Below are 144,179 nucleotides of genomic sequence, written 5' to 3' on the forward strand. Positions count from 1 at the left end.
ATTTTAAAAATATTGACCTGTAGAATTGTGAGCAAATAAATTAAAAAATAAAAAACAAATTGTTTTAACCCACAAAAAATGTCCCATGTAATATCGATTATATCTATTGGTTTATGACTAGCCATGTGGTAGAAAATTTTATATACAATAAACCATCCTATGTATTATATAATAGTCAGTTTAATGCACTTATAGGCATGGGGTAAAGTTATACAGTTATATGTAGTAAGTGTCATGTATGATCACGCATGTAGGTACTAATACATTGTAATGGGGTAGGTAATTTAATGCATGAAGTACATAGCAATGGGTTTAGAATTTGTTTCTAATGCTGACATAGCATGTGATCATGTTTTACTGTTCATGTGCAACTTTCATGGAATACTTTAAGTTTCCATTTTGGTTGCTGTTGGTGGCACTGGAGCTGCTTCTTTGATGACCTAGGGAGATTTTTCACCTTTTCTGGTTTTGTAAGACCAGAGTAATAACTATATTTTTCATTTTAGAAGATTATTTTCAATTAAGCTTGTGAGTGGCTTAAGTACAAGAATAAGAAGAAAATGTAAGACTGATACTAGTTGGTCAATGATGATAAATGGCTCTTCGACTGGTTGTCCTCCAGTTCATGTTAATGTTAGTAGGTCTGCTACTAGTAGTTAGAATAATCACTGGATGAGGGGTCAGAATATTATGCTTTGTAGTTTTGTTGTAAGAGGTATTGTAATAATTGCCAGAATTAGAATAGAGAAGATTAGAGCCAATATGCACATAATTTATTGGGGAGGGTTTGTAAGATTGCATATGCAAATAGGAAGTATCATTCTGGTTTAATGTGTGGTGGAGTATTAAGAGGATTAGCTGTATGCAATTGTCTGGATCTCCTAGAAGACTGAGAGATAACAGGACTAGTATGGAAAAATAAAAGTCTTAGAATATCCTTGATTGTACAGTAGGGGTAAAATGGAATTTTGTCTGTCAGATAAAATTCCTGATGGATTATTTGGTTCTGTTTCGTGAAGAAATAGGTGAATAATTACTAGGGCTAAAATAACAAATGTGAGGATGAAGTAGAAGGTGTGAGTATAGCATTGTCAACTGAGAATCCTCCTCAGATCCATTCGACTAGACTAGTGCCAATGTAGAGAATGGCTGAGAGATTTGATAGCTGTTGCTCCTCAGAAGACCTCATGGTAGAATGCAGCCTACAAATGCTATAGCTATTACTGTGAGTAAGATGATTCCAATGTTTCATGTTTCTAGGGAGGGATACGATCCATAATATAGGCCTCATCCTAAGTGAAAGAATAAACAAGACTATAGGTCAGTGGTTCTCAACCTGTGGGTCGTGACCCCTTTGGCGGTCGAACGACCCTTTCACAGGGGTTGCCTAAGACCATCTTGCATATCAGATATTTACATTACGATTCATAACAGTAGCAACATTACAGTTATGAAGTAGCAACGAAAATAATTTTATGGTTGGGTCACAACATGAGGAACTGTATTTAAAGGGCCAGAAGGTTGAGAACCACTGCTATAGGTATGTAGGTATCAAGTAATTCATTCATAGTTCATGTCTCAACAGGTATGGGTTATGAAGGAGAAGGTGGTTATTGTATGTGACGTATAGATATAAATCAAGCAGATTCCTAAAAGAGAGAAAGTTTCATCATGATGAAATGTTTAATGGGGCTGGTAAATCAATGAATGAGTTATTAATAATTTTAATTAGTGGGTGGGAATTACAGATGTTGGTCATTAATATGCTTATAGTTGAAATACAATTATTTTTCATGTCATCGTTAGTTATGGTTAAATCCCATGTGAGAATGATGACCTATACTGTATTTATTTAAACTATGTTTGTAGTTAAGTTTTGTAGGTTTCTCTTCAAGATCTTTATAGTGGTTTAAGGTTGGCCATGAGTAGAATTGGCTGTGGTATTATAAATCTTATTAGGTCTTTTTTAGGTTTAGTAGTTTTAAAATTTATTTGCAGGGAATGCTGGTAGTGTTTGGTTATACAACAGCTATGGCTACTGAGGACTACCCTGAGTTTTGAGTTTCTAATAACTGTCTTCAGACTATTTGGTTTGGGGTTGTTGATGGAGACTACTATGGTTGTTTGATGTATTTTGAAGAATGATGAGGTGAAGACTGTATTTAAATTTAATGAATTAGGAGATTCTGGCACTTCCAGGGGTAGCTGCATTACATAGCCATGGAATTTGATTGGTGGTTGTAACTGGTTGATCATTGCTTATTGGTACCCGGTTTTATTAGAAGTTACTTATGGAAATTACACTAGCGCTAAGCCTATGCCTATTTAATGGAAAAAGAAAAAATATAATTAGGCCCTTTTGGTCAGAGATTAGTGTTGAGATTTTTGTTTGAAAATGAGAAATGGATTTTGATAATACACTTCTAATCAAATTAAGCCTAATAATGATGATGATTTCTGGCTTACTGAAAGTTTGACAATGTGCAGGCCAGTGTTTAATAGTTTTGTGTGATTAAGGTTAAGTTCAACTACCAGAATAAAACCTGAAATAGTCATAGTAAGGACTGTTAATTTTAAATAAGGCATAGACCTGTATGCCTATCCAAACAGTGATACAAAATTCAAATCAATTACTTCTTCCTTACTTACCTACTTTGCCTTGTCCTAACATCTATGACATGACTATTACTATCAATAGGAGTACAAAGTCACATAAAATAACTGGTAAATTATATATTACATGTTTATTAATGGTACAACTTTTATGTAAAATTTACATTTTATGAAAAAATCAAAAATATTTACAAAATTTTGTAAGATAGATTTGCATTGTTCTAATTACAACTCAAAGTAGTAAATAACAATTCTTAAAAACTCACATTTGTTAGAGTTCTGTGTTTACAAATTCTTGGTTAAAGAGACAGCTAGAAAGTTTACCACTATACATAAGCAAGAACCAGCTTGCTAAATACATTTCCCATGAAAATCTACCGGTCTTTTTTTACATTAGTGGGGTTTTAAATGAAAAACAAAATCAATATAAACTCATATGGCTTCAAAATTGTAACCTGCACCCAATACATATTTATGTATTGACCCGTTGCGGTAATTAAGAAAGTGAAGAAGTTTTACCATTTTACTAATTTGTACACTTTAAGGTAATGTTTAATTAAAAACAAATACTATAAGTATAATGGTGTCTGAATTTCAATAATAAAATATTAACTGCTCAATAAGAGGAGTTTGACTGCAATGCAGTTAACAGTTATGATTTCAGTAAGGGACTGCAATTGGCATTTAAGAGCACAATATGAGTTAGAATTTCTAATTTTGATCACTTCTTAGTAAAGATGAACATTTCAGTAAATTATTTTATGTATTACCTTAGTCAAATCTAAATTTAGAATTGGACTAACACTGAATATATAAAAAAGCAATATATATATATATGTATATATATATATATATCTAACGAGTAGATTTTCTGCTTTATTTAGTAAGACGTTACATAAATGTCTAGTAGTAGGAGTTTTATTTTCTGTAAAGCTTAACAGAACAATTAGTGGTTTTATATAAATTATCATATATAACACAATTTATTACTTCTATGCGAAATGCATGACACTGGTATTTATCCTTATAAATAAAATTTCCAATTTTAAATTATGAAACTTTGTCCAAAATATTTAATTCCTTCAATTAATTAGGATTTGCCATAAAGTTAGGTTTTTTACTATTTAATATTAGTAATTTAAGAAATGCTTAACCCAATCCATCACTTTAAAAACATACAAATTGGTAGTTTTTCCAACTGTTGACATGAAAACAAATGATAGACTTCTCTAATGCCAAAACTAATCTTTTCTATAATGTGTTCCTCACAAAATGCTACAAAATTCATGCTCACAACACATTCAGTAAATAAATGTATAAATTCACAATGGTAAACAGAGTAGAAGGAAATGTTAGATTGAGAGTTAAAATCCCAGTTACCAATTTAACTTAGTTTTTCAGAATTTGTTTTAAGATTTACATACTTTTGATAGGTTATGGTCCAAAATCTGAAGGTAATTTTTCTCCCCTGTAAACATAAGCCATTAGGTAGCTCTTTGTCTTTCTAGTGGCTACAGTGTTTCACTAAAGAAGTGAGCCAGGGTTCTTAAGTATAAATTATTTAGTTATCCCGAATTCCCTTCCCAATTCCAGCCAGAGTTATTTATAAAAAATTGCAATTATCTTGTAAAAATGCCTGATCACTTAAGACTCTGAACAGAAGATCCAGATTGTGAGAAAAAAAGTGAGGCACATTTATGAACACAAACTGGATAGGCACATTTCTGGTTTTTTGTTATTGTTTTAAAAGGCACACATTATGCAATCCATATAAAAATAAATTAAATCTACAGCATTAATTCATCAAAACAATCACAACTTCTATAAAGTTAACTGCAGAAGTAAGTTTCTCTGCTGTCCTTTGCAAGCTTATTTTAAAACACATTGCACTTGAGGATTAAAAAATCATAAAACACCACTTACAGTTATATGTTTAAAAAAATCAAATGATAAATTTTTTGCATACAACCCGGACTACAGTCTGATTACTTTATGGCACATAACTCAATTTGATTGAGTGTTCTAAATTAACATTATCCAAAACTTAGAATTCATGTTGTTTATATCCATTCAACATCAAACTTACGAAATTTAAAACTATCTGACTAAAAAAATTTATGGAAAGCTAAATTACTTTGTGCTTGCTCTCCTGAAATATTAGGCCTGATATTACACTATAACCCCCTTTTTCAATATAAACACTGAAGATAATTTAAAATTTAAGCCTATAAAAACTTTTTACTGAGAATCTGCATCAATATGCTTCCTGAATATTGCAGTTGATCATTTACAGCGTTGAAAATCATTTCAGTGCTATTTCTTTCGATGACTCACTTCAAAGGTGCAATTTAATATTTACAGTCAGCTCTCATATATGTCTACATTTTAAAGACATACTACAAGTTAGAATAGTGTTTGAAAAACAGATAATGCAGAATGGCAGGTTTGTACTACTCCCTTGAGCCAACCACTTTGCTTAGGTTGTCCATCAACAATCTGCCAGGTATCGTCCTGAAAAACACAAATTCAGCTTTGTGATTATAATTTAAAATGAACTCAAACACACTTTCATTGTGGTTACAGATACAGAACCCCAGTTCCCAATTGCTGTTTACAATATATTAGAATTAGATCACAGGTGTTCAGCTATACTGACCATGAGTATTCTTTCCCAGGTGTCTCTCTACCTGGCACCTTATACCAAAGATCAAATAAAAAACTTACATGCCTTTAGATTAGAATACAAATGTTTCCCATGTACATGAAAATACTTGAAATCTCCCAACTCACCAGTGGCAAACCGCTTCTTTACTAAGGAAAGCCTATAGCCAGTGCCTACAAGTTCAATATCCACTCCTGAGAGGGTACTTCCCTCGCTGAGGAATTGCACTGCAAGTGTTGTCGGTTTACTGGGTCCTTCTGAAAGGTCAAATTTTGCTCTTAGAGTCCCAGAACCTACAAGGAAAGGAATAAAGAATTTACACAGGATAATATACATTTCATTCCAAAAAAACCAAACGAACACTTAAGATAAACTATTATCAGTCCTATGCCAAATTCATGACATGTATACAGTAAACAAATCATGATCCTTTTTCCAAATTTAGACTTTATTCAGTGAATCTGAATTTTTGTTAAGTAAATAATCTTAACCCATGCTCCTCTTTGACTTAATACGAGTATGAGTTTCTTTACTACTGAGGTTCCTATGCTATACGCATGCTGAAGTGAGTCAAAAGAGAAGAAGGAAGTCAGTGAGGGTAGGTCAGAGGGAAGCCCTAGGAGGACTATGAGTAGGAATAAAGTAAAAGGGAAATGTTTCCATATCATGGGAGTGGGAGAGGGAAAAAAGGAAAGACAACTAAGACTGGGGAGAATTCTATCAACATTACTATTTTCTATTCACCTCTCTTTAAAAACTTAACAGGTCTAAACCATCATGCAAAATAGGTACTTCTGAGGTGCTTCCTTTTCGATATAACCATTTATTCAGTACACTTCATGCCTAATAGCATGGCAGAAAGAGTAAACCAAACAATTACGATGAATATGGTAAATGCCATAGAACTCTCAGGAGCCATGGAACACAAAAGCACATAAAATGGTGGTGGGGATGCCCGTATGTATTTCAGGCAGAGGGAACTACAGAGATGGGAGACTGGAGAGAGCATGATGCATTTAAGGGAACTACTTCTATACCAGAGGAGTTGGAGAAAGCCGGAGAATGGCAGAAGATGAGACTAGAATGACAGTAAGGAACAAGCTCTAAATATCTTTACATGCCAAGATAAGAAATAACCATAGGGAACCACCAAAGGTAAGAAAGACAGAAACATTTCAGATTAATGTTTTAGGAAGGGAGGGGGGCGCAAGATACAAGGTAGGGAGATCAACTGAAAGTCAATAAAACAGTCTAGGACTCTAAGTGACAGGAAAAGGGAATCTGAACTAGGCTAAGGGAAGGGAAAGGAATGCATTTGAAAGATAAATATTTAAGAGCTAGAATCAAGAGGTGAGAAAGGAAGAGTTACTAGGAAGTTACCAGGTTTCTGTGGGTAGAATTGCTAGGTAGCAGGAATCACATTCTATGATTCCTTACACAGAAATTGAACAGTGCAGAGAAAAATCTGGAAGATGTCGTAACACTGATCCACCCTATACTATTTTGCTAGTGGGGAAGATGAATTGCTACCTAATTCTTAACCATTGTCCAAGCCCTCCTTAAACATACCAGGTGTACTGGTTAATAATGTGGATTTTGTACTCAAAGAAAACATGGTAATTTCAAGAGAAACATCTAAAGTGTTTTATTCAAAGTAATGTCCATCGCTAGCTACACATTTCCCCATCTTTTAGGTAATTTGTGGATACCGTCCCAATAGAACTTTTCTTGTTTTGAGGCAAACCATTCAGAGACCCAATTTTCCTCTTCTTCATATATCTAGAAGTGCTGCTCAGAAAGTACCACTAGTTCTGATCGATGGCACACGCAATCTGAAGGAGCAAGGTCTGATGAAATACAGCGGGTGTGTTAATACTTCCCAGGCAAGATAGATCTTTTAACATGTCTTTAACTGGTTTTGAAGTGTGTGATGGTGCGTTATCATGAAGCAAAATTACTTTGCCGTGTCTTCTGGAACATTCTGGTCCTTTCACAATCAAAACATGGTTCAAATTGATTATTTGTTGTTGGTAGCGATCAGTATTAATGGTTTCACCTGGTTTTAGAAGCTCATAATACACCACACCTTCCTAATCCCACCAAATGCAGTGCATTGTCTTCTTTCTGAAGTGATTTGGCCTTGCAGTCGATGTAGATGGTTGACCTGGATCAATCCATGAGTTTGTGCATTTGGGATTCTCAAAATAAATCCACTTTTCATCGCCAGTCACAATTTGATGCAAAAAAGACTTTCTTTCATGCCGTTGAAGCAACATTTTACTGATGACTTTTTGGTTTTCCATTTGTCTTTCGTTCAGTTAATGTGGCACCTATTTTCCTTCCTTTAAAATCTTTCCATTGCTTGTAAATTATCGGAAATTGTTTGCTGAGCAATGTTTAATTTTTCTGCAAGTTGTTTTTGAGTTTGACACGCATCTTCATCCAATAATGCTTGTAACTGTTGGTCTTCAAACTTTTTGGTTGACCTGGACGTTCTTTGTCTTTCACATCAAAATCATCACTTTTAAAGCGTTTAAACCAGCATTCACAAGTATCTTAAGATGGAGCATGTTCACCATAAGCTTCCCGAAGTATACGATAACTTTCAGCAGTACTTTTCTTCAAAATAAAGTAATGAATTAAAACTTCCCACAAATGCTCTTTTTTTGGCATGAAATTGGACATTTTTAAGCGTAAAAATATGTTAACACCTTCCGAAAATTTGACATATGAAGTTTTGCAGCTTGCTGTCAATACATAATAGCATACATATCAAATCGCATATATATCAACATATGTGTAACTCGATCTATTGAAAAAAATCCGATTAACTGGTACACCTGGTATAAGGGATCCTTTTTCTTCACATCCTAACATTTGCTATTTCTTGTCTTGTTGATATTAGTCATTCTAACAGGTGTGAGGTGGCATTTCATTGTGATTTTTATTTTAATTTTTCTTATAGCTAGCGAAGTTGACCATCTTTTCATACATCTGTTGACTATTTGCATGTCTTTTTGGGAAGTGTCTGTTCAAGTCCTCTGCCCATTTTTTAATGGGAATGCTTGGCTTTTTGTTGTATTCTTTTTTTGAAAAATTTATTTATCTTTATTTTTGAGAGCATTACAGATGTCCCCCGGAGTTGTATGAGTTCTTTATATATTATGGATAACTAGAGGCCCGGTACACGAAATTCATGCACTGGAGGTGGGGGGTGGGGGGTCCCTCAGACTGGCCTGCACCTTCTCACAGTCCGGGAGTGATCGATTGCCCCTCAGAGGGAGGCCCCACCCATCCACCGCAGTGCCACCAGCCAGGTAGCCTGAGCCTCCCTCTGCGGGGGCGATCATGGGGCGATGGCCGGGCCCGACCAATTGCATCACACCTGCCTTGGCTGGCCTGGTGCCAGTGGGTGTCATAGCATGGTAGTCTGGACAGTCGTTCCACTGTTTGGCTGTTCGGTCGATTTGCATATTACACTTTTATAAATAGCCCATTACAGGTATTGTTTGCAAATATCTTCTCCCATTCAGTTGGTTGCCTTTTTGTTTTGTTGATGATTTCTTTTACAGTGCAGAAAACTTTTTTGTTTTATGTAGTCCCATTCATTTATTTTTGCTTTTACTTCACAAAAGGGCTTTTTAAAGCCTGAAAACTTCTACATGATTTCTGGGAGGCCGGGAGGACTCCATTAACAGTGAACAAAAGAGTGTGTTAAATCACTTTCAGTTAGTTACCAAGTTACCTAGCTGGAATAAACAGTTCTACCTCCTTAAGAGAAAATAACTAATGAATTAAATTGTATGTTAACATGTGAACATAAGCATTTACTTAACATTTATAAAGTGACAGCATAACAAATTCTTTTCCTTACAGAGAAAGCATATTCAATGTAGAGGAGGAAAAATCTGTTCTGAATCTTAACTGGTCCACTCTTATTTAAGGTATTAACTTCCACCTAGTGGTGAATTCTAGAACTGAAGTCATGAAATTCCAGGAAAAAAACTTTCCATAAACATGCCTTAAAAAGTCATTTTCTGTGACCTCACATTATTTAAAAAAAGAAAAACAAGCACACACTTACCTCCATTTTCTGATTTTTCTGAAACACCAGACAGTTTCCAAAAGGCCTTCATCTGTTCTGCATTCCTATAATAACAAGTATCTTCAGATTAAGTGGCTAGTATTATACCTTATTCATAAAGGGCACTCAATAAATAAATGTGTTTTAAATATTTCACTAGAACAACTATAATACTAAATTTATTTTCAATAGTATCACCTGGTGAAAATATTTGATATAATATAAAATATAATGTTATATATCTCTCTCAATTAATGCAATTTTTATTAAATTAATGGACTTTTTACCAAGTTATGTAATTTTCATTCCTATTAATTAGAGAAAAATGTGTAGATGGCTCAGTTCATTACTCAAGAAAAACACACTTTTATTAAATGGTTAGAGTCTATACTAATATTAATGGAGAGCACAAGAGAGGTAGTTAAGAGATGAGAGTAGAATATCTAATACTACTAAACACTAATCTAATATGCGTTCCTATAGGTATGCCAGATATTATATTTAATCCTATAAAATAATTATTATGATCTTTATTTTTAAAAACAAAATGTTTAGAGAGGCTAAGTAATTTGCCTAAGGGTAAAGTTGTCTTGAATCATTCAAGTCTGGATGTTGACATCAAAACTAGTTTGTTTATTTTGGATTGAGGCTACTGTGGCTTAACTAGTAAAATGAACATCTTTTTATAGCATAGTTTCTATGGGAAAATGCACCAAAACTTTTCAAACTTATACAATTTTCATAACTTAGGTTCTAAAAATTGGAGGTTAAAACACATTTAGCAGAAATTCAGAAGTCTCCTAAACTTACCATATTGCAGGAGGAAGGGACTGCATGTTTGTGACCCCTCCATCCACAGGTACCATCACCTGTATGTTGGAAAGCACACTTGGTATCACCATAGCTTCTGGGTTGTATTTATAATCCACTCTAAGATCTGTGGTGCCAGCACTACATTTCCAGTATGTTGCAAGATTTAGAGGCGTGGACTGAATACCATTTGATGATACCTTTAAAGAGAAAAACAAATATTTACTTGGCCTGAAAAGTAAACAAGTCAGTTAATGACATATATAAGTTCACAGAATCTGTTGTTATCCAGTGATTCTTATTTATGCTTGTAACGTTTGAATACCTCTCAGCATTCAACATATAATTCATAAAGAATCTTAGAATTCTAAGAACTTAGATTTAAAACAAGAGAAATGGATGTGTCATCATAAAGTTCTGCAAGTCTGGAATTAGAATATTTTCCAACTTCAAATGGCTAATTTTAATCACACCACCCATAGGTAAATGTTACAATTCTAATTCTTTAGTTCCTTGCTCAAAGGATTCCCTTTCAGTGAGACCTACTCTGATCACCCTGTTTAAATTTACATTGAAAATGCAATTTTTCAGAGCTTACTTTCACACTTCTTACTTTTTCCATACCATGTATTTTCAAACACATGATATTATTTACTTCTTTACTGTCTATCTCCCCATCCAACTCTCAGCAATTAGCAAGCACTGAATAATAAATGTTTGTTGAATGAATGATAAATTAATACTTGGAATAAACTTTAAGCTAACTTAAATGGCAGCAGCACTTTTTTACTCTTTAGGTATTTATTTCCTAGAAACATTAGCTATTTAAATACAATTATCCTATTAAAAATTCAAACAATATAGAAGTATATGCAACAGGAAATTAATCCCTTGGCATTCTACCTCCTCATTGTTAGCATCGTAGTACACATATACTTCTAGACTTTTTAGGCATATGCAAACAGAGAGACATCTCATTCTTTTTAATGGCTATAATTCATGTAATCAATCTCTCTGTGGATGTGTACTTCAGTGGTTTCCATTGTATTTTAGATTATTTTCCCCCCTTTTGTGTGATTTCTGAAGAATAGATTTCTGGAAGTGGAACTGTTGAGTTAAAGGTTAAATCTGCCCTGGCCAGTCTGGCTCAGTTGGTTGGGTGTCGTCCCATCATCAAAAGATCACTGGTTTGACAGGTCGACAGTTTGGTCCTGGGTCAGGGCCCCCAGTGGGGGGAGGAGGGGGTGCAGAAGGCAACTGATCTATGTTTTTTCTCTCTCTAAACATCAATATAAACATATTTTTTTAAAAAACAGAACTGCCTTCTAAGAGTCCATTAATTTGTACTACTAACAAGCAATCACACTCTTAATAAAGCAACCTTTTTTTATTTTTATCAATCTGATGGGCTAAAACCAGTATATCATTGTTGTCTAAATACCTACTGCTCTTGGGGGGGGGGGGTCATTCGGGGAAAAAGGAGACATATGTAATACTTTAAACAATAAAAAAAAAATATTCACTGCTCTGATTTCTACTGGTATGGAGCTTCTGTCCATTAGTTAGCTATCTATTGAGTTATTCACCTTTTACTTACAAATTTATAAAGGCTCTTTGGAGTAAGCCTTATGGTCTGTCTTATATATTACAAATACTTTTCCCTCAAATCTATAAAGGCTATTTGGAGTAAGCCTTATGGTCTGTCTTATATATTACAAATACTTTTCCCTCAAATTAAATATTAATTCTGTTCAGGGTTTGTTTTAGCTAAATATTTTATACACAAGTTTATTTTTGTGTCAAATATCTCTCTTCTTGCATAGCTTCTGGGTTTTGTACCATTCTTTGAAAGGTCTTCCATACTTCAAGATTCATTAATAATAAGTAGATATTATACATATATACACACCCTTATATACCCATAAGTATACATATATTCACCCATAATTTATTTTATTATCTTTACGGTCTCATTTATTATTAAACCTTTGACACATGTAGATTTTATTTTGGTTGGATTAGGAATTTAGCTTAAATTTTTTCCCAAATATCTAGCCTTCTGCCCCAATACCATTATTGAAAAATTCATCATCTCCACATTGCCTTAAAATGCTACTTTGTCATATAAATAATTTTCCATTTATCCTTAGATCTATTTTTGGATACTCTAATTTGTTCCATTCATCTGGCCATCTATTGTTGTGCCAGTTGCAAACTATTTTAAATATTGTTGCCTTATAATAATTTCCCATTAAAACTAAAACATTACTCCACATTACTGTTTAAAGCACTTCTTAACTTTATTTTTCCAGAAAACTTGAAAATAACTGTCAAATCTCTAAACACAAATACATAAACACCTCAACTGGGTTTCTAATTAGGAATATACTAAATTTTTAAGTTAATTTAGAAACAGCTAAACTTTTTTACATGAGTTTCCTGAAAATCAATGAAATATTCATTTCTAACTATATTCAAATCAGTAGAGGTTGTGTTATGTTTCTTCCTAATTGATATTTTTTATTGTGAATGTTTTGCTGCATTAGTTTTCCTGATTGTTTTGAAATCTATTGATTTTTGCATTCATTTTTAAACTGATCACTTCACTAAATTCTCCTATATTCAAGTTTTTTACTTGATCTTCTTGATTTTTCCCAGGAAAAACTGATTCCTTATAAGTAATAATTTTGGTTTCTACTTTCCAATATTTACTACCACTTATTCCATTCTCTTGTCTAACTGCACTAATACATCCAAAAAATCTTGTATACTAATAGAAATAATGGTTGTCTTAGCCATTCTTGACTTTGATTAATTGCTTTAGGTGGTTTATTAAGTCTGATACTGCTGGTCTTTTCAAGTTAAGGACGCATTCATGTTTATATTTACTCAAAATTTTAACCAGAAATAGATGATGAATTTGATCATAAATACCATTTATTGAAAAATTCATTATTTCCACATTGTCTTTTTAAAAAAATTTATTGTCTAAAGTTTTACATATGTCTCCTTTTTCCCTGCTTGCACCCCCACCCTCCTCCCAAGCCATTCCTACCCCGGGCAAACCCCCACCGCCCCAGTGTCTGTGTCCACTGGTTATGCTAATATGCATGCATACAAGTCCTTTGGTTGCTCTCTAACCCGCCCCTCCCCTGCCATTTGTCTCCGGATCTATTCCTGTTCATCAAATTATGTTGATCACTATATCCCACATATAAGTCCACATTGTCTTGAAATGCTACTAGTCAAATAGTCAAAATCTCCATAGGCTTAACAGATTTTCTGATTCTGAAACATCCTTGCATTCCTGAAATGAACCTCATTTGGTATGACATATTATTCATTTAATGATCTACAATATTCTATGTGTTACTATTTTAGACAGGATTTTTTTAATGACAGGACACTCACCTGATACTTTAATACATCTACATTATAATAAGAGGCAGCTGGATTTTGCTCTGATAGTTTCTTGAGGTAGACAGTAACGGCTTGCATGTTCATCCAAAAATCTTTTGTGTTAGAATCACACTGTGATGGATCACTGCATGCATAAGAAATATTTTTGTTATTTATTTGACTTTTATTTATCCTTTGCCTCTGTGTAACAATTTGGTGACCTGGGAAAAACTAGCAGAAAGGAACCAAAAGATGGGATGGAAAACACCGGAAATTGCTGCCTCGCACAACCACTTCAAAAATACAACTAAAAGACAAAACGGACATCATACAGAACCACAGGAAGGTTGGCTGAGTGGAAATTCTACAGCTAAAAGGAAAGAGAAAAGCACTGAGACTCAGAGGAGGTGCGGAAGTAAAGTGCAGAGGTACGGAGGCACACGGAGAAAGGGCTGGCAACTGAGGACGCGGCGCACGTGGAAAGGGCTGGCAGCTGAGGACGCAGTTGTCTTTTTCAACCGGGAGGGAGTCTCAAGCTCCCGACTGCTCTGAACTCCAGTTCTGGGCGAGTCTCTGGGGACCCAGACTCATACAGGGAGAAACTGGACTGTCTGGCATTGGGCAGAACTCAAGGGCGGCTTTCTCTCAGAAGTGCTTACAGCGATTACCGGGACACTGAGATGCGGGGCCTCTTAGGGTAGGACTGAGGAGCAGCCATAGCTGTTTGTTCCGCCCTGTTGATCCCCTGAGACCCGCCCCACCCAAGCTGTGCACAGAGGCTTTTGCATATGAAAGGCCTGGCCCTTTGCAACCTGAAAATTACCTAACAAACTGCAGGTGAATCAGAGAGACCCAGAACTTCCAAAAGAAGGTCCAAGGCCCCACAGCAGCTTGCACTGCTTCACAGCTGGGCCACATCTGGGCACCTCCAAACCCCAAACAAAGAAGAAGAATCTCTCCATAGCTCCTGCTGGGTAGCCTCAGGCTGAGGCTAAATTAGCACCTCCTTAGAGATCCAAGAGCCAGTGTACCCAGGGGTCAAAGTGGGACCATCCAGATTACAACTCCTCAGATCCATAAGGAACAGACTCGGGGCAGACTCAGTGAGCACCAAAGCCCCACTGAAGCAAGTCTTGCCCCAGAAGAGTGTCTCCAGCTCAGAAGTTCTCCTACTGCAGACACAGCTGATTCTCACAGCCAATTGGCCTGGAGGTCAATTCCTCCCAGTGATACCTACAACAATCAAGACTTAACTACAACAAGACTGTGCACAAAGCCCACAAAGGGGTGCACCAAGAGTGTCCACCTCAGGTAATTGGGGAGGCTGAGCCACTGGGCCCTACAGGACACCTAGCACACAAAGCCACTCTATCAACACAGGGAAGCAGCCAAATGTGGAGAAAAAGAAACAGATCAGAAATGACAGAAATGGAGAAAAGCAAACAACTGGATATAGAGTTCAAAACCACGGTTATAAGGTTTTTCAAGAATGTTCTAGAAACTGCCGATAAATTTATTGAGACCCTCAAGAAATCTAGTGATACCCTCAAGGTTATGAAAAAGGACCAACTAGAAATTAAGCATACACTGACTGAAATAAAGGATATTATGCAGAGTTCCAACAGCAGACTAGAGGATCGCAAGAATCAAGTCAAAGATTTTAAATACGAAGAAGCAAAAATCACCCAACCGGAAAAACAAAAAGAAAAAAGAATCCACAAATATGAAGATAGTGTAAGGAGCCTCTGGGACAACTTCAAGCGTACCAACATCCGAATTATGGGGGTGCCAGAAGAATAGAGAGAGCAAGATACTGAAAACCTATTTGAAGAAATAATGACAGAAAACTTCCCCTACTTGGTCAAAGAAAGAGACTTCCAAGTCCAGGAAGCGCAGAGAACCCCAAACAAAAGGAATCCAAAGAGGACCACACCAAGACACATCATCATTAAAATGCCAAGAGCAAAAGACAAAGAGAATCTTAAAAGCAGCAAGAGAAAAACAATCAATTACCTACAAGGGCGTACCCATATGACTGTCAGCTGATTTCTCAACAGAAACTTTGCAGGCAAGAAATATTCAAAGTGATGAATAGCAAGAACATACAACCAAGATTACTTTACCCAGCAAAGCTATCATTCAGAATTGAAGGTCAGATAAAGAGCTTCACAGATAAGAAAAAGCTAAAGGAGTTCATTACCACCAAACCAGTATTATATGAAATGCTGAAAGGTATCCTTTAAGAAGAGGAAGAAGAAGAAAAAGGTAAAGATACAAATTATGAACAACAAATACACATCTATCAACAAGTGAATCTAAAAATCAACTGAATAAATAATCTGATGAACAGAATAAACCGATGAATATAATAGAATCAGGGGCATAGAAAGGGAGTGGACTGACTATTCTCGGGGTGGGAAGAGGTGTGGGAAGAGACTGGACAAAAATTGTACACCTATGGATGAGAAGAGTGGGTGGTGGGGGTAAGAACAAAGGGTGGGGTGTCAACCAGGTGGAGGGGAGCTATGGGGGGAACTGTAATAATCTGAACAATAAAGAATTAAAAAAAAAAAAAGATGGGATGGAGGAAAGCTGAAGTTAGGGAATAAAGAATAAACATACCAGAAGTTTGTCTGAAAGATGAGATGATGTAAGAACGTAAGAATGTAATAATTACTACCACCATCAAAAACAAAAAAAAAGCACAAAGCTGTTCAATCATAAATAACTTCGTTTTTGTCTTCAAATTAAATTATTATTGCTTCAAAAAAGCAGGAAAATGTTCTTTTTTTTTTTTTTAAACACAAGGTGTGTTTCTATTTTATTTTTTTTTAAATATATTTTATTGATTTTTTACAGAGAGGAAGGGAGAGAGATAGAGAGTTAGAAACATCGATCAGCTGCCTCCCGCACATCCCCCACTGGCGATATGCCCGAAACCCAGGTACATGCCCTTGACCGGAATCGAACCCGGACCCCTCAGTCCGCAGGCCTATGCTCTATCCACTGAGCCAAACCGGTTTCGGCAGGAAAATGTTCTTAAAAAGAAATTCCACCTTTAAAGCAAAAGCACACAAACCTGAACACAAGTTGTGCATTTGGAAGAATTTGCTCTAGTCTGCTGATATTTTTCACCCTGAAGCACAGCACAGCTGGAGATGGATTGCTAGTGAAGACTTTAATAATTCCACTTGGAAATGATATTGTCATGTCACCAGTGATCTTCACAATACACCTGAAATTAGAGATTTTGAAAATTTTAAATAGTTTAAGTAAGGCACTTTAATCTCCATTTAAAGCATATCTGGTTTAAAAAGGACTTTACGTATATTTATAATTATGAACGAATTATTTTTTCAGTTTTATTTTTTAAACGATCCTTTGTGAAATTGCATACTCAACACAAATGTAGGCACACTGATAACTCCTCTACTTGTTTACAAAACCATCCCCTGGCCATCCTGGAAGGTAACACTGTCCCCACTGCAGCCATTTTTCCTTCTAAAAACCAGAGTCCTAGGCCTCAGGGTGGCAGTCGGTGGTAAATGTCCTCCTTGTTCCTCACTGCCTCTTCCAACTCTGTGTTCCTTCTTCATTCCTAAAAACTACCAGCTTCCTTTGAAACCCATACCATTGAACTATACTACTTACTCGTCCATCCCTTTCAAGTAATCTTCATTCCCTTTCATTTTCAGAAAATTTTAGCTCATGGCCTATTGTTAGTAAGTACTGGTACAGAAACAGACCATTATAATTTTTAGTGATTTCAATATCCATGTAGATAATCCTTTCAATATTTTGGTCCCCTAGTTCTTTAGCCCCTCACCTCTAATGATTCTGTCTTCCAGTCCACCTCAGCTATGCCGGAGCACCTCCATAATCTCCACTTTAGAATCCCCACTTATCTAATCACCACTTTCTTTTTTTCCCAACTCATCCTGTCTAGTATGGCATTTACAACAATTCTCCAACCTCATTAAAACTTCCAAAATGTTATTCCTACCAACCTTTTCACTAACCTTCTTCACTCATTACTTCTTATCCGAATTTCCTCCCATCTTGGAATGTCCCGCATTACACACACTCGCATGCATAAGTCCTCCCTTCTCTCTCACTTGATCATGCTTACTTGGCAAAACACAGTCTTTGCCAAGTTCAGCTCCTCACCTACATCTATAGAGCTGAGCATGACCAGAGCCAAAACTCCCAACTGGGCCCCCTTACTGTTCCCTGACAATTCTGCAATCCCTACATCTTTTCATACCTTCACCCTTTCCCTCTAATCTGCAATATTCCTTCCCCCTCTCACAGCCACTTTACTTTGCTGATTTTTTTCTAGTAAAATTTAAAGAACCTTCTCATACTCTCACTACAGAACTTTTAATCTATCTGACTCTGTATCCATACCTTGTTTTCTCTCCTGTTTCAACTGATGAGTCTATGTACCCGAGGCCAATCCTATCACCTGTGCCCTGAAGCGCCTCTCCTCTCACACACTGAAGGATTTCACTCTTGCAGCTGTCCCTCTCTTTCCTGAAGGTTCAATTTCCCCCATACATATTGGATCTTTCCCATCAGCATACAGATGTGCTAAAATGAACAATAGCCTTAAAAAACACTAGATTAATAAAAATCCTCCTCTAATTCTACTCTCTCTCTTCTGCTACCCCATTTTTCTGCTTCCACTTAAAGCAAAATATCCTCAAAGAACTGTCTACATTTGCTTTTCCTAAATACAGTTGTCTATTTGCTCCTGAACAGGCTTTCATCTACCACTCTGCTAAAACTGTTCTTGTGAGGGTTACCAATGACCTCCAAATTGTCAATGGTCAATGTTTCTTGACCTGTTAGTGGCATCAGATATAGCTTCACAACCGTCCTTTATGAAAGGGTTTATTCACTTACTTTCTGGGACACTGCTCTACTGGTCTCTCCTCACCTCTCTTGTTGCATGCTATCTCTAATTCCTTTGATGGATCATTCTCATCCTGTTTTCTAAACACTGGAGGGTACCAGGACTTAGTTCTCATCAGATATCTTCTCTACTGTCTAAGGCCCCTGGTTTTAAGTATACAAATTAATGACAACTAGACATTTTATCTCTAACATCTATACCCTGAACTCCAGAATCATGCATTTGACTATCAACTTAGTATCTCCACTAAGTTGTCTTAGTACTTCAAACTTCGCGGTCTACTCACTCATTAAATCTTGACAACTCTGTTTTTAAAATATATTCAGAATCTTATTTCTGTACAGCATCTCATCTACTAATACTCATATATAGAAGCCACCATCATCTCACCTGAACTTCTATGGTTAACTCTCTCTCTGTATCTACTCTGGCTCCTTCAAAAACATTAACCTCATTACTCCTCTGCTTAAAAGCCTCCACTGGCTTTCCACCTCACTCAAAATAAATTCCAGTTCGGCCGGTATGGCTCAGTGGCTGAGCATTGACCTATGAACAGAAGGTCACGGTTCAATTCCCAGTCAGGGCAGATGCCTGGGTTGTGGGCTCAATCCCCATTAGGGGGTGTGAGGGAGGCAGTCGATCAATGATTCTCTCTCATTATTGATGTTTCTATCTCTCTCTCCCCGTCCCTTCCTCTCTGAAATCAATTAAAAAAATTTTTAAAAGAAGGTAAAATTTTAAACTCATTACCATCCATCATGCCTAACCTAAACTGGTCCCTCTATGGATTTATCTTTGACTACTCTCCTCCTTGCTTGCTTCTACTCAGTGACATGGCTCTCCTTACTGTTTCTTAAATATGCCAAGCATGCTTTTACCTCAGTCCCTTAGACTCACTGGAATGCTCTTCCTTCCAATACCTGCATGGCTTACTCCTCAATGTCTTTCAAACAACTGTTTAAAAGGATTACGTTGACCATTCTATCTAAAATAGTAGCCATCTATTGTAATTGTCCAACCCCTTACCCTGGTTTATTTTTCTTCATAGCATGTATCAATACCCCTAATATAACATTATTCATTCCATATATATTCAGTCATCAAATACTAGTATTTGAGTGCCAACTATGTGTAAAACTGTCTGTGCTGAGGATACTTTAGTTCTTCTCTCATAAGCTTGCATTATTGTGAGAGAAAACTAATATTCAAAGAAACTTTCTCACATGATAATGCAAACTTGTAACAGTCTTATGCATAATAGGTGCTCAAATATTTAATGAATGAATGTAGGTTGAATGAATAATGTTCCATGAAAAGTAGAGATGGTCATTCACCCAAATATCATTTTCTTAAAATAAGGTCTCAGATATTAAACATGCATTCTAGGGCTCTCTTGCAAATGTCAGACTTTCACAAAAGATATATATTAGGCCAAGATTCATAGTCTATCCCCATCTAAAACATCATCCTGCTCTACAGCTATATAAAGCAACAGATGTGTCATACTGGTCATAAAGCCTGGGCAAGAATATTAATTGAGGGAAAAATCACTACTGCTGATTATAGTGATTTTTCAATTTTAAAGACAATCCTTAAATGATTATATTTGATAGCAAAAAACAAGTAAAACAAATAGAAAACCCTAACTTACACAGATTCAAATATAACTCTTAAAATTGACCATCTCACTCCTCCACCCAGCACACAAACATATATTTGTATCTTTTTAAAACTAACTTGGTGGGATCTGCTCCTTTAAAGTAGGCATTAACAGATTCTGTAAGGGCGACTGCCACAGGTAAGGTGTCCTGATTTCCAAGGCTGACAGGGCTGGGACCTCGTGACACACCTAGAATACAGACAATTCATTTGTTAAATCCTGCCAAAAAATATTTATTAAATACCAAGACAGATATATTCACAATGTTAGCTTGTCACAAACGACTCCATTACTGGTTTCAAATATGCCCCAAGTAAAAACTGGGGATTAAAAATATAGCATAAAATAATACAAAGGACAAAAAAAAATTAGGAAAACATGTCACAATGACTTTTTCTTTTAAATGTCAAGACACAGAAGGGTTGGGTTAAAGAATGTCAGAAGGTAAAGTCCTTTATCTGAAGAACTAAAATATGGCTTCAAAATCATTCAGATACTAAATTCTTTCAGGTTCTACCCATCATATACATCAGGGCATTAAACTGGATTTTTTTATTTATTATTTTCTTTTACCTCTTTTTTCTCTAATACTTGTATTATATTCCCACATTACTTTGTCTTGATAAATGTAACTAATAACATTTTTATAACTTTCCTAACATAAAGTTTGGATACCTTTAGAATAAAATCATAATGAAGCACAGTGTTTTAAAAGCATAATAAAATGTAAACAAAGTTAAATCTATGCATTTGTTCAAGTGTTTTTAAAAATGTAAACTAAGTATCTGGTTTACTTCATAATAGAAAAAATCGCACCAAATAGTGCGCTGGGGTTATTTTTTCCTTACTAATGTCCTCTTCCCATTTATCCTTCATTTAATATGTAATGTGATACAATTTATAAAAGTGATGCAATTTGTAAACGTCAATAAAATAATTATAATTCATTCTTATTTAAAAAAATGAGTAACCTAGGTCAACATATAGCTCTGAAATTTGAATGTACACTTTTGTTATACGAATGTTGCTCAATGTTAATAGCCATCAGTTATTTTTCATTTCAGAGGTAATAACCTAAGTGAAAGACTGAGTGACTTTTTTGTTGTTGTTAATCCTTACCCGAGGATATTTTTCCATTGAATTTTAGAGAGTGGAAAAGATGGGGAGAGACAGAGAACATCACTATGAGACACACATGGATTAGTTGCACACTGCACAGGCCAAACTGGGGCCGGGGATTGAGCCTGCAATCAAGGTACAGGGTATGTGCCCTTGACCAGACTTGAACCTGGGACCCTTCAGTCTGTGGGCCAAGGCTGTATTCAGTGAGATAAACCAGCAAGGGCAAGAATCAATTCTGACAAAAATCAGTACTGGCTTTCTCTGCCTCACAACTAAACCTGAGATCCTACAAATAGTAAGAAAGATCTTTTGTTAGCTTTAGAGGCCAGGAAGATTTTGTGATATTCAAGAATTTGAAGGCATTTTGACTTAGAAAGTTCTTCAGTGAGAAAAATACCTGGCAACAAGAACTGCTGCTTCTATGTCACTAGGAAAAGTAACTCCCCACCCAAACAAGAAAACTTAAAATTCCAGATGAAAATTAAAATTCCAGTAATATAAAAATTTATTCACAAAATCACACTAGTTATTTTACTAGCCACTAACATGTGCCAGACACTTTACTGAGGCGGCATGGGAAAACAATGCCTTAAAACTGACATATTCTTTCTGCTTCTTTTGTAATTTTTCTGTGGTTCCAATAGCTTTAGAGTTAAGACCTATTGATATTTCTCAATGTTGAGTGAACAGGGAGATGGATATTGTGTTTTTATCATTGGGGATTTGATATCAATAGATCCTGTATAGCAACTCAACATTATTAGTACAAAATTGAGATAGTTAAATCTTAAGAGTTATTCTTGATTTCTGAGACACCATACAATGCTGGAAAAGAAAACTTTAGATAACAAAGTATTTTTAGATACACTTTAGGATCATTAGTTAACATATACATTTGCTTTTGATACAATACCTTGTGAAGTCTCACAGTGCTTTTCAATTTCAGAGAGTGTCCCAATCAAATTATCATCTTCTATCATATTTAAATAAAACAAAATATCGCAAGAAAATACTTTCAAGAAATAATAAGTATCAAAAATTTGTATCTAAGCAAAGAATTGAATAAGCATTATAATAAAGAAAGATAATTTTTAGGTAGACCTTAAAGAACCTTTGTCATACAAAATCCACACACATCTGCCTGCATCATCACAGTCACTTACCTACTTGTGGTTCTACTGGTCACACTGAATCAAACTATAAACTATGTACCAACTCAATCAAAATTAACGTTTCCATCACAAAGAGAAAACCTTCTGAATAATCTAGGGGTAATGGAAAAGAACTAAAACTAATTTTGGTACAGGCCACCTGCCTGATTTCTAATAGGACCCTCATCTATGTATTTTATGACTAAAATGAAGAGTCCGCAGAAACAAATTAACAAAACCACATATACAAAAAAATGTAAGAAATTGCTGTTATAGCAAAGACAAACTTATTAGACATATTGTGTTTACATAAAATTAAAAGATAGGAAAATGCTATGTTCACAAAGGTATATGAAGTAAGATGGTTAACATCATGTTCAGACATTTAGAAATCATTTTTATCTCATTTTAGCCTATATTACTTATGCCATTTTTGCAATGGCCACAGACACAAAGGCACTTCTGTGTTTTGAAAATCTAATTAGACATATTTAAATCAGCTTACTTAGGGCTGTGATTCTCATACTTAGCATACATCCGAATTATTTGGAAGGCCTGTTCAAGGACTGCTAGCGCTACTCTCAGCATTTCTGATTTAAAAGATTATATCTATATATCTGTATATCTATATATCTATATATCTATATAAAAGCCTAAGTGACCAAACGACTGTTTGACTGGTCGCTATGACATGCACTGACCACCAGGGGGCAGACGCTCAACGCAGGAGCTGCCCCCTGGTGGTCAGTGTGCGGGAGTGCCACTCAGCTGATTGATGGGTGCTAGACACCGGGCTAAGGGCTGGTGATGCAGCTGCAGAGGCGTGAGCCTCTCCCGCCTCCACAGCAGTGCTACCAAGCTGTGGCAGCAGGCGCAGCAGAGCCGGGATCGGGTTCTTCCCTGGCCTGCTGCTTTGTGCACTACTACATCCCCCAAGGGGTCCTGGATTGCGAGAGGGCGCAGGCCAGGCTGAGGGAACCCACCGGTGCACGAATCAGTGCACTGGGCCTTTAGTTTCTATTAAGTTTCCAAGTGATGCAGTCAGATGCTGCAGGTCCAAGGACCACACTTTGAGCACTACTGAATTATGTTCAGTTAGTATAAATCAGAGATATACATTATCAAGGATAAACCCATTATTACTTAGAAGCAGCAGCAATAGGAACAGTTATAACTTTGATGAGAAGTTGTTACTCCCAAAACACAGCTCCTGTATTTAAGAGGCTTTATGCTTTATTTATTGTACTAACAGTGGGTGATAAAGGTATAATAAATCACTATTGAACAACATTTAAATGTACCACTGAATTTGTTCAGTGAGGTTTAGGTTTGTATGGCTATGCCTTAATACCTACTTTTAAATCTTTGTAATTTAAATTCTTGTAAAAAAAAATTATTCATTGCAAACATAAACTCCCCCCTACCTTTTTTTTCATTGAATTGTTTTTAAAATACAAACTTCCTTAAGAATGCAAGTATCAATTCACAGTAGAAAGGGCTACATTATATTTTGCCCTCAACTACAGTATTTATATTGGTTAGTTTATAAATTTGCTTTTTTTTTTTTTCAATTACAGTTTATATTCAGTGTTATTTTGTATTCGTTTTAGGTAAATTTGATGCATTAACAGTGTTAACCATGGTTAAAATTCTCCTATTTAGATAACATAAACTATGAATAAGAAAAGAAAAATGTGACTAGTTTGATAATGCCAGGTGTGTTTCCAGGAAACACAAATTTCTAACGTCAAAGTCATCACCAGCCCATTAAGCAAACAACAACAAACCCTCAGCCTGATCATACTTTGGATGCCAGCTCTCACATGTAATCCATGATAATCCCTTACCTACTGTGGGAGTATTGGCAGCACTCAATGAAGCAGAAGATGAGATAGAGGAAGAACTTTCTGCCCGGGCTAAAGGAGCAGCAGGAGGTGGGCTGGTATTGGAAGTTACAGGTGGGCTGAATGGCCTGGGCTTAAAAACAAAGAGTTATTTATCAAAATGGTAAGACAATTCCTCCATTATCAGAAAAAGATTATTAGGTATCAGGTATATTTCATTTTAATATACTTAAAACAAATTTATAATGTGAATTTCTTGTAACTCAAAATTAGAGATGCATAGATCAAATAATTTTTGAGGCTGTATTAAAAGCTGAAAAGGTTATTTTAAAATAATGCTGTCAAGAGAATCTTTGTACATAAAACATTTTCCGTATTTCAAAAAGTATGCTTAAGATAGAATCTCAGAAGTCAAATGACTAAACAGTATGAAGACTTTCCACACTTACTGCCAAACTGCTTCCCAAAAGGTTTACTGACTTTACCACTTTATAAATACAAGACAATATTTCCCTGCACCCTGGCCAACAATGAATAGACAGGCCTTAGGAGAAGAAGAAAATAATTTAACTTTTAGCCAATTTGATAGATTAAAAAAAATTGGCATTTCCACTTTTATGAGTTGTATATATTAGCACTGTCTGATTTAGTTTTGGGAGGACTTAGTATTACCTGAGCTTTCACTAACCCATTGTTTGCCCTTTATTTTTAGTTTGCCCTTTATTTTTAGTTTTTACAAATCTCCACATTTTCCTTTATAATTCGTTTTAACACTTCCTCATTGAGAAAGTTACCACCATACAGAGGTTTGAGAAAATCTTCATTTTACTGTCTTCCCACTTTTCTAGTTTAACATAAAAACAAATATAAAAAACACTGTTCTAATTCATTTATCTTTTACCAGGGTAAATGAATTTTTCCCTCCCAAATTCCTAATTGTTCCAATAATACATTAGCAATACTTCCTGAGGTGTTACCACTTTTTAAAATAAGGTATATTTAGCTTACTTAAAAATAACGTTTTCCTATTTATAAAAGAATTAAGCAAATACAATATTTATTTAGTGCCTACTATGTATCAGGCCATGGATTAGTTACTATATACGAAGCAGTGAACAAGACGCTGTTTCTGTCTTTAGTTATTTGAGGAATTTGGTAAACAAAAGGCAGGGGATAGGCTTGGAGAGGACAATGGAGGATAATGGGGACATAGGTAATACTTCCAACAATCAGAATAGAAAAAAAAAAGTACAAATTAGCAGGTACAGAATAGTCATGGGGATGTAAAGTACAGTATAGGAAATACAGTCAATAATATTATAATTGACTACATGTATGGTGTTAGATGGTACTAGATTTATCGGGATGATCACTTTGTAAGTTATATAAATGTCCAATCACTGGGTTATGCACCTGAAACTATACTGTACCTCAACTCTAATAGAAAAATAAAACATTATTAAAAAAATAAGAAAGGTAAAAGAAAAACAAATAAACCCTATAAACATTCATACACTAAAATTAGTCAACTCTTCATTCCATGAATATAAATTTACAGATATAACTTTCATGAAAATTAGAAAGTACTGACCAGTGTTTTACAATTAGTAAACCCCCACTTAACTATTCTTAAAATCTTAGTATTTTGTATTCAGATTGGGGTACTGCAAGGTATTGAGACCAAATAAAATATTAAATTCAACAGTTGATGTGAAACTAACAAGCTTAGGAAAGTCTGGAAATCAACTACTGTGAAGGACAATTCTCCTGTGGCAACATGGCCTCTATAATGTGGCTGCAATTCTCTAATTTAGAATGTGCCTTTTACTACAAGTTTTTAAGAAGAGGCAAAAACAGCTCAAGTGGGTTTTGCTTGTTTTAGAGCATCACTGTCTAGCACTTAAATTTGGCAAGTCCAAATTTGAGATGAGTTGCAACTATAAAATACATAATGGGATTTGAACTTAGTACATTCACAAAAAGAATGTAAACACTCAATAACTTTTATATTGATTACATGTTAAATTGATATTTTTATATGAAATAAAAACATTTTAAAGTTTTTACTTCTTTATGTGGCTACTAGAACATTTGAAATTATATATGCTTGCATTATATTTTTATTTGGACAGCACTGCTTCTCAAACATTAGCATGCATCAGAATCACTTGGAGAGCTTATGAAAACACAATTGCTAGGCCACTCCCCAGAATTGCTGATTTGTCTGGGGTGAAGCCAGAGAAAGTGAATTTCTAACAAGTTCCCAAGAGATGCTAATGCTGCTGCTGGTCTTGGGACCACACTTTGAGAACCACTGCTCTAGATCAATGAGGGCTCTCTGAAGGGGCGTGGGGAAGATGTTATAGACCTTCTGACAAAAGTGCACATACAAGCATGCAAGATAATAGGCACTCCAATGTACAACTGAAGAGAATTCAAATCAGCATAACCTTTCAAATGGGGAATACAGCAACAATCATCAAGAGTCTTAAAAATGTGCATTCCAGCCGAAACCGGTTTGGCTCAGTGGATAGAGCGTCGGTCTGTGAACTGAAAGGTCCCAGGTTCGATTCCAGTCAAGGGCATGTACCTGGGTTGCGAGCACATCTCCAGTGGGGGATGTGCAGGAGGCGGCTGATCGATGTTTCTCTCTCATCGATGTTTCTGACTATCTCTCTCCCTTCCTCTCTGTAAAAAATCAATAAAATATATTGTAAAAAAAAATATGCATTCCATTTACTTCATGGATTTCACTCTTTAAATTTTTAATGAAATAATGTCTGCAAAGAAGTAAACATAAGAACATTCATTAAGACACTGTTTATCATGGAAACTTGGAAATAAACTAAATGTCAAATTCCTAAAATTTTTTTGGAAATGTAATGCTGGCAGTAGTGTCTAAGATAGAGCATTATGCTATGTAGCCAGTTCAAATGGTGCTCCCTGGGTCCCTTAGAGAGTGGTTTCTAGAAAGCTCTCAAGGCCGAGGCAGAGAGTGAAGGATTCAACTACTAAAGTCTTTTACTTATTTAATAGACTTAACAACATTAAGATTACTTAACAAAGAATTCTACCACTTTAATTCTATATAATTCATGATATAGAATTCCCAAAATATTTTCAAGTGAAGAAAAATATCCACATATACTCATAATTTTTTGAGCAATTAATGCACTTGACAATGTTCTTAGGTGTTTTACATATAGTATCACAACAACCTATTATCGTTATACTCATTTTACCAATAGTGAAACAGATTCCAAATAAGTAACCTACCTACTGTTGCTCAGGTAGTTAATGGCTGATAAAGTTGTGCTTTTAACAACTATATTTTACTACCTCTGAATATTTAAGTACCTATGCATTCAAAAAATTATGAAAGCATATATATATATACATATATACATAAACATATATACATATACATACACATACATATATACATATACATACACACACACACACACACACACACACACACACACACACACACACACATATATATATATATATATATATACAGCAGTTACTCTTTTGAGTGGTAAATATAGAAGGAATTTTTTTGTTCTTTGTGTTTTCTCTATTTTCCAAATTTTACAACATGATCAGGCACTGCTCTTGTAAGCAGGAAAACATCCATGTTATTAACAATTTTTGTATTACTTAAATAATACCATCTCTTTAGCAGCTGATATTTAGTCCTTCATTTCACTTCCACTGAGTCTGTTCATTGGGAATAGGGTTGTAAAAGAAAGATGTCACCATTTCAACGCTTGGTGCTCAAGCCTTTTCATTTAGTCATGAAATATTTCGTAATAGGCCAGGCATTATGCAAAGTATTAAGGATATGAAATTAAATATGGCACAGTCCAGTAATGGGGGCACACACAAAGAAAGTATGGCTCATTAGGGGGAGGGAGAGAAATACAATGTGATTTGTGCACTAAGAGAAACATAAGCAAAATATGAGTATGAGGAAGAGAATGATTAAATCCAGTGGGGGAGAAGTAATGATCAAAGAGGGTTTTATCTACATGGTGATATTTAACAGGATCTAAAAGAAAACTGAGGGGCATTTCAGATACAGGTGGCATAATAAGACATGGATGTATAAAAGAGCATGTGTGTTTGGGGAACAGTGGAAAGTTTTAAGTGGCTGGAACATAGGCTGCAAAGAAGAGAAAGTTGGACAGTTCATCTGGTAATACAGGCAGTTCATCAAAAGCCTTGTACATGCAGCTAAAATATTCAATCACATGAAACACTGGATATGTGTATCAGGAGAAAAAGATTAAGCTTGACTTTCAGAAATTAAATCTGGCAATTAGATCAGAGGCAAAAAGACTGATTTGGGAGAGCCTCACTCTGACTAGACCCCATAAAATTTCTTTCACTATCTGACAACTTTTGACAACCAATGCTTTTTTTCCTTTTCTTCTTTTACAGCAATATGTATTTAATATAAAGAAGTCAATTAAGTGATGTGAAGTAGTATCCTTTTATACAAAATAAAGAAAGCTGAACTAGATGCCCTCTAGGACTTTCCTGGCAATATACTTCTAAGGCCTAAGAACCAAGGAGAATTATATAAAAACTGCTTCTCAGCTGTGAAACAATGGGTACTGAATAGTACTGTTATAATGTGCCAACTTTCTCAGAAAATCTTTTTTGTCTTAAACAATGTCTGGCTCCACAGGTATGATAATGAGGTAAGATGGGGGAATGAAGGAACTGTTGTTTGGGAAAACCCTTCTATACTTTGAAAACTCCAGTAGAAAATTCCAAGCATTTAACTGTAAAGGGGACATAAAGAAAGATATCATTTGCATCTTAAATCAAAACAGTTACAGTTTTTTAAAAAAGAGAAACACCTGAGTACATACTATTTCATTAATCCCACTGAGTTTGCCTGAAGTAAGCTTTGGTCTGGAAGCAGGCCTTGGAGGTGGGACAATGGTGCCTACAGAAAGAGGAGTTGTGGGCCTGGCTGGTGGGGGGAAAAGAAAATTTGAAGAAAATTATTAGTATGTAGCAATCCTGACATAAAAAGACATTCTATTATAGAGAACTGTTAGGATTCAAAGTTCATTTTTAAAGAGGTTTTTTTTTGGGGTTTTTTTTTTAAAGATACTTGGTGAAAAACTGAGACCCTATCAATGAAATACACTCTTTTGGAAACTACCAATATTATTCCTGGAAAAAAATCATTAAATTTTCAAGAAAACTGACACACATAAGTTATATTCCTGTTTCAATTATTTATACAGTTATTAGCTGATGTAAACAAACAATTTAAGGCCTAAGGTCTTTAGTTTATTGCCCATACACCTACTTTACAGACAGTAATGAAAGACCAAGCCTTTGAAACAATACCTTCAAAATAGGAACATGAACTCTAAATCAAACACTTACCTTTAAAACTGTAATTTGACTTTTAAATTGAACCACATTGTAACATTTTTTGTGATAAAAGTATTAAATTTATCTTTATTTTAAAAATTGCCCTAGCCAGTTTGGCTCAATGGATAGAGTGTTGGCCTGCGGACTGAAGGGTCCTGGGTTTGATTCCGATCAAGGGCACATGCCCGGGTTGCAGGTTCAGTCCCCAGTAGGGGGTGTGCAGGAGGCAGCCGATCAATGATTTTCTCTCATCATTGATGTTTCTATCTTTCTCTCCCTCTCCCTTCCTCTTTAAAATCAATAAAAATACATTTAAAAATAAATAAAATAAAATTTCCCTAAATCATTCTAATTCATTTTTGTTAAGTATTGAAAATAATCTAACCTTCCCTAAATCCTACATAAATTTAATGTTTACTGTTTTTCAATGCCAGTTGCAAATTTTGAAATTTTATAAATCAAATATTAACCTCCATATTCCTAATTAAAAATAACTCATCAGGGTAGAAATTAATGAATGGAATTCAAGTATACATTATCAAAAGTAACATAATTCAGAAACTGGAGAATATAATATGGATGGGAAGAAATATATTTCAGTAAGTTTTATAAGTTTACAGATGTGTAAAGTTAAAAATATGTGAAATGGTCTAAGGCTACATGGGGAAACAACAGGTAAAGCTGAGGCCCTTGGTCAGCAGTGGAGGAATAGGGGAAGAACATGGAGGTGGTAAGAAGCAACCTAAAGAAAAAAGATAGTTGACAGGGCAGAGAGTAAATGCAGTGGGGCTATCTAATCATATCATATGAAGGGATAACATATATAGGCATCTTTTAGGTTGCTTGAAGAAAAACAGTAGAAAGCTGGTAAGAAATCGTTAGTTTCTAAGGCTGCTGCCTTTTTCCAGTCAGCAGCAGTTCTTTCATGCTGCACTCCTACTTTAAGCTATACACTGGAAGAAATGTGCACTAACCTGAGACCATATCTCTTCCCTGTGCTATGACACATTTGCTTTAAAGACATGTTCATTATTAATGAAACCAGCACTCGGCCAATACTCAAGTTATTTCAAACGTGTGAGAGGCTAACATAACAGACATTTACATCTGAAACTTCATTTGCTTCTCCAAATGGCATTCAGACTGACTCAAAACTAAGCCTAGTAGAAGTGTTAAGTTCAGCTTCTTCAAATAATCAAAAATTGCTGTTTGAGGAAAGCCAATAAAACTAACACAACTGTTTATAAATGAATCTATTAATTATAAATGAATCTACCTGCATATGCCAATTAGATACTGCTTCCAGAAGCCTTTGAAGGAGATTACTATAATTGTTTACAAGCTTACGAGTCTTAATTGTGGATTTTTGGTAGGAGTAGTGGTGTTGTTGATGGTGAAGCTCACTTCCAAGAAATACCCATATTAGACACAGTATATGAAGAAATAAGAAGTGGCCTGTAAATAAGAAGGATAGTAACAGCAGATAGGAGCTAACCTACCCTCTGATAATTCCTAAAGAGAATAGACAAGGCATGTTTCCCATACCATTCTTTACATAAATAAAGAAAATACTAATCTAGACTCGAGAAGCAATGATGAAGATGCAAAAGAAAAATCAGCAACACTGTTAGCTTCTTCTGTCAGTAATTTTCAGGACATGTGACATTATGGCAAGGGCCACTTTGATCTTCAGAGATGCGGGTGTTGGAAGATCTCTCATCCAAAGCATCAGGAAACCCAAAGGGATGTTCAGCTTTCCAATGCAATCTCTGGAATGCTGTCTGAGCTACACTGGAGAGATGAACTTGTAACACCTTCATCAATAAAGGAAATCACTGATTTTGTGACCATGAAGCAAAAGGAAACTTATATGTGCTCTCTGGTGGTGCTGTTAATTACTGTGAAATAATAATTATCTCTATCAATATCACTAATATTCTTTGAAGGGCGAAGTAATTTGTGACATTATTTTTCAGACTATATAGGAAGGTTAAAAATACATACCAAAGTTAATTTTAAAACTAATCAAAGGTTAGTAAGTGCTTTATCATATCCTAGCTACTAAATATCAAATGATACCTTTTTACCTGAAATTGAAAGTGATAGGGGCAAAACATTCTTTAGACAGGTAGCAAGAGGAAAGAGCTTTTTTTGAAAATGAAGAGACTGCTAAAGAAAATTGTGAGAAACAAAGGGCAGAGTTACATACATAACTAAAGCCTCTGGGATACCAATGTAAATATTTTTATCAAAGATTTGAAAAAATAATTTATAAAAGAATATTTAAAAAATTGAAAAACACTGCTTAGGACCCTCTTCATTCTAAATACAAAACACCATTCTGACATTATCACTAACCAAAAAAGAGACCTAACGACAACTTCAGTTTTCCTGTACGATTTTAGTTTCTTTATACAAGCTATTAGTAGGCTTATTTTTAGAAAACTAATTAGTAACAAATGCCCATTCAGAAAGGATATAATGACACTTCAGAGTATGTTCAACTCTCCATTGACTATCTCTTGCTGTTTTACAAATATTAGATACAGATCACTTTCCCTTCAAATTCCAAATTGTTTCAGGTTCAGGTTGCCTAAAACACAATCTAAAAATTTATTTTAAAATATTAGTTTCTAGCCTGGCCTGTCTAGCTCAGTAGGTTAAGCCAACATCAACCCAAGAACCAAGAGTTCCGGTCAGGGCACATGCCCGGATGCGGTTGTGGGCTCAATCCCCAGTAGGGGGCATGCAGGAGACAGCTGATCAATGATTCTCATCACTGATGTTTCTATCTTTCCCTCTCTGAAATCAACAAAAATGTTTTTTTTAATAAATATTCATTTCTAAACAGTCTAATTTTAAATACTAGTGTTTGTTTTATTGTTAATATTAAGATGTTTTATTATCAATAGTAAAATGTTTCAACAAGGCTTATTGTTTTGTTAATAATGCCAGAGTGCAGAAGACTTTAGAATTTGTAAGACCCAGGTCTGAATCTATGCTTCATCATTTCCTAGTTATATAATCTTAGAGAAGTTCCTAATATTATAAAATGGGAATAAAAACTTCATGCAGCAGTTAATGAAGTGAAATAACACATATGTAACTCCTAGCAGAGTGAGATAGCAGAATCTCAATTGATTCAAGTTCTTTCCCACCGTTCCAGCACTCCCTTAACCCCCAATACTATATGTATGGCATTTCTAAAATCCTAGAGAAGATTGAAGATCAACTTAGAGAAATGTTATTTCCTTGCTTTGAACAAGCAGTGATTTTATTTAACACTAGAGGCCCGGTGCATGAATTCGTGCACGGGGGGGGGGGTCCCCCTCAGCCTGGCCTGCAGGATCGGGCCAAAACCAGCTCTCCAACATCCCCCGAGGGGTCCTGGATTGCAAGAGGGCACAAGCCAGGCCAAGGGACCCCACCAGTGCATGATCAGGGCCAGGGAGGGACGTGGGAGGTTGGCCAGCAGGAGAGGACTCACAGGAGGGCTCCAGGGCGTGTCCAGCCTATCTTGTTCTGTTCCGATTGGCCAGACCCCAGCAGCAAGCTAACCTCCTGGGGGAGCGTCTGCCCCCTGGTGGTCAGTGCACATCATAGCAACTGGTCAACTGTCCCCTGGTGGTCAGTACACGCCATAGTGAGCGGTTGAGCGGCCTTAGCATATCATTAGCATACTGCGCTTTGATTGGTTGAATGGACGACCGGACACTTAGGCTTTTATTATATAGGATGCGTTTTTTGATGCCTGCTTTGAGTATTGGCAAATGAGATTTTATATTTTGAAGAAAAGAGAAACTTAACATATTCTTGCCAAAACAATTAAAAAGCATTCATCAAGTCCTTTCAGACTTGGGAATTGCTAAAACCTTTCTGGAAAGCAGTTTGGCAATAAGTATTAATGAGCATACCTTGTAACTCATAGATCTTATATTGAAAAATTATAAGGATATTATGAGACATGTGCACCAAACTTGTTATATTCATGAATGTTCATAATATTAGAAAATTCGATCTAATGTAAATGTCCATCAAGAAAGCACTGGTTTACATTTATGCATATCTATACAACTGGATTTTATCTATAAGCAATAAGATTATTTGATGCCTACAAATAAACAACAGGTTTTTTCCCATTTATATGTTAAATTTTTATGGTTTAAGCCATAGGCTCTTTAAGTTAATAAAACCAGTATAAAATCACTTTTATCTGGCAATATGATCTGAGGACAAGTTAAAACATTTTTAATCATTAAGTATAACGATACATAATGAATAAATCAATTAGAAAAACTACTGAATTCCTCAGTTTAAAATATATATGTATGTATATATATATTTACCTGATGATGATGAAGTTAGTGAAGCTGAAGATGAATCAAGAGAAAGTCCACCAAACAGGGGATCCCAAGCAAGTAAATCACTGGTTCCTTTCCTACCATATTTTTAAAATAAAGATTTTAATAAAGGAATATTTTATTAATATAAAATTTAGTCACTATCATTTTGCAGAATTATAATAGTTCAACATATATGATTAAAAAGTTGAATGTTCTGCCACTGGAATATGTGAAGAAACTTAAAAAATGTAATAAACCAATTTGTTAACCATTATAAGCAGGATCTATTGTGTAAAGATGATAGGAAGAGATAGAAGATTAATCCCCACCAACTGCACCTTGTTATACTCTTAACAATCTTAGGGGCTGTCAGAATGGATATAATGATTTCAGCTTTACAAATGAAAAAAGCAGCATGGAGTCTCTAAACAAGCTGCTTAAGTACACACAGCTACTTAATTCTATAACAATGCCAGGTCTTAAGTGATATGAAATTAGAAATTTTGTAAGATCATACTTTATTTTCAAAGAAAAAGAGGAAAGGGTTTTTTAAAAAGTATTGCTCATGTACATTAAGTAAACCCAACACTTGATATAAACTTCAAAGATCTTATCACTGCAGTAGCTCATGCAAGGGCAGGGTTTCTCCTTGGACAAGCCACTGCCTGAGACACTAAAGCAGTCTGGTGAAGTATCTGGGGCAGACCTGCCTTTCTGAGACATAACCAAGCCAATGACAAAATCATCAAGGAAATCAACATTCTAGTTTCAAAAACCTATGTGCTGCATAACCAAAGTTTTCTTCCACTGACCTCTTGGAATCAATGCACTGTACTGGTTACTCTCTGGATTCAACACCTGGCTCTTTACTTTAATACAAACTTTTATATAAATACTAGAAGCCTGGTGCATGAAATTCAGGCACTCGGGGTTGGGGGGTCCCCTCAGCCCAGCCTGCGCCCTCTCGCAGGGGGATCTCCGACTGACAGCTTAGGCCCATTCCCCACTATGCTCACCAGCCGTGAGCCCAGTTTCTGGCTGAGTGGTGCACCCCCTGTGGGAGCAACACTGACCACCAGGAGGAAGCTCCAGCTTTGAGCATCTGCCCCTGGTGGTCAGTGCACATCATAGCGACCGGTTGTTCTGCCATTCGGTCGATTTGCATATTAGCCTTTTATTATATATAGGATAGGATAGCCTCTAGTCGAAGCAGCCCACCTTAGCCACTATCTCCTTTTTAAATTTTTTCCAGCTTTATTGAGGTACACTTGACATTAAAATTGTATGTATTTAAAGTGTAAAAAAAAGAGTAATAAAACAATATTTTAATGCATCAAACTGCCATTATTTTCTTAAATATCTTTTAAAATCTTAGAAAACATATCCACTACATAATAAAAACGTTACAATGATCTATAGCCACATATCTTGTATCTCAACATGCACCTACATGGACACACTACATCTTGCATGATAAAGCCTAGAATTACAATTGCATATGATTCCTAAAAACAGAGTTTAAAAACTTATAAAACTAGTGCTTAGCTTGAAAAGTATAATTTTAAACTATCCATTTATTATTTAACTTTTAATCATGCAGAAAACATTAAAACAAAGTATTTTTATTGATAGATACAGAAGTGAAAAAAGACCCATGCCACCACATTGGCTTAAATTATTTTTTCTTTTTAACAGCTGGCAACATTCCTTCTAGCCTCTCCTTTTTCAACTTGAGACACTTCCTCACTCTGAAGCTCATGCAGTATACAGTCTGTTTTACAAGGTCACAGCCAAAATTGAAGGGAAAAAGTAAGAAATTTTTCATGAGAATAACTAGTTGAAATACAGGTATGTATGAACTTGGAATACTATCAATTATTTAGAAGCAATAAAGCCATCAAGGCAAAATACAGTTGAATGGATTTTTTACATTATTTTAAAAAATACTGTCAAATGGGAAATAATTAAAACAATGAAAAACTCCACATGGCATCTGACAGCTTAGGAAACAGGGTAATTCATAATACCCTACTGGAATTAAAACTGAAGAGATAATAAAATTCTAGAAAACAGGACAAAGGATACTTTAAAGGTAGTGGGGAGGAAAGAATAAAAAGGTGGAAGAAATAGAGGACTTTCAGGGTAGTCATACTATTCTGACTACTACTACAATGGTGGACATATTATCATCCCTTTGTCAAAACTTGCAGGATGTATAACCAAGAGTAAACTTTAGTGTAAACCATGGACTTCGGGTAATAATGATGTGTCAATGTAGGTTCATTAATTATAACAAATGTGCTACTCTGATGGGGGAAGCTGAGCATATGTGGGGGCAGGGTATACGCAAAAACTCTGTACCTTTCACTCAATTTTGCTGTGAACCTAAAATTGCTCTAAAAAAAAATAAAGATTTTTTTAAAAATTTAAACATGGGACTTACTCATTGGATGAAGCAGATGATTTCGATTTTGTTAACTCTTCACCTATTAAAAATTATCTCATTACAATAAACAATTTAAAAATTCTGGAATTAATAACAAATATAAACAATTAGAAAAAGAAAAAATAAACCTCTAACAAGTTTTCTACTGTAAAGACTATTAAAATAATAAGATTTAGAGTTTCTGCTAAATCTTTATTTCTTCTCTTTCATAAAAAATGACAAGTCAAATCAACTGACTTCTCGTATTTATTAAAATAAAATGGCTGTTGAAAAGAAAAATATGGGCTGCAACTTTAAAAATTAGAACAAATGTTTAAATACTTATGTAAGTATCACTCAAGAATTTTAATTGATGGATCATGAAAGCATTTTTCAAATTCTAAGAATATCATTAGTAATTATTTTACTGGCCAAAAGTAGTTACCAACTCTTGAAAAACATCCTATTTTTAAAAATTAAAATTTGTATAACAATCTAGAGCAAAAATCTCTGTAAGACAGTTAGTTTTGCTACCTTTGTAACATGAATCATTTCATAAGGAACTAATACATAGGGGAAAGGCATCAGTAATGCAAAAGTCATGTTGGTTCATAAGAAACCTTCAGTGCACCTCAATGTTTTGCATCATTAAGCAATAGCTGGAGATTACAAGCTATATCGACATGGGTAACTGCAACAAACCATGAGGAACACCTCACTGTACGTGATGCCATTCACACCACCTTCCCCCATTTGGCTCAGTTTAGAGTTTGTTTTGCCTCAAAGTGCTTATTGTGCTGCTGTTCTCCATCTTTTTGCAAACTGCCCTCATCTTTCTAAGTCGATAGTCTCCTTTTATCCTCATTTTCTTCAAATCCCCTATCATCAAGTTACTCACCATTTTTTTTTAAATCCTTTTTGTTTAGTATTTATTATAAATTTAGTGGGTATTTTTAATTGAGCTAGAATTTTATTAGGATTGATGCTGATTAAGCATTGTTTACAAAATTGCATAGCTTTTGATTGTGCTGCCCAAACTCTTCACCACAACCCTTATTTTTATGCATGATTCTGCACAAGGTATTAACACCCCCAAAATGTTTTTAATATAAAGTGCTATCCTAAAAACCATGTAATAGAAATTGCAATTGTGATCTGACTTAAAAATAGGTAAAACTACAGATTACTCATAAAGGCCTTCCAGCTCAAGAGGGAGTGTTATACCAATTAAACAGTTTAACATTTTTAATCAGAAGCTACTCTCTAGCTTTGCTGATTTCTAAAAAACATTGCCCTAGTTGGTTTGGCTTAGTGGATAGAGTGTTGGCCTGAAGACTATAGGGTCCCAGGTTCGATTCCGGCCAAGGGCACATGCCCTGGTTGCGGGCTCAATCCACCCTCAGTAGGGGACGTGCAAGGAGTCAGACAATCAATGATTCTCTCTCATCATTGATGTTTCTATCTCTCCATCTCTCTCCCTTCCTCTCTGAAATCAATAATATATATATATAATTACATTGTAGTCAGGTATTAAAGTTTATGACATGTCTCAAAGCTGAAAGAGATAAATTGTCTTCTGTTATAAGAATCCTCTTAGTCTGTTGTGAAGGCTCATGATGAGAAAGGACTATTTCTGTAACTACATATATAAGGCTATAAGGCTACAAGCTTAGTAAATTGCCTGATAAATTTTAATAGAAATAAAATAACCAACTTAAAATGTCAAACTTACTAGACGAATTCCGATTCATCTGCACCTAAAACAGAAATGAAAAAACCAAGTGCCATTAAATAAATAATTTAATTTGGCAATGAAATATTTTGTAAAATGTTAATTCTGGGAACCTAAATTTTAGGTTGTTTTTAGTATATCTGCTCAATTGTAAACTGTATTTACATAAAAAGATACACAGAAAAACTTTCAGTAGTTTTTGTTTTGTAGTAAAAAAAATAATACATTTACTTTTAACATTCAATAAAATATTTTTAAATATTAGACTAAATATCTAAAACAACTTATGACTTGCTAATTTAAAAAATTTAACACATATTTTGAAAATCAATGTTCAAACATTACAATGGTGCTGTGCTTTTTTTTAAAGTCAATAGATAAAAACATAAAATCTTGCACTTACTGGGCTGTGTCTCTAGTAGTACATGGAAAGAAAAAAAAAAAGAATCATTTTAGAATTTAAAAATCATGTTTTCCAACTCTAATAATTTGTCTATTCCTTTCTGAAGCATACTTGAAACCTATACAATTTAAAACACATACACTGTTTGGGGGGTAGAGGGAAATACTTAGGCTAAATAAGCAAACTGGGCAAAAAAATATACTCACAATATCTTCTTTTCACAAACCATATTAATAATTAAAAACTTTATGATGATTATTTTCTGAGAATGAAATTAATGTGCTCACTGTTTTTTAACAGATATAAAAGAAGAGCACAAAAGAGTAAATTAAAACCATCAATGAACTCACAACTCAGCGATAGATGCTTAACATTTTGATACATATTTCTCTAGGCTTTTATTTGATTTATCTACATATGTATTTTAAATCAGTTATGCTCTTACAGAATAAAAATTTTTAATAGTTGCTCTAGCCGGTTTGGCTCAGTGGATAGAGCGTTGGCCTACAGACTGAAGGGTCCCGGCTTCAATTCTAGTCAAGGGCATATGCCTACGTTACAGGCTGGATCCCCAGTGTGGGGCGTGCAGGAGGCAGCTGATCAATGATTCTTCTCTCTTATCACTGATCAATGATTCTTCTCTCTTATCATTGATGTTTCTATCTCTCTCTCTCCCTCTCCCTTCCTCTCTGAAATCAATAAAAATATATTTTAAAAAATGTTGAATGGTTTCACACTTTCTACTTCAGATATATATCATAATTTAACCATGGCATTAATCTTAATGTTCACTAGTAATGGTAGAATAAAACTTCACTTCAGAAATCTGTCTTTTTGTTGGGAAAAAAGGTTCTAAAATTAAATTCTAAAAGTGAATGAGAGAGAAAAAACTTTTATCCAAATGAATGCATACAGACTACTTAAAATATATAATTAAATAACAAAATGAAATAGTGAGAGCTTTTATTCTATTATCAAGATGAACAGATTAAAATCAATTATGAATAACTACAAATATACTAAAAAAACAACAACACATGCTTCCCCCCCATAGTTTAACAGTTTTAAATTTAGAGTAAGACATCAATGGAAAGATGTATTATATTTTTTTCTCCCTCAAAAGCTATTAAGGTATGATATCTTAGAACTGAGAAATTAATTATAACGAAAAATTCTTTTTTAAAAAAAATTCTTATCTTTCCCTTTTCTTCTATGAAAAGTATAGAAAACAAATGTTTCAGTGACAGACAAAAAAATGCAAAGAGATCGTTTAATCTTTAAATTCATTTTTACAAAATTCCCTTCCACATAAAGTTCACAAAACATGGACAAAAACTTTAAAATTCGATGAGGAAAAGATTAATACTGCTAGTTCACAAAATTCTGCCTGAGACATACAGCAGTATTTATAAAATAAAACAAATGGCAGAAATAGTGGATTTTCTACATTTTTGCTTCCTTTGTAATACACTTTCAAAAGGAAGTCGAACTAAGCCAAACTCAGTTCATTTGACTGTATAAAAATTATAGACTATATTCCTCAATAAAGCTGAATAAAAAGAAAAAATATATACATTAAGTATTTCCTCATCCAACATGCTTAAATACTGCTAAATGATGTTTTACTTTTTATTATTCCTAAAATTAACCAAATGCAGGTAGACAAGGAATTAAAAAAGAAAGACTTCTATTTAAGTATGAACTTGCTCATTTTCTTACTTACAGATATTGCTGGAGAGAGCGTTATATTTCCTATAGATACTTTTAATTCATCCAAGGAAGCCATTGTATGATGTGAGTTATTTGGATGCATAGGTTTAATTTCTATCCGATACTTCTTTGGTTCTTCATCTTCAGAATCAGAATCACTAGATGAGTAGAAATGGTTCTCTTTGGTATGTGAGTATCAGTTAAAAAATTTAGTTTTTAAATTGTCTTAATGCAAAACCAGTTGTTTACATATTTAAAAAAGTAACAAAAACCTTTGAGATAAGATAGACTTTAACAGAAATATAACAACTAACTTTTGTTAATAAAAACATGTCAAGCCGAACCGGTTTGGCTCAGTGGATAGAGCGTCGGCCTGCGGACTCAAGGGTCCCGGGTTCGATTCTGGTCAAGGGCATGTACCTTGGTTGCAGGCACGTCCCCACTGGGGGGGCATGCAGGAGGCAGCTGATCAATCTCTCTCATTGATGTTTCTGACTTTCTATCCCTCTCCCTTCTTCTCTGTAAAAAATCAATAAAATATATTAAAAAAAAAACATGTCAAATGAAGAATATGGAGTCATTTTATTATAATTAAAAATTTGAAGACTGTTTATTAAATAGATTATTTTGACTGTCTACTTATATGCCATTAAAAATATCCACATGTTAAAAGGATATCATTCTGATTTGCTTCTGGTTTTATACTATAGCCTTCTTCATCTACATCAGGAATGTTCTATGGAAAGAAGAAAAAGAAAGCTCTGTAATGATGGCTCCAACTACAAAAATATTATTAGAGACTAGAGGCCCAGTGCACAAAATTCATGCACAGGTAGGGTCCCTAGAGGCTGCTAGCTGCCGGCCAGGGCGCCTCCCTTGCCCTGGCTGCCTGTCGCCGCCAGCCAGGGGGGCCTCCCTTCCCCCTGCCGCCACAGGCCCCGCGCCCAGGTCAAACTCCCAGTCAAGAGGACAATTTGCATATTAGGCTTTTATTATATAGGATTAGCAAAATAGTCTTAACTATTACTGAGGTGCTATATCATATATCAAATGTCAATAGGTTAACAAAATTCTAATACTCTGGGGAAATTATTCTTTTTAATTAGCTTCAAATCACACTCCATGCTTCAGATGTCTGAAATAGAAAAGCATTGCAAAATGAACAGGAGAAACACTGAAAGGAATCGAACAGGTGTTCAGGTAGAAATGCTAGCAGTTCTGTAGACAACCATTATTCACCCAAATTTTCAAAGTAAGAAAATAAAAGCACAAGACTGTGTCTGGGGAAGGGAAATGATTAAATCAGAGGACTGACAGCTTAAGTTAATGGAAAAATAGAGAACAAAAAAATAGAAAGAAAAGACTATCAAGAAAAGTAAAGCTACATTAAAATACTATTCTCTTATGAGACTGGCAAAAATTCAAAAGCTTGAATTTTGAATTTCAAAACTGTTGGCAAAGCTGTGGGGGAAATGTACTCTTATACTTCACTGTTATAAATACAAAATACTGCAGGTCCTTGAATAAGGTCATTTTGTTTTAACAATGACTAGATGCCATGGGAACTTAACTCTTGTTTATATCAATTAGCCTATGGTGAAATTGATTTAGTTATATAGTTTCACTTAAGGTCGCAGAACCTATCAACAACATGGAGTACTTACTGTATTGCAACCTCTATAAAGAAAAATTTAATAATACCTAACAAAAATACATATGTGCTTAATCTTCCACCCAGGAATTCCACTTCAAGGAATTTTCCCCAAAGATACACCCCCAACTATTTAAAAATACATATGCAACAAAATTATTCATCAAGATTATACCTCAAATATTACTGGAAAGCATAGTTGAATAAACTGTGGTACATACACAAAACAGTACTATACAGCTATTTAAAAAGAGAGCCCTGGCAATGGTTGCTCAGTGGTCAGAGTGTCAGACTGCGCACTGGAGGGCTGCAGGTTAGATTCCAGTCAAGGGCACATATGTGGGTTGCAGGTCCCATCCTTCTCCCCCTCTTCACCCCCACCCCACCCACTCCTGCCCTCAGGTCAATTGATGTTTCTCTCCCCCCACCCACTTCCACTCTCTAAAAATCAATAGAAAAAATATCCTCACACCTTGGGTGAGGATTAAAAAAAAAAAAAGTATGAAAGAATATATAGTATAGTATCTTCTAAGTAAGAAAAAGGAAAAATAAAAAACATGCCTATCAGCTAATCTTTTTTTTTTTTTTAAATCACTGGAAGGATAAATCAAAACACAAAGTTGGTCATCTACAAGGCAGAGCAATGGAGTAGAAGGAATACAGAAGGGAGTATGCTCTTATAATTAGGTAAGAGAACATTTCTACTTTCAGAAAAATATATTCACATTCATAAACATGTACATACATGGGGAGAATGCAAATGTTAAAACAAATTAGTAAAAAGTTAAAGATACACAAGTGTTCTTTGTACTATTTTAGTCTTGCATTTTTTTTTTTTGTAAATTAGAAGCGATTTCAAAATAAAAGTTTTTAAAATGGAAAAAAAGAGACTGTCAAGAAATGCCAGGATATCAGATATTATTGGGCAGCCAACATCTTTCTATTGGTAAAGTTTGCCATTCTTTCTCCAATCACTTGCTAAAACCTCAGCAAGAGGAATATAAAGGATTGCTAATCTGAGTCAGGCATAGCACAAGATCAAGGAGAACTAAAAGCAGAATAAACACTCTGATGTAGCCAGTAGTGAGTTAACAGGCTAGATTAAACTCTAGAAGTAAAAAATCTAATATAGGATAAAGAGCAGATTACATAGATAAAGATATGACCAGTGATGTAGTTATGACCCTAAAAATAGAGCACTTTATTTATTTCTACATATTGCTTGCTAATATGCAAATAACAGTTAAAAATACTTTAAAAATAAACGTGGCCAAAAGTAGATTCATTAGAAAACAAAATAAATATTTTTCCCAAAATACTTTATTCCTAATCCCAAGTACTCTAAAAACATACCAGATATTTTAATTTCCCAGAGGTTCTTCTATCTGGGATTTGCAGGTGATTTTTTTTTTTGAGTTGTACATTTAAAACCTCTATGTTTTTGCACCCTAATACATTACAAAAAAACAACAACCTAACACTTTCCTTGTCTGCACCTTGGTCGGTTCAACCGTAATTTCTCTATTAGGGCCCAACAATGCTTAGGCAAAGCACTAAGTCAAAAGCAGTATGAAGAAGAAAAGAGCAGTTTATTTCCCTCACTAATCTTAAAGGTAGTTTTGGTGGATTGTTGATAGTGGTAATGATTTAAAAATATATATTGGGCCTGGCCGGTGTGCCTCAGTGGTAGAGTGTCAACACATGAACCAAGAGGTCACCGGTTCAATTCCTGGTCAAGGCACATGCCCGGGGTTGTGGAGTCAATCCCCAATGGGGCATGTAGGATCTCTCATCGATGTTTCTATCTCTCTACCTCTCTCCTTTCCTCTCACTCTAAAAATCAATAAAAAAAAAAATTTTTTAAAATGCATTTATATATATTTGGATAGAGCTCACAAGTCAATGGAATGTTTCTCAATCTCTGTCTGAAATGGGGGAATTGGACAAAACCAAAATAAAAGCAAGTCACACTTACTTGGTAAACTTTCAAAATACACAGGACCTCAAAATTTTTTTAAATTATATAGACATTAAACCAAAAAGAAAATAAACAATTTCCCTTCCAAGGTAGCCTACTAATATTTTTACTTATTAGTAAGACTAGCTGTAAGTAATAGAAAACAACAAAAAAGAAAGCCTCCTTTCCCTGCTCAGCACCACTGTAACCCTTCTCACCAAAGATAATCACAATTAAGTTGTCTTGTAACTCATTCTCTTTTATAAAGAGAACACATATACACTAGCCCCCCCCCAAAATAAACTTAGGGGGTACATCCCAAGACCCCCAGTGGGTGCCTGAAACCATAGATAATACCAAATACTATGTACACATTTTTTCCTATACATACACAACTATGATAAAGTTTAATTTATATATTAGGCAAAGTAAGAGATTAACAATAATAAGATATAACAATTATAAAAATATACTGCAATAAAAGTTATGTGAATGTGGCATTACTAAGTAAAACATGGATTACTTGAACACAAGCACAGTGATACTATGACAGTCAAACTGATAAACAAGACAGCTACAAACTGATAACAACCAAGACTAAAGGATGAACAGCGTGTACAATGTAGATATGCTGGACAAAGGGATGATTCAAATCTCAAGTGGGAAGGAGCAGGACAGCATGAGATTTCATCACACTACTCCAAATGGCACGCAATTGAAAACTTATCAATTGTTTATTTCTGGATTTTTCCATTATTTTCTGACTGCAACTGACTGCATAACTCAAACCGCAGAAAGCAAAATCATGGATGGGAGGGACTTCTGTACCCACACATACATATTTTTAAAACAGCAATTACTTAAAAGTTCATACTTGCTTTTATTTATGTAGTAAGCTCTTTCCATGTCAGCAGACACAGAGCAAGGTAACTATAACATGTTACTTCATCAAGTGAATGTTTAATAATATATTTAACCAGTTCCATCTTGACAGATGTGTTTGTTTCCACTTTTTTCTAATATAAACAATTATCTCTACCTCTATCTCTCCCCCTCTTTTTTTAAAATGTATTTTTTTTTATTAATTTCAGAGAGGAAGGGAGAGGGAAAGAGAGATAGAAACATCAATGATCAAACATCATTAACCGGTTGCCTCTTGCACACCCCCTACTGGGGATCAAACCCGCAACCCAGGCATGTGCGCCCTTGACTGGAATTGAACCAGGGACCCTTCAGTCCCCAGGCCGACACTCTATCCACTGAGCCAAACTGGCTAGGGCACATCCCCCTCTTTTTATGCATATCTTGAGAGCTTGTTTGGAGGTTCTAGCAGGGGAGCGCAGCTACTCGTATACCCTTGACCGAAGACCGGTCCTCTCCTGGGGGGGGGGGGGGGGGGGGAAGGTCGTCCTCTTCGACCGAGCGCGCAGCTTCGGGAGGGACTCACATGGATCGGTGAGGGAGGAGGGGGACACCCGCCTAGCCAGCCAGATCAGTCGAATCAACCCTGGCGATCAATGGGGTGACAGATGTCGCAGCCAGATCGCCCTCACATCCTTTTTATGCATATCTTGAGTAATCACATATAAGTTTGTCAACATAGTGATAACAGTAAATTCATAGCAGTAGAATTGCAAGGTCAAAAGAACATGTATTTCTTATTCGGGGAGATACCACCAATGCATTCCTATTTTGGCCAACATGATAGTGAACACAGTAATTTCATTCTAATTTGCATCAGAATGAGGCTACTATTTTGAACATTTCTTATGTTTACTCACCATTTTTATTTCGTCTTATGAAAATTGCCTGTTTTTATTTAATGCCCTTTTTCTACTGGGTGCTTGCCTACCTTTTATATGGATTTGTATACTAACTTTACAATGGAAAGTAATTAGCCCCTTGTTACATGTCTTGCAAATACATTCTGTCAATTTATCTTTAGTTATTCAAATCCTATGATGTATTTTTTCTAATTTTTTAAGTTTTTTTATTTCTACACAATCAAATTTATCAATCATTTCTTATATGGCATAATAATGTTGTGTCCTCTTTAAAAGTCCTTTTCACCGAAACCGGTTTGGCTCAGTGGATAATGCGTCGGCCTGCGGACTGAAAGGTCCCAGGTTCGATTCCGGTCAAGGGCATGTTCCTGGGTTGCGGGCACATCCCCAGTGGGAGATGTGCAGGAGGCAGCTGATCGATGTTTCTCTCTCATCTATGTTTCTAACTCTCTATCTCTCTCCCTTCCTCTCTGTGAAAAATCAATAAAATATATTTAAAGTAAATAAATAAATAAAAGTCCTTTTCTAATTCCAGGTAAGTACTGACTAAAGTTCAAAACTGGTTCATAGTGATCATTATAGAATAGAATCAATGAGTTAAGAGAATTAAAAATGTTTTAAGGGAATATATATAAAATAAAACATTAAGTACTAAAGGATTTCATGCAATGTTGCAATCATCAAACAAATACTATACATAATTAATTCAGAAATAAAATGTATGAGTACTAAAAGTAAATGTCAGCCCTAGTCGGTTTGGTCAGTGGATGGAGCGTCGGCCTGCGGACTGAAGGGTCCCAGGTTCGATTCAGGTCAAGGGCACATGCCTGGGTTGTGGGCTCGATCCCCAGTAGGGGGCGTGCAGGAGGCAGCCAATCAATGATTCTCTCTTATCATTGATGTTTCTGTCTCTCTCTCCCTCTTCCTTCCTCTCTAAAATCAATAAATATATTTTTAAAAAATAAAAGTAAATGTCAAACATCTGCTGGCTTTTCCATTAATTAATAAACCAAGGTTATCAAAATAGGTAAGTAAGTGGTAAGGTAAATGTTATAACTCTAAAAACACTAATGATTCCTAGAGCTCATTAGGAGTCTATTTCATTATTTTCACTATAAATTTATTAACAAATGATAGTTTTCTTATTTTAAAGTTGAAATATGAAACAAAATACTAATTTTATCTTAATATAAAACACAGTGTTTCACAAAATATCTAGTTATTTATTTTGATATATCATTATGCTGTAACAGATCAAACTGTTTTGGGGCCAAAAGAAATAATAGTTATGCAAGCAAAAACAATAAGCAGAGGAGATAGAAAACTTGGCTCTACTACATTTCACATAACCAGTGTTTAAAGAGCAATTCGAAAAATGTGTCTGTTTACATACTACATATACTATTTGGTAAGTCTACTCTTCCACTGTAACCACAGGGAGCTCCATCTGATATCTTCTTTAATTACATATAAAGAAATATATAAGAAAAACAAATTTAAAAAAAACAACAAAATAAAAAGCACAGGAAAATACGAACCATGGTTATTTTTTCTAAAATCAATCTCTTAAATAAAACTTAAATACATGAACAGATAAAGTACTATTTTTAAGAGATCTAAGAATAAATTAATAACAGCACCATATTTAAAAATAAAGCAGATTTGAGATCTGACATACTTCCCCCCAAAAAGCAATATGTTATGCTACTACTCCAATTTTAAAAGTAAAATGACCATTTTTTAAAGGTAATTAGAAGCACCTTCAATTTAACAGGAAAGCATCTGGCAATATAAAGCCAAATATGCATCTGTAAAGTAATTTTAATAGTGGATTTACAATAACATGATTATTATTTTTCTTGAAAAGATTTGTAAACAACTCAACCCAAATATGCTGGGTATTTCCTAATAAAAAAAAAAAAAGCTCATTTAAGTTGTTTATATCAAAGTAAAAATCTACTTACAAGTGAATCTGCATCAGGGCATTCCCTATTAAAACAAACAAAGTATTAGAAACATTAAGCTATCAGAACTATCTGAAAATAATGCAATATTAAAAGTGTCTACCTTGGTATTTAAGCATAACTTTTATTTAAACGCTACAAAAATACTTAGAGAAATTATTTCATGAAGATTTTTAAAAATGATTTTTAAATTCAAAAGAAGGCATTTCTGTACCCATAATCCATGACAAAATAAAACAACACAAGTGTTTTTAAAACTACTTTAAAAAGTACTTCTTTTCCTTGAACATACACATGAATTATATCAAGGAAGCTGTCAGTCCTACAAAGATTTCTAGTAGTATTTAATTCTTCAGGGAGAGAAAATGCAAAAAAAAAAAGGGGGGGGGCGGGGGGAGAGGAGGAGGAGGAGGAGGAGGAGGAGGAGAAGGAGGAGGGAGGGAGGGAGGGAGGGAGGGAAGGGAGGAGGAGGGGAGGGGGAAGGGAGGAGGAGGGAGAGAAGAAGAAGAGGAGGAAGGAGGAAGGAGGAGGAGGAGGAGGAGGAGGAGGAGGAGGAGGAGGAGGAGGAGAAGGGAGGGAGGGAAGGGAGGAGGAGGGGAGGAGGAGGGGAGGGAGGAGGGGAGGAGGAAGGGAGGGAGGAAGGGAGGAGAAGGGGAGGGAAGGAAGGGAGGAGGAGGGAGAGAAGAAGAGGAGGAAGGAGGAAAGAGGAGGAGGAAGGAGGAAGGAGGAGGAAGGAGGAAGGAGGAGGAGGAAGGAGGAGGAGGAAGGAGGAAGGAGGAGGAGGAAGGAGGAAGGAGGAAGGAGGAGGAGGAGGAGGAGGAGGAGAAGAAGAAGAAAGAAGAAAGGAAGGGAGGGAGGGAAGGGAGGAGGAGGGGAGGAGGAGGGGAGGGAGGAAGCGAGGAGAAGGGGAGGGAAGGAAGGGAGGAGGAGGGAGAGAAGAAGAAGAGGAGGAAGGAGGAGGAAGGAGAAGAGGAGGAAGGAGGAGGGAGGAGGAGAGAGGAGGGAGGAGGAGGAGGAGGAGGAGGAGGAGGAGGAGGAGGAGGAGGAGGGAAGAAGAAAAATGGTAACAAAACATTTTAAAATAAAATTTTAAAACTTTTTTTTAAAGTCTATACTTTCAAAGCTGACATTTCCAAGTGCAGTACTTTCTATAAGTTAATCTATATAAAAGGTTTCAAAACGACTTTTCTCCAAATTTGTTAAGTGAGTGGTTAGACTTCATTAACTTTCTAGTCTAGTGATGGCGAACCTATGACACGCGTGTCAGAGGTGACACGTGAACTCATATTTTTGGTTGATTTTTCTTTGTTAAATGGCACTTAAATATATAAAATAAATATCAAAAATATAAGTCTTTGCCCTAACCAGTTTGGCTCAGTAGATAGAGCGTCGGCCTGCGGACTGAAGGGTCCCAGGTTCAATTCTGGTCAAGGGCATGTACCTTGGTTGCGGGCACATACCCAGTAGGGGGTGTTCAGGAGGCAGCTGATCGATGTTTCTAACTCTCTATCCCTCTCCCTTCCTCTCTGTAAAAAAATCAATAAAAAATATATAAAATATATATGTCTTTGTTTTACTATGATTGCAAATATCAAAAAATTTCTATATGTGACATGGCACCAGAGTTAAGTTAAGGTTTTTCAAAATGCTGACACGCCGAGCTCAAAAGGTTCACCATCACTGTTCTAGTCTAACGTAATATGTAGTTCAGAACTGGTATTTTATGATTTAACTGATAAACAAACATGACTTTGGATATAAATAAGCAAAAACTATTACTTTAAATATAAAACTAAACATAAAAACCAACCTTCTCAATTAACCTATAATGTAAAATTAAAGACACTGAAGCCATGAGGAATAAGATTAGAAAAAGTTCTATGCATGCATTCTTTAAAAATTCATAAATAAAAATTAGAGTGCATATTTAAAGGGCATTTGGATTAGTTACATATTCTTGGGTTTGAGACAGATAATGCACATAACATCAAGATGTGCCACTTTAACAGACTGAAAATATAGGCATTAAGTACACCTTAAGAGCCAAATGAACAATAAAAAGCACTAAATTAACATATAGGATAAGCAATCTCTATCTAACCAAAGACTAAGCACAATCAGAAAAATCTACAAATTAAAAATTTTTGTTACAGGAAGATATAATGGAATATACTGAATAAATGAAAACAGTGTGGAATGACTACACAGCTCTTAATCCAAACTGAAGCACCAAAGGGACAGGGTAAATACAAATCTCATGTCTTTATATTCACTTAAAATCGCAAATTTTTAAAAAGAGCTTCCTTATTATTGGTAAATGAGGAAACCTAAGTATACTCTGAGGAAATGTTCCACCAGAAAAGGCACTGTAATAATAAATTCAATCTCTACAGAATCAAATCAATTAAGATGTTAGAACATTTCTACTTTCTACTTTTTTTAAAAAGTACAGTTTAAATATAAAAGCAAGGGTACAACTTCCAAACAGTTTGTTCTCTGGCTTTAAGCAGAACTCTGCGGTGTTTATGTCACAACACTCATTTGCTTGCCTTCACAGCGGGCTCTATGTGACCTGCAGATGAAGCCCCAGGAAGAGCATACTCTAGGCAGGACCCTCTTCCACAACCGCTGGCATTTCAAAAGCCTGAGCCTATGAGAATAATTCTGCCAAGAACCTTGGGTATTTTAAGCAAAGTGAATTCTAACATTTTTTCTGCCATGAAGTGTTGAAAGAAGGCAATCATGGTACAACGGTTTAAGGATAATTTTCTGCTCTAGCATTCTCATTGGTAAAAATATTACAATATCCAAATGGCCTATTGATCATACTGAGAAATTACTCATCATGAAAAATTATTTAAAAACATAGATATAGCCCTGGCTGGTTTTGCTCAATGGTTAAAGCGTTGGCCTGCGCACCAAAGGGTGGTGGGTTCTCTTCCCAGTTAAAGGCATGTAACTCGATCTCAGGCTTGATCCCGGGCCCAGTAGGTACATGATCAGGAGACAACCAATCTATGTGTGTCTCTCTCACATAGATATTTCTCTCCCTCACTCCTCTCTCTCCCCCTACCTCCCTTCCACTTTACCTAAAAACAATGGAAAAATTTCCTTGGCCCAGGTTTCACCCTAACCGGTTTCGCTCAGTGGATAGAGCGTCAGCCTGTGGACTCAAGGGTCCCAGGTTCGATTCTGGTCAAGGGCATGTACCTTGGTTGTGGGCACATCCCCAGTAGGGAGTGTGCAGGAGGCAGCTGATTGATGTTTCTCTCTCATCGATGTTTCTAACTCTCTATCCCTCTCCCTTTCTCTCTGTAAAAAAATCAATAAAATATATTAAAAAAAGAAAGAAAGAAAAACACACAAAAAGAGAAAAGGAAAATTTTCTCAGGTGAGTATTAAAAACGAATAATCCTATATAATAAGAGAGGGATATGCTAATTAGCCTAGATATGCTAATTAGTCATGACTGGGTATGCTAGTCACGATCAGATATGCTAATTAGTCACCACCAGATATGCTAACTAGTCATGACCAGTATGCAAATTGACCCTCCAACACAAGAGAGGGATATGCTAATTAGCCTTTATATGCTAATTAGTCACAACCAGTATGCAAATTGACCATCACTCCAATACACAAGATGGCTGCCCCCATGTGGTCAAAGATGGCTGTCCGCCATGTGGCCATAAGATGGCCACCACAAGATGGCCAGCAGGGAAGGGTAGTTGGGGGGACCAGACCTGCAGGGGAGGGCAGTTGGGGGCGACTGGGCCGGCAGGGGAAGGTAGTTAGGGGTGACCGGGCCAGCAGGGGAACAGTTAGGTGTTGATCAGGCTGGCAGGGGAGCAGTTAGGGGGGTGATCAGGCTGGCAGGCAGAAGCAGTTAGGGTCAATCAGGTAGGCAGGCAGGCGAACGGTTGGGAGCCAGCAGTCCTGGATTGTGAGAGGGCCTAAACAGGCAGTTGGACATCCCTTGAGGGATCCCAGATTGGAGAGGGCACAGGCTGGGCTGAGGGACAACCACCCCCCCCTGCAGTGCACAAATTTTGTACACTGGGCCTCTAGTAATTAAAAATAAATAAATATATAAAAACAAATATTGTAAGCTCCCTGAATGAACTGCTGTGAAAAGCATACATTATAAAAATATTTAATTTATGGCCATTATTTTTGTTTGTTACTTCTTGGCCCTTGACCAGAATGGAACTCGCAACACTTCAGACCAATCACTGAGTCAAACCAGCCAGGGCTATGGCCATTACTTTTTATAATATAGTCACTAACAGATGAACTGGCTGCATTAAAAATTTACTTACAAATTAATTGTTTAGACTTCAAAATGTATTTCCGATGTTATAAAAAGAGATTAGATTCCATCCCCTTAGCAAAATACCCCTTTCATAAATGCTCAAAATAGACATTTGCAGGAGAGATGACAAATGTCATCTATAGATATAAATTACTTTGTAATTGTCTTAATTTGTCAACCAAATACCACTTAGAAGAGAGGATGAAACAGAGTTCTGATTATGCTAGAGAAGTAAGAATTTTAAACAAATTTTCAGCCAATGTCACTGGGTCAACAAAACACTTAAGACTTTTAATTAGAGTCTTTCAATCTGGGTTGAGTAATTACAGAAAGAAGGATTTCTCCTGTTCCACTTTGTCTCTGGCTAATCAAAACTCATTGATTCTCAACCCCAGGTATATATAAGCAATTACATAGGCTGCTTAAAACAAAACAAAACAAAACAAAGACTATGCTGGGGCCTCCTGACCATGAATCTGGTTAAATTGGTCTGAGATGGGGTGAGGCATAGATTATTTAAATTTCCCAGGTAGTTCAAATGTGCAGTCAAGGTAGAAACTTCACTTAGCTAATACTAGTTGAAATTCTTTTTTTTTTTTAATCCTCACCTAAGGATATACTTTTATATTGATTTTAGAGAGAGGGAGAGAAGGAGGGACGGAGGGAGGGAGGGGGGAGGGGGAGGAAGAGAAGGAGGGGGGAAGAGAGAGAGAGAGAGAGAGAGAGAGAGAGAGAGAGAGAGAGAGAGAGAGAGAAACATCAATCGGCTGCCTCCTATACACATCCAGACAAGGGATCATACCTACAATCTGGTTATGTGCCCTGACCAGGAATTGAACCCGCAACCCTTTAGTGCATGGGATGATGGTCCAACCAACTGAGCCACATTGGCCAGGACCTAGATGAATTTCTTACATGCTAAGTTATATATTCTTTGCATACTAATTTCTTATTTTTAAGAAAGGTAACTTGAATTTATACTCCATCTCGATCTAAAAATGATGACTGGTCTAAATGTTTGAAACATGTTAGCGTTTCTTTCTCCAACATTTAACATTTTCCATTTATGCATACAGATGGTCCCTACATACAATGGTTCGACTTAATGATAGACCGATACCCTAAGAGGGCAGAGATGCTATTTGATTCACAATTAGGTTATGCCCTGATAAACCCACTGTAAGATGAAAATGCTTTTAAATGCAATAGCCGACCAAACATCATAGTCTACTTAGCCTAGCCTACTTTAAATGTGCTCAGAATATTTACATTAGCTTACAGCTGTGCAACTGTCTTGAGTTTCATCTCAAGAATATTTGCCTTCCTCTTTTCACCAGAAACAGGAGACACAGATGGGAGTTTTACAGATATGATGGGACGCAAAAACATTGTACACTGTAGAGTATCAATTGTTTAACCTCATAATCATGAAGTACAATTTCTACTGAATTCATATTGCTTTCACATCATTGTAAAATTGAAAAATCATTAAGTTAAACCACTGTTAAGTCAGGGTCCATCTGTGCTGTGTTGCTGTGTTTTTCAGATACTGTGTTCTGAGCATGTTTAAGGTAGCATCTTTAAGGCTAAGCTATGATGTTTGATAGGAGTATTACAAGCATTTTCAACTAACGATATTTTTAGTTATGACAGATTTATCAGGGTATAACCCCATTGTAAGTCGAGTAGCACCTGTACATAATTGCTATGTCCCTCACATGCTTAGAATTGTCTAGAAGGATTTTCATCAATTTGTTGACTATAGGTTTTTCTTGCACATCAAGACTTAGAAGATTTTGTAGTTTGCTCTGCATTTTTAATTTTTTAAAAATATGCATTTAAAATATATTTTAAAAAAATAACTAAAAATGCACTTAATTTTATAATATACGAGTAGTTTTAAAGTTTCAATTATAAGACACTAAAGTTTTCATCTTAAATTTTAAAACAAGAAAAGTGAATACTTTTAAGTAAAACCAGAGGAGCTGGCAGATACATTTAGAAGTTAGTATTTTTCACCCGTCAGTGGTTCTCAACCTTCCTAATGCCGCGACCCTTTAATACAGTTCCTCATGTTGTGGTCATTGCTACTTCGTAACTGTAATTTTGCTACTGTTATGAATCGTAATGTAAATATCTGATATGCAAGATGTATTTTCATTGTTCGTGACCCGCAGGTTGAGAACCGCTGCTTAGCCATATATAATTTAAGCTATTTACAAGAGAATTACTTTTCAAATTCAAAAAAGGTCTTAATTATTTCTAATAAAAGAAAGTATTCTGACAATATTTATTATACTTACACAGACTCTGCATCCTTTTCCTTTTTAATTATTCCTGGCAAGCCAAAAGTCTTTCTTTTCCTTGGTTTTATACCTTAAAATAAATGTGTATTAAAAAATGTGTATTGTTACAGAAACATTAACTGTTCCTGATATATTAAATTTATGAATGCATCTTGTATCTAGACACATAATTTGCTCATAACTGCCGATACTAAATTTGGATGATAGAAATGAATATATCTATTGCCAAACCCTAATACTGAAATCAGTTATATTCTCTTTAGACTTATATTAACATAACATAGCCTATTATTCACCAAAAGGTTTTAGAAGATTCACTTGATCAATGAAATTCTCTTTTCTTCTCTAAGTATTCCCCAATTCAGTACATTATTTGCTATATTAGATTTTATTATAAATATAAGGAAATAGAAGGTCAGAAAATATAAATGTGTTATTTTAAGTAAAAGGATGACTCAACATATCCATTAATAGTATAACATGGAAAGCTTATAATATGGCATCCATATGTTATCTCTAATATAAACAATATTATGAGTGGACCTTACCATAAATGAGAAACAAATATTTTTGTTTGGACTAATCTGGCAGTTCTTCCTCCTCTTCTTACATGACCAATTAATTTTTAAAGGTCAGTCGTGCTATTAAATTGTTGATGGAGTTCAGCACTTAAAGCTTAGCTGCTTCCTCTTTGAGAACTTGAGCACACCTAAGCTAACTTCTCATCTTATAGGTGAAGAAACTCCAGGGTATTATTTGTTCTTGTTTTTTTAAGTCAGTGTTATATGACTAAGTAAACACTATAACCAGGATTAGAATTCAGGTGTCTTAGAATAATGTACTTGCATTCAAGCAAAACAAACTCCCTCCAGTGGTCGGCAAACTGCGGCTTGCGAGCCACATGCGGTCCTTTGGCCCCTTGAGTGTGGCTCGTCCACAAAATACCAGCTCTTCCACAAAATACCGACCTCTGCGCAAGGGCCACGAAGTTTCAATCGCACTGTACGTGCGCGCCCACATGTGGTATTTTGTGGAAGAGCCACACTCAAGGGGGCAAAGAGTCGCATGTGGCTCGCGAGCCGCAGTTTGCCGACCACGGCATACCTTTATCATGTTATATTTTTTAAACCAACTACAGTTTTATTCTCACAGAGTAATATTTACTACCTACATTTTACAATAAAGCAAGCTGAAGCACAGAGAATTTAAATCATTCCTGCTCACAAACAGCTAGTAACCATATGAAGTCTAGGCCCCAGAGCTCCTGACGGATTCAATAGTAAACTTACACATGACAGCAAACCATTTCTCCAAATTCTTACACAGGACTTAGAAAAAATAGAAGTTTGCTGACAAAGTAAGATTTCTAAAACATGACAAGAATAGCAGGCATCTCTTGGGTTTCATAAAATGAAAAAGATCCATTTAAATAGAGTATATGTAGACTCTCAAGTCAAATCGTTACTCATTCTGAATGATACTAATATTAACATTAATGCATAACCTCATTAATTACTGAAATATTACCTACTATAGAACAAGCACTATACATGAGTTTCATATTTATGACAACAGAATGTTTAAAAATGGGTGTCAATGGAGAAAACAATCTCAGTGTATATTTGAAGAAAATGCATGTTATATTTAATCTTTTAAAATATATATTCTAATCACTAATCTTTTTGACTAACCTGTTTATTTATTAAGTAAAAATTAGTTTCTGCAAACCTTCAAACCACATTAAGATTTTTTACATCATTACATAAACAAGCTCTAGCAATGGATAGCAGCCCCTCTTTATTTGTTCAATAAACAGATTAGCTAGTTATCACACATTACAACTAGTCAACTTACCTTCAACTGCACTAGCAGGGTCACATTCTTCAAATTCAATAAGGCCTAAAAAATATATGTATATGCATATATATAAACAACTGCTAGAAAAAGCTAGTAGAAAACAATCAGATCAAATCCCATTACAATAAAAGTTGGCCCTTAAACAACATGGGTTTAAACGATGCAGGGACACTTATATGCAGATTTTTTTAAATAAATACCTGTATTGTTTTTGATCCACAGGAGTTCGCAGATGCTGAGGGCCGGCTGCATGCACTGATCTACGCCATTTTATATAGGGGACTTGAGCATCTGTGGATTTTGGTATTTGTGGGGGTAGGGGAACCAATCCGCCCATGGATACCAAGAGACCACTTAAGTTTTTGGGTAGTCAAGTTATATACAGAACTGCGGCTGCATGAAGGTCAGCACCCATAACCCCCACATTGTTCAAGGGCCAACTGTATCTTTTTAAATGTTCTGAAATGTGTGTTCCAGTGTTATCTGTGTTAATATCAGTAATGATTTTAAAAATCAAGTAATCTTAACAGTGAAAATAGTTGACTAGTTTACTATGATGATGACAATTTACTGAAAGCCCTTTATATATGATCTCACAGAACTGGAGACACAGAGATCTAACATGCAGTTTCTGCTTTTAAGGAGCTTGCAGTGTAGTTGAGAGAAAACATAGTAAGAGGGAGCTGCTGAATCCTCGGTTGTGTTCATGGGAAGGACAGGAGGCCAAGATAGTAAATAAAATACTACTAGAATGTAAGCTTGGGACCTTGTCTGTCTCATGCACCACTGTAAAAGGCAAATAAAAGGTTTTCTATATTTACTGAACTAATTAATTAATTATATACTAGCTAAGTGGTAATGCTTGGAATTACAACCCAGATCTAACTCAGCTATTTCCAACTGGTGTGCTATATGTAAGAGGCACACTGGTGTGCCACAGGGATTTTTTTTAAATGCAAAACCTGACCTCTTTTCCCTCAGATTGTTCAATTAAAACAATAGAATGTGACCCTGCTAGTGCAGTCTGGTGTGAATTAATCAGTTATACCTATTTTTTGTCAGATCAGCAAAAATATATCTTTGTTGTGTCACAGAATGTTAGTAGTTTATGTACCATGAGATGAAAGAGGTTCAAAATCATTACTTTAGCTGCATAGCAGGTTAAGGAATTTAAACTGCAATTTGCAAGCAATGGGAAGAGTTTTCATGTAAGACGACACACACACAAACACACACACACAAACATACACACACACCCCTGCAAAGAGGTTTATAGAAAAATTAATTTAGTAGTTGCATGAGTGATAGATTGTAGAAAAGGAGATGATAAAATAGAAATCAGAAAACAACTAAAATAGCCCTGAAATGACAGGCCTGCTGAGACTAGCCTTAAATGCCATAGAATATGGTGTATTTCATGTATGTAAAAATACCAAATTATTTTAGTAGAGAAAGTAGCAAAAGCATGAATTACTCTTCTATCGAACTATCCCCAAAGCTAAATATCAGACTAAAAAATTATCTTCCATTAAATTATCATTTTAGCCCTGTTTTACAATACATACATTTATACAAGTCCAGCATTGTTGTGAAATAATTTTTAATTCATTAATGGTAATTGGTTCCGTTATAACAATATATTTAAAAATAGAGTTTGAAGATTAGATAATAGAGGATTTCACTACTATTTCTTCTGAGACATTAAGCTTAACTGTGTGCAAATTCATAATCAGAGTTCTCATTGATCATTCCATTATGAAAGAAACATTGCTCTACAACTAGGAGCATCTAAAAATATTGGCTAAAATGTCTCCCAATCTAAGGTTTACTTCTTCAGTTCATCTCTATACAAATAGAACAGATTAACATTTAGTGATAAGCAGAATAAAAGTCATAAAAGTGAGCTGGTAAACAAGGTCCTAATGAATTAATTAGTAATACCTTCCTTACTAGGGTATCTTATGATATAAACTTAAGTCAAAGAAAATGGCCCAGTTAAAAATTTAAGAATTAAAAATCCACTCTATGTAAAGCTAAGATTTCATTAAATGAAAGGGTAATGAGCTTGCTCTTAGATTCCTTTCAAGGCCTATGTTAATGATTGATAAAGAGATAAGAACTGGAAGATCAATAAATGTAAAGAATTTTGGTGTGTGTATCTGATAATTAGCAACTTTGTACTTGGTGTAAATATTATAAAGAATGAGAAATCTGCCCAGCTGGAGTAGTTCAGTTGGTTGGAGCATTTTTCCATGCACCTGAAGGTTGCCAATTTGATTCCTGGTCAGGGCACGTAGGCATAGAAGGAAACTGGTAGATGTATCTCTCTCACATTAATGTCTCCTTCCCCCACGCTACCCCCCCCCCCCCCCGCCCCCAGCATGTCCTCCGGTAAGGATTTTATTAAAAAAAAAAAAAAAAAAAAAAGAGCCTGGCCAGAATGGCTCACTGGTTGAGCATTGAGGTCGGGTTTGATTCCCAGTCAGGGCACATGCCCCAGTTGTGGGCTCGATCCCAGTGTGGGGCGTTCAGGAGGCAGCAGATCAATGATTCTCTCTCATCACTGATGTTTCTTTCTCTCTCCCTCTTCTTTCCTCTCTGAAATCAGTAAAAATATATTAAAAAAAATAAAAACAAAAAACTCTCCTAAATTACCAACAGCTATATTATGTATTATGAGCTTTATCACTCACTAATAAAACTTGAGAGAATATAACCACCTGTCAAATAAATCTGAGTTTACAAAAAAAGAACCAGAAATGTGGTTACTCAAAAATTCTCCTACACAGTAACACAGCATATAATTTGTGCCCAATAACCATTTATAGAATTTCTAATACTTAGGCTACTGGCTTACACTAGAGAAAAACAAAACATAAATGCCAAACAAATTGCATTATTTTCAAGTATATAAAAATATGTCTAGAAAGACTTTTACAATATCACCTTAGCAAATACAGTATACTAGAGGTCCGGTGCACGAATTTGTGCACCAGTGGGATCCCTCGGCCTGGCCTGCAGGATCAGGCCAAAACTGGCTCTTCGACATCCCCTGAGGGGTCTCGGATTGCAGGAGGGCAAAGGCCAGGCTGATGGACCTCATGGGTGCACGATCGGGGCTGGGGAGGGATGCGGGCAGTTGGCTAGCTGGGGAGGGACCATGGGAGGGCCCCAGGACATGTCTGGCCCATCTCCCTCTGTCCTGATAGGCCGAACCCCAGCAGCATGCTAACGTACAGGTCGGAGCATCTGCCCCCTGGTGGTCAGTGCATGTCATAGAGATTGGTCGACTGGTCTGTCTGCTCCCTGGTGGTCAGCGCACATCATAGCAAGCGGTTGAGAGCCAAATCATATCATTAGCATATTATGCTTTGATTGGTTGAACGGACAACTGGACACTTAGCATATTAGGCTTTTATTATATAGGATGTTCTTTTAAGATTTTCATGAAAAACAGTATGGAGTTTCCTCAGAAAATTAAATATGGAACTGCCATTTGATCCAGTAAATCACCTGGGAATATAGCCTAAGAAATCCAAAACACCAATCAGAAAGAATGTATGCACCCCTATGTTCATAGCAGTGCAATTTAACAATAGCTAAGATCTGGAAACAGCCCAAGTGCCCATCAGTAGATGAGTGGATAAAAAAGCTGTAGTACACATTTATACCATGGAATACTACACAGCAGTAAAAAAAGAAGGATCTCTTACCCTTTGAGACAGCATGGAGGGACCTGGAGAGTATTATGCTAAATGAAATAAGCCAGTCAGAGAAAGATAAGTATCATATGATCTCACTCATATATGGAATCTAATGAGCAAAGTAGATCCAGAGACATAGAAGCATGGAACAGACTGTCGAATCTCAGGGAAGGCAGAAAAAGATGGGTGGATGGAAAGAGATTAACCAAAGAATTTGTATGCATACATGCATAACCCATGGACACAGATATAGGGGAATGAAGGGGTTGGTGAAGGCCTGGGGTGGGAAGTAGGGATTGGCTAGAAGAGGTTAATGGGAGAAAAAAGTGAACATATGTAATATTTTCAACAATAAAGATTTTAAAAAAAAGATTTTCGGATAGCTTTATAGTTGTGAAAATAGTAAAAACATGCCTTAACTCTATAAAAATTAATCCCTTTAAACAAAATTCTATATATTTTTTCACAAAATCTTTTCCTATACCAGATATATCTTGATGGCTCGTCTCTTTATCTTTTCTAAACAGTCCTTAAAATTCATTTGAAATATGAAAATGTCCAATAAATCATTCAAAATGACATTTTTAAAATATAAGATGTCAAATCCTCTCAAATTGTAAAATACGTATTAAAAATTTTAAGCTGAGTACCATGTATACATAAGCTTTTCTATAAAAGATCAGAATACTAACACAGTTTGTGGTCTAATAAAACTAAATATACCCTTCTTTAAAAAATACATTAAATCATGCATGAAAAAGATTTTCTTTTCAAATTGCGTATGCTCCACATGCTGTTTCACATGGCAAAGCTTTGCATGCCTGGCTCAAGTGCCAGTTGACACCTCAGCTGGATATCAATGCACACGCTCTGACTCCCCTTGCAGCTTGTCACTTCTTAACTGTTTCAGAAGTAGAAGGTTTATTCAGCACCTCCCTCAAATGCTGTCCACTGCCCATCATTCCGCTATTTAATCATAAACAAGTTACTCTTCTTGACAGTACCACAGCCAGACTGAGAGCCAGAAAGAATAGTTTGCTACAACTGGAATTTCAACTTTTAGGCTCAATTAATTCTGTTGTCAAAATAAGTAACTTCTCTTAGCACCTAGATTTTATGCTAGGTCACAAGGGCAATTTAGTTTGCATAAAAGTAAATAAGACCATTTTGGCTGTCTCCTGATGCTCTTTACACATTATCTAAAAATGCTATCATGAGATCAATTAAAGGCAGAAGAAATTAAAGGCAGACCTCCAAAAAGTCAACTATCGAAAGCAAAACAATTCTTACATATGATGCTTTAATAACCAGGTAAAAATAAATTACTGCTATAAAAAAAGTTAACCACCAAAGAATATTACAAACTGCTGAACAAAAATAGACAGAGGTAGAACCAAGATGGCGGCATAGGGAGTAGACCTGTACTGCTGCCTCCCACAACATCACTGAAACTACCAACTATAAGACAAACAACCACCATTCAGAACCATGGGGAAGTTGGCCCAGTGGAAGTTCTACAACTGGAAGGAGAGAAGGAAGCCCAGTGAGACTGAGTACGAGCTACAGAGGCGCCAAAAACAGAGGTACACAGTCCCACGCCAGGCGGGCTGCAATTGGATGCGTGGTTTTTTTTCAATCGGATTGCTCAGGGCGGTTCTCTGAGGCCCCAGGCGCCACGGGGAGAGGCGGCACAGTCTTGCAGCGGTCGGAAAGCCAGGGAGGCTCTGGCCCGCAGCTGCTCCCCGGCTGACACTGGGGGAGGCCAAGTCCGGATGTCCTAGAGAGGCGAGGAGCACGGAGACTCCGCCTTTGCTATTTGCCCCGCCCTGGCGACTCCCTGAGACCCCGCCCTACTCAATTTACATTCCCATCCAGGCTGTGCCAGAGGCACAAGAGGAAATGCCTGACTTATATGCATGCATGTAAGAATAACCAATGGACACAAGACACTAGGGGGTAGGGGCCGGGGGAATGTCAAAGGGGGGGGGGGGAAGGAGACATATCTAATACTCTTTGTAATACTTCAAGAAATAAAAACTATTAAAAAAAATAGAGGTAAAGAAGCATCCAACAGACTGTCAAACTACAGTGGGAAGGTAGAGGAGGGTTGGCAGGGCGGGTAAGAGATCAACCAAAGGACTTGTATGCATGCATATAAGCACAACCAACAGACGTGCAGACACAGGGGGGTGGGGGGGTTGAGGGCAAGTGCCGGGGGGTAGGGGAGGCTGGGGGAGGTCAATGGGGAAAACAAAGGGGGAGACATATGTACTACTATTTGTAATACCTTAAACAATAAAATAAATTTTTTTAAAAAAAAATTTCTTATAAAAAAAATTCATCTCAATCTAATTTGTATCAAAACTTTTAAGAAATGCTAGAGGAAAAAAAAGACAATTTATTTAACAGTAATCTTTAATCATGACAGATATTCTGTGGAATGATGGAAAGTATAAAAAATGGTGAAATATTTAATAGTTCCCATTGTTTTGGTATCATTTCTAAATCTCAGGTCACCAACAGGGCAAGTTTACAACTTTGTCTAATTAAAAACTAGCCTCAAAACTCAAATAGTAAATCTGGATTACTCAAATCAAGCATGTTCCTGCATATCCCCAACAAAAACCACAAAACACTTGGTTCTAATTAGAAGCCAAAACAAACATGCACAGACCCCAAAATCTAACAAAAAGAATGATAGTGAAGGGGGTAGGGAAAGAGGGAGGAGAGAAAGATACCTGTGACTCATAATGAGAGTCAATGTCATGGTCTCAGGCTTGCTCCTGGGTCTGTGCAACTCAACACAGCCACATTCCTACATGCCTGGGATGGTCAACCAGGCAAGCTAACATGAAAAGGGGCGTCAAACTCCAGCTTGTGGTGTTATGGAAAGGGCATGGAGGCTCAAGTTCTGGTTTTACTGGTTGATTACCTTAGACTAGTTACCTTCTCTTTCGGAACCTAAGTCATATCATTTATAAAAATGATATGAGGGCTAACAATAATACCTTTTGCCATATTTGCTTTCTCTTTCTCTCAACACATACCTAATAGTACACACATTCTTTTTCTTTTCTTGCCTGCCAAGTCATTTACAAGTTACATCAAAATGCCACTTCATTTCTAGAATATTTACTTTAATAAAGGGCTTGTTAAAAAATTCCCTCAATCCAATTGTTCTAAATCCCAACTTCTAGTACAATGCTTCCTGAACCAGAATCAACAAGAGGTCTTGTTCAACCACAAACTGCTGGGCTCCACCCTCACAGTGTCCTACTTGGAAGGTCTAGGTTGGTGCTTGGGAATATGCATTTTTAACAAATTCCCATGGCCCTGGGATCACACTTTGAAATTTACAGATCTAGCGAACCCCTCGGTCCATTGCCAGATATTCAGTACATCTAGAGAGTGCTTCTCCAATTTTATTGTGAATACAAACTGCCGGCGAATCTTATTAAAATGCAGATTCTGATGCAGTAGGACTGGGATAGGGTTTGAGATTCTACATTTATAACAAGCATCCAATGATGTAATGCTCCAGGTTCTCAACAATGGCTGCACATTACAAGCAGATGAGAAATTAAAAAATATAGTGGTACCAAGGCCCATCCTAGACCAATGAAATCAGTATTTCTGGGATAGTGCACTGTCTGTATGTCTGTACTTATTTTGTTGTTGTTAATCCTCACATGAGGATATTTTTTCCATTGCTTTTCAGAGAGAGTGGAAGAGAAGGTGGGACGGGAGGAGGGAAAGGGAGGGGGAGAAAGAGAGAGAGAGACAGAGACAGAGACAGACAGAGACAGAGATATGCTAGAGAGACACACTTAAAGGTGCCCAGATTGGGGTAGGGAGCAAACCCACCACCCAGTTATGTGTCCTTGACAGGAAATCAACCCCAGACCCTTCAGTGCATGGGGCCAATGCTCTAACCACTGAACACACTGACCAGAAGTGCACTTTTTTTAAAAAGAGAAATGAAAAGGGAAGATATTTCTATAAATGATTCTCATGTGTACCCAAGGCTTGAGAACCGGTGATGAGGCAAACTTAAGAACCCTGTTCTTAAATCAGAGAAACAGAATTTTAACCATGGAATTTTAGTCGCTGTGAAACCTTCCAAATTTTCATCTAGTTCTCCAAACAGAATCTTAGCATCCTATCTCATAAAAGAGAAACATGGTAATTGGCATACGACCGCTACCCTTCCCATTGGCTAATCAGTGAGATATGCAAATTAACTGCCAGCCAAGATGGCGGTCGGCAGCCAGGCAGCTTGAAACTAACATGAGGCTTGCTTGCTTCAGTGACGGAGGACTCCAACGTTCCACGCCTGCCACTGCAGGCCTGAGCTGCACTCTAAGCAACTATGGAACAAATATAGAGGCTAAACAAAACCCCAGAAACCTCCTTTAGTCCGCCGGCTTCAGCCAGCAGGATCGCAACATTGTAAACAAAGGCCAGAAACCTGATTTCAGAAGCGGAGGCCTAAGAGCTGGAGCCAAGCCTCAAAGCTAAAGCTGGCCCAGAATAAAAAAGAAAAAAAAAAAGAAAAAAAGGAGTGGTTGGGAGCTTCAGTCATCCCCAGCCTGAAAACAGCCCTCAGCCCCTCACCCAGACTGGCCAGGCACCCCAGTGGGGACCCCCACCCTGAAGGGTGTGTGACCTGCTGCAAACAGCCATCATCCCCTCACCCAGGCTGGCCAGGCACCCCAGTGGGGAACCCCACCCTGATCCAGGACACCCTGGATCAGGGCAAACCAGCCGGCACCCACCCGTGCACCAGGCCTCTATCCTATATAGTAAAAGGGTAATATGCCTCCCAGCACCGGGATCAGTGTGACAGGGGGCAGCGCCCAAACCCCCTGATCACCCTGCGGCTCTGTGTGTGACAGGGGGCGGGGCCACAACCTCCCTATTGGCCCTTCTCTGTTCGTGACCGGGGAAGGCGCCCCAACCCCCTGATCAGCCCTGCTCTGTGCCTGATAGGGGGGAGCTCCCCAACCCCCTGATCGCTCTGCGGCTCTGTGTGTGACAGAGTGCGGCGCCCCAATCCCCTGATCAGCCCTGCCCTGAGTGTGAGAGTGGCGGCGCCTCAACCCCGATTGGCCCTGCTCTGTGGATGATAGAGGGCGGAGCCCCAAGCCCCTGATCTGCCCTGCTCTGTACGTGACAGGGGGAGCTCCCCAACCCCCTGATGGGCCCTGCTCTGTGCGTGACAGGGTACGGAGCCCCAACCCCCCTGATGGGCCCTGCTCTGTGCGTGACAGGAGGCAGCGCCCCAACCCCCGATTGGCCCTGCTCTGTGCATGACAGGGTATGGAGCCCCAACCCCCCAATGGGCCCTGCACTGTGCGTGACAGGGGGTGGCGCCGCAACCTCCCCATCGACCCTGCCTTGAGTGTGACAGGGGGCGGTGCCCCAACCCCCAAATCGGCCCTACCCTGAGCGTGACTGAGGGTGGCATCGCAACCTCCCGATCCGCCCTGCTCTGTGCATGACAGGGGGCGGCGCCCCAACTCCCCAGTTGGCCCTGCTCTGAGCCTGACCAGTGGCTGCACCTAGGGATTGGGCCTGCCCTCTGCCACCCGGGAGCGGGCCTAAGCCAGCAGGTCGTTATCTCTCGAGGGGTCCCAGACTGTGGAGAGGGCACAGGCCAGGCTGAGGGGCACACCCTCCCCCCCCCCGAGTGCACAAATTTTTGTGCACCGGGTCTCTAGTTGAAATATAATCTCCTCCTGTATCCAAAATCTGGCAATGCCTTCATACCCCCAAACTGAGTCATGTTTTCACCCTCTGTGATCCTGATAAAACCTTGGGCAATTATACTCACTCACTTTTCTCTAGTTACTTCCCCCTTCTCCACAGGTGCTGCAGAAGCCATGCATATACTGAATGACCTAGTCAGAACTGACTGGACTAGAAAGATCACCTGACTCAAGATTTCCTGAACCAGATTCTTTCTCCCAGAAATTTGGAAATGATCAAAAACCTGGATTAATTCTGAGCTGTGGCTGCAATGAACAAAAAATAAAAGAACCTAAAAATTATTGGGAGGTGCCTGAGAAGGCAAAGAAAGCCATTCTGCAGAGGTTACTAGTAAATAAAGGAAAAATGATACCTAGTATGCCTACAGGTATGGGTTTCTTTCTGCAGCCTGGTTCCATTCCTGATTTTGGATCCTTGGGATACCTTCGTTTGTTTCCAATCAATTTCCTTTTAAGTTCAAATTGGCTTGAGTTAGCTTCTTTTACATAATGCAAAAAGAACTAAAACTCTGTCCTTGTTATTATGCACAGTGATAGCAGGAAGTAGGGGTGGAGCCAGCAATGGGAGCTGGACACGGTTGAAGCTGGCAGTCCCGGGAGCTACGGGTCCCTTGTCTGGGCCTAAAGCGGAGCCCACGATCGCGGGGCCGCTGCAGCTGCGGGTCCCCGCTGCCCGAGCCGGATGCCTCAGCCAGAGGCGTTAGGCCTGGGCAGGGGCGGAGCCTGCAACCGCGGGGAGCTGGGGGTCCCCTGCCCAGGCCTGACACCTCTGCCGGAGGCCTCAGGCCTGGTCAAGGGGCCGATCCGGTGATTGGTGATCGGAGGGTGATGAGGGTCAACTCCTCTGGCCGAGGCATCAGGCCTGGGTGGGGGGCGGAGCCGGGGATTGGGGGGATATGATGGTCCCCTTGCCCAGGCCTGAAGCCTGGGTCAGAGGCGTCAGGCTTGGGCGGGGGGTGGAGCAAGCGATCAGAGGGAGATGGGGGTCCCCTGCCCAGGCATGATTCCTGGGCCAGAGGCCTCAGGCCTGGGCGGGGGCCAGAGCCAGTGATCGGGGGGAGATGGGGGTCCCCTGTCCAAGCCTGACACCTCTGGCGGAGGCGTCAGGCCTGGGCAAGGGGCCGATCAGGTGATCAGAGGGTGATGGGGGTCTACGCCTCTGGCTGAGGCATCAGGCCTGGGCAAGGGGCCGATCAGGTGATCAGAGGGTGATGGGGGTCTACGCCTCTGGCTGAGGCATCAGGCCTGGGTAAGGGGCAGAGCCAGCAATCGGAGGGGTCTGGGGGTCCCCTGCCCAGGCCTGATGCCTGGGCCAGAGGCATCAGGCCTGGGCTGGGGGCAGAACCAGTGATGGGGGGGAATGAGGGTCCCCTGCCCAGGCCTGACACCTCTGTCAGAGGCGTCGGGCCTGGGCAAGGGGCCGATCCTACGATTGGAGGGTGATGGGGGTCAACGCCTGAGGGCTCCCAGTATGTGAGAGGCGGCAGGCTGGGCTGAGGGACACTCCCCCCCCCACCACCCCCCAGTGCACGAATTTCGTGCACCGGGCCCCTAGTTGTTTTAATAGCCAGAGTTTTGTTCTTGATGCTTAAGTTTTACTGTCATTTTGGTAGCTTAAAAACTCTCATTATAGTAGCTTAAAAAATAAGGGTGAGATGTAGGGAGCCGATATAGGGTTAAGCCTCGGACTGACCTGTGGGCAAAGTCACAAACAATTCCCAGCTTAGAAGGCACAGTCCTCTTAGCATAATTAGGCTTGACCTTATAACACTCCCTAGATCTTATCTGGGAAGCTAATGGGCTGAGGAAGTGCAGGAAGTATAACCATGGTGTAAACAAGTGAAATTCACAAGAACAGTGTAACTTTGGTAACCACTACCTTGTTTACCTCTCACTATAAAATAAAGGCTCAGCTTGCCTTGGGATATCTCTCTCTGAGGCCTCAGCCAGGCACAGGGAAGATCCACGGAGACTAAGGAAAGCTAGAGAGTTCTGAACGCTGTCTCCGTGTAAAACATTCTTCGCCGACTCTGTCCACACCTTTGGGAACCCCTGGACCGCTGGGGCTGGCCCCCAGCAATCAATTTAAAAAGTAATGACAAAAATGTCACTGCATATAATTAGTATAAAATAGTCTCAACGAATAGGGAAAAAATGTCAATGCTCTCAGTGTTTGACACAGAATAACTGGAGACAAAGTTAGGGGTTATATCTTCCAACAGGTAACTGACTAAAAAAAAAGTCATTTTAGCCCTAACCAGTTTGGCTCAGTGGATAGAGCGTCAGCCTGCGGACTCAAGGGTCCCAGGTTTGATTCCGGTCAAGGGCATGTACCTTGGTTGTGGGCACATCCCCAGTGGGGGGTGTGCAGGAGGCAGCTGATTGATGTTTCGAACTCTCTATCCCTCTCCCTTCCTCTCTGCAAAAAATCAATAAAATAATATATTTTTTAAAAAAGTCATTTTACACCACAAGATAAATAACTTTTTGATTAACAAAGCTTTCTCATTGTTGTTGTTGTTAATCCTCACCCACCACAAGATAAATAACTTTTTGATTTACAAAGCTTTCTCATTGTTGTTGTTGTTAATCCTCACCCAAGGATGTTTTTTCCATTGATTTCTCTTTTAGAGAGAATGGAAGGGAGAGGTAGAGACAGAGAGAAACATCACTATGAGGAAGACACCTAGATTGGTTGCCTCCTGTACACACGCTGACAGGGGCCAGGGATCGAGCATGCAACCGAGGTGTGCCCCTGACCGGAATCCAATCCGGGAACCTTCAGTCCACGGGCTGACACTCTAACCACTGAACAAAACCAGCTAGGGTGGCTTACAAAATGTTTAAAGAACTGGGCCTCTTTTTAAAATGTGTAATCCATAGGACTAAAACTAATTTTAAAAGGACTTCATCCACCAGAGGGGGCACTTACAAAACAGGAGGAAAAAAAAAATGTTAACAGCAATCAATAGTATACAAATTGAAGGTTAGAATATATCTTACAAAGCAAAATCCTTTAAGTCTATGAATTCCATACAACCACATGTAAAACTGATTTCTATTTTTCTGAGAAACTCAAAATTTTCATCGTTATGGGTTCCAAGGCTCATTTGTTCATGTGTTCACAAACTGAACAAATGCATGTGTAAGAGCTAAAACTAGTCACCCATAGCAAGTCAACTAGAGAAGTGATATTTATCTTTCCAATAAATCCCACACTCTCCCTCCTTTTTTTAAGGTTAGTACTAGGACCAGCTTTTTGAAAGTCAGTCACAATGTCAACAGTCATCCTGAAACAGTCACCTAATTCTGGGTCTAGTGATTCTAGACAAGCCCATGTCATCACCATTCTTGGACTCCCTCTCACCATTTAGCTTCAGAAATTTTCTACATCTTAGTATATCCTAAGGCCAGTAAATTTAAATTTATAAAGAAATAATATCCATTATTAACTACCTATTAATTAGGAATGTATTAATTTTTTGAAAATAACATCTATTAAGTACTCAAAAAATGTAACATTATCTCATGTAAACTTCACGACCCCATGAGGTTAAGTACTATTATTATCCTCCCTTTACAGATGAGGGCATTAAGGCTTAAAGATCTCAATGCTAGTAAAGAGTGGACCACAAACTACAGGGCTAAATACTCTGCTGTACCACAAATAAGAAAACTGAAATTTTTATTGAGGTAATTGTAGATTCACATACAGCTATTTTAAAAAAAAATACATGGTGATCCCTTGTACACCTTTGCTTGGTTTCCTACATTTTGGAAAACTACACTATAATGTAGCAAACAAGATACTGATAATGATAATGATAAAATCTACCAATCTTGTTTAGATTTCTAAGGCATTTTTAACCAGCTGATACATCTTTGCTTTTATTCTATGAACACTTGGAAATGCTCTATATAAAATTCTACTTGTTCCCCAATTGTTTTTACTCTCTTAATTGGTCTTCACTTATAATTTAATCTCTTTTTAAGGAATTTTAGGGTTTCTCGTTGTTTAATAATTATGTATCTCAATATCCTATTCTCTCTATATATGTAAACTAACTAGAATCCTGGCATTTAATCCCAGCTCTGACATGTACTAGTTTAGGTAAATCATTTAACCTCTCAACATTTCTCTCAACCTACCCTCAAAGAGTTGTTGAAGATCAGTTTGCCTGCAAAGTGGTTAGAACAGTACCTGGCTAACTTAGCAGAATTAAGTGCTCACTAAACTTTAACTATAATTTACTATTTGTTCACCAAAACTTTTCAAACAGCAAATCCATTCATTCCAGCCTCCGTAATATGCTAACCTTATCCATTTTGTCACTAATTCATTAAAAAAATGTACTGTTTACACATAAAGATGATAAACAGATGAATCAAATATATAACTTTTCTTCACAAGCACACAATTATAAAATTTTTTTGTTAATTCTCACCCGAGGATATTTTTTTCCACTGATTTTTTTGAGAGAGAATGGAAGGGAAGAGGAGAGAGAGGGAGAGAGGGAAAGAGAAGCGGGGAGGGGGAAAGCGCAACATCGATGTGAGAGAGACACATCGATTGGTTGCCTCCTGCACAAGCCCTGACCAGGGCCGGGGATCGAGCCTGCAACCAAGATATAATAATATACTCTTGATCAGAATCAAATCCTAAACCCTTCGGTGCGCAGGCCAACGCTCTAACCCACTGAGCCAAACAGCTAGGGCACACAATTATTAAAATTTAAGGTAATGGCAACAATGCCAAAAAAAAGTGCTGTTAAAGTTCTCTGGCACTTTTGATGGTGGAAGTAACATGTGACCTGACTCTTTAAGAATTTTTTCTTTAGGCAAATAAATGGGAAGACATGGGGTAGAAAAGGAGAGGGATATAACATTTTCTAGAATAAGGACATAGGGCAACTAAGATACCAAGAGAAAAGCAGGGACTTATATAGGAAACAGCAAACAGTTCAGGCTGACTACACTGAAGGGTGGCTATAAAAGGAATAATGGAAAATAAGACTGAAGACTGGTCAAGGCCTAATCCTGAAAGGCTTCGAATCCAAGTCCAGAATCTAAGTTTCACTCTGTCTATAATACAAAGTTAAAGATTTATGAGTAGCACAATTACGAGTTCAAAATTGTAGAGTCAAAACATGAATGTGCTATAACATGTAAAGTGGATTGCTGTGCTAGTATTTAGAAACCTGCTGCTGCAATTAATCAGGTAGGTAGAGAGAGCATGGAAAGAAGGGCTGAAGGGAAAATCTAACAATTGAATTAACATGACTTGAAACTTGATGAAATGTGGGAAGAATAAAGTAAAGAAGATTTTGGTTTCAAGCCTTAGTTCTGTGGACTGCACTGAGGAAAAATGGTTCCTGTACTTCTCTAAAAATAACTTGTCTATTTTCCTGAATTCCAAACCATACTTTCTTTACTGGACTGAATTATTTTTACCTGTGAAACCAATATTGTAGAGTAACTAACAGATTGAAGAAATGTGGAAGACTATGATAAACAGAAGGGACTGAGCTTATTATATTTGATATATCATAACATGCTTATTAAAAGTAAGATTCAGGATACCTATAAACATCTGTTCATAAAACAGGAACCAGGATTCCTGTATTCATTTGTTCACTGCTGTATCCTCAGTGTCTACTGGTACACAATTGCCGGGAATACTTGTTAGCACTCTACTCTGTTTTAAAAATGGCCTTCTGTTGCTAATTTATTTTAAAAATATATAAACTGCAACATATTAACTTAGTAAAGGTTATAATAACCATTTTAAGTAATACTAAATTGTTAACCACTAAAGGTTAAAACAAAAATCTTAATTTTCAACATATCATCAGACACAAAGTAAATGATACCTAAGATTTGACATAAATTTTCAGGTATCTCCCAAGCTCCATTTTGCAGTTTTGCAATTTAAAGGCAAACACATTAGTTGCTGGATGGGAAACATGAATACATTTCCTTGCAGAGTTTATCATCTTACCAGGTCTTTCCTTCCCAGTGCCTTTTGACTCAGCAAATTTTTGTATCAAGCTTTCAACTGTAGTGTTAGCCATATTATTTATAAATTCTTCATGGACCTATTAAAATGAGATAAAGGTAAATTCTTTCTTTTTCTATACATATTCTTACTGTCAGACAAAACTTCCACAAAGCAATTAAAATTCATTACACCAAATGTGCATTTTTTGAGCCAGAGCCTTTAAGAACTTTCATTTACTAAACATGCTCTGTTGCCTATCTTACACTGTTAGTAGTACTATGGGTACCAATCACTGTTTACACAAACCCCTTAGATATGGCTGCACAACCTTAGAAATAAATGCAGCTTCTTGTTTCTTGAAATGTTTTGGAACATAATCTGCCAGGGTCCAACCCCAGCGGGTCCAGGGGTCCCCAAAGGCGTAGACGGAGTCGGCGAAGAAGGAAGGACACAGAGACAGCGTTCAGTTGATCAGCAGCCTAGCCAGGATCTCCAGCCAAGTTCTGGTCTCGATCTCCAGAGAGGTTCTGCTTCGGGTCTCCAGCCAGGTTCTGTGGCCATGTTCCCTTGCTAGGTTCTCAAGCCAGGTTCAGTCACCAGGTTCTAGTCAGGTTCTCTTGCCAATTTCTGTGGTCAGGTTCAGTCCAGGATCTTTTGCCATGTTCTCTCCAGTGAAGTTCTTCTGTCTCCAGGCTCCGTGTAGGTTCTGTCTTCTGAATTCTCTTCTAAGCTCTGTCTCTTTCTGTCTTGTTACATCCGTATTTATACCAGTTGATTCAATCCCATCAATCTCTATTCCAAAGGTTAGGGCGTTTCTTATCTCCATTCCAGGGAGTTAAGATTATGTAGCTTAAGCATGATTGTTCGTAGTTAAAGTGATTAATTACCCGCCTGGCACTTAGTTAAGGGGTTTTATTCCCTCCCTAACTTCAGGGGAAAATCCCTACCTGGGGAAACAACCTTTCTCAGAGGTGACCTTGGTTAAAACACATAGTGCCAAGAAGGTGAGCAAACATATTAAGAAAAGCATGCCATATATGCCAGGTCCCCTGAAACAGCAAGCATGGACCGGCTCCCGGCAATAATCCTTATGATAAATAAAAATTGCACAGGCAATTAAAAGTTTTAGATCTTTAATAATAAAGAATAACAGATTTCATCTTTCTCTACTATATTTCAATGCATCCCAAATTGTGATCATTAAACTGCCTTTACATTTTTGGAAAATTTCTAAGTACAAGTTCTATAACTTACAGCTGCTGTTCTAAATTTTAAAACAGTAAAACTTCAAAAAAGATATATTAAAAAATTGGTAACTTCAGAATTTTAACATAAAGAGAACTGAACATAGTTAACTTTAAAAATTAATTTGAATTATCATCCCTGATGACCAATCAAAAATCCAGTTTATTTTACAGTTAATACATGTAAACACATATTTTTTAAATATATTTTTATTGATTTCAGAGAGGAAGGGAGGAGAGAGAGACAGAAATATCAATGATGAGAGAGAATCATTGATAGGCTGCCTTCTGCATGCCTCCCACGGGGGATTGAGCCCTCAACCTGGGTATGTGGCCTTGACCAGAATTGAACCTGGGACCCTTCAGTCCACAGGCTGATGCTCTATCCACTGAGCCAAACTGGCTAGGGCTGTAAATACATATTTTTTATCTGAAATAATTCAGTATCATGTTATGAGTTTGGAATTTTTAAAGAGTCATAAATGAACTTAAAATGTTCATGAATCAGTTCATGAAGTAAAAACCTACCTGGCCTATTTGCAAATGAATTTCCTTTACAGCATTTGACAAGGATCCTATAATTTCCTTTATGTGAATGAGATGAGTTTCTTCAATGTCTTGAAATTTCTGAGTAACAAATATAAAAAGTAACATATAAAATATGTATACACACATACACATAAATACTAAAATCAAAAGATCTTTTAGAAGTTATCTCTATACAGCTAACCAAATTTAGCAAGTTATTCATTATGTAATATTTAGCAATGCTTCTAGACCAGCTGTGGGCAAACTACGGCCCGCGGGCCGGATCCGGCCCGTTTGAAATGAATAAAACTATTGGGGGAAAAAAGACCGTACCCTTTTATGTAATGATGTTTACTTTGAATTTATATTAGTTCACACAAACACTCCATCCATGCTTTTGTTCCGGCCCTCCGGTCCAGTTTAAGAACCCATTGTGGCCCTCGAGTCAAAAAGTTTGCCCACCCCTGTCTAGACAAATGGGTTTAGTAAACATACTAAAATATAGCAGAGAAAAGTTACCTTTTTGTTGTACCATTTCTCAGGTAAACATGAACTTTTTCAGTTTGAACATAACACAAATTAAAACCTATTATCATGGTCAGAAAATAAGAAGACCCAGAAGATATGGGTGTCTGTCATAAAAACCAAGGGAGAAGTGTTTGAAAAACTGAAAAACTGTAGTTTACTTCTAAACACTTTACAATCTAGCCCACAGGCTCTCAAAATGTCTTTCTAATCCTCAAAAATGTTAATATGTAGTCTTCAAAAGATATTCTGTGGTCAAATAAATTTGGGAAGTCTATAAACTCTTTCTTAGCAGTTCTCAACTGAAGGTGGGGATACATCAGATCACCAGGGGAATGTTTTCAAACGACAAAACACACAGATCCTCCACTACTACCTGGGGGTGGGGGTGGGAAGAGGTGAGAATGCTGTTTGGAAGAAATTCCCGGGTTATTCTTGTATTTATTCCCCAATAAGAAAACTACTGCTAGACTTGGCTTCATAATAAATATTAAAAAGACTGAAAATTATTGCATACCAAAATTTGTTTTATTTTGCCTAACCCAGTGTTTTCCAAAATTTTTTGACCAAACCACCCTGTTTGTCTTTCTTCATCTCTAAATATCTATTAATATCTCACAGAACAATCTTCCTCAAAACAGGATTTGGGAAATGCTGAACTAGCCATTTTCAAACAAAATACATTTGTTAAGTATTATGCACTAAGCAAAATAAGCCAGTCAGAGAAATCACATGATCGCATTCATATGTGAAATCTAATGAACAAAATAATCTGATGAACAAAATTTCAGAGGGAAGGGGGGGAGGGGGAGATTAACTGGGGAACTTATATGCATACTAGAGAACCCCGCAGAACCCCGGCGGAAGCTGTGCGGAGTGGCCGCTGGGCCCCGCCTCCACTGTGCACCCAGCCATCTTGTGACAGCGTGAGGGCATGAGGATCACCTAGGCTTTTATTAGTAAGATATGCATAGCCCATGGACACAGCAATAGTATGGTGAATCAGGCTTGGGAGTGGAGTGGATGGGGTCAATGGGAAACAACAACAACAAAAAGAGAAGCATCTGTAATACTTTCAACAATAAAGATAAATTTAAAAAAATAATAAACACACTAGAAAATACATTTGTCATTTCCATGCACAAGCCTGATTGATTACCCTTCCTGACCCCCTCCCCTCCTAAATTAAATCAGTTTTAAGAAATAGGTCTAAATGCTTCAGTTTTTTCCTCTGGTTAGTTTATCAAATTAAATTCCATCACCCCATATTTAATATCTAGTTTTCTTCAACACTGAATTCCATGATCAAAAATCAATAAGCCAAATGATCATGTCCATATTTGTGTTAAGCTTCTGAACTTAAAAAAAAAGTGCAATTACAGTTTGGGCAATAATACAACAATAATCCAAACACTTCAATCAGTTTTATTCATGAGAAATAACAGAGTTAGAGTGCTTATTTTGACTAATTTTGAACAAGTCAATGAGAATACCAACTGTGCAAGATCCTGAATTAGTCTTAAGAACTGAGGAATATTCAGCAGGAGCATGATTCTACTTTATGTTCATATTATAAAAGTCACCCTCAAATTTCTGTAACTTAAATGAACCAGAGATTGTCTCATAGATAGGTAGACCAAAATCCAGGAAAGCTTGGTCAAAACTGCATATGATGACCCCTAATTCCAAGAAAATTGTACTACCTTTTCAGTCTCTTTTGAAACAGCTACAGTGAATAAGGCAGATCCTTATTTAGAAAAATCTTGAGCATGAAACCACAAACTCAACACATGATTCAAATGCAATTCTGAAACTGTGCTGCGTTTTCTTGGTGGGTAGATACTGCTAAATATCCTCAAAATTAGTGACTGCTAAACTCAGAGCAATTCAGCAATGGAAATATACTCTCAAGTATTTGAATATAAATAAATGAACTTTCTTGAACAAATGAGATTTTTTTCTCCTTTCAAATTCACTGTTTGTACATACTGTTATACTACAGATATCTACAGAGAAGCACTCTAATTCTAAAACCTTATTCTGGGGGTGCTGCTTAAACAAATCTCAGTCTCCTTGAACTAGTCATCAAACTGTAAAAAGTGAACAAAATCTCCATATTGTTTCAAGTTTTTCAAGTGTCATTAACTGACAGTGGTAAAAAGCATAAACACAAAGAGAAGTCACTTTTTTTGGTTTTGTTTTTTTAATATATTTTATTGATTTTTTTACAGAGAGGAAGGGAGAGAGATAGTTAGAAACATCGATGAGAGAGCAACATCGATCAGCTGCCTCCTGCACATCTCCTACTGGGGATGTGCCCGCAACCCAGGTACATGCCCTTGACCGGAATCGAACCTGGGACCTTTCAGTCCGCAGGCCGACGCTCTATCCACTGAGCCAAACCGGTTTCGGCAAGAAAATACTTTTATAAAGTACTATAAACAAAAAACCCTGATTCTAGCAAATTCTAATTCCTGTTTTTTTTAAACAAATAATTGAAAGGCAAAATATTTTCACTGATAGGAACTAGTCATTTTAATACAAAATCAACAATAATTGCCTTATAAATGAGTGTTCTGATTTAGAAGACAAAAGGGCACTTGCTGAAGTCTACAATGATCTTAGTTGCTTTAGAAATTAAAACTTTTTATCTCACTAGAATTAGAGCCTTAACTTAACACAACTAACTATAAACCCTCCTTGAAATATTATCATTTCCCAACTGCCATGATATCATACTTCCCAGTTTTCTTCCTTCTCTGGCTTCTTCTACTTGGGTTTCAGCATCTCTTCCTCTATCAAATTGTCAATGATGAATCTCTCAGAGTGTGGGTGGCCCTTTCTTCTCCCACACTCTGACAAGGGTGATGTCATTATGGCTTTGTGTGCTGACAAGCCCCTATTTTATATAGGCTCACAATCCTTTATTCAAAACCTCTGGGACCAGGTGTTTGGGAATTCAATAGTTTGGATTTTTTAAATAAAGATAATATGATGCTATTACCATATATTTCATAATACTACCAGCAGAATCTGCAGTGGCATCTGTTTATCAAAAACATTAGTATTTCTAAAAGAAAACACGTACATTTCATCTAAGTAATATAAATAGAGTATAGAAACAGCCTCACATCAGTTTAAGTCAAGTTTTGCTGCAAAATGAGTTCTAGAAAAACGCTTTTTGTTTTCAGAGCTTTTGGAATCCAGCTTACTTAGGTCCTCCAAAACTGCCCGTTTGTTGTCTCCACTTAGGTAGGCTGTTCAAAACTGAACATCTGGTCCCCTCTGACTCCTCAAACTAACAACAGTTCTTCATCTAGTCTTTCCCATACAGACTTACAAGCCAACACTCAGAAGAGATCTTGATCTCTCTAGAATTCTTCCATCCACCCCACTCCTGCCATCTCCAAATGCATTCACTTCTCACGTTCTCCAAGGCCACCACATTGGCCCTCATCCTTCTCATCTCACTATTAACTGCCTTCTAAACTGGACTTTTTTTTTTCCCCCAATGATTTTTTGTCTCATGGGCAGGAATGTAGAACAACAGAATTTTATTTTTTAAAATATTTTTGATGCTTTCAGAGAGGAAGGGAGAGGGAGAGTTGATTCTCCTTTGTCCTCACTATAATCTATTCTTCACAAAACTGCAAGAATTATCTTTTAAAATTCAGACCAGACCATGTCACATACTTGCATACTACCCTCCAATGTCTTCAAATTACTCTTAGAAGAAAACCAAACCCTTACTTAAGCCTGGTCTTTGCCTATGTTCTCCCTAACCTCATGCCTCACCATCATCTCTCCTTACTCAGTTTTAGCAAGCATTTTACACTTTATATAATGTGACAGCCCTTTTACATCTCTGGGTCTTCATAGCTATATGGTTTCCAATGCCTGGAACACTCTGGCCCTACAATGAATCTCTTACTTATTCTTCATCTCAGTTTTAAATGTCTCTTCCCCAAAAAATGCCTTTCCTAACTCCCTACTTCAGATTAGGTTAACTTTTATTATTCTATCTCATGGAAGCCTATTCTTTTCCCTTATAACACTGTAATAATTTATAACTTTATATTTAGGCATGTATTTAAGGTCTGCCTCCCTCCTCTATACTCCCAGAGCAGGGAGACACTTGTTTTATTTAAGTAGATACAATATACACCCAGCACAGAGCCCACAACAGGGTAAGTAAAGATGGATGTATGCCTACACACAAGCAAGCCTTTGGTTTCTGATATGTGAGTCCTTCACCACTCCCAATGAGAAGACTCCCTAGAGTCCAAAAAGTCAGATTTTGTTAAGTCCTTCTTTCACTTATTGAGTGCCTATCATCATCTGAAAACTGTTTTAAGTGCTGAGGAAATAGCAGTGAGCAAGTCAATACCTGCTCTCAAAGAACTTACATTTTTGTAGAAGACAAAATTTAAAATATATATATATTTTTTACATACATACACACACACACATGCAGGTATGCATGCTTCACCATGTTTCTAGCCCCTCAGACATGACGACTAAGAATAATGTTCTAAGAAGAGCGTTCCTCCACCATCCTCAGTAACAGAGTGATGATGATGCAGCTGACCCATGAAGAACAAGTAGCACAACAAATAAATCCTTGCTACTGTAAGTCACTGAGATTTGGGGGGGGGGGGGGGGGATTCTTTGTTACCTCAGCATACCCAGCCTATCCTGACTAATACAAAATAAAATTCATGGTATGTCATATAATGAAAGGTGCTATGGGGCGGGGCAGTGGGGGGATGCGCAAGAGGACAAGAGGGTGGGGATGGAAGTTTTAGGAATGATTCATAAAAGGCACCCATCTTAAACCTAGGCCTTTAATTAGGCTCTAAGAACAACAAATCAAATATAATTACCCCAAGCTTATGGAATACAGACATTTTTTTACTGCCTGTCTTCTCTCGCTAAAATGGAAGTTTTATTTAAGCAGAGAGTTTTGTTTTGTTAACTGCTATATCCTCAGCACCTCAGCACGAAGTCATTTCCAGTTTTCTTCTTAAGCAGAAGTCAATTTTAAAATCTATATATAAGGCCTGGATTCATCATTTACCAATGTCCTCATTTTCCCCAATTCTCTTTAAATAGCCTCTTCTGAATAATCCATTATATTATAATTATTGCATCTTGGTCCTCAATCTCCAAAACAAAATGTGTATTTTTAAAACAGCATTATTAAAACATTGAGAATGTGCATTTTAACATTTCTAGTACTAAAAAAGTATATGACAGAAAAATTATATTTAATCAATATACATAAATATCCTACCTTAGATTTAAAGCCTTAAAAATACCAACCTGAGCTGTTTCTGTCATTTTCTGTTCAAAATCAGCTTTTGCTAATGCATACTTTTCCACGTAGAGTTTATAGGTATCTGTTGCTTTCTTAGATTTAACAGCTGCCTGTAACAAAACAAAAACATTTTGAACTACAAAATTGCCTTTCTTCTTTCTTGATATAAGTTAAAATGAAATAACAATTTAATGCATGTTAAGGGATGAGGCAATTTTAGAAGGTAATTGTACTGGGAACATCTATTTTTTTTAAAGCAAGAAACATCTCTCATAGGAAACAACCAAATACCAATACTATATTAAGTAAAAACAATTTTCTAAGTAGTACATATGCTTAGTAATACCATAAATTCTTAGAATAAAATTACAGAAACTAAATGACCTAGTAGTAACATACTTGACCACTTTTGTAAAGTCATTACTAAAAGGGAAGTTGGGGCATTTGTTCTTAAATGAGGAAATTATGGTTTAAAAGCAATAACTACATTTCTTCTCATAAATAAAAGATGGGTTTTAACAGATTACCTACTGATAATAAAATAAATCTTATATCTTATTCATTTTATTCATTAGAACATTGTAAATAAATTTACTGATATACTACCAAAAATGTTTCCGCTTAAGTGCCTATAATTTTTATAATAAAGTCCTATGAAGCAAATATAGACATATAAAATAAGTACTTAGTCACATTTCACAAATATGAGTGCTTTCTAAATGGTGTTTTATAAAAATAAAGGTTTGTGAGTAAGGGTAAGACACATACTATGTCATAATAGTATTTGTTTTCAAATTTACCAAAGGAAAAATTATTCAAAGATCTAGGCACACTTTTTTTAAACTACCTTCATACTAATAATAAGCTTATTATAGTCCTGGCTGGGTGGGTCAGTTGCTGAAGCATCGTCCTGTATCCCAAAAAGGTTTCGGGTTCTATTCCTAGTCAGGGTTCGTATGGGAGACAACCCACTGATGTCTCTTTCACATCGATGTTTCTCTCCCCCCCCCCTTCCTCTCTCTCTAAAAATCAATGAAAACATATCCTCTAGTGAGGATTAAAATAATGATAATAATCTATTATAGGGCAAAATAAATTTACTTAGACTTGAATTTGAATATATCTAAATCAGAGACCCACTACACATCTAGTATGACATCACCTCTGAGCAGAACAATCAGAAAAAAGCACCCTTCCTCTGAGCTGTCGACCCCACCAAGGCAAGTGAACCACAGGCTGTATTTCAGCCACCAACTCACAACCTTTGGACACAACTATATGCTACAGCTTTGCTCAAAATGTTAACTAAAAATAAATCCCTTAATTTCATCTAAATTATTACCTTATATTAAACCTTTTCTGGTTTATATCAAGGCTCAATCATTTCTTTAAGTGTAATCCCTAGTTACCATGTACTTTTCAAATGGTCCCTACATACACACACACACACACACACACACACACACAAGATCAGTATTTAGCCCAGAAGTATTTTAACTCTCCAAAAAGTTTCAACTAATTTAGCTAAGAAACTTTTGCATTAATGACATGAACACCATATCAATTCACTGTTTGATGTGTATGTTACAGTATATACTATAGGTAAATGTTCCCATAGTTCACTTTTTAAAAATATGTTTATTGATTTCAGAGAGGAAGGAAGAGGAAGAGAGAGATAGAAATATCGATGATGAGAATCATTGATTGGCTGCCTCCTGCATGCCCACTACTGGGGATCCAGCCCAAACCCGAGTATGTGTACTGACTGGGAATCAAACCTGCGACCTCCTAGTTCATAGGTCAACTCACAACCACTGAGTGACACCAGCTGGGATGTAGCTCACAATTTTTTAAGTAATTTTTTTTGAAATGTCAACTTTTTCTTGCATCTTGCTCATAGTCTTTTATAAATTTTTGGAAAAAATTAAATATTACACAGACAAATGCAGCCCCATTTTTTTCCCAGTCTCATTCCCTCCATTTGTTCTGCAAAGGTAATTCCATTCATGTGGCTTACTGTTTACTGTTCCCATGTTTATCTATAATAAAAGTGTAATATGCTTATTAGACCAGACGTCCTAGACTATCTTCCGGACGAAGCCAGGGCTGTGAGGGAAGCCCAGGTCCCTGGTGTCAGAGGGAAGCTGGTGCCGGCAGCTAGGGGAAGGAAGGCCTACTCTTGCACTAATTTTGTGCACCGGGCCTCTAGCAAATAAATAAAAAGGGTTTTCTGACAAAGAACCCTTACATTAAAGACTATGTCAAAGGCATCAAAATTTACATATTCTTCCCTCAACATTATACTTTTCAGATGTACCCATTCAGGTCATTCTAGCTTTTTTTTTTTTTTTTTTTTTTTTTGCTTTTTTTACTTTTGTAATAGAAATTTTAGCACACACACAAATAAAGGGTAATAACTCCCATGAACCTAACTTCAAGATTCTGTCTATTCCTCCCCCTCTAGTATTTTTTCTTTTGCTAGAGTATTCCCCTATTTATCAGTTTACCCTTTTACTTATTTTACCCATTTATTTAAACTGCTGAATAATCTCATTATATGAAACATTCTCCTCCTGCTGAACATTATAGTTGTCTTACATAAGATTTTTTCCCCAACCTGACAACCTATTTATAATTAAAGAAATCTAATTTATTTATATGTATATGGTTACTTATAGCAGAGGTCCTCAAACTTTTTAAACGGGGGGCCAGTTCACTGTCCCTCCGACATTCCACACATGCGTACTGCGGGCCCGGGACGAGTCGGCTGCTAAGCAGGACAGGCAGCGGCGGCAAAAACACCCGGCGGGCCGGATAAATGTTTTCGGCGGGCCGCATGTGGCCCCCAGGCCGTAGTTTGAGGACCCCTGACTTATATATTTAAAGTTATTTCTAACAACTTATTTTGAATTTTCTTTACTTTGCTTTCTATTTCCTTTCTCTCTTCTTATTGATAAATTTTAATATCCTCTTCTCTTTGTTGATTTAGATGATGTATTATCATACTTATTTTAGTACATACACTTAATGTACATATTTGGCTACTACTAAATCTAATATACCATTAACAGTAAAGCACACCATTAATTGTGTACCACTAAAATAAAAAAATTCTGTCAATGAAACCATGAAATAATGCTTTCTTATAACTTAAAATTTTATTTTATACTTATTCAAAGAGCTATTTTAGACTTACTTTGAGGTAAGTTTTTACTCTATACCACTCCTATACGACAGAATAAGGAAAGGAAAATGAATCATTTGAGATACTCCTAAATCTTCATATTCAGGTTCTGACTCAATTATTTTCCAATTCAGGGATCACTGATATCTGTTTTTCCCCACATATTATCCTCTATATCATCAAGAGCAAAAGTGTTCCACTATATCTCCAGACTTTCTTTTAAACACTGGAGCTTACATTTTCTTGATCTTACCAAAACGTCTCAACAAAAGGTTTTCACACAACAATCAGAATTATTCCTTCCTCAACTGGTCTTAAAATGATGTGTTAACTGAGGCATCAAAGTAATGCAGTTGCCCAATCATGCCGCCTGGCATAACAACTAAGTTCTCATGGGCAATGAAACTACACCACAAATGCCACATTAACAACAGTGATTATATGATACCATTGACTGAAAATGCATTCTGATTTCAGAGATGTGAGGGGGAAAAAATATCTGGTAGCTTTTAATAACCTTTTTCTCTGGTGTCTAGGTCTAAATTTAACTTTATTTAACATGCTTAATACCAAAAATGTACTTAAATCTGAGACCTCTTGAATTTCTTCCAATTCTGAAAAATTCTCAGCTGTTATATTCAAACACTCCCTGCCCACCATTCTCTCCATTTTTTCCTTTTGAATTCCATATTAGATGAATGTTAGTAATCTTTATTTCTCTGTATTATGCTGGGTGGATTCCCGCAGTAATATCGTCCAAATTCTCTTTGCCTATATCAAATCCAGTTTATCTTCTCTATTCCTTTTTTTTTTTAATTTCAATAGCACATTTTTTCAGTTCCAAGTTTTATAGTTAGCTACTTTCCTATCTAGAAGATCTTATTTCATTATGCTTCTTTTAGTTTTTTAATCTTCTTTAACATCTATATATATAAAAAAAGCCCAGCAACCAGAACGGTGGAATGACTGGAACGACCGGTCGCTATGACTCACACTGCAGCGGTCAACCAGCCCAATGCCCCTATCAGGGTGGGCCGGCCAGACCCCACCCATGCACAAATTTGTGCACTGGGCCTCTAGTAAGTTTATACTGACTTACCTCTTTGAATCTCGACACACAAATGTTTTTGCTCATCTGTTTTATAAATTTAAATATCATCTGGAGTGCATTCTTATTCCAATTGTTAAATTTATTGGTGTCTGTCTTAGTATTAGATTTCTTAGATGTGCTCTAAAATTTGGTTGTTTACTCATTTCAAATGGGAGGTTTCTTGTTTTTTCCTGCCTCTTCTCTCTCCAACAGTCCTGCTGGACAACTCCATAGAATACAATGTAAATGGTACCTCCTAGAATTGTGTTATGTTCTATCCTTATGCTCACCCATTCCCATCCAGCAGTTTTCAAGTTTACTATCAGCAAAGCCCCAGTTTACTATCAGTCTTATAAAAGTCATTTTTCATTACTTCCCCAGAAGAATACTGGGGATATGGCCAAAGTAGTCATGAATTGATTACTTGGCTTGACTGAACCACAGTCAGAACTGTATGCCCCAAACCCCTACTTCCAATAAAGCTTTAGCCCTAGTTAGCAGCCCAAGAGCCTTTTTTCTTCCCTACCTATAGTTTGATACAATGAGTGGAGCTCTTGTGATTATCTTTTTTTTCTGATCTTTCTTTGATCAAAACTAAAAACAGAACACAGTGTATGTTAGAAAAAACAGCACAGAAAAACTGTGGCTTCAGTTCAACCTGACCATGTCAGAGTTCATCACTATTAGTCTTGAATTAATCCTAATGGTCAGGCTAATTATCAGGACAGTCAATTACTCTTTCCTACTTTTCCTTATTCCAGATCACAGCCTGAAAGTGACTGTCGCTAAAGTCCCTGGAGATGTCCTATCAGTATAAAGCATACAGCAGTAATAGGAAAATATAGACACCAATAACACCACCCAGGATGAGCGAGTCTCACCACTTCAAAAGGTTGATTCGCTGGACCGGGCTGTTCACAGCAGAAAAATGACTGGTCAAAGTGTTCATTTTGCTCTGAATCTACTACAACATTCTACTCTGTAAAGTCATATTTTCTTTTGTTGCCATAGCAATGCTTATTGTCTCTTCTATTAGATAACCTTAGTTTTGAAAGTAATCATGTTCTTTCAAAAATAGTTGTTTATGGTATATTTCACAAAACTAGAATATTCCAAAAATTGATGTGGAACCACAAAGGACCCCAAATAGCCACAACAAGCTTTATAAAGAAGAACAAAGTTGTAGGACTCACGCCGCCTGATATCAAACTACCAGTATACTACAAGGCTCTAGTAATCAAAACATCATGGTAATGGCATAAAAACAGACATATAGATCAATGGAAAAGAACAGAGAGCCCAGAAATAAACCCATGCCATTAGTCAATTAATATTTGACAAAGGAGGCAAAAACATACAATGGGCTAAAGATAGTGTATTCAATAAATGGTGTTGGGAAAATTGGACAGATACATGCAAAAAAATAAACTTGACTACCTTCTTATACCAGATACAAGAATAGACTCGACATGAAATAAAGACTTAAATGTCACACTCAAAACCATAAAAATCCTAGAAGAAAACGTAGGCAGTAAAATCTCAGACATTTCTCATAGCAATATTTTTTTCTGACCTCCTTGGGTAAGGGAAACAAAGGGGGGGAAAATAAACAAAAGGAACTACACCAAACTAAAAAGTTTTTGCACAGCAAAGGAAACCAACAAAATGAAAAGACAACCCACTGAGTGGGATAACATAGTCACCAATAATATCTCTGATAAAGGGTTAATATCAAGAACTATTCAGGCCTTTCTCCAATAAGGACATACAGATGGCCAATAGACATATGAAAAGATTCTCAACATCCCTCATCATCAGATAAATGACAATTAAAACCACAATGAGATGTAGCCTCACACCTGTCAGAATGGCTATCATCAATAAATCAACCAACAAGTGTTGGGGAGAATGTAGAGAAAAGGGAGCCCTCATGCACTGTTGGGAATGCAGATTGGTGCAGCCACTGTGTAAAGCAGTATGGAGTTACCTCAAAATATTAAAAATGGAATTGCTTTATGACCCAGCAATTCCACTTCTGGGATTTATCTGAAGAAACCTGAAATACTAATTTGAAAGACTACATGCACCCCTATGTTCACTGCAGTGTTATTTATAACTAGAGGCCTGATGCATGAAATTCATACAAGAGTAGGCCTTCCTTCCCCCACCAGCCGGCACCAGCTTCCCTCTGGCACCTGGGACCCAGGCTTCCCTCACAGCCCCAGCTTTGTCCGGCAGGTCGTCTGGAAGGACATCCAGTCTAATTAGCATATTTCGCTTTTATTATTATAGATAGCCAAGATTTGGAAGCAGGCCAAGTATCCATCAGTAAATGAGTGGATAAAAAAGCAGTCATGCCCAGCCAGTGTGGCTCAGTGATTGAGGGATGATCCATGAACCAAGAGGTCATGGTTTGATTCCCCGTCAGGGCACATGCCTGGGTTATGGGCTCAATCCCCAGGGGGATGCAGGAGGCAGCTGACTGATGATTCTTTTTCATCATTGATGTTTCCATCTCCCTCTCCTTTCCTGTCTCTGAAATCAATTTTTAAAAAAAAAAAGCAGTCATGAATTTATAAAACAGACTACTCAGCCATAAAAAAGAAGGAAATCTTACCCTTTGCAACAGCATGGATAGATCTAGAGAGCATTATGTTAAGTGAAATAAGCCAATCAGAGAAAGACAAGTACCATATAATTTCACTCATGTGGAATCTAATGAACCAAGAAGCAAACTAGAATAGAGATAGACTCATAGAGAGCAGGCTAACAACTAGAGTGAGGGCGGGTGGGGGAGGAGACAGGTGTTCCAGGGGTTTGGTGGCAGGGGGTGGAGAGATTGATCAAAAAAGAGAGAAAAAAACTCATGAACATGGACAACAGTGTGGTGACTGCCAAGGGTAAGAAGGATGGTGAGAGGTGGAGGAGGGTACAGAAGGGATAAATGATGATGAAAAGAGGCTTGACCTGGGGTGGTAAACACACAATACAGTGTACAGATGATGTGTTGTGGAACTATGCACCTGGAACCTGCATAGTTTGTTAACCAGTGTCAGCACCAATAAATTCGATAAAAAGGAAAAATATATGTGTGTGTGTGTGTTTGTATATATACATAAATTTTAAAAATAGTTGTTTTTCTGTTTACTCCAGACCCACTTTTATATGACTCAATATCCTTTTGTACTAATCCCATGAGATTCTCCATTTCCCATACTACCATAAAGTTTGCTTTGGTTTTATGGAATTCATATGTATAATCCTGCAATAACTATGTCGCTGTAATGCACGCATCAGTGCTGCATTCAAAGAGGGGACAGCCACACTGTTGGTATATTCTACCATTTTATCTTTTATTCCTGTAAGCCTTGCCAAAAAGCTATTTAATCTCAATTGCCATTGTTTCAAACATTGTCTTGGCTTGATCCATTTAAAAAGGGTGTTGTGTCAGAGCTATACCCACGTGTCTTCCATCTTGGACACTGCTGTGACTGTAACTTGTAACCAGTTTCAGGTCAAGTTCATTTTCCAGCTGTTGAGCCTGTTTCCTGAGATCTTCCCAGTAATTGCTGGTCCTTGTGATTATCTTAAATATGGAACATTTAGTCCCCCTTTACCACAAAAAAGCCAAAATCCACTGCCCAACTTATTTTAGGACTTTGAGTCCGACAAGCATGCATAATAAGTCTCTACATGCCACCTCAGGTTTCTGTTCCATTTTTGGTTCACAGAGGTAGTATTCTTTTTGGACCCTGTTATTTGGTTTTACATTTTATTCATAATTGCTGTCTGAAATTAAGGGTACTTTAAAACTGTGAACTTACTATGCCTCATCTTTCTCCCTCTCACAATTTTTATTTATTGCACAACATTAAAGGAAATATATTAACCCAAATTCTATCAACTCTTTTGATTTTTCAATATTCTCTTCTAGCTTCTGCCCAAGTATGCACACTTCTGTAATTATTATAATTGTAATATGGTTAAAATTTTTACGGATATTTCAAAACTTTACAAAGCTTTTAAATTTATCGCCCCCTATGGCTCATTCCTAATAGAAACTATACCACATCAAACAAATGAATGGTTAAACTGTTTTGAAAGGAGGGGAAAAAAAACTACTTTCAATTAAAACATGAGTGGGGAAAGGGTTGTGGTTTACCACAATACTACATAAATGTACTCAAAGTCAGCAATAAATTGACCACAACCTGTATTTAAAGCTTATCTTCAAGTATCTATGCCTTTCTTGCTTCAAAAAGTTTTACCTCATTGTTAAATCTTATACCAAGCAGTATCTCATCAATTATTTTATAAATATATCCTGTAAAGTGTTACAGACAAAAAGAAATCATTCCTTTTTATGTATTTGCTAATCTATTTACCATGCACAACATATTTTGTAAGTCTACTGTTTCATTGTATATCACTAATACTCAGAGGTACAGTGTCTTCATCTTAAATCTGAGATCATTCTTGAATATTAAATGCATTCTTGTATATGACAGTACTTTGAAACCACAGAGGATTTATTTTTATTATAATTACCTTTTCTATTTCTCTTTGTGTAGCTCCTTCCTTTTTCAAACGTTCTTGTTCTACACACTTGGCATTGTAATTTTCCTTGGATTTCTGGAGGGCCTGAGTTATGCTCTGAATGGTTTGAACAGCTTCCAGAGTTCCTGCAACTTCTTCTTTAGTCTATTTGGTATGAAATGATTCGTCAAAAATGATCAAGCTGTAAAGCACTCAATATCTGACCAATTAATTCTTTATCGAGAAAAAACTGATACCTTTTTATGAGATTTTACTTGTTCTTCTCCATACTTCTGAACTTCCTTTATTAATTCTTGTAGTTTTCTAACAAGATCCAAGTGACAATTAGCTAATTTCTCTGTAGATGTTTTGAACACATCCCATACTGGTGCAAATGTTCTAAGGGAAAGAAAATATGGGAATAATTAACTAAAAGAAAAAAAAATTAAGGCTCCAAAATAGAACCAATGGAATTAATAATGTTATATTCAGCAATTTTAATTAGGTAAAAGATGAAAAATTAAACGACTGCCTTGGCTGGCTGCTCAGTGGTTAGGGTGTCGGCCTGTAGACTGAAGGGTCTCAGGTTCGATTTCCAGTCAAGGGCATGTTCCTCGGTTGCAGGCTCCATCCCCAGCCCGGGTAAAGGACACATGCAGGAGGCAATCAATAGATGTGTCTCTCTCAAATCAATGTTTCTCTCTCCCTCCCCCCCTTCCTTCTTCCCCTCTACTTTCTCTTAAAAAAAAAAACAAAAAACTCCAGGTGAGGATTCAAAAAAAATTTTAAATACTTCATCAGAAATAAAAGTTCCTTTGAGTTTAAACATGGAAAAGTTAAAACTTGCACATGAATTTTTAGTGTCATCATTAATAATTATATAAGAACTAGAGGCCCAATGCACAAAATTTGTGCACGGGTAGGGTCCCTAGAGGCTGCTAGGGCCTTCCTTCATTCCGCGCCGCCCCCTGGTGGTCTGCGCACGTCATAGCGAGTGATTGAATCCCAGTCTCCCGGTTGAACTCCCGAGGAGACATTTTGCATATTAGGCTTTTTTATATATAGAAGATTATTTTAAAACTATTATCTAAGCCCTAACCGGTTTGGCTCAGTGGATAGAGCATCGGCCTGTGGACTGAAGGGTCCCAAGTTCGATTCTGGTCAAGGGCATGTACCTTGGTTGCGGGCACATCCCCAGGGTGGAGTGTGCAGGAGGCAGCTGATCAATGTTTCTCTCTCATCGATGTTTCTAACTATCCCTCTCCCTTCCCGCTGTAAAAAAATCAATAAAATATATTTAAATAAAACAACTATTATCTAAAACCTTTTGAGGGTCATTATATCTGTGTACTTCAATAAACACTAAGAGAGTTCCCTTTTTACTACATAGTCCAGGATGCATGACATACTTTCCTACCAGCTTTTCTCAATATTGATAGTTTAATATTTTCAGCAGGTTCAAGTACTTCCAAGAATTACTTACTATGTTATAATAGCTTAGATAGTACTTAGAATGCCAATGTTAAATTTGGTCAATAGAGAATGATCTAAGAATAATTTTACCCTATAATTTCCTCAGGTACTCCCTACGATATTTTCAACAGTATCTGCTTTGTTTTATGACAAAATTTCTAATAAAAAAAACAAAGCAAATAGCAGCACTGATCACTAAGTCAAGAGAACAGAGAGCCTAAACCGGTTTGGCTCAGTGGATAGAGCGTCGGCCTGCAGACTGAAAGGTCCCAGGTTCGATTCCGGTCAGGGGCATGTACCTGGGTTGCAGGCACATCCCCCGTGGGGGATGCGCAGGAGGCGGCTGATCGATGTTTCTCTCTCATCGATGTTTCTGACTCTCTATCTCTCTCCCTTCCTCTCTGTAAAAAATCAATAAAATATATTTAAAAAAAAAAAAAAGAGAACAGAGAAAGAAATTACTTATCCTAGTATGTACTCTGTGCCAATTACTACATTTCCTACCCAGTAGGAAAGCTAACTAACAATGTTCATTTTAAGCAATAGTAAAGAAGTTTAAAGAAGCTTATTAAAGTAGTTAGGATTGGCCCTAGCCAATTTGGCTAAATGGATAGAGGGTCGACCTGTGGACTAAAGGGTCCAGGGTTCGATTCTAGTCAAGGGCACATGCCCAGGTTGTGGGCTTGATCCCCAGTAGGAGGCGTGTAGGAGGCAGCCGATCAATGATTCTCTCTCATCACTGATATTTCAATCTCTCTCTCCCTTTCCCTTCCTCTCTGAAATCAATAAATATATACTTTAAAAAGAAAACACTTAGTATTGTTCTGATTAGATATCATTTCACACTTTAAAATCTCATCAGCCCTAAATCTGGCAAGTAGATGGAAAATTTCAAAAGAAAAAAAAAGACACTAAAACAATCCACTCACAACAGCATCAAAAGACTTGTGCATCACTTCATGTAAACCTGATACATGATGATAGTCTAGATTTCACAAAGCAGGTAAGATAGGAGTGTCCCTTTACTTTACCAAAGGATTCTTTACAGAGAAAAGCAGTTCAACATAAGATTTCTTTAAATATAGGTTTCTTTAAGGAATTTCAAATATTATTATTCCATTTACAAAAATTAGATATATACAACTTTTTTCTGGTTAAATAACACACATGAATCTATGTAACACAAGCCTAAGCAACCGTTACGGTGGAACGACCAGAATGACCGGTCGCTATGATGCGCACTGACCACCAGGGGGCAGACACTCAAGCAGGAGCTGCCCCCTGGTGGTCAGTGCGCTCCCACAGGGAGAGCACTGCTCAGCCAGAAGCCAGGCTCATGCCTGGCAAGCGCAGCGGCGGTGGCGAGAGCCTCTCCCACCTCCACAGCAGCACTAAAGAGAAGTGAGCCAAGAGGTAAGGAGCAGCGAGTAGATGGGCGGTAAGGAGCGAGGGATCCTGGATTGCAAGAGGGATGTCTGACTGCTGGCTTAGGCCTGATCTCCTGGGAGACCAGGAGTTCGATCTCTCACTATAATGTGCGCTGGCCACCAGGGGCAGTTCAGAATCAAGAAAGGCTGGCAGCCGGGAGCTGGGGGAGGCCCTGCCAGCAGCCAGAAGGCCCCAATCAGCCCTGATCGCCGACCAGGCCTAGGAACCCTGGCCATGCATGAATTTCGTGCACTGGGCCTCTAGTAGTTATATCCTATCTAATAATAGACAAACATGCCTCCCATTGGCTAATCAGCAGGATATGCAAATTAACCACCAACAAAGATGGCGGTTAATTTGCATACGTAGGCTCCACTGGAAGCCTGACGGCCCCGGGCTGGTGGAGCAGCAAGGCCTGAGGTTTCCTGGGCCAGCGGAGCAGCAAGGCTTCACGGCTCCAGGGCTGGTGGAGCAGCGAGGCCTCACAGCCCCGGGATTGGCGGAGCAGCGAAGCCTGACATTTCCGGGGCCGGCTCCGGCCAGAACTTGGCCAGAGTAAAGGTCTGGGCCCCAGGTGCCGGAGGAAAACCGGTGCCAGCAGCCAGGGGAAAGGAAGGCCTATTGCACGAATCTCTTCGTGCAACAGGCCTCTAGTATATATATATATGTGTGTGTGTGTGTGTGTGTGTGTGTGTGTGTGTGTGTGTGTGTGTGTATCAGCACTTACATAATGGACAGTGTCACTACGGTCTGGATGAACTGAAGAGTACAACTCCTCTTTATGCAGGCCATAGTCAGATTTTTATTTAAACTCATTCAATGACACTAGAGAATACTTTGATAAAATAGTCGTTCTTAACCAGTTTTTTGAATTGCAAAACCATATGTCAATCTGGTATAGACCCTCTTCATCAGAAATGAGTTAATAATACCACCTACCCAAAACTTTACAGTAAATTTCAGGGGATTCACAGATGCATCAGAAACCCATATACAGAGGAATCTTTTACTAAATATCACTCTAAAAATCTTTATAAATGTTACACAAATTATTTTCACATCTGAGCTAAAATACCTCTCCCCAAACTTTAGATAACTAAATCAGATTAAGTATTCTTTCCAGAGTTGTTATGTTTCAAATTATACAATTATTCTTCCCAGAGTTGTTATGGCTATGAACACATCTCATTTTAAACAAATTTTTATTAGTTTTCATTTTCCAAAGAATACATTTCTTAAAAGATTTAATGATAGTCTATAAATAATCAAACATTTTAAACAAATTTTAACATTTCAATCATTTAATTGAGTTTTTAAAGCTCACTATGTAGCAGAATTTAAATGAAGCTAGAGAAAAAATGAACCTACAGAAAACTAGAACAACATGCATTACACTTAATATTTATAATGTCCAAATTATACTACTGAATGACTATGTCATTTAACAAAGGGCAAAAAATAAGTTTTACATACTTTGACTGTATTCGGTAATTCAACAAGCTCAATTATATTTTCAATCAAGTCAATAAATAAGTAGATTATATATTTTACATTTATGAGCTATTATATCCTCAATGAAATCTAATATTCTGAAGAACTTTGCCTAAATCAGCATTAAAAAAAGAGTTCTCCAAAGAAATTAACTCACCCAAGTTGTGAATAATTGCTTGCAGATTTTGCTAGTTTTGTCATTGACCTGAAGTACGCCTCTTCTATTGTGGCTCTATTAAATAAAATTTCCCCCAAAAAATAAATAAATAAATAAAATTTCCATATTATAATATTTCCTTTAATTACCAAACACATAGCAAAATTATCAAAATACAATTAAAACTGTAGAAACAAAAAGATAATTCCAAGTATATGCTAAAAATAAGTATGTGGTCATGAATTTCTGGCCCTTTGTGCACATCTACTTAAAGAATTAATCTGGTATAGAACTAAAATAATTTATATCACCAGAAAACTTACATGAAGTCACCACTCTTTTTACCTTTAGTACCAATAGTTATTTAAACAGGAAATGCAAGAGTGCTGCTTCTTGTATTTTTATCTCTCTATGTAAACTGATTCAGTGTGAAAGTCATTTGTTTTTAATACCTACTTAGTGTACTTAATATAGTTTATTTTCAACATTGTGATTTCATTATTATACACATTTACTAGAACAAGAGATTAATAACTCTTTTGCATAATACTAAATATTAATTATTAGCATGTCTGAAATCCTGAACTTCAAGGTTTAATCTATTTTGTGATTAAATCTAAAACACAAACAAGTATTCCCTACTGTAATACTGTCTTATATAACTACTGTTAAGCTTATAGGATTTTAGGCTTTAAAAAAAAGATCACCCCTAGCTGCTTTGCTCAGTGGATAGAGCGTTGGCCTGCAGACTAAAGGGTCGTGGGTTCCATTCTGGTCACGGGCACATACACGGGTTACGGGCTCAATCCCCGGTGTGGGGCATGCAGGAGGCAGCCGATCAGTGATTCTTTCTCATCATTGATGTTTCTCTCTCTCCCTCTCCTGTGCTTTCTGAAATCAATAAAAATATATTAAAAAAAAAAAAGATCAACCAAAGCCATTAAAAGCATGAGGTAAAAAAATTTTTCCCATAGACACATAACCTACATATACAACATATGAGACAGTATTTGTTGTATATATTGGCCTTCTTCACACTACAAAACTTTAAGTTCCATCTTACCTCTGTAATTACCCTGTCCCTTCTCAATCTGTGCTACCCTTAACAGCGGAACAGCCTACAACCACCACTGCCCTTCCATTTACTTTGATAGGTACTTTGATAGGTTGAACTAACTTCCTGCTTTTAATGTTCAAATCCAGATCTCCACACTGCTCTTGCATCAAATCATGTTTAATATCTTAATGCCTCAAGCATAACTCTACTTAAAATATCTTGAGCACCTCAAACTCAGATTATCCAAACTAAGCTTATCTCCAAACTCTTCCCCTACCCCACACCCATAACAGGCCAACAAAAAGGAACTATTCACAGTATCTGCCTCTCACTGTTGGCATTGTGACTGTTTTTTGCTCCTTAACTTTTTTATCCTTTTAATAAACTATATTACATAGGTAGTACTTTGATCATCTAAAAAGTTAATACAGAAAGAAATATTAGTATCTTAATGGATAAGTTTTAACAGCAAGAAATAAGAAGTGGTTCAATTTCCAGAAATAATGAATTGATACAAAATCCTCCCAATAAGGAAAACTAGAAAAACACAGAGGAAGAGGTGTGTGACTAAAAGGCATCCGAGAACTAAAGAGACAGTTAAGAATCAGTGGGCCAAGATCCAAGAGAAGAATATCCAGAGAAGTGAGTCAGACATGTAGGGCAGCTTTTCCCTTGGGGGCATCTACAAGAGGCAGGTAAGACTAAGTGGAACAGTGCTTTTCACAGCCTCACAGGGCAAGGGAGACACAACTATAGACTGAGACCTGCCAAGGTGGGAATTATGGGAAATTCCAAATCCTTCAAATTGAGACTTCAAGAGTAAGGATGAACCATAAATAAGCAAAACCTCAAAGGGACTGCAACCCATATCTTTTCAAATCCTGATACTGGATCCTACATGATGTTTATACACATTCATAAAACCACAGGCACATCCTATATCAGTGATGGCGAACCTATGACACGCATGTCAGAGGTGACAGGCAAACTCATTTTTTTGGTTGATTTTTCTTTGCTAAATGGCATTTAAATATATAAAATAAATATCAAAAATATAAGTCTTTGTTTTACTATGGTTGCAAATATCAAAAAATTTCTAAATGTGACACGGCACCAGAGTTAAGTTGGGGTTTTTCAAAATGCTAACACCCCGAGCTCAAAAGGCTTGCCATCACTGTCCTATATAATATCCTATATAATAAGGAGCTAATATGCTAATTAGACTGAATAGCAGAACGACCTTCCGGACAAAGCCGGGGCTGTGAGGGCTGGCCAAGGCAGCCAGGGCTCTGAAAGCTGAGCCTCTTACATGAATTTCATGCATCGGGCCTCTAGTAGGAGACAAGACATGATTAACAAAACCCAACAGGAACAAACTGGCAGTGTTCTAAAAGCTGAGATTAAAAAACTTAGACCTTATGAGTTTATGTATTATGTTTAAGGAGATAGTAGATTAAATCAAAAATTTCCATAGAGAACTAGAAATTATTTTTTAAAAGTGGAGGAAACCAGCTCTGTCTGCCATCTAAAGATACAGAGAGATGGTAGTGATCTGCAAGCTGGGAAGAGAGCTCCCACCAGATACCAAAACCTGTTATAACATAGAGTTTGGACTTGCCAGACTCCAGAACTGTTGAGAAAATAAATTTCTGCTGTTTAAAAAAAAAAGTGGAGGAAACCATAGCAGATTTGAACAAAGATATAAATTCCATATCTGAAAAAAGTTATGTCAATGAATGAGGTTTAACAGCAAATTCAATACACTGTAACACTGTAGGGAGAATTAGTAAATTAGAAGACAGGTGAGAATAATCTCCTGGAATAAAGTTAAAAGAGACAAAAGAATGTAAAAACAAAGGAAAAGAACACAGCAAAAGAGTCTAACATTTGTGTAAAAAGGGAATGGATGTGTCAGAAGAAATGTCTATAGAGATAAAAATGTGGAGTATTTTCCAAAATTGACAAGATATCAAACCATAGATCCATGTAGCCCAACGAACCTTGAGAGGATAAATAAAACGGTATCTGCACCTAGTCACACACTAGTAAAACTGGAGAAAATCAATGACAAAAAAGTAAACCGTAAAACTATAAAACTCTCAGAGGATAACACAGGAGAAAACCTATCTGATCTTGGGTATAGTGATGTCTTTTTAGATATAACACCAAAGACATGACCTGTGAAAGAAATCATTATTAAGGTGGACTTCATTAAAATGTAAACTTCTTTTTTTTTTTTATTAGTTAAGGTATTACAAATGTGTCCTCATTCCCCCCATTAACCCCCAACCCCCCCCCCCGCCCCACCCCTAAAAATGTAAACTTCTACTCTTTGAAAGATAATGTCAAGAAAATGAGAAGAGCCCTGGCTGGTTTGGTTCAGTGGAGCATTGGAAAATTCTTTATCCTATACATATGCATACTCTATGACCTGGCAATTCTACTTCAGGGTATACAACTAATATAAATATATATGTGTATATGTACACCAAGACATATGTGCAAGAATATTCAAAGCACCCTAGCCGGTTTGGCTCAGTGAATAGAGTGTCAGCCTGCGAACTGAGGGTCCTGGGTTCAATTCCGGTCAAGGGCACATGCCCAGGTTGTGGGCTCGATCCCCAGTGGAAGGCATGCAGAAGGTAGCCTATCAATGATTCTCTCTCATCACTGATGTTTCTATCTCTCTCTCCTTCTCCCTTTCTCTCTGAAATAAAAAAAAAATATTTTTTAAAAAAGAATATTCAAAGCAATATTATCTACAAGAGCAAAAAACTGAAAACAATCCAAATTTCTGTAAACAGTGACAATTACATTTTGACATATTTATACAATTTGAGAGAGAAGTATCGATGTGATAGAGACACGTGTATTGGTTGCCTCTCACACAGGCTCTGGCCAGTCCTGTACTTTCTTTCTCATTAACTCTTTCAAGAAATATGAGTATCTAGATGTGCGTCCAAAGTACATGCCCTTGACTGGAATCAAACCCGGACCCTTTGGTCTGTGGGCCAACACTCTATTCACTGAGCCGAACAGGCTAGGGCTCAAAATAATTATACTGAGTCAAAGTATCAGACAACAGAATATATCTTGCATGATTCAATTTATACTGATAATACAAACTAATCTAAGTGTCAGAAGCAAATGTAGGGTTAAAAAAAAAAGGAAATGAGTGGTTGCTTAGGGATGGTGGGAAGGGACAGGAGGGAGGAATTACAAAGAGGATGATGAGTATGTTCATTGCCATGATTATGGTAATTTCATGAGTGTATGGTTATGTCAAAATGTATCAGATTATATGATTTAACTATATACAGTATATTGTATGTCAGTTATACTTCAATAAAGCTATTGAAAGAAAGGAGGAAGAAAAAAGTCTGAATGGCTGACTTAGGAAGTTATTTAACCTTTATTGGGCCCCTAGTAAATAAATTATCAGTTTTGTTCTTTTTTAAATGTGTTTTTATTGCTTTAGAGAAAGAAGGGGGTGGGGGAGAGAGGGAGGGAGGGAAAGAAATGGGGAGGGGGAGGGCGGGGAGAGAAACATCAATGTGAGAGAGAAATATCAGTTGCCTCCCGTACCCACCCCGAGGCTAGGGATTGAATCCACAACCCATACCAGTGACCTTTTGGTGCACGGGACAACACTAAACCAACTGAGCTACACTGGCCAAGACAGCTTATCAGTTCTGAGAGTTAAATGAGATAATGTATGCAAAATCCTTAGTGCATAGTACTTTCTTTCTCATTAACTCTTTCAAGAAATATGAGTATCTAGATGTACAAGGCTCTGTGCTAGGTGCTGGGGCACAAAATACTATATACTGTTCCCTTTATAGGGGAACAAAACAAAAAAACAAGTAACAAAAATGAATAATCAAAAATTTTATAAATACTAGAAAAAGCTATATGATGTTGAGAAAGATTATAATAGGTGCTTTTACCTAGTCAAGACATTAATAAAAGGATTCCTGGCAAAATGAGCACAATTCTGAGCTCTAAAAAATAAGTAGGTATTAACTAAGTGGAAACAGGAATAAGCATGTACAAAGCCTGGACTAGAAGAAGCCTGTCAATAATATGGCCAATGTCCATGGAGAGGAAAGAGTAGACTGGTGTAACCTAAAATCTGAAAAGCAGTTTCAGGTCAGACTATGCAGGCGTACCTTAAGAGCAACAGGAAGCCTTTGAAATGGTTTAAACTGGAGAAGTAACAAACTGATCTGTAGTTTTTAAAAAGTACTCCAATTATAGTGCAGAGAATAAATTGCAGGATAACAAGAATGAATGTAGATAGACCAGTCAGAGGCTATCACTGCAGTTCAGGCAACAACAATGGATTAGATTATAATATCATCTTGGATTAGGATAATGAAGTTACAGGTTCATTCTATCAAAAAATGTTTACTGGACTTCCGGTCAAGATGGCGGGTAGGTAAATGCAGTACTCACCTCCTCCCACAACCACAGCAAAATTAAAGTAAACGACAGAAAAACCATCATTCAGAACCACCTGAAATCAGACTGAAGGAAAGTCCTACAACTAGGGATTCAGAGACTGGCAAGAGGGGTGGAATGGACCTTGGTTCGAATCTTGGCCTCACCTGGACACCTCCAAGGCCAGCACATAGCAGCTATCTGCATATTACTTTGTTACTCATGTGGGGTGGCACCGGGCAGAAAAAAAGGCAGCGGCTGACCTTGGCCTGTACCTCCAAGAAGGCTCCAGAGCCAGCCCACCCAGTGGACAGCCTCAGACCACATCGAAACATCAACACCCAACCATATCCACAGGTGACACACTCAAGGGGCAGATTCAATGAGCGCCAGGGCCCCACTGAAGTAAATCCTGCTCTGTGGGGTGGGCACCTGCACAGCTCCAATCCTTACAGCTGACCTGCCAGGGGGTAAATCCCTCTCACTGATGTGCCAACAGCAATCAAGGCTCAACTACAAGAGTAGGGTGTAAACAGCCCACATAGGGAGGGAAGTGCACCTCAAGTGCCCAGCTTGGGTGACAGGGAGGCTGTGTCACGGGGCCCTACAGAACACCTACTCCATTAGGCCACTCTACCATATCTGGGAGATATAGCAGCTCTATCTAATACATCGAAGCAAACACAGGGAGGCTTCCAAAATTAGGAGACAAACATGTCCCAAATCAAAGAGCAGAACAGAACTCCAGAAAATAACTAAACAAAATGGAAATAAGCAATCTCCTAGATCAGTGGTCGGCAAACTCATTAGTCAACAGAGCCAAATATCAACAGTGCAACGATTGAAATTTCTTTTGAGAGCCAAATTTTTTAAACTTAAACTATATAGGTAGGTACATTGTTATTAACTTAATTAGGGTAATCCTAAGGCTTAGGAAGACACACTCAAGGGGCCAAAGAGCCACATGTGGCTCACGAGCCTGAGTTTGCTGACCACGGTCCTAGATGAAGAGTTCAAAACACTCGTTACAAGGATGCACAATGAACTTAGTGAGAGTTTCAACAGCATAAAAAGGAACAGTCAGAAATGAAGGATACACTGTCCTGGCCGGTGTGCTCAGTTAGTTGGAGCATCACCCCATACACCAAAAGGTGGCAGGTTCAATTCCCGGTCAGGGCACATACCCAGGTTGCAGGTTCAATCCCCCAGGTGGGGCACGTGAGTATGGCAACCAATCAATGTTTCTCTTTACATCTATATTTTTTTCTCTCTCCCTTCCTCTCCCTAAAAATAAATAAAGAAAAATAATTATTATTTTTAAAAAATAGAAATGAAGGGTACACTAACTGAAATGAAGAATAATTTACAGGGAATCAACATTAGAGTAGATGAAGCCAAGAATCAAATAGTGATCTGAATCATAAGGAAGCAAAAACACCCAATCAGAACAGTGAAAAAGAAAAAAGAATCCAAAAAAATGAAGACAGTGTAAGGAAACCTCTGGGACAATTACAAGCGTACCAACCAACATTCACATCATGCAGGTGCCAGAAGGATAAGAGAACGAGCGAGAAATTGAAAACCTATTTGAAAAAATAATGACAGAAAACTTCCCTAACCTGGTGAAGGAAATAGACATACAAGTCAGGAAGCACAGAGGCCCAAACAAGATGAAACCAAAGAGGCACATACCACGTCACATCAAAATTAAAATGCAAAAGGTTAAAGACAAAGAGAGAATTTTAAAAGCAGCAAGAGAAGAGCAGTTAGTTACCTACAAAGTAGCTCCCATAGACTGTCAGCTGATTTCTCAACACAAATTTTGTAGGCCAGAAGGGAGTGGCAAGAAATTCTCAAAGTGATGAAAGCCAGCATGGCTCAGTAGTTGGGCACTGACCTATGAGCCAAGAGGTTCGATTCCCGGTCAGGGCACATGCTCGGGTTGTGGGCTCGATCCCCAGTATGGAGCTTGCAAGAGGCAGCTGATCAATGATTCTCTCTCATCATTGATGTTTCTATCCCTCTCTCCCTCTCCCTTCCTCTCTAAAATCAATAAAAATATATTTTAAACAATAAAATAAATGAAAAAGCAGAAGAGAAACAGACTCATAGATACATAGAACATTTTGATGGCTGCCAGATGGAAGGGGGTTGAGGAAATGGGTTGTTACAGAATAGTCATAGAAATGTATAATACAGCACACAGAATATAGGTAATAATATAATAACTATGCATGGTGTCAAATGGGTGTGAGATTTATCAGGGTGATCACTTAGTGAGTTATGTAATGTTTAATCACTGGGGTGCAGACCAGGCTAATATAATAATGTGTATCAACTGTAATTGAAAAATGAAAATTATTTTTAAAAAATATATTTATTGAGGGCGTACTAAAGAGGCAAGCACTCCCCCAAGCGCAGGAAATAGAGTAATAAGCAAAAACAACACACACAAAAAAACCCTACTCTTATGAGATTTATATTCTAAGATAGACAAATAAATAAGTAAAATGTTGCTTCTATTAGATGGCTTAAGTTTTATGAAGAAAAATAAAGCAGGGAAGGGGGCGTGGAAGGAGGGGTTGTCTCACTGCTCACAGAATCATAAAGGGATTAGAGTCTAGGCAAAGAGATGGCCCAGGAGTCCTGGACTTCTTATGGTTACTGATATAGACAGGGTTAAAAGGCATGACTACTGCCTAATGGTATCAAGGTAGTTATAGTAGTGATGCAAGTGTTGGTGCAAAAGGCAGGCTAGGGGACATGTCAGAGATGCAGAGTTCTGGGGCCTCTCCTTTACACCTGCCAATGATGACATAGAAGCCAGAGAGGGATAGCTTTATCCATAGTATTTAGAGCTTTTGGGCTCCCTCTTAACTCCAGTAGGTGGAAGCCATAAGAGGATTGGTGTTACATAAAAAGTTTGTTCTCCATTTTCAGTTAACTGTATGAAGACAGAAGTTGTATCTTTACCACTATACACCCAGAATCCAAAGAAGGGTCTGACACACAGCAGACATTAGATATATATTGTTGAAAGAATAAATGAAGTACTGTATCTAAAGGCATATATCCCTCTATAATCAAGGTAAAGACTTTAAATGTATTCATATAAAAATCATCAAGTGGGCCCAACTACAAAACAACTTTAATCAAATAAAATTATAATGATTTTTAATAGTTTCTAAATTAACTAGTATATTATAAAGTCTTAAAGGTAATCATATTTTGTAATTTTGCAGAATTTAAAAATACATACTTAGGGCCTCTTTAAAAATAAAAGTTATAATAATAATTAAACTACAACAGAGGTGGGGAACCTTTTTTCTGCCAAGGGCCATTTGGATATTTATAACATCATTCGCAGGCCAAACTATCAACTTAAAAATTTGCCTGCTATATTTGGTCAAACATTTAATTAACTCATCCCTAATGCTTTGGCAGGGCCACACCAAATGATTTCTCAAGCCTTATACAACCCGCAGGCTGAACATTCCCCATCCCTTAACTACAAGTTCAGAAAACGTAGTCTTTTCAAATTATTTTAGTATGTTTTCTTTACTGACATGTTTATTTAAAGAAATTGTAATATTTTATTCTTCAAAGTTCCTCAATTTTTCTATTGTATCACCTTGCTAGCACATTCAATGAAAAATATTTTCAGGCAGTGATATATAAATCAGTTTAACAATGCAAATTAGAGCCACTATTTAGCCCTCAGTGTGTAGATCACAGATAACCATTTCTTAAAAGTATAACTATAGTATACTTTTAACAACTGTACTTGAATACAATCAAAATTTTCTCATTTATATTCTAAAATTTAACTTGTAATAAATTGTTAAATGACATGAAAAAATACATACCTTTCTCTTACAAAATCTGCTAGCTCTTTTGTCGATATCTGTCCATGTTTCATATTATGGTAAAGAACATCAAAGCCACTATTTTTTTCCCCCTACAATTTAAAAATATTTTTAGTTTAATAAAAAAAAAGAGAGAGAGAGATCAAAATAACATTAACAAATATGCAATTCTAACAGTCAGGTAAGCTATCTTTCCTAAATGTAACCATTGTAGCTCACTGTAAGATTTTAAACTGTATCAAATGGATATTGTAAGGTTTCATAAAGTTTATATTTATTACATACTAGAGACCCAGTGCATGGATTCGTGCACCCGTGGGGTCCCTCAGCCTGGCCTGCACCCTCTCCCAATCCAGGATCCCTCACGGGATGTCGGACTGCCGCAGGCCTGCGGAAATCAGGCCAAAACCAGCAGTCCGACATCCCCCAAGGGATGTTGTAGTGTGTGAAGGGGCAGGCGGCCAGGGAGGAGCCCAAGCCCAGGTTGGGCCACGCTGCTCCCACTCATCCCAGCACCACTGCACCTGCTGCTGCCGCTGCTCAGTAACCTCACTGAGCAGCGCTCCTGCTGTGGGAGTGCACTGATCACCAGGGGGCAGCTCCTACATTGAGCGTCTGCCCCCTGGTGGTCAGTGCACGTCATGGCGACCAGTCGACCGGTCATTCAGTCATTTGGTCGCTTAGGCTTTTATGTACATAGATGCAATCATGTATATATGCATTCTATAATCACTCATAAGGGTATATTAATGAAACTAAGTCTGAAATTTTAAGGAATAATATGTAGTATAATTTAGAAAAGATAACCATGGACCTCTTTAAATACATTACTAAATACCAAAATTCAATTCCTTGAATAGGCATTAAGGGATCCCTAATTATTTAACACAGCGATTTTCAATCAGTGTACTGCAAGAATTTCTAAAACATACAATACTTGACTATTTAGTCAGGAGAACTGACCTCTTTTCCCTTATATCATCAAATAAAATTTAAAAAATGACAACAGCCAATACAACAAAAGCCGTCCAGTGTGAATGAATCAAAATTACACCTATTTTTTGGCAGACCCACAAAAAATATATTTTTTGGTGTGCTGCAGAATTTTAGTAGTTTATGTGTGCCATCAGATAAAAAGGTTGAAAATCACTAATTTAACTCAAAAGTCTGTACTTCAAAATTACTAAATCTTGACATCTTAGGCAAGTCAGCATATTACTAGTCATATAAGCATTGAGTACAAGCTACTTTATAATTGCTAATATGAGTCTTTCAGTAAACTTAAACAATTTGAGAAGTGAGAAAGTAGATAAAATTTTAAAAAGAGCATTAACAGTCTATTAGCTAGTCCTCAACTAATGGGAAATTAAGAGAACCAGACCACTACACAATCCTACAAAACCTTTAGTTATTTAATCCAATAAATGCTAAGTTAGCTAGTCATGGCAAAGAAAACATTAGAAATATCAATGTTATAGGTGAAGTAAAAGACTATCAATAAACCAAGCTCAACAACTCTCTTCACAAATGTCAGTGTTACTTTTCTTCAGTGAAAATAAAGAATGGAACCTATTTACTGGAAATAAAAAGCAATATCATAAGCAAGTGCTATGCAACCTGAAACCTAATTTTTCCAAAGTTTGCCAAAAACAGGAAACATATTATAGGAACTTCCAGTTATGTTGACGTGATCCCTAATAAACTTGTCAACTAATATACCAAGTAATTAGTTTGCCATTCATACAATTAAAATGTCATATTTGAATACCGGGTGCTGTAAGCTTTAAAAAAAAAAAAAGCTATATTCATAAGGAGATAATATCCTTAACATTATGAATAGCCACTTTCAATTTTCAGGAAGAATGTAACATTAGCCCTAGTCGGTTTGGCTCAAGGGATAGCATGTGGGCCCGCAGACTGAAGGGTCCCAGGTGCAATTCTGCTCAAGGGCAAGGCACATACCTCAGTTGCAGGCTCGACTCCTGGCCCTGGTCATAAACTACAGTCTCTTATGAATCCAAACATATCCATTTAGCTTCTACAACTTTTTCATGTTTAAGATAAATATAAAGTTTATTATCTAACTCTAGTTTTTACTTTCCCTGGCTTTTGCATGCAAATTTATTCCAGCCAAAATAAGAACATTTTTTGAAATAACCATTATCACTAGTCTATAGCAAGTGAAAATAACATCACGCAGATTAGTAAATAAAGTTACAAATAATAACAGGCCTGAAAATTCTGATGGATTCATCCCATTATCTGACTGTAATATAGAAATTACAAATGATTAGAGGACCCACCAACTCTCATAATATGAATCCTGAAAGAAACAAACCTGAAATCTAAAACCTTAAAATCCAAAGTCTAAAGCTCTTATGCCCCAAATTTCTCGCCTAACATACCTACTACTTCTCATTTGCAAATAATTCTAACAAGTCCAGGTTATCTGAGTTCCCAAAGTGTATTATGCATATTTAAAGGCAAAAATGGAAAAGAGCTGAGAGTGAAGGGCTATTTAAACCAGCACCCAGACCTAGCTGGTTTACCTCAGTGGACAGAGTGTCAGCCTATGGACTGAAGGGTCCCAGGTTCGATTCTGATCAAGGGCACATGCCCAGGTTGTGGGCTCGATCCCCAAGGTTGTTTGAACTAAAGAAAAAGAGAAGTTGGGAGATTCCCTTTTTCTCTTGAAGAGTAGTTTTGCTTGGTTTTGTCTTTTCTTAACAAATTGGTTCTTGCTACCTCAATTTCTGAAAATTGGTATCTTCCTAATAAAAGCAATATATTTTTAAATTTCAGTTTGAAATAGCTGTAGATTTATAGGAAATGGCTGAAAAATGTACAGGAAGGTTTTATATATAAGCAAGATTTTGTTTTCTAAATTGGTCAAATCTTATTCAGTTAGAAAAGTCAGCTTTCCCTAACAGTTGAATATGGTTGCTATTTATGTTCATTGGTAACAGATGACTGCAGAAATCATAATGACCCATTCTTCTATGGAGGCCTGATACTGCAAATTGGATTGAATTAAAAAGGAAGGTGCAAAACAGTATCCCTAATCGAATTTCATTTTCTCTGAAAAAAATAACATGTTGTATATACGGGGTTGGGCAAAAGTAGGTTTATAGTTGTGAGTGTGCAAAACGCAGTTTAATCTTGAATTATTATTTATTAACTATTTTATTATTTTCCATATGAACAACTGTAAACCTCTGCCCCACCTTGTACTTATACAAAACGAGTCTAAAAGCATATACAGCAAACTATTAACAGCAAATTATTTCTGGAAAGTGGAATAATGAGCATAGACTAACTTTCCAATAAAAAATAAACCAAGTCTTCAATATATAAGAGTTAAGAGCTATCATGACAGTTTTAAAATGCAATTTTCTTCCAAGTACACCACAACTATTGATATCAAATTTTGCTTATCAATGAGTTTTTTTCCTTCTGCTCAAATTTTTAAATTATTCCTTTTTTACAACAGTTTTATTGAGATATAATTCACACACCATATAATTCACCCATTTAAAATCTGTACACTGTAATAACTTTTAGGATATTTATAGAGTTGTGCAACCATCACCACAATCATTGTTAGAACATTATTGTCACCCACCCAAGCAAACAAAAAACCCCCATAACCAAATACAGGCATACCTCAGAGATACTGTGTGTTCAGTTCCAGACCATCGCAACAAACTGAGTATCGCAAAAAAAAACAAGTCGTAAGCTTTATGCTGGTGGAGGGATTTGCCTCCAATTTATAAAAAACACAACATCTGTGAAGTGCAATAAAGCAAAGCACAAAATGAGGTACACCTGTGACTAGATTTTTAAGAGTATTTACTAATCAATGATGAGCTTCTTTTCAGGTGGTTAATTCATTAGTTTAACAAGTAAATACATATGTCCACAAAGACATCTGTACAAGAATGTTTATAGTAACATTAATCATAATAGCCAAAAGATGGAAACAACCCAAAAGTCCATTACCTGACAAATGAATAAACAAAATGTGATATAGCCTTGAACTAGAATATTATTCAGCCATAAAAGGAATAAAGCTCTGATATATGCAACAACACTGATTAACCCCGAAAACATTATGCTAAGAGAAAAAAGCCAATCACACAAGACCACATACTGTAATGATTCCATTCATTTTAAAAGTCCAGAATAAAAAAATAAAGAGAAAATAGATTAATAGGTTGCTTGGAGGTTGGAAGTAATGTAAGGGATGATAAACGGTACCGGATATCTTTTTGAGGTAATAAAAATGGTTTTAAATCGATGACGGTTGTAAATATTATCAAAATTGACTGTGAATATTACCAACAACCACTGAATTGTATACTTTAATGAGTGGATTACATGACATGTAAAATATAGCTCAATAACATTACCCAAAAAGTTCAGTAAATAATATTATCTTCTTTAATCAATAAATTCTTGCAGAGAAACTTTTCAGTATTAACTGACAAAAACATTAACACCATTGCTGGCCCAAGGAGAACAACTGCTAAGAAGGTTTGCACAAGATAGCATCTTTTATCTGCTCATCTTAATGCACTTTACAAAGAGGTATCACTTTCACAGAACATCCACTACCTTCGACCTGGGGCAAATAAAATTGTCCTATAATCCAATATAAATAAGTTTTAAAAAACTCTGGATAGCCCAGCCAGTGTTATCAGTGGTTGAGCATGGAGGTCAGAGTTTGTTTCCCTGGCAGGGAAGATGCCTGGTTTGTCGGCTTGATCCCGGGGGGGGGGGGGGGGGGGGGGGTGCAAGAGGCAGCTGATCAACAATGATTCTCTCATCATTGTTTCTGTCTCTTTCTCCCTCTCCTTTCCTCCCTGAAATCAATGAAAACATTTTTTTAAATCTTTGTATATTCCTAGTATGAAGTAAAAAGAAAAAGTTTTGCCATCCTTTGAAGATGAAAGTCCAGAATCATACTTCCTCTTACCACACCAATTTAACTAAGACTACTACAGTTAACAGTTTGATGTATTATCAGTCCAGATTCCTTTTCTCATACATATAGTAACATGCTACAATTTAATATGAAAATGAGGTCTACTATGCATATTGTCTTAGACCTAAATTATCATCTGAACTGAAATTTAACTGAAAAGATAACCTAAGTAAGGTCACAAGTCACTGAAAATGTTCAGATTTTTTCCTAGCCTAATACAGTCTACAAGTAAGACATCCTTGAAATATCAAATTAAAAAGTTTAAATAAATCATCAAACTAATTTTAGAAATCCAAAGGCACCTTTATCTTTTTCTGGTTGATTTTATAGCACAACTTTATACCTAAAGTTTTTTAATAGATTATAAAATACAATCTAACATATTTCCACTTGAAAAGAAATGAATATCTCTATTTAAACGGCTATGAAATTCCCATTTTAACTAAAATGGAATTCAAATACCTAGGTTTTAAGAGCCACAAAAATAGTAGAAAAGCATAAAGCTATAAACCCCACAGATTTTTAATTTATTGATTTTAGAGAGAAAAGAAGGGAGAGAAACATCGATTTGTTGTTCCATGTATTTATGCATTCATTGGTTGCTTCTTGTGTGCGCCCTGCTTGGAGAGCAAACCTGCAACACTGGCATATCAGGATGATGCTCTAACCAACTGAGCTACCCAACTAAGCTACTGGCCAGGGTAAACCCCACAGATTATAGTTAATGGTTTGAAACTTTTCTTTCAAAGAATCTTTTAAGGGCAACAGTAAGTTAAACACTTCAATTTTGATGAGTCCAAGAGCTGAAAAGTAGGCAAAAGATAGAGTGTAGACTGTATGAATTAAAAAGTTGATTTTACCCATTTTCTTTTTCAATTAAAAAAATATATATTTGGGGGGGAGGGAAGAGAAAGGTCAGGAGTTACTGTCATGTGAATAACAACAACATGCCGAACCTTCCTCTGAACTCCAGACAGCTTAAATAAATAAATGTCACTTCCTACCTCTCTATATTCTCCTTTTACTCTAGCACTTACCAACATTTATTAGCTAACCTTGGATAAGTCACTGCAAAGTATAGCATTAATACATTTCTGATGGTCTCACTTTATTTGACTTCTCTGAAAAACAAAATAAAACATTTAACCAATTCTGAAGATACTCTTTCTCCTTTGACGAATGGCCCCTCTACAGAAGAATCTTCTAGACCAGCGGTTCTCAACCTGTGGGTCGCGACCCCTTTGGGAGTCGAATGACCCTTTCACAGGGGTCGCCTAAGACCATTGGAAAACACATATATAATTACAAATTGTTTTTGTGATTAATCACTATGCTTTAATTATGTTCAATTTGTAACAATGAAAATACATCCTGCATATCAGATATTTACATTACGATTCATAACAGTAGCAAAATTACAGTTATGAAGTAACAATGAAAATAATTTTATGGTTGGGGGTTACCACAACATGAGGAACTGTATTAAAGGGTCGCGGCATTAGGAAGGTTGAGAACCACTGTTCTAGACACTTTTGATAGGAATTCAACAAATATACGATGACAGCCTTCCAGTACCATTTTTGCCTTAAAAACTGCTAGGAAAAAAAGAATAAAACACATTCAAGCTGTTTTTCACACATGATCACTAAAAGGATTCTGCAGAACTACTGACAAGATATTACTAAAGCAAAAAAAAAAACAACAACAAAAACTGATTATAATATGTAAAATGAACCCAGCCAATGTGGCTCAGTGGTTGGGCATCGACCTATGAACCAGGAGGTCACGGTTGGTTCTTGGTCAGGACATAAGTCCAGGTTGCTGGCTCCGGTTCCTACTGGGGGGCATGCAGGAGGCAGCTGATCAATGATTCTCTTTTATCATTGATGTTTCTATCTCCCTTTCCCACTCCCTTCCTCTCTGAAATCAATAAAAATATTTTTCTAAAAAAATGTATGTAGAATGAGCACTGCTCAGCAGTCAAAACTACTCAGTGCAGGTGCAAAAGTTACTCAAACACATTTGTTGGTTGACTGATGAGTTTTAATTATAACTCACCTCTTCCCAGTTAGTTAAATCCTTAAAGCCATCTAATAAATATTACATATGGATTCTACAAAAATAGCAGATGCAAACAGTTGAGAGATAATTTTCATTTTTATATCTTTCAAATTTTCTGTAATCTGTAAAAAATGTAATTTTCATTACTCTCAAAATGAAAATAATAAAACTTAAGTTCAGCTTTCTCAAAAACTCTTCAAGCTATACTTGCATAGACACTGAAGGCTACCACTTAAACTGGCATCCTGTATACATTAGTACTTAAATCTCAAGTCCTCATAATGCTTAAGTGAAAAAACAAAACTAGAAGTAACCTAAATGTCCAAAAGGACGGGTTTTTTAAAAAAAATTATGGCCTCTCTATTCCACGGAAATCTATGGAGTCACTAAAAACATATTCAAGAATACCTAATCACATGAGAAAAATGCTTGGTATCATTTGAAAATTATAAGATACAAAACTATATAGTATCCCTAACCGGTTTGGCTCAGTGGATAGAGCGTCAACCTGTGGACTCGAGGGTCCCAGGTTCGATCCCGGTCAAGGGCATTTACCTTGGTTGTGGGCACATCCCCAGCAGGGAGTGTGCAGGAGGCAGCTGATCAATGTTTCTCTCTCACTGATGTTTCTAACTCTCTATCCCTCTGCCTTCCTCTCTGTAAAAAATCAATAAAATATATATATATTTTTTAAAGACTTTAAGCCGAACCGGTTTGGCTCAGTGGATGGAGCATCAGCCTGCGGACTGGAGGGTCCCGGGTTCGATTCCGGTCAAGGGCATGTGCCTGGGTTGCGGGCACATCCCCAGTGGGGGATGTGCAGGAGGCAGCTGATCGATGTCTCTCTCATCGATGTTTCTAGCTCTCTATCTCTCTCCCTTCCTCTCTGTAGAAAATCAATGAAATATGTTTTTAAAAAAATAAATAAATAAAAATAAAAGACTTAAAAAAAAAAAACTATATAGTAGAACCCATTTAAAATTTCGTATTTCTAAGTATCTTAGAGGATAGACTCTATCCGATAGAGGGAAAGGCTATAGGTAATTTTTACTTCTGTATTCTTCTGTTTTACCTATCTATATAATAAAACCCTAATATGCAAATCGACCAAACGGCAGAAGACCAGCGGAACGACCAGTCACTATGATGCGCACTGAACAAGGCAGGAGCTGCCCGCTGATGGTCAGTGCGCTCCCACAGGGGGAGCGTCACTCAGCCAGAAACCAGACTCATGGCTGGTGAGCGCAGCGGCAGTGGCGAGAGCACTAAGGAGCAGCGAGCCAGCAGCAAGGAGCAGTAAGCAGGTGGGTGCTAAGGAGCAAGGGGTCCCAGACTGCGAGAGGACGCAGGCCAGGCTGAGGAACCCTCCCGCCCCCCCGCCCCAGAGCATGAATTTCGTGCACCGGGCCTCTAGTTACATCATAATTATGGTTATAATTAAAAGGAAAAACCATCTTCACTGGCTGTTGTTTCACCCAACTAAAAACTAACATTTTTTAGTTTTAAGACCCCAGCACCACCAATTTGCTTTACTTATATTGAACCTTCCTTCCCTAAAGCCAAGCAAGCATGCTTGTCAGTATTTTCCATAATTTTTTAAAATATATTTTTATTGATTTCAGAGAAGTAGGGAGAGATAGAAACATCAATAATGAGAGAGAATCATTGATCAGCTGTTTCCTGCACAACCCCCACTAGAGATCTAGCCCATACCCAGGCATGTGCCTTGACTAGGAATTGAACCGTGATCTTCTGGTTCATAGGCGGACATTCAATCACTGAGCCACACCAGCTGTAATTTTTAATCCTGAAATTCCATCAAGGAACATGTTTGTGCCTCAAGAACTGATGGAATTATGTGCCTCATCTTCATCACACAGTCCACTAATCACTTCCCAATTTAATCCTCTCTGACTGGTCATTCCAGCAACATTCTCTATCTAGCATCTTCATCAATAGATACAACTATACATCTCAGTTGCTGTTTTTGTTTCTCCCCATATCTGACCAACGTATGCTAACTTCTGTGGACCCAATTGTTATTAAAAGTCTTCAAACTCTAATATTCTTTAATTTTTCCACACTAGGTAAATTAAAAGCCAATCCATTAATCCCTTTCCTTTATAAATCTGTATAACACCATATTTCTATAGGGATTTCTTAGGATTAATTGTTCTAGAATTATGAAATCAGGACGAATTTCATAATTTCAAAAGATACCCCATGACTCAAAAAAACTACTTCCAAAGGGCTTATGCTAGCCAAATATGCAGGATGATACAAAGCATACCTGTTCTCCCATGCCTTTGCCTAAATAATTTAAGTAGTTCTGAAGGGATTAGAGTATTTAGGATTTAGTGTGCAGGGCCAGAAAAGAACCCAGACAGAAAATGTTTATCCTTTCCATATCAGTGCTCTAAAATCCTTCCCCTGAATTAAATTTATGCAGACTAAATCAGTATTAATTTCTTACTTTCAAATTCCTCCTAGATTAAGGCAAAAAATACAAAATAACCATCCCTCCACCCCTACCCCCACCCAAAAATCCAAGGACTTCAAAAAATTTGGTGCCATCTAAAATACTGTAATTTTATAATGTCTGCCCATCAAGTCTACTTGAACCTAGTTAGATGAAATCTGTAGTTTGCATTTTCATAGCCTGTTGCAGTTGAAAACAATTTGGGCACGGCTAACTGGCTGTTATACAATTATACATTTTAATTTAGTGGATGTTACTTGCTTGTATATACATAGGTTATCTCAGGAAAGCTATATAAGAAATTGGTAACAGTGATTGCTTTTGGGGAGATCTTGATGACAGAAGAAAAGGAGATTTTTTTTTTATACTGTATTTATTTCCTTTTGTAACTTGAATACTAAACTGTGTAAATTTCACAAATCTGTTAATGTAGATATGTAAATATACATACATATATACTTTTTGAATTTTAATATACCATCTGATGGGATCATATCCTAAGCAGGTACTCCAAACTACAATATTTGGAAATTTCAAGTAATAGAAAGTCTATATCCTGGGTTTCTATGGTCACTTCAACTAATTTTTTAAAGACATACATTTTTAAATAACCCCAAAGAATGTGTGTGTGTGTGTGTATATATGTGGTTATTAGTCTCTCATCTAAGATACTAAATTTATATAAAATAATCAAGCAAAATTATAACGTTTGGATTCCAATGTCCTATTAATAGCAATTCCAGGTGTTGTTTTGTTTTGAATGTATTTTATTGATTTTTCACAGAGAGGAAGGGAGAGGAATAAAGAGAAACATTGATGAGAGAGAAACTTCGATCAGCCGCCTCCTGCACACCCCCTACTGGGGATGTGCCCACAACCAAGGTACATGCCCTCTACCGGAATCGAACTCGGGACACTTCAGTCCGCAGGCCGATGCTCTATCCACTGAGCCAAACCAGTTAGGGCGCAATTCCAGGTTTTTAAAAATCATTTTAATCCTGTTCATCCATGTAATCACATATCAAATTTTAGATATGTAACCAAGTGCTCTAATTTTATTTAAAAACTTAAGTATGACAATACTAGTGAAATCAACAGGCAAATGGAATGAAATTCTTGTACTGGTTAATCAGTAAAAGAAATAAGGAAAAACTTCAGGATAAATATACCTAAGATAATTGTTCATTCTTGATGTGCTGATTGGAGATAATCTTTGGAAAAAGTTACCTAAGTAAAAATGTCAGTTTACCACAATGTGATGTATGTTAAAGAATACTTGCTGTCTTTCAGAAAATGCTGCACAGCTTATATAGGTTAGTTCTACTATGTAAAATGAGATTTATCAGGTATTTCATCAAATATGTTGTGCTTACTTATTTTACCCCTTCAATAATTATCAATCACCTATGCCCAGCAGGTGTGGCTCAGACCCATGCCTCAAGAGGTCTCAGGTTCCATTCCAGGCCAAAGGCATGCAGGAGGCAGCCAATCAATATTTCTCTCTCATCAATGATTGTATCTCTCCCTCTCCCTTCCTTTCTAAAAAAATCAATAAAAACATATGAAAATAACTATAACCTATGAAATCCGTTTGTTTAAAAAAAATTTTTAACTCCTGAATTTAATAATCTGAATTTATACAAAAACATGAAGCTAATTTAATAACTAATACAATGCTTACATAGAGAATCTCAAAAGTATTATTAACTGGTACTCAACTCTTAGAGAATGAAACAGCATATCAAGACGCTTTCTCATTGTAATATTTGTTGATATCTTTTTTAAGTTATACAATCTTCTGATGAGCTAACAACTGATATTAAAGACAATAGTGTAGTATCTGCTATCAATATTATTTGCTGTCCAATTTTAGTAGAAAAGAAAAACATTTTCAGCTTGATTATCAATGGCACTATACTTTGTGGCAAAAAAATGACTTATTAACAACAAAACACCTGTTGTGTAGGAAGTTCGAATATATTTTTCTCTTTAAAGTATAGTATTAAGTAAAAGAATTTGTAACGTAGCATATACTTTAAGTCAGTGGTTCTCAACCTTCCTAATGCCCCAACCCTTTAATACAGTTCCTCATGTTGTGGTGACCCCCAATTTCATTGTTACAAATTGAACATAATTAAAGCATACCCAAAGCAATCTATAAATTCAACGCACTTCCCATTAAAAGACCAACAGCATATTTCACAGACCTAGAACGAACTCTCCAAAAATTCATCTGGAATTAAAAAAGACCCCGAATAGCTGCAGCGATCCTGAGAAAGAAGAACAAAGTAGGTGGGATCTCAATACCAGATATCAAGCTGTATTACAAAGCCATTGTTCTCAAAACCGCCTGGTACTGGCACAAAACAGACATATAGATCAATGGAATAGAATAGAGAATCCAGAAATCAACCCGAACCAATATTCTCAATTAATATTTGACAAAGGAGGCAAGAACATACAATGGAGCCAAGATAGTCTCTTCAATAAATGGTGTTGGGAAAATTGGACAGATACATGCAAAAAAATGAAACTAGACCACCAACTTACACCATATACAAAAATAAACTCAAAATGGATAAAGGACTTAAATGTAAGACAGGAAACCATAAAAATACCAGAGGAATCCAAAGGCAACAAAATCTCGGACATATGCCGAAGCAATTTCGTCACTGATACAGCTCCTAGGGTGCCGGGGTCCAGCCCCAGCGGGTCCAGGGGTCCCCAGAGGTGTGGACGGAGTCGGCGAAGAAGGAATGACACAGAGGCAGCATTCAGTTGATCAGCAGCCTAGCCAGGATCTCTAGCCACGTTCTGGTCAGGATCTCCAGCGAAGTTCTGGTTAGGATCTCCAGCCAGGTTCTGTGTCCATGTTCTCTTGCTAGGTTCTCCAGGTTCTCCAGCCAGGTTCAGTCACCAGGTTCTAGTCAGGTTCTCTTGCCAATTTCTGTAGTCAGGTTCAGTCCAGGATCTTTTGCCATGTTCTCTCCAGCGAAGTTCTTCTGTCTCTAGAGAATGTTCTGTGTAGGTTCTGTGCCTAGGTTCTATCTCTCTTGGTTCTGTCTTATAAGTTCTGTCTCTGAAGTCCTGTGTTCTAAGTTCTGTCTCTTTCTGTCTTGTTACATCTGTATTTATACCAGTTGATTCAATCCTATCAATCTCTATTACAAAGGTTAGGGCGTTTCTTATCTCCATTCCAGGGAGTAAAGATTATGTAGCTTAAGCATGATTGTTTGTAGTTAAAGTGATTAATTACCCGCCTGGCACTTAGTTGAGGGGTTTTATTCCCTCCCTAACTTCAGGGGAAAATCCCTACCTGAGGAAACAACCTTTCTCAGAGACCTTGGTTGAGACAAATAGTGCCAAGAAGGTGAGCAAACATTTTAAGAACAGTATGCCATATATGCCAGGTCCCTTGAAACAGCAAGCATGGACCGGCTCCCAACACTAGGGCATTGGAAACTAAAGAGAAAATAAACAAATGGGCCCTGACCGCTTTGGCTTGGTGGATAGAGCGTCGGCCTGCGGACTGAAAGGTCCCAGGTTCGATTCCAGTCAAGGGCATGTACCTTGGTTGTGGGCACATCCCCAGGAGAGGGTGTGCAGGAGGCAGCTGATTGATGTTTCTCTCTCATCGATGTTTCTAACTCTCTATCCCTCTCCCTTCCTCTCTTTAAGAAATCAATAAAATATATTTAAAAAAAATAAAAATAAACAAATGGGACTACATCAAAATAAAAAGCTTCTGCCCAGCAAAAGAAACCATCAACAAAGCAATAAGAAAGCCCACTGCATGGGAGAACATATTTACCAATGTTATCACCGATAAGGGTTTAATCTCCGACATTTATAGGGAACTCATACAACTTAACAAAAGGAAGATAAACAATCCAATCAAAAAATGGGCAAAGGACCTAAATAGACACCTTTCAAAAGAGGACATTCAGAAAGCCAAGAGACATATGAAAACATGCTCAAAGTCACTAATCATCTGAGAGATGCAAATCAAAACAACAATGAGGTATCATCTCACACCTGTCAGAATGGCTATCATCAACAAATCAACAAACGACAAGTGCTGGAGAGAATGCGGAGAAAAGGGAACACTCGTGCACTGCTGGTGGGAATGCAGACTGATGCAGCCACTATGGAAGACAGTATGGAGTTTCCTCAAAAAGTTAAAAATGGAACTCCCATTTGACCCAGTGATCCCACTTCTAGGAATATATTCCAAGAAGCCAGAAACACCAATCAGAAAGGATATATGCACCCCTATGTTCATAGCAGCACAATTCACCATAGCTAAGATTTGGAAACAGCCTAAGTGCCCATCAGCAGATGAGTGGATTAAAAAACTGTGGTATATCTACACAATGGAATACTACGCTATGGTAAAAAAGAAGGAACTCTTGCCTTTTGCAACAGCTTGGATGGAACTGGAAAGCATTTTGCTAAGTGAAATAAGCCAGTCAGAGAAAGATAAATACCACATGATCTCACTCATTTGTGGACTATAGAGAACAACATAGACTGATGAACAGGGACAGATCCAAAGAGTGAAACAGCAATCAGACTATTAATCCCCAGAGGGAAAGTAGGGGAGAGTGGGGGTAAGGGGAAGAGATCAACCAAAGGACTTGTATGCATGCATATAACCCAAACCACCAATGGACATGGACAACGGGGAGAGCATGAGGGGGGGGGGGGTCGGGGGGGGGTTAATGGGGGGGAATGAGGACACATTTGTAATTCCTTAACTAATAAAGAATTTAAAGATAAAGAAAAAAAAGATAAAAACAATATGTAATTATATATATGTTTTCTGATGGTTTTAAGCAACCCCTGTGAAGGGGTCGTGACCCACAGGTTGAGAACCGCTGCTTTAAGTTAAGAAACACCATACTTTAAAGACTTAAAGGCAGGATGTGCTGCTTTCAAAAAAGCTTGAAGAAAGTTTGAATGGATGAGTCAAACTTTCCTCTAATAAAATGCCACAACAAAAGGTTTGTCTTTTTATATGTAGGGCAAAAAAACAATTAATAGGTTGTTTGGTTACAAATCGAAAACTTGAAAGATTCTCACTCTGACAAGTTTTATTCTGTTTTGACAGTGTCACTTTAAACATTCGGAAAGAAATGTGAAGTTAATTGTAAGTTCTCTATTTTAAGAAATTATTTTAAACCCTGGTCGAGTAGCTCAGTTGGTTAGAGCACCGTTCCCATACACCAAAGTTGCTCATTCCATTCCCAGTCAGGGCACACACAAGAATCAACCAATGAATGCATAAATAAGTGGAACAACAAGTCTACATTTCTCTCTCTCTCTCTCTTTCTCTCTCTCGAATAAAAAATACTTTTTAGAAAATTATTTTATAAATGATCCTAAAATATGTAAATCTTTAAGTTGTTGTTTTAAACAGACAGCTATCAAATTATCAAAAGTTATTTAGTTCCTAGACTTTCTTAGTTCATTTAACCCTCCTTAGGAGCTTTTTAAGCTCTAATTTAGAGCTTTTCAGCCCCAATCCTAATCTTGAAAGTAAAATAAAATACAGTCTATTTTAACTATTTGTACTCAATAGTGAAATGAAGGCAAAGACTGCAACATAAATTAGACTTGAGATTCACTATAGATTTCAGATGGCGAAATTTATTCCTCTTTTAAGAGACACAAAAAAGGGTACCTACACCAAACTTGTACAAATGTGTTTATAGAAGTATTATTCATAATAGCCAAGAACATCAAACAAGGCTATGTTCAAATCTCAGTTAACAGAAAACAAAAGATAACTTTAAAATGCTAGTATATAATTTGTAATTAAGTTCAACTTTCAAAACACATTCATGCATCAAAAATGTGCAAAACATTTTAAGAATGTCAATTTAAATGATTGGTAATTGCTATTGTAAAACCTAAATTCTAAAACTGATAGGCTAAATCAAAAATTCATATGGAAATGCAAGGGATCCAGAATAGACAAAATAATCCTGAACAAGAACAAAGTTGGAAGACTCATACTCCTGATTCCAAACTTACTACAGAGCTATAGTAATCAAAACAATGTGGTACTAATGTAAGACAATGGAATACAACTAAAAATCCAAAGATAAACAAACCCATACATGTATGCCCAACAATTTTCGACAAGGATGCCAAGACTATTCAATGAAGAGAGAAGATGCTTTTCTTTCTTTCTTTTTTTTTAATATATTTGTATTAATTTCAGAGAGGAAGAGAGAGGGAGAGACAGAAACATCAATGATGAGAGAGAATCATTGATCAGCTGCCTCCTGCACGCCCCCCTACTGGGTGGGGATGGAGACCAGAATCAAACCCAGGCCAACAGTCTACCCAATGAGCCAAACCAGCTAGGGCGAAAAAGGATGCTTTTCAACAAATGGTGCTGGGACAACTAGATATTCACATGCAAAGAATGAAATTGGACCTCTTGCTCCTACCACACACACAAATTAACTTCAAATGGATCATAGACCTAAACATAAGAGCAAAAGTTATAAAAACCCACAGAAGAAAACAATGGAATTAAATCTTTGTGACCTTGGAGAGTATCTGAGATCTTGCTCCACAGCATATGTTGCCAGTTTGGCTGAAATAAACTCTTATAAAAAAAACCCTCCCCCCTCCCCCAAATCTTTGTGACCTTGGTCTAGGAAAGACTTCTTAGATAAACAACAAAAGCATAACTGATAACAGAAAAATTAGTACTTCAAGACCATCAAAATTAAAAACGTCTGTGCTTCAAAGTACACCATCAAGAAAATGAAAAAGACAACCCACAGAATGGGAGAAACTATTTACAAAGTCATATATCTAATAGGAGACATGTACCCAGAATATAAAAAAAGACTCTTACAACTCAATAATAAAAAGACAAACCAATCTAAAAATGGGCAATGAATCTAACCATTTTGCCAAAGAAAATACATAAATGAGCAATAAGCACATTAAAAGATGTTCAACATCATTAGTCACCACAGAAATGCAAATCAAAACCACAATGAGATACTACTTCATATCCATCCACTGTAATGAAAAGGACAGATAACTAGTATTGTCCAGCACGTGGAAAAATTAGAACCCTCAGACATTGAGAGTGGAATTGTAAAATAGTGCTGCCACTCTGGAAAAGTTTAGTGAATCCTTGAAATATTAAACAGAGAATTACCGTGTGAACCAGCAATCCCATTTCCAAAAGAAATGAACATATATGTGCACACAAAAACTTGTAACGAAGTGTTCATAGCAGCATTATTCATAATAGCCAAAAAGTAGAAACAACCAAATGTCCATCACTGGTAATGGATAAATAAAATGTCATTCATATATATATATATATATATATATGTAAAAAATGTAATTCTTAGCCATATAATGGAACCAAGTACTGACACTTGCATGCTACATCATGGATGAAGCTGGAAACAAGCTAAAAGAAGCCAGTCACAAAGGACCACATATATGACCGCATTTATTTAATATGCTCAGAACAGATAAATCTGCAGTGGCAAAGATACCGATTAGTTGCTGAGGTATGAGGAAAATGAGCAGTGACTGCTAATGGATACAGGGATTCTTTCTGAAGTGATAAAATTGTTCTAAAATTCACTGTGGCGATGTCTGCACAACTCTATAAATATACAAAAAAAATCCTTGAATTGTAACAGCTGAATGGGTGTATTGTATGGTACGTTTTAGGGGGGGGGGGTACACCTTATGTGTAGTATTTATGTTGCTTGGACAACAAGGTAGATACAAAACCAATAACTATGAACTGATTTGATTACTAAACAAGTTCATCCCTGAGACACTTAGAAATAAGTATTTAAGGCACAATCCTGATTCGCTGGAAGATTACTCCTTTAAATATTTCTAAATCTTAACATGGAACTGCAGTACTTGCAACTGTCAAGACATAAAATGAGATTCACCCGAGACACCGGGGTAAACACGTTCCTTTCCTGTCCATGGCTGAACTGTACTTCCCATGACAGCAAACAATAACCGCGGCGCACACTCCACGGGGAGGGAGAAGCCCTTCCCACAAGAACCTAATCCTAATACTGAGCTAACTGCGGGGTGTGGGGAGAATGAGGAAGGGGAGGGAGCACGGGGCAAGGGGAAGTCTCGGTGCACTTAAGCCCCAGGAATCCAGGAACATTAAACTCCACTTTTATACGCTTTGTGGGCAGGCCCAGAGGCAAAGTCCTGGGCGCTGAGCGGCGAGCCCAACTGCGAAGCCGAGAGGAAATGCTGCGCCGGCCTCAGCGCACACGGGGTTTCGTGTGGAAATGGTGGGGGGCCAAAGGGCTCAGATGGGGGCCTGCGGTGCGGGCAGGAGGCGCGCTCCCTCCACCCGGCCGGGGCCCGCGCTCGTCCTCCGCGCGCAGCTGGGAGCGGCCGCGCCGCGGGCCCGTCGCGCGCCTCCCCGCCGCGAGCACGCCCGGCGCCCGGAGCCTCCGGTGGGGCCGGGTCCCGTCTCCCGCCTCATCCGGCGCTTTGTCCCAGCGCGGGCGGCGGACGGCTCGTCGGCGTCCCCGCCCCAGGCGGAGGGGCCCGCGCTGACAGCCCTCTCTGCCCCCACTAGGGCTGCGAGCCTGCGAGACGGGGCAGCCGCCGACCCGTCGCCCGCCGGGCTTCATCCAGGCGGGACCCAGCAGGCGGCGGTCCGAGGACTCGCCCAGCCCGCGGAGCCGACGCCGCCGCGGCCCCAAGCGCGCCCAGGCCGAGGTCAGGCGCAGAAAGCCTTGGACTCCGAAACCCACACCATTTCCAGCATCCTCCTCTTACCCAAAAATTCTCGACGAAATGCGCCATGACCATCGTGCCGCTGCCGCCGCGCCGGGTTCTGCGTCCGCGCCCGCCCGCCGCTGTGTAAACACGGGCCCGGCCCCCACGGCGCCCCCGCCTTTCAGCGCCACCGCCTTCTTCCCAGAGCCCAGCCCGCACCCTCCAGGGCGCATGCGCCACCTAGCGGCCGCCGCTGCGGGACGAACTCCTGGACGCCGCGGCCAGTGCGCGCATGCGCCCCGCGTCCCATCCCGGGGTTTAGTCCCCTCTTCTATCCCTGGCGCGGGCGGGGCTCGCCTGAGCGTTCTCTTGGGAATGGTGGGGAGCTGGTCTGCGAGGACTCAGCGGGGAGGCTGCCCGCACCCTTTGCGGCGCGATGGGTACTGGCCCAGCGACTGAGCTGAGAGAGGGGCCGGCCGGCGGCCGTGGACCCGGTAGCCTGGCTGCCCGCTCTCATTCTCCCCCCAAGACTCGCCTCCCCCGCTTCGAGGACCCCGAGGACCCCGGTGGATGCCAAGTCTGAGCCAGCTGGAATGGAGGAAACTTGGCCGTGAGCCACCTGGAGGGGACGCTGAGAAACCTTTGGTCAACAGGGTGCCTTTCCTTGACCGGGAACTAAGAACCAAAACAAAACTTTCCGAGGCCGGAAAAGGAGGAAACGCCCAGTGTCGCCAAAGAGCCATTGGAGCTGAGGGAGACTCGGGCACCGAGTCCATGACCTCTAGCCCGCCCGCCCGGAGCTAACCGGCTGCAGGAACAAACGCAAAAGCAACGCATTGCCCTGACCCAGGCGGCTTTAAAAAAAATCTCTGCCAGGACTTGTCCGTATAAGTCCATGGCTCTCTTAGCAACTTGCACATTTTGGAAAAAGAAACAAGTTTGAACATGCCTGAGCATAACAGAAAAACTAAATCCCCTTCCCACGCCTTGCTTCCAAAGGTTAAGGGGGGGGGGGGGGGGGAGGGTGGATTCAGCCTTTGTGGAAAGGTCTCTAATTCACTACCACCAGGCCAGCAGCTCTTAAAGCCAACCAAGCCCCAGAAACAGAGTCAGGGTAGCTTCAATCATAAAAACACGTCACACCTCCTCAGATCTTGTGACTTCAAACAACATGAACACAACACTGTTTCTTCATTGGAAATTATTTTCATCCTCAGAAGTAAAAACCACATGGTGCCTCTAACGTGGATGAAACTATAAAGTGTTTGTTGAAATTGGGAATAATTGGAAAATGATACTGTATCTTTTATATATATATATAATTTTCTTATTAATTTGAGAGAGAGAAGCATCAATTTGTTGTTCCACTTATTTATGCATTCATTGGTTGATTCTTGGTGTGCCTGACCAGGGATGGAATGGGCAAACTTAGCATAACCAGACGATGTTCTAACCAACTGAGCTCCCCAGCCAGGGCCTATTTGTTTTTAAGAATATCTTTTAGCCCTGGCCAGAGAGTTCAGTTGGTTAGAAGGCCATCCAGATACACCAAGGTTGCGGGTTCCATCTCCAGTCAGGGCACATACAAGAATCAACCAATGAACACACAACTAAGTGGAACAACAAATTGACATTTCTCTCTTCCTCTCTCTCTAAAATCAATATTTTTTTAAAAAAAGAATATCTTTTAGAAACATATAGGATATAGTGATATAAGACATCTAGAATTTGCTTAAAAACTCAGGGAGGGAGGGAGGATGACTAGGAGTATAGATGAAGTATGATTGACCATGAGTTATCCATTGTTGGAGCTAGCTAGGTAATGGAAACATGGTGGTTCACTATACTGCTCTCTTTTTGTATATGTTTGCTATTTCCTTCCTTTAGAAAGTCTTCATAATATTGTCATTAACACCTAGTTTGGGGGAAAGCCAAACTTAGAAATATGCTACAATTCTCTAAGCCATTAGTCTCTAGCCCTATCTTTCATCATGCTGAAGAAATTCTAGAAAAAATGCAGCTGTCTAGATCTCCATGCAAATGGGGTTGGCATTAAATTTCCTGTATTACTAAGCACTTAACTCTGGACCCATGCTTTCAAGAACCTTACATATCATAAATGCACATATTTATTTAAAGAACACCTGGGTGCCTCTGCCACTCCTGGTCTAATGTTGAACACTGGCCTACAACCATAAATACCCTCTCCCCTAACCGAAGCTATTTGGCCCCAGGGGAAAACTTCCTATCTCTTGCCTTGTGTCTTCAAATCAAAAAGTGGACTCAAACTGCACTGAAAATTTGTAGGTGGTAGAGCTGCCCGTTTCAGAGATAAACTGCTGTGGAGTTCAGGCAGAATCTGAGTAGCAGAAGTGCTTAGGTTAAAAAAAAAGAAGAAGAAGACAAATATTTAACTTGTGAAATTCTTCCTCTCGGCTTGAATGCCATAGATGCTCCCAGAGCAAAAGATTGTTTTGCACAGCATAGTTGTGTGAAGCACATGTTCCTTCTCTTAGTGTTCCAAACTGTGCTCCCAGCGTGGACAATTTACCGTAGTACATATTCAAATGGTTGCATGTGGTACACTGGCCTCCCTTTGTACTCTTATCTCTGATCCCATAAATATCACGTAGACCTGCCACAAAGACAAATATCCTGTGTATTTCGGTTATTTGCAAGGTTTATTAGGGCCAGAACACCATATGCTGTAATTGTCTGGTATTTAAATTGTGGGACTTTATGGTAAATAGTTATTAAGGTTACTAAATTTCAGACAGGATGGAGCAGTAGAAAAAGAATGTGGGTGGTATCAGCCACCTTCTGTCCTCTCGAGTGAGGTTTCCAGGGATGCACATATATTCTGGCAGAGCATAGATAAGGTCCTGAGGGGTAGCTCACTCATTTGCATTGAAGTATTTGTGCCACACACACATTTACCCTTGCTTATCCAAAGAGATTCTGAAATTATTAAAAACTGACATAGATAATAGCAGTGTTCCACTCACTGCCTATAATACCTAGTACTTAAGAGTCAGTCCCTCAGTAAATGTTCAGTGAAAGAATGGATGAATGATTGAGCCTATTATAGAAATGCCCAGGTGCATGAGACTTTAGATATACAATAAATCCATTCTTCTTTTACTCATACTTTTAATTGGTGCTAGATCTTAAGACGTAAAAAATATTATTATTTGAGTTCTACTTGATTTAATTTTCTACATTCCTTTAACTATTTTCAAAAGATTTCTTTTGGCCTTGAGTATACTTTGTAAAGGATAAGCTACCTTTTGTAATAAAAATAAAATTGAAATAATAATATTCAAGATTGGCTCTAGCAGATCTTCCATTGGAAGGGATCCCTAAACAACTTAGCCTCCAAATTTTGGGTGCCTCCATCATCAGATTCATCTTCCTCTTAGAATCTCTCCCTAATTGTACCTGCTATCAACATGTTGGCTTCCAGAGGATGCTGTTGGTCCCTATTAAACTGGGCTCAAGATGCATGTTATACCCCAGAGCATACCTGGACTGCTCAAGCATAACTTGGTAAGTGGTGACAAATAAGAGAGGGGACATTAACACAACATAACCTAAATCTAAATTCTCTAGTTTACAAAATATGGCTTGTCTCCAAGAATTGAGGGCAAAACACCCCAGAGAACTTCCCTCTTTTCATCCCTTAGTTTGATCTCCCATTTCCAAACCTGGGTTTACAGCTCACCCCACATTAATGAACATTTAGTTACAAAGGTCATTTCCTCATTATTTCATTTAAAACTAGTTCTATCCCAGAAGAGTTGGCAATAAAATAAAACTCATTTTCCCATTATTTTTAATATATCATTGCAAATGTACTTCCACTTGTTTCCAAGAGGAATATGGCAGAGGAGATGCTCCTATAAACCTCTCCTGCTCCCTGCTAATTTCTTCAAGGTACAGCATCCTGTGTCAGACACCGTAGTTCTTCTCTCTACTTATCTTGCACTTGACAATAACAAATGGCAAAAGACCTAAGCTCCATGGAAAGGCAGAAGAGAAACAGGCAGATCCCTGAAGTCTAGTGTTCTCTTGTTTTTCCCTACTCAAATAGCAGCATATTAAAAGCAAACGCAGAAAGCAAGACAGAAGGAAAAGCAAAAGCTTCACAGATAGCATCCAGGCAGGAAGGGAGATAGGAACAAGTTAATCACACTGCAGAATGGAGCTAAAGCCCACCCTCCACGCACTCTTCTCAGTTCAGAGCAGCTTGCTAGGCATACCTTTCTCTCCTACGTGCACCTGGGAATGACTGTGTGTTCCCTGACGTGGCATCATTTCTTCCTCCAGAATGTGATGTGCTTTACCAGGGACTCTCTAACCTTTCTGTCCATGGAGGAAGCATAAAAACACCTACAAATGTTCAAGGGTTTACACTGCTAGTAATCGCATGGAACCCAAGATGGGTTTCAAAATTCAGAAAACAGAAATTTCTAAATTACAGGAAGTCATAAAGGGGATGCTAATGTAAAAACTTACATTAATGTCTGCCATTAATATTAAGTGGAAAGGCAGAAGGTGACATGGAAAATACATTAAAATTATAAATATGTAAAAATATGCATGTAAATAGAGAAAAAGAAACATGGACAAATGTATATGTGCTAGAGTATTGAGAGTATGACAATTATTAAACAATTATATTTTATTTTATTTTAATGTAATAACATAGTAAGATATAAAGAACTATCACTGTTCTTTGTTTTTGTTTAAATATAACTGAGCCAAATCTTCCTTAAGACTTTCACTAACTCTCTCCTCTTATTCAGGCAATAAGCAATTATTGAGTCTTTAATACAATGAAAAGACTGTCTCTGCTCTTAAGGAATTAAAAATCTGCCTGGCTGGCATGGCTCAGTGGTTGCCCTTTGACCTATGAACCAGGAAGTCATGGTTCAATTCCCAATCCATCAGGGCACATGGTTGCAGGCTTGATCCAGGCTCTATCCCCAGTGTGGAGCTTGCAGGAGGCGCGGATCAGTGATTCTGTCTTATCATTGACTAGAGGCCCAATGCACAAAATTCATGCAAGGGGCTCGGCCCCCGCCTCTGCAGCAACCACCTCTGCCTCGCCTCTGCCTTGGCCCCTGCCACAGTGGCTTCGTCTGGAAGGATGTATGGTCTAATTAGCATATTACACTTTTATTATTATAGATGTTTCTGTCTCTCCCTCTCCCTTCCTCTCTGAAATCAATAAAAATATATTAAAAAAGAAATTAAAAATCTATATAGACCCATAATGAAGAAGATAACAGAGATGATAATTAAAAAATAATGTACCTACAAGAATAACTCACTTATGGTTAGTGACCAATAAACATCTACACTAATAAAAGAGAAACATGCAAATTGGTATCACTCCACTATGTCCACCAGCCAATCAGGATGAGTATGCAAATTAACCCAACAAAAAATGGCAGTTAATTTGCATATGCAGGCGCAGAGCGAAGACTGAAGGCTCTGGCCCGAAGACTGAAGACTGAAGACGACTGAAGACTGAAGATGACTGAAGACTGAAGAGGCTTGGCTTCTCCGCTGTGGCTGGAGCAAACGTCTAGGTCCCGGGTGCCAGAGAAAAACCGGTGCCGACAGCCAGGGGAAGGAAGACCTATTGCACGAATCTCTTCGTGCAATGGGCCTCAGTTTATTACATTAAAAAAAATTAATCACTGTTTATTCTAAATGATAACTCAAAAAAAATCAGTTTGTGTTCTTTCCTTTTCTTTCTTTTTTTACAGAAAATTACCCTGGATTCACTGGGAGTTTCCTCAATTAGTACAGTGGTTTGGGAGCCCATGAGGTATAGTGGAGTACCAAGCAATTTCTGAAGCTCAGTACTTCTAGGACCAGCTAACTTAACAGGGGTGGGCAAACTTTTTGACTCGAGGGCCACAATGGGTTTTTAAACTGGACTCAGAAGAAGGAGCTGCGGCTGCGTTTCCCGACGTTGCCATGTTAACACTGCTGCTGGTGAAGGAGCGGAGGGGAGAGCAAGAGAACCCTCTGCTCTTTCGGATCCGCGGGCCGGATAGAACAGCCGAACGGGCCGGATCCGGCCCGCGGGCCATAGTTTGCCCACGGCTGCCTTAGGATGATCAATTCATTGGAAAAAATAACTATAATTGCGTGCATAACTTTAGTTCTGCATGGTAAAAGCACCTTTTATGTATTATCTCAGTGAATCTTCACAACAGCCCTATAAGGTCACTACTATTATTATCTCAGTTTTTACAGTTGAGGAAACATGCTCCAGGAGATTAAGTACATTGCCAAGGTCATACAAGTAGTAATTGGTAAGCTACTGTTAACTTGTGGTAAACATTAACAGTATTAAACAACTGTTAACAAAGGCATGAGGAAAATGTTACAAAGGAAAGTAAGTGGGGCCTCCAGCAAGAGAGGAGGTCAAAGGAAAATGAGGGTCAAGGGTGAAAGTTAGATTCATCCACCCAGAGCTCTTATTTATGTGTGTTGTTTTTTAAGCGTGGTCTGGTGTTCATCAGTTGTCACATTCTTTCCAAAAGAAGTCCCTTCTTTGTTTATTGTCTCTGTTAAGCCAGGTGCTATAAATGGATTTGAATGCTAACTAATAAGGATCCTATAAAAATTTCAAGCACATTTTTTTATATTACTGTTTTAAAAAGTCTTCTTTCTCCTCACTGTCAGTTCTGAAACATGCTAGAAATATAATTGTCTAAAAACTCAGATTCTAATCAAATTCCAGGGCTGTCCCACCCTAAACAGGACGCCTGGTCATTGTATTAAAAACCAGTCCCCTTTTACAAGCAGGAGGAAACACAACCAAGTCAGCTTGTGACATGACTACAATGTTCTCTATCAAAATCCTTAAGAAAGACTACTAAAATTCTGATCAACTACTTGCAGGGAGTCAATTGGACTGGGCCAAACTAGCCAGATCCAAAAGTAAGGAAGTAAAATTTCATTTCAAGCCTTACAATTCCTCTGGATGACATTTGTCTTGATATACTTTTTAAAAAAGTGTTTCAAGAATAAATTGTCACCAGTTAGTTTTTTTGTTTTGTTTTGTTTTTTCATTTAGGTCCAAATAACTGTATGTTATTTTTTTCTTCCCCACTTCCCACATGCCAACTAAAACCACTCCTTTCCCTTATTCAAAGCTATCTACAAATATATCTCCTCCAAACAACAACAAAAGTTGCTAAACTGTCACCTTCTGCATTATCTCACTTACATTTCTTTTCCTCCATAGTCACTGATCCATCCTTTAGATTAAGTTTCTATTTTGCCATAAAAACCTATAGACTGTTTCTTGTAGCATCTTTCTTGGTTTTATTTATTTATTTATTTTTTTGCATGTGTATGTGGTTGGGTTGGTGGTTGGGGGTGGAATTCATCCTTTCTTTACTCTTAAAATCACATCATTTCCTACTTTTCACTTTATCCATGAGCTCCCATATTGGGGGGGGGAAAAGTTTCTATAGATATGTACGGATATATACCATCATTCACTCATTCAATAATTTTGTGTTGGTACTGTTTTAGATGTGTGATATAGAGCAATAAAGAAAACAGGTAAGTCTTACCCTCAGAAGAAATCTTACAGCCCAGTAGGAATAATGGGCAAGAATAAAATACTGTAAAATAAATAAGTAGATATATAGTATAATGTCGGATATATGTCAGTGGAAATATAGTATAGTGGTAAGTACTATAGTAAAAAAAAAATCAGGGCAAGGACAGTATAACATTGTACTTAAAAATAGCAGATTAGAAATTATATAGAATATGGCTCTGGTATTAAACTGCCTGGGTTTTAATCCTGGCTCTGACACTTATGAGTTCTGTGACCTTTGGGGAAGTTACTTAACAATTTGTGTGACTCATTTGTACATCTGAAAAGTGGGGATAATAACAGCACCTATCCCAAATGGTTGGAAGGATTAACTGATTTAAAATATGGAAAGTGCCCTGGCCAGTGTGACTTGGTTGGTTGGAGCATTGCCCAGGCACTGAAGGGTCTTGGGTTTGATTCCCGATCAGGGCACATACCCAGGTTTTGGTTGGATTCCCCATCAGGGTGTGTATGGGAGGCAGCCCATCAGTGTTTCTCTCTCACATCGATGTTTCTCTCTCACCCTCTCTTCCTCTCTCACTAAAGTCAATTTAAAAAGTAAAAATAAAAAAAAATATATGAAAAGCACTTATGCCCTGGCCAGTGTGGCTCAGTTGGTTGAGTGTCATTCCATGCACCGAAAAGTTGCCTGTTTCATTCCCAGTCAAGGCACACACCAGGTTGTGAGTTCCGGAGGCAACAATTGATATTTCCCTCTCACATCAATGTTCTCTCTCTCTCTCTCTCTCTCTCTCTCTCTCTCTCTCTCTCTCTCCTCCTTCCTCTCTCTCTAAAATAAATACAAACATATTAAAATACATAAATTATAAAATATTGAAAGCACTTAGAATAGTGCCTAGCATATAGTAAATTCAGTAAGTGCAAGCTATTAATGTTATTAAGAGGAACAGGGAGTGACAGGTGGGTGAGGAGCTATTGTAGAGCGAATGTTCAAAGATGGCCTGAGGAGGTGAATGAAGTAAAGGAGAAAATGATGTGATGTCTGGAGGAAGAAGTACCAGGCAGCAATGAGGTTGGCATGGCTTGAGTAGAACAAATGGGTAAGAGTTCTAGGAAATAAGGTAAAAGTCAGGGGCCAGATCAGCCACCTTCCTGTAGGCCATAGGAAACCTTCAGTTGTTGTTCAAAGAGCAGTAAGGGGCCATCAGAGGGCTCCCAGCAGAGGGGTGTCATAGCCTAATATTTAGAAGGACCATCCTAGCTTCTCTGTGGAGCATAACAGGGACAAGACAGCTGGTTATAAAATATTTACCAGCACACCACTATGTGATATTCAAAATATATTAATAAGGGGGGAAAAGCAAGGTGTAGAACAGAATGTATGGTATATTTTCATTTGCATAAAAATTCTATATAATAAAAGGGTAATATGCAAATCGACCAAACTGAGGAATGACCGGTCACTATGATGCTCACTGACCACCAGGAGGCGGATGCTCAATGCAGGAGCTGCCCTCTGGTGGTCAGTGTGCTCCCACAGGGGGAGTGCCGCTCAGCCACAAGCTGGGCTGATGGCTGGCAAGCGCAGTGGTGGTGGCGCTCTGACACAGCGCTAAGGATGTCCGAGGGCTCCCGGACTACTAAAGGGCACAGGCAGGGCTGAGGTGAACATCTCCCCTGAGTGCACGAATGTCGTGCACCGGGCCTGTAGTAAAATTATATCTGTGTGTGTTTGTGAATAGATTCAAACATATATGTCACAAACATTTGACATATATACAGAAATATTTTATACATATATATAAATCTAGGCAGATTATGTGTTTATTTTCTTATGTATGCATATGCTATCTTGGGAAAGATATGTAAGAAACTGGTAACTGACTGCCTTTGCGTTTAATCTTAGTCAAAAGGTTGAGAAGCGAGTGCAATTGCCTTTGAAGAGGGAAACTAGGTAACGAGAATAAAAAGACTGGCTTTACCACTTTCTGAATTTCATTCCATGTGATTGTGCTACCTATTTAAAATGGGATAAATAAACTTAAACTTGAAAGAAACAAATCAGAATTTTACCCAGGCATTAAAAAATGGTCGTGGGCCTTAGCCAGTTTGGCTCAGTGGGTAGAGTGTTGGCCCACAGACTGAAGGGTCCCAGGTTTGAGTCTGGTCAAGGGCACATTCCTGGGTTGCAGGCTCCATCCCTGGCCCTGGTCGGGGTGCGTGCAGGAGGCAACCAATTGTTGTGTCTCTCTCATGTCAATGTTTCTCTCTATCTCTTTCCCACCCCTCCACACTCTCTAAAAATCAATGGAAAAATATCCTCAGGTGAGGATTCAAAAAAAATAAATGGTGGTGGAACTGGGGAAAACACAAACATCAGCACCAAAGGCATTAAAGTATGTGTATACTAATAAAATAAAATAAAATAAAATAAAATAAAATAAAATAAAATAAAATAAAATAAAATAAGATAAGATAAGATAAAATAAAATAAAATAAAATAAAATAAAATGTTTTTCTGTTGTCTTTTTTACTTCAATGACTATTTGATTAGTATCGGTTGTGTGTAATTATTGTCATACTTTATTTCTTTGATTTTATAGAATTGTTTTACTGTCTCCTCACAGTAAATAACCTTAGAGAAATCTTAAACTAGCTTGAATGGTTTTTCCTTTTTTACATCACTTTTTCAACCCACCTGTCTAAAAAATAAATGTTGTTCGTTTTTCTTTGAAGTCAAATAAATTTATGACAATATATCTTATTTTGGATGTTGCACATCCATTTTTTTCTGTGACCCTGTTAAGACAGGCTAGCCAATTATGATATATCCCAAATGAAATGAAAGTATCAAAACAGGAATATATTTCTCTTTAGGGTACAGTCTATAACACTTTCCAAATCACAGGACAACACTTCTCCACACAGTGATTCAGGGACTCTAGCCTTAGTCTTGGTTGTTTGGAAGAAGGGAAGAACAGACTTGGTATGGGACAAGCCGATTTTGTCAATGATACGTTGTGTTTCTTCAATAAGTTGTTACAAGTCTTTTATTTCTGGAATATTTTAAATAGATCTTAAATATTACTTATATGTTCACTTGAATAGATTATATCTTATTTTAGTGTTCAGAATAAAAGACACCAATCAGGCCTGAATAGAGTTTTCATTTTTTTGTCTCTCAAAATTATAATTTTCCTCTCTGATCCTTTTGTAGCTTAAAATTTTTTTCATTTTATTGTTTTTTTTCTTTCATCACCTGCCCCCTGTGCACCTATCTCACTGTGTTTTCAGCAATGCCTATTTTCCTTTGTGCTGCTTGCAATATCATGTTTACATCTGCAATTTTTGTTGCCTTATCACTTCTCCCTGGGCCTTGCTGTCTCAGGTTTCATCAACATGAAGAAAAACCTGTCTTCATATTTTTATCTTATCATCCCTGAACACTAATATTTCTGCTTTGTGCTCTTGTTTGAATAGATGAATTTTATAGAGATAATTTTTCTAAATTTAATTAATGACAGTTTGGTCTCAATTTTTATCTGCTCCATGGTGAGAATTCTTCATTCTTCATCTGCCATTTGTTTTGCCTGTGGTGTTTTTTTTTTTAAACCCCTTTCATTCTTCTTGTCTCTTTTTACAGTTATTCAAAAAAAAAAAAAAAGGTTACTTACCCAACTTTAAAGAAAGTGAGCCCCCCTCACCCCCCAGACTAGTTATCTACTCGAGTTTTGTAAGGAGAGGCCAGGACTGTAATCACAGTCAGCAGAACCTCTCCCATAACCCAGGGTTATGTGTGTGTCAGTTCCTTTGTTTTTCTTCTCTGCAGCCCACTTGAGGACAAGGGATGTCACAATGCAGTCTTTCTCCCCCACCCCCTCCCTGAACAACAGACTACTTCCTGAAAAAATGATTTGTCTATGATATTTCTTGCTAAAATCTACTTCCTCAGCTTTTTCTCAGTTCCAAACTAAGTTCAGAGAAGTTCCACCACCAGAACGTCACTCTATTGTTGCAAAAGGGAAATTACTGATTTTTGTCTGAAGCCACGCACTTTAAAGTCATGGGTTCTGCTGGCTTTTCCCCCAGGCCTGAAGCTCTGGGCTCCATGCTTCTCCGTATCTCTGACATTCACTGCTTTTGTCAGTCCTCCTTCCTATTTTAGCTTCAGTTACCTTCTAGTTCATCAGCTATGGAGTTGGCATTACTGTTTCTCAGTCTTATTGTTTATGGGTGGTTTCTAAAAGAAGAGGAAGGCCCTGGCCGGTTTGGCAGTGGATAGAGCGTCAGCCTGCAGACTGAGGGGTCCCGGGTTCGATTCTGGTCAAGGGCACATGTCTGGGTAGCAAGCTTGATCCCCAGTGGGGGGGGTGCAGGAGGCAACCAATCAATGATTCTCTTTCATCATTGATGTTTCTGTCTCTCCCTCTCTCTTCCTCTCTGAAATAAAAAAAATATATTTTTTAAAATAAATAAATAAAAGAGGCAAGAAAGACCTAACTTTTGTTTGTCATGTTGTTATCTACATATTTTCAGCAGATAATTTTGCACAAATTCTGCCTGGCATTTAATAGGCCCTTTCAGTCCAAGTCCCTCTTTAGTTCTGGGAAATGTTCTTTGATAATTTTTCTCCCTTTTAGTCTCACAGTATTATAAGTTCTATATTTACAATTTTAATTATATCTATCCTTCAGGTCTCTTGACATTACTTCTCTTTCTCTCCCTCTCTATTCCCACCCTTCCTTCCTCCCTCCCTCCCTCTCTCTCTCTCTCCCTAACCTCTCCTCTCCTCTCTCCCTTTCTTTTCTTTCTTCCTTTTTTTTGGAATACCATTTTGGAAGAATCTCTCAGCTCAGTTTTCCAACTTGATAATTGCATATTCAGTCCAACTATTCAGTTTACCAATCTCATTTTTAAATTTCCATCAATTTTTGTTGTTTCATAGCAGCTGTCTATTTTTTGGATGTGATATGCTTTTAAGTAACTCTGTAATATATTAAGTAATACTAGCTATGCTTAATCTGTTTCTATTAACTCTATAGATGTTTTTAGTGTGAGCTAGTTCTGTTTGTTGAATTTGGTGCTTCCTTTTACACTCTTAGTTTCCCAAAAATGTTTGTTGATTCTTGGTTTTCTGTTCCTATTTGTAGGTGCAAGTGCAGACTGGACTTTGTTCATGGTTGGAATGTATTTCTTCACTTCAGATGAGAACTCCTGTTTACCCAGCAGTGAATGCAGGTTTTGATTACGGGAATCTGCCTCATGGGATTGTGGAGGGATAGGCAAACTATGTAGGTAATTTCTCTTCTTAGCATGGTTTTTCTGACCCTTGGGGCATTGCCCTGTTTCTTTAATCTTAGCTAACGCCGGAGCAGTGATATGCTGGTAAATATTTAACTGCCAGCTCTGAAGTGGCGGAAGGAAGCCTTGATTTGCAGTATTTGCTGAATTTCATAGTATAAATTCTCCTACCTTGGCCAATTTCAAGCTGGCAACAGAAGATCACTGAATGGGAGTTGGGAAGAGTTGTGCACATAGACTCCCAGGAGCCTGGATTTAGCACACGACTGCTCTGAGTCTGCTGTGATAAACAACTAATTCAAAAGCTGTACCTGTGGCTGTCATCCGAGCCCATACAGGGGAGCCAGCTGCTGCAGAGCAACTCTAGGAGTTGGCAAGTTGGTAGGGTTTTAGGACTGTGGCTCAATTGTTTCTCTCTTTTGTTAACTGCTCAAGTGCCCTGTTCCCTATAAGGGTTTTTAGGTTCTTCTGCTCTGCCAATTGATTCCCATTTCTTCTATCTTTTTGAAAATTCCTTACTATATGGGTCTGCTGGAAGCACCCTTTCTGGTTTTCATCTCCTGCTTTGAAAGAGAGGAGCAGCCCAGCAGGTCCCTTGCCTCCGGATGGAGGTCAGTGAGTGGCATGGGGTAGCACATGTCTTCCGCCGGTGGCCAGAAGCAGAAGGATCCAGGTGAGCATTTTCCCGTCTCACAGGCCAGGGGAGAGGGCTGCGTAGTGGAGGATGGTCCGCCCCAGATCTCCTCCAGGTGACTCTTTGGTTGATGCTACTTGGACCCTAACACTTGGAAGGTCCTTTCTGGCCAGGAGCAATTTTACTTCATCCTGGAAACATGGGCAGATGGGCACAAAGGAGAGTAGTCTGTCCCTGGGGTGGAATCCTCTTTAGGTTAACAACGTGGCAGGCACTATTCTGAGCCTTTACGTGAATTAACTCATTTAATCTTCATGCAGTCTCCTGAAGTCGGTTTTATTATCTTCAGTTTACAGTTGAAGAAACTGAGACACAGAAAGGTCACACAGTCCATAAGTTCATGAGGTAGGATTTAAACCCGAAAACTCTGTGGCAGTTGCAATGAGTCAGTAGTGGTGGTGGCTTCCAGGTAGGTGTGTGGGCAGGTATGCAATGGCTTCTCCTCTAATGGAAAATTCCCAAAGCACTGTGAAACAAGCGGGTGGCAATGGCTCTAGGTCCTTTCCAGGTGTGCAGGGTCACCTGTAAACTCAGCAGACTATGTCGCAGGTCATATGAAAGAAGCAAGTTTACAGCAAGCCTATTTCCTTGTGACAGAATGTATTTTTCCCCAAGGAGAGGTGAGATCTGTGTTTCCTCCTTAAACCTGGGCAGGGTTGTGACCACAGTAAAAATAATGTTATGTGACTTTAGAAGCTAGCTCATAAAAAGCAGTACAACAGGACACTTGATCTTGAAACCCAACCACTGTGCTGGGAAGAAGCCCGTAGCCCATGGAGAGGTGCATATAGTCAGGACCTGAGACCCAAGGAACACGTTCCCAGCTGAGCTCCCAGCAACAAACAGCCAGAACCAATTGGCCAGTCAAATAAATAACACTTTTTGTTGTTGTTGTTAACCCTCACCGGAGGATATTTTTCCATTGATTTATAGAGAGAGTGGAAGGGACAGGGAGAGACAGAATCATTGATGTGAGAGAGACACATGGATTGGTTGCCTCCCTCATGTTCCCTCCCCTCCACCCCCAACAGGGCCAGAAATTGGGGATGGAGCCTGCAACCGAGCCATGTGCCCTTGCCTGCTGGTCTACTGGCTTGAAAAGCCTCAAGTGACTCAGTAGTAGTGGTCGCTTTTAAGTTTAATGAAATTTCCTGGGCTCCCTGTGGAAGTAACTCCTCTCTGGGAAACAACACCTCTACATCCACAGAACCTACAGTTGGAACAGGAAGCACACCTTCCCCAAGTGGGTGACTGTGAGTGACGGGGTGGGGGACTGCTGGCATGGATTCTGTTCTTTTGGGGCATGTGCTGGGTGAGGCAGTGCTTATCAGTCAAGGGCAATGCTCAGGAGAAGGACGCGACTGTGGGCTGTTATCAGCCTACACTTCATCAGCTGGGGGATGGTTAAGTGGTTTTGCAGGGGATCTGGGTGGGCACCAACTGTACCTGCTATACTGACCAACTACCGATTATAGCTTTGGAAAAGAAGTATGGTTAACCTTACCAGCTGAAGAAGTCCAACATGCCGAGGCACAAGCTGAAAGAGAACGTGGATAAGTAGGGGAGGAAGGATGGTTCACATATCAACTTGTGTTCTAACGAGTTGCAAAAAAGAAAAATTATTGTAGCAGCCCCCCAGGGTCTTTTCCTTGCCTTGTTATTAATATATATAGGCCCAGCCGGCATGGCTCAGTAGTTGAACATCAACCTATGAACCAGGAGGTCATGGTTTGATTCCAGGTCAGGGCACATGCCCGGGTTGCGGGCTTGATCCCCAGTGTGGGGCGTGCAGGAGGCAACCGATCAGTGATTTTAATCATTGATGTTTCTATCTCTCTCTCCCTCTCCCTTCCTCTCTGAAGTCAATAAAAATATATTTTAAAAAACACATATAGTAACCAATTTTCTTTCTCACCTCTTTCTTTCTGTTGCTAATCAATACAAGATAAATCAGTGGTAGATACTTTTAAAAATTTAGTCCCTAGGATACAAGGTATCAAGGTACAGTTGATATCAGAGGTTAAAAAAAAATTATTCATAAATCCAACTGGATTTTTTATTTACTTTAGTTCTTTGAGCCCACCTCTGAAGCAAATAAATGCCCTCTGAAATCTGTGGGTGGGAGAGAAGAGATGGGGAGGAAAAAGGCAGAAAAGAGGAGAAAAGAAAATCCTATTACCAAAATTACCAAATTTTAATTTGACATATAGAAAGCCAGGATTTTTTAAGGATACACTTATTGATATTGACATAAATAAATAAACAGTAGGTAAAGAAAGCTCTTCCTTACAGTGACAACAAAAAATGTAGAAAAACCAATTTGGCAGTCCACATAGTTACAATTGATTCAGGAAAGAATAATAAATAAATGCTAATATTAGAGGACGAAAGTTTAGTGAGAAATAGGATAGTTGCATAATTTCAAAGTATTGGCCCATAAGATACTTATTACATAATTACAAAGGGGGAAATAAAAAGGACACATTCAAGAAACATGGTAGATAGCATCTTAATTAAGTTGACATAGCTAATAACAGTACAGGTTGGTATAATGTGTCTCCTAATATAATAGTATTTCTTCCAAAAGTGCATATTTCTGAATCCAATAGTAAGAAAATAGTCGCCGAAACCAGTTTGGCTCAGTGGATAGAGCGTCAGCCTGCGGACTGAAAGGTCCCGGGTTCGATTCCGGTCAAGGGCATGTACCTGGGTTGCGGGCACATCCCCAGTAGGAGATGTGCAGGAGGCAGCTGATCGATGTTTCTCTCTCATCAATGTTTCTAACTCTCTATCTCTCTCCCTTTCTCTCTGTAAAAAATCAATAAAATATATTTTTAAAAAATAAAAAAGAAAATAGTAGATGAACCCAAAATGTGGGACATTCTATAAAATAGTTGGTTTATCATGAAAGACAATGACTGAGGAATCTTATCACATTTTAAAAATTTATGTATTTTTATTGATTTCAGAGAGGAGGAGGAGAGAGAGAGAGAAACATCAATGATGAGAGAGAATCATTGATTGGCCGCCTCCTGCACACCCTTCACTGGGGATCAAACCCGCAACCTAGGCTTGTGCCCTGACAGGGAATCAAACTGCAACCTTCTGGTTCACAGGTTGACGCTCAACCACTGAGCCAAGCCAGCCAGGCGGAATCTTACCAGATTTTAAGAAAGAAGAGACATGCCACCTGAGCATAATGAGTTATATGGTAATTTTCTTTAGCTATAAGCGACATTATTGGAACAATGAGTAAAATTTGAATAAAGATGCAAATTAGATCCTAATATTGATATTTTTTCCATGGTCACATGAGAGAATATTTTAGGACATACATATTTAAGTATTTATGGATAAAGGGCATCTGCGACTTACTCTCGAATGGTTCAGGGGAAAAAAGTATGTTATCTATTTCTCTGTAATAAGTTACCCCCAAACTTAGAGACTTAAACAACAATAACATTTACCCATTAATTTTATCCAAATGAATACCTGGTGTTGACACAAGAACCTGTTCACACAAGGTTCACCGCAGCTTCACTCATTTCCAAAAATTGGAAACAACCAAGAAGTTCTTCAACAAGTAAAAGAATAAACCGTAATATATCCATACAATCTATATATATAAAAATTCTGTGGTCATCATGCCATCATGCCGTAAAGACCGATGAGCAGGAGGCTGCGTGCGCACTGCAGGGCAGGACTCTGGGACTCGGGGCCATCCCGTGGCGCGGGCAGAGTCCTGGGTCTCACGCGATTTTTGCACGCTGAGTCACTAGTATAGCAATAAAAAGGAATGAGCCATTGATTCATGTAATATGAATGAATCTTAAAAGCATTTGCTCAGTGAAAAAAAGCCAGACTCAAAAGTCTATATAATTCCATTTATATGACATTATTGAAAAGGCAAAACATAAGGATGGAAAATAGATCAATGGTTGTCAAAGGTTAGAAGAAGGGACTACAAAGGTTTCCATGATTAAAATTTTTTAGGGTGATGGAACTATTTCGTATGGTTCTGGGATGGTGGAGAAATGATTTTTTGTTTGTCAAAACCCATAGAACTTTTACAGTATGCAGCTTTTAAAAAATAAACCAGGAAGTCGAGGGAGGGGGGTGAGTGAGGATCACAGTGTGAAATGCAGATTGAGACATGTGACTCTAATTGTATGACAAGTGTGTGACATAACCTCACTATAGGGGGTGGTAAGAAAAAAAAAGCTGACCTACATGAACTTTATAAAATGATGTTTTAACAGGATATTGTAAGGCAGGAGACAAAGAGAGCCGTTAGTAAACACTGTCAGTTGTTTCTCATAGGGTATGGGTTAGTAATCCTGAAACTACATGTTTACAAGGGTTGAACAAACAATTAAATACAGTGAAGATAATTGGAGCCAGGTTTATAACTTTCAGAGAAAGAAACCCTATCTAATAATAGACAAACATGGTAATTAACCGTACCTCCGACATGCTTCCCATTGGCTAATCAAGGTGATATGCAAATTATCTGCCAACCAAGATGGCAGCTGGCAGCCAGGCAGCTGAAGCGAACAGGAGGCTTGCTTGCTCCAGTGATGGAGGAAGCCAAGGTTCCCCACCTGCCGCTGCCGCTGCCGGCCTCTGAGCTGCACTCTAAGAAACAATGTTGCAATTATAGAAGCCAAACAAACCCCAGAAACCTGCTTTCAGCCAGCTGGGCCTCAAAGCTGGAGTTGCAACAGTGTTTCAATTATAGAAGCCAAACAAACCCAGATACCTGCTTTCAGCAGCCGAGGTCTCAGAGCTGGAGCTGAGCCTTAGAGCTAAAGCCGGCTCTCAGTTCCAGTGACAGCCATAGAAGGTAAATATATCCCAGAATAAAAAAAAAGAAAAGAAAAAAAGGAGAGGTTGGGAGCTTCAGTCACCTGCCAGCCTGAAAACGGCCCTCAGCCCCTCACCCAGACTGGCCAGGCACCCCAGTGTGGACCCCCACCCTGAAGGGAGTGCGATCAGCTGCAAACAGCCATCATCCCCTTATCCAGTCTGGTCAGGCACCCAAGCGGGACCCCTACCCTGATCCGGGACACTCTTCAGGGTAAACCAGCCGGCCCCCACCTGTGCACCAGGCCTCTATCCTATATAGTAAAAGGGTAATATGCAAACTGACCCTAACAGCAGAATGACTGGGAATGACTGGTCACTATGACACACACTGACCACCAAGGGGCAATGCTCAATGCAGGAGCTGCCCTCTGGTGGTCAGTACGCTCTCACAGTGGGGAGCTCTGCTCAGCCACAAGCCAGGCTGACGGCTGCCATTACAGCAGTGGTGGGGGGAGCCTCTTCTGCCTCCTCAGCAGTGCTAAGGATGTCCGACAGCAGTTTAGGCCTGCTCCCCACTGGCAAGTGGACATCCCCTAAGGGCTGCCAGGCTGCCGGGCTGCCAGAGGGATGTCTGATTGCCATCTTAGGCCCAATCCCCTGGGGAGCGGGCCTAAGCCAGCAGGTGGTCATCCCCTGAGGGGTCCCAGACTGCAAGAGGGCACAGGCCGGGCTGAGGGACCCCCCACCCCACAAGTGCACAAATTTTTGTGCACCAGGCCTCTAGTTATAAATAAGCAAGGCAGGGGCAAAGGTGAAGATTAGCATACAGTTGGAGATGTCAATCTGAACTCACCAACTGCTGTCTTTTTATATACTGCTTCAGTTGTAAATTTAGATATGTGGGGAAACATGGGTTAGTATACAAACATTTATTTCCTTGCTTTGTCTGGGAGGACGCCAGGAACAGTGACATTCCAGTAACAGTTAGCATACCCAGCACCCAGATCTTGGTTTTGAAGTGCCATTCCCAAATAAGGAACCAGGGCTCCTTACACAAATAGCTGATTCTATGACTGGGGCAGGAAATATAGATGATGAGCCTGGAGCATCACTTAATGACAGAAAGTAAGGAAATGCTAAAAATAAAAAAAGAAAAGGATGGGACATGTCAAAAGCACACAGAAACCAAACTGAAAGTGTTCCCAATGGTCAAAGCTAGAACAATTTGAGCAACAAAATAGTGATGGTATTAGATTATAACACAAGGACCCTGGCTGGGTGGCTCAGTTGGTCCTATTTGATACACAAGGTCTTGGGTTTCATCAACCAATGAATGCATAAATAAGTGGAACAACAAATAGCTCTCTCTAATAAATAAACAAACAAACAAATAAATACCCAAGGAATAAATATCCTGAGTTATATGCTGATATGAATATTACAAATATATGGATATAAATGATTAAATAAAGAAATAAGTAAGGGAGAAGGGACACATCTTCTTTAGAGGGTATTTCCAAATAATAATATGTATGCACTCCCCTTCCAGGAGGTGAAGTTTAATTCCCTTTCTCTTAATTGTGGGCTGGACTTAATGGCTCACTTCCAAAGAACCAAGTATGGAAAGGAAAAAAATAGTCACTTTACTACAGAGAAACCTAGTTGATATCACATTAACCAAGTGATCAAAGTTAATATCACTAGTGATAAGTTACACTGTTATCATGTATCCCCTCATACGATGCAGTGAAAAAGGATGCTTCACCTCTGTAGTATTCTTCAAAAAATCCATAATGCCAGTTTAATAATGCGGAAACATCAAACACCTCGAAATGGATAAGTATCCCACAAAGCACCTGAACAATACTTTTTAAAATTGTACGATCATCAAAATCAAGGAAAGTCTGAGAAACTGTCAAAGATTGGGGGAGATTCAGGAGACATGATGACTGAACAAGAGTGATACACAAAAGTTAAATGGAGAGACGACAGGAAACTACATGTAGGTTATGTTGGGTGGTGACAAAGGGCCCCTGTAAGGAGGTGATATTCAAACTAAAATCTGAATAACCAAAAGGAGCCAGTGAATAAAAAGGGGAGAACAGTTCAGACATTGAATCATGTGTGCAAAGACTGTAAGGCTTTCCTTATTTCATGTGTTTGGGGAGCAAAGAGGTCAGTGTGGCAGGAGCTTTGAGGAAAAGGTTGAAGGTGAGCTGAGAGATGTAGGAAAAGCCAGATGACACAAAAACTTGTGAAAATTTGATTTGGCTCAAAAGAACTATAGGAAGAAAGCAATTTAAATATAAGAATTTCTTCAAAGTACTGGAGTAGGCTAATTAATTACTCATCATGGGAGAGGAGGTTGGAGAACACATGTTCCAAGGACTTTGGGATCACAGAGAACAAAAACATCTAAAAGGAAGGAGAAAGGTTGTATACAAATTTGAACTTATACATGTTCTGTCTTTTATTTCCCTAAGATAGGAGCTTTTGAGATATCCAAGGGTCTTCCTAAACTCTTTAATAAAAATATTTTTACTGAAATATTCAATGTTGCCTTACCTGGTTTGGCTCAGTGGGTAGAGCGACAGCCTGCAGACTAAAGGGTCCTATTTTGATTCCGGTCAAAGGCATATGCCCAGGTTGTGCAGAAAATCTCAAACAAGACGAACCCAAAGAGTCCCATGCCAAGTCAGATCAGAATTAAATGCAAAATGTTAACAACAAAGAGAGAATCTTAAAAACAGCAAGAGAAAAGCACTTAGTTACCTACAAGTGAGCTCCCATAGACTCACAACTGATTTCTCAACACAAACTTTGTAGGCCAGAAGAGAGTGGTAAGAAATATTCAGTGATGAAAAGCAAGGACCTGCAACCAAGATTACCCTACTCAGCAAAGCTGTCATTTAGAATTGAAGTTCTTATAAAGGGCTTCCTCCCCCACTGCCCCCAAAAGAACTTCCCAGACAAGAAAAAGCTAAAGGAGTTCATCATCACAAAACCAGTATTACATGAAATGTTAAGGGTCTTCTTCTAGAAGAAGAAGGAAAAAGAAAATATAAACAATAAAATGGCAATAAATCCATATCAATCAATAACTGAGCCCAGCCGGGTGTGGCTCAGCGGTTGAGCATCGACCCAGGAACCAAGAGGTCACCGGTTCGATTCCTGGTAGGGGCATATACCCGGGATGCCGGCTCGATCCCCAGTGTGGGGTGTGCAGGAGGCAGCCAATCAATGGTTCTCTCTCATCATTGATGTTTCTATCTCTCTCTCCCTCTCCCTTCATCTCTGAAATCAATAAAAATATATATTAAAAAAATTATCTATAAAAAACACACACAACTGAATCTAAGAAACAAAATAAAGGAACAAGTAGAACAGAAACAGACTCATAGACACAGAGAACCTTTTGACGGTTTTTAGATGGGAGAGGGCTTGGGGGCATGGGTGAAAAAAGTGAAGGGATTTAGAAGTACAAATTGGTAGTTACTGAATAGTCATGGGGATGTAAAGCACAGCATTGAGAATGTGGCCAGGGATGTTCTGTTAGCTATGTGTGGTGTCAGAAGAGTGTGGGATTTATCAGGATGATCACTTGGAGAGTTGTATGGTGTCTGGTCACTGGGGCGTACGCCTGAGACGAATACAACATTGTATATCAACTGTAATTGAAAAATTAAAAATGACTTTTTAAAAAGCATAATCTCTGGAGCCAGACTGACAAGTTCAACTATTTGAGTTCAAATCCTGATTCTACTACATGTGACTTTTAGTTTCTTCCTGTATGAACAAGCATAATAATAGAACTGACCTTATAGATTCTCAGGTAGGTTCAATGAGTGAATATACATAAAGCACTTAAACATTGTTCTTATTCATTCGTTGATTCATTCATTCATTCAGCATGTATTTATTAAGACCTACCTTTATTTCAGGAATTGCTCAGGGCACTGCAGACACTCAAGCAAACAAAATACAAAATACACCTGTAAATGATTTAAGTCCTGATATCACTTCAGGTTCTCCAGGTCCTTGCTAACTCAAAGTCCATAAACTCGCAGCATGACATCACCTGGGAACCTGTTAGAAATGCATATTTAGGCCCCACCAGACTCACTGAATCAGCATCTGCATTTTAACCAGATGGTCAGCTGACGTGTGCACATTAAAGTTTGTGATGTCCAACTTAAATCATAAACTCTGTACCTGTACTTAGGGAAACATCTTGAAGACACCTGTGTTCTAAGGAAGAATGGCATTGAAATTTAAAAATTGCTCTAAAGAAAAACATTTTCAAGATTGTTTTCATGTAAAATCTTATGTTAATTGAACTTAAGGGGTGGAAATCTGCTCATTATATGCATATGCCTTATGTTCCTAAAAAAAAATATTAATATTTCAGGGTTAATCTAGGTAAATGGCTCCATCTAGTGGAAACATTTTGATTTGTACATCGAGTATAAATTAAACTAGTCTTAAGAAGATCTCAAGAAAATGAAAATTCTAAGAATCTTAAAGAAAATGGGTATGCCTACAATTGACAAAAAGGATGAAGCTTAACAAAAACAGAAATGTTTGTAAAAATCCTAGTGTACAGGGAAGAAAGGTTTAGTAACCTCAATTCCTTCTTTTTTACGTATAAAGAGTGAGCCTTTGAACACAAGGATCACTCTTGTCTCACTTGTGATAAGGACATGTGTTAAGAAGACATATTAAATATATTTTTTGGGCCCTAGCTGGTTTGGCTCAGTGGATAGAGCGTCGGCCTGTGGACTGAAGGGTCCCAGGTTCGATTCCATCAAGGGCACATGACTGGGTTGCGGGCTTAGTCCCCAGTAGGGGGCTCTCTTATCATTGATGTTTCTATCTCTCTCTCCCTCTCCCTTCCTCTCTAAAATCAATAAAAATATATTAAATACACACACACACACACACACACACACACACATATACCTACACTAATAAAAGACAAAGATGCTAATTGACCATACCTTTGCTATGCCCCAAGCCATGCCCACCAGCCAATCAGAGCGACTATATGCAAATTAACCCAACCAAGATGGAGGCTGGCAGCCATGAAGCCGGAGCAAGCAGGAGGCTTGGTTGCCCCGGCGATGGAGGAAGCCAAGCTTCCTGCCTGCCCTGAGTCGGCTGTAGCCTCCACTGAAGGCAACAAAGTTTCAATTATAGAGGATAAACAAATCCCAGATACCTGCTTCCAGCCAGCCTCCACTGGGAGCTTGGGTGGCTGGGGGCTGTGGCCAGCCTGCAAACAGCCATCAGCCCCTCACCCAGGCTGGCCAGGCACCCAAGCAGGGACCCCCACACTGAAGGGCCTGTGGCCAGCCTGCAAACAGCCATCAGCCACTCACCCAGGCTGGCCAGGCAGCCCAGCAGGATCCCCCACCCTGAAGGAGCTGTGGCCAGCCTGCAAACAGCCATCAGCCCCTCACCCAGGCTGGCCACACCCTCATGGGATGAGGGTCCCCGCTGGGGGACTTGGCCAGCCTGCAAACAGCCATCAGCCCCTCACCCAGGCTGGCCAGGCACCCCAGCGGGACCCCCACCCTGATCCGGGATACCCTTCAGGGCAAACCAG

At 38.0% G+C, this 144,179-nt stretch overlaps 1 protein-coding gene and 1 pseudogene across 6 annotated transcripts; both read right to left on the reverse strand.

The window, feature by feature from the left end:
• Positions 1-2,725: 2,725 nt before the first annotated feature.
• FCHO2 (FCH and mu domain containing endocytic adaptor 2) lies at positions 2,726-120,430 on the reverse strand. 6 transcript variants are annotated; one of them, XM_059694351.1, is made up of 26 exons: positions 120,243-120,399; positions 101,911-102,002; positions 92,548-92,622; positions 88,256-88,397; positions 88,011-88,163; positions 79,194-79,298; positions 73,347-73,445; positions 71,575-71,671; positions 56,102-56,146; positions 54,245-54,317; positions 47,630-47,654; positions 40,949-41,009; positions 40,287-40,459; positions 38,564-38,575; positions 38,161-38,185; positions 36,447-36,489; positions 34,007-34,098; positions 29,144-29,247; positions 24,264-24,393; positions 20,221-20,332; positions 16,648-16,803; positions 13,581-13,713; positions 10,170-10,369; positions 9,360-9,424; positions 5,404-5,568; positions 2,726-5,124 (listed from the first exon to the last, which is right to left on the reverse strand). In XM_059694351.1, the coding sequence occupies exons 1-26, from the start codon at positions 120,273-120,275 to the stop codon at positions 5,102-5,104; spliced, it is 2,433 nt and encodes an 810-aa protein (XP_059550334.1). In that variant the 5' UTR covers positions 120,276-120,399; the 3' UTR covers positions 2,726-5,101. The 6 variants fall into 6 exon arrangements, with proteins under 6 accessions (XP_059550334.1, XP_059550335.1, XP_059550331.1 ...); XM_059694352.1 differs by lacking the exon at positions 120,243-120,399 and adding an exon at positions 105,574-105,596; XM_059694348.1 differs by lacking the exon at positions 101,911-102,002 and having other exon boundaries at positions 120,243-120,430.
• On the reverse strand, positions 86,018-87,735 carry LOC132232507 (Golgi SNAP receptor complex member 1-like; annotated as a pseudogene).
• Positions 120,431-144,179: the final 23,749 nt, after the last annotated feature.

This window comes from Myotis daubentonii, chromosome 4 (genome assembly GCF_963259705.1).
Source record: "Myotis daubentonii chromosome 4, mMyoDau2.1, whole genome shotgun sequence".
NCBI lineage: Eukaryota > Metazoa > Chordata > Mammalia > Chiroptera > Vespertilionidae > Myotis > Myotis daubentonii.

Excerpts from the sequence above, each read along its gene's own strand:
- FCHO2 (XM_059694348.1), bottom strand. The coding sequence starts at position 120,415 with ATGCGCCCTGGAGGGTGCGGGCTGGGCTCTGGGAAGAAGGCGGTGGCG. Across the intron at positions 47,655-54,244 it reads GAAAAGGATGCAGAGTCTGT|GGAATGCCCTGATGCAGATT; the intron begins GTAAGTATAATA and ends TTGTTTTAATAG. Across the intron at positions 5,569-9,359 it reads AGAAAAATCAGAAAATGGAG|GTTCTGGGACTCTAAGAGCA; the intron begins GTAAGTGTGTGC and ends CTTTCCTTGTAG.